Source organism: Pyrus communis, chromosome 14 (assembly GCF_041283825.1).
Source record: "Pyrus communis isolate YQ-2024b chromosome 14, ASM4128382v1, whole genome shotgun sequence".
NCBI lineage: Eukaryota > Viridiplantae > Streptophyta > Magnoliopsida > Rosales > Rosaceae > Pyrus > Pyrus communis.
Genome location: NC_142578.1, coordinates 19,351,247 through 19,472,818, shown reverse-complemented (window position 1 = coordinate 19,472,818; position 121,572 = coordinate 19,351,247). Strand labels below are relative to the sequence as shown.

General features: G+C 36.6%; 8 protein-coding genes, 1 long non-coding RNA gene and 4 pseudogenes across 16 annotated transcripts; 5 read left to right on the top strand and 8 right to left on the bottom strand.

The window, feature by feature from the left end:
* Positions 1-27,844: 27,844 nt before the first annotated feature.
* Positions 27,845-29,214, top strand: LOC137712156 (glucan endo-1,3-beta-glucosidase, basic isoform pseudogene; annotated as a pseudogene).
* A 5,353-nt stretch (positions 29,215-34,567) lies between these two features.
* LOC137713970 (glucan endo-1,3-beta-glucosidase, basic isoform-like) lies at positions 34,568-40,058 on the top strand (annotated as a pseudogene).
* A 6,221-nt stretch (positions 40,059-46,279) lies between these two features.
* Positions 46,280-47,496, bottom strand: LOC148691350 (uncharacterized). The gene is made up of 2 exons (XR_015955828.1): positions 47,377-47,496; positions 46,280-47,062 (listed from the first exon to the last, which is right to left on the bottom strand). It is a non-coding gene; the product is annotated as an uncharacterized LOC148691350 (long non-coding RNA).
* Positions 47,497-49,034: 1,538 nt separating this feature from the next.
* Positions 49,035-50,811, top strand: LOC137712157 (uncharacterized; annotated as a pseudogene).
* Positions 50,812-52,975: 2,164 nt separating this feature from the next.
* LOC148691349 (uncharacterized) lies at positions 52,976-55,446 on the bottom strand. Its single transcript, XM_088683993.1, has 3 exons — positions 55,198-55,446; positions 54,154-54,661; positions 52,976-53,460 (listed from the first exon to the last, which is right to left on the bottom strand). Exons 1-3 carry the CDS (start codon positions 55,444-55,446, stop codon positions 52,976-52,978), a joined length of 1,242 nt encoding a protein of 413 aa, XP_088540119.1.
* A 183-nt stretch (positions 55,447-55,629) lies between these two features.
* LOC148691348 (uncharacterized) lies at positions 55,630-56,352 on the bottom strand. The gene has a single exon (XM_088683992.1). The coding sequence runs from the start codon at positions 56,350-56,352 to the stop codon at positions 55,630-55,632; it is 723 nt and encodes a 240-aa protein (XP_088540118.1).
* A 2,560-nt stretch (positions 56,353-58,912) lies between these two features.
* Positions 58,913-60,184, top strand: LOC137713936 (glucan endo-1,3-beta-glucosidase, basic isoform-like). Of its 2 annotated transcripts, none has more exons than XM_068453296.2 (2): positions 58,913-59,037; positions 59,206-60,184. In XM_068453296.2, the coding sequence occupies exons 1-2, from the start codon at positions 58,944-58,946 to the stop codon at positions 60,147-60,149; spliced, it is 1,038 nt and encodes a 345-aa protein (XP_068309397.2). In that variant the 5' UTR covers positions 58,913-58,943; the 3' UTR covers positions 60,150-60,184. The 2 variants fall into 2 exon arrangements, with proteins under 2 accessions (XP_068309397.2, XP_088540663.1); XM_088684537.1 differs by having other exon boundaries at positions 58,944-58,968; positions 59,152-60,184.
* A 480-nt stretch (positions 60,185-60,664) lies between these two features.
* Positions 60,665-65,652, bottom strand: LOC137713190 (uncharacterized). 5 transcript variants are annotated; one of them, XM_088684534.1, is made up of 6 exons: positions 65,418-65,652; positions 62,985-65,031; positions 62,312-62,383; positions 62,147-62,215; positions 61,598-61,716; positions 60,665-61,286 (listed from the first exon to the last, which is right to left on the bottom strand). In XM_088684534.1, exon 2 carries the CDS (start codon positions 65,017-65,019, stop codon positions 63,091-63,093), a length of 1,929 nt encoding a protein of 642 aa, XP_088540660.1. In that variant the 5' UTR covers positions 65,020-65,031; positions 65,418-65,652; the 3' UTR covers positions 60,665-61,286; positions 61,598-61,716; positions 62,147-62,215; positions 62,312-62,383; positions 62,985-63,090. The 5 variants fall into 5 exon arrangements, with proteins under 5 accessions (XP_088540660.1, XP_088540659.1, XP_088540662.1 ...); XM_088684533.1 differs by having other exon boundaries at positions 62,147-62,383; XM_088684536.1 differs by lacking the exon at positions 61,598-61,716.
* A 1,369-nt stretch (positions 65,653-67,021) lies between these two features.
* On the top strand, positions 67,022-73,379 carry LOC137713031 (pentatricopeptide repeat-containing protein At1g56690, mitochondrial). 2 transcript variants are annotated; one of them, XM_088684546.1, is made up of 5 exons: positions 67,022-67,128; positions 67,913-67,951; positions 68,274-70,728; positions 70,852-70,940; positions 72,966-73,379. In XM_088684546.1, exon 3 carries the CDS (start codon positions 68,297-68,299, stop codon positions 70,406-70,408), a length of 2,112 nt encoding a protein of 703 aa, XP_088540672.1. In that variant the 5' UTR covers positions 67,022-67,128; positions 67,913-67,951; positions 68,274-68,296; the 3' UTR covers positions 70,409-70,728; positions 70,852-70,940; positions 72,966-73,379. The 2 variants fall into 2 exon arrangements, with proteins under 2 accessions (XP_088540672.1, XP_068308362.2); XM_068452261.2 differs by lacking the exon at positions 67,913-67,951 and having other exon boundaries at positions 67,080-67,128.
* NIMIN-3 (NIM1-interacting 3) lies at positions 72,296-72,867 on the bottom strand. The gene has a single exon (XM_068451288.2). The coding sequence runs from the start codon at positions 72,780-72,782 to the stop codon at positions 72,438-72,440; it is 345 nt and encodes a 114-aa protein (XP_068307389.2). The 5' UTR covers positions 72,783-72,867; the 3' UTR covers positions 72,296-72,437.
* Positions 73,380-90,297: 16,918 nt separating the features above from the next.
* On the bottom strand, positions 90,298-93,138 carry IQD12 (IQ-domain 12). Of its 2 annotated transcripts, XM_088683860.1 has the most exons (6): positions 92,893-93,138; positions 92,385-92,559; positions 91,932-92,243; positions 91,469-91,714; positions 91,227-91,358; positions 90,298-91,106 (listed from the first exon to the last, which is right to left on the bottom strand). In XM_088683860.1, exons 2-6 carry the CDS (start codon positions 92,457-92,459, stop codon positions 90,666-90,668), a joined length of 1,206 nt encoding a protein of 401 aa, XP_088539986.1. In that variant the 5' UTR covers positions 92,460-92,559; positions 92,893-93,138; the 3' UTR covers positions 90,298-90,665. The 2 variants fall into 2 exon arrangements, with proteins under 2 accessions (XP_088539986.1, XP_068307390.1); XM_068451289.2 differs by lacking the exon at positions 92,893-93,138 and having other exon boundaries at positions 92,385-92,603.
* A 19,050-nt stretch (positions 93,139-112,188) lies between these two features.
* On the bottom strand, positions 112,189-115,174 carry MED6 (RNA polymerase transcriptional regulation mediator-like protein). The gene is made up of 5 exons (XM_068452333.2): positions 114,837-115,174; positions 114,187-114,361; positions 113,890-113,959; positions 112,702-112,811; positions 112,189-112,517 (listed from the first exon to the last, which is right to left on the bottom strand). Exons 1-5 carry the CDS (start codon positions 115,076-115,078, stop codon positions 112,356-112,358), a joined length of 759 nt encoding a protein of 252 aa, XP_068308434.2. The 5' UTR covers positions 115,079-115,174; the 3' UTR covers positions 112,189-112,355.
* Positions 115,175-119,769: 4,595 nt separating this feature from the next.
* LOC148691347 (uncharacterized) lies at positions 119,770-120,623 on the bottom strand (annotated as a pseudogene).
* Between the last annotated feature and the right edge of the window lie 949 nt (positions 120,624-121,572).

The window sequence follows — 121,572 nt, the reverse complement described above, 5'->3', positions numbered from 1 at the left end:
AGACTACTGCGTATATATATCAGGCTCTTTAAAGGAATAGATCTTTATTTATCAAAAAAAAATAAGGATACTTTCTTAACCATTAGATCTAATTTTAATGAAATTATGTATCTGAGATTAAATCATAGGCCACAGAATCTCGACCACAGAATTTCATTAAAGTCAAATCTAACAGTTAAGAGGATGTCCCCATTTAAAAAAAAAAATAGGGATCCCTTTCCTTAAAGGTTTCATATATATATATATATATATATATATATATATATATATATGTATATGTGTGTGTGTGTGTGTGTGTGTGTGTGTGTGTGTGTGTGTGTGTGTGTGTGTATATGCATGTATGTATGTATGCATGCATGCTACCTCACGTATTAGAGAGTACCTTTATTCAATAATTTTCTGCTCGGAGAGCGATTCAGGGGATGCCCCCTACACAGCTGCTGCATTCTGTTCGAGTTTAGTGTCAGGGGAGTCGGATAAAAGTGGGGTCCCACTGCAGCGTTTATCTTCAGCAGCATGCATTTTGTGGTTTTTGACTCTTTTTTCCATTGTGACTGTCTCATCTTTTTGATAATCTCGTGAACAAGCAAACCATAATACTACTCCATCGATGGAGAATTATATGGACCATCTCTCCACGAGTCGTTTAGCAAGCTAGTTGTAAACTCTATAAATCTTAATCACCAAGATTTGTGCGGTACCGATGAGGAAAAACGCGTGCAACTTTTTCTTTGTCAGGTTTTAGGGTTTAGGGTTATTTTTGTTTTTATATCAGCACGAGGCTTGTAGCTTGGTATGTAAGATATTAGGTTTTTATCTTATCATGTGCTTAGATAATCGATCTGATTCGATGTAGACATATATAATTCATATGTCGGTCCTTCAACAAAAGATGGATGCTCAACAACCTCAATGCGTTATACATATTGAAAGGAGATGATTCGGCGATGTCACAATCTTAATTAACAAGAGAAATATGACTAGACAAAACGCGTGAAAGTATGTTGAATGAAAATCATACAATAATTAGATTATTTTCAGAAACAAGAAAAGTCTGTCGTTAAATTTACTTTAGGATATTAAAGTGACAAAAATGAAACATATGTTGTCATGACGATGACAAGGTCATGTAGGACATGTTACATGTGACTTTCACGAGGCATCGAGAAAAAATTGTCTTAGCCGTGACTTTGGTACCAGGACCAACCACACGTCTGTAAGTATAAGTATGTCCCACGAAGTCTAATGGGAACATATGAATAGTAAGTAAAAAGACATTCTTATTTCTTTTTTCTGGTCGGGGAAGACATTCATATTTCTTAGAAGACTTGTTTAATCATAAGTACCTGGCTCAAATCCTCAGAACACGTTTAACATTGCTCTTGTGAACTTGAATCTTGTTGTGGACTGGGACAGCGTTTAGTGTTGCATAATTTTTCACCTCAATATTTATATACCTATTCAATTACTTGTATTCCTACATATAGATCATAAGAAGGAAGGAGCATCAAGCGCTAACTATTCAGTAACTTAATATAATGTTACCATGCGTTTGAGTTCATTCTACAATATTTTTCTATGATCCAAATCATTTAGTTTTTATTTTTTTCATTCAAAGACCATCCTGATAAAAAATTAAATTAAATTGGAAGTGTTTTAAAAATCTAATTATGAAAAATAAAAATATTTATTGACATAATGTTGTTGAAAATCTAATGAATGTCCGTGCAATAAGCGATGGCTAAATGATTAATTGATTTGGAAGAATTTTCTCAATGATGTTTAAATGAAGACCTAAAAAATAAACAATGAATTCATGATAAAATATCATGGAATGGATCCAAAAGTATAATTAGCGTTGTATTAAATTACTAATTAGGTTAGGGGTTAATCACTCGGTGACTCAAAATTTATCATCAAAGAGGAAATTATTAGTGTGAACTTGAATGTTTAGTGGGCTGAGATTAATATGTTCAATGTGGCCATTTGCCTAATCATTTTCAACCTCAAATAATTATTTATTTTGGATGTTTAATGTCACCGTCCGAGGAAAGCTATGTGCATCCATTGGTCATAGACGTATTCAAGTATCATTATGTTGGTGGCATGTAGGGGCCTGGGTTACTTTGGGCTGTGTAGCTAGCAAGGATTGGAAAGTGGAACATGGGGGACGATGAGTATGACAGTTTGAATGGAGGAAACACTATAAAAGTTAACTGATTGGCTTTGGAGTCTTTGATCCCAGCACTATGACATCCCGAAAATGATTCTCCGATATCAAAAAGAATCGACTATACAGTATATGCTTTGCTTTTTTGTGGTTGATGGGAAGAAAACTTTGCAAGAAAGGTTGAATAAACTATCATCGGTCCCTTGTACACTTATTGAGGAGAGAGATGAAAAAGGGGGAAATTTCTAAAATGTCGTGTAAACTTATCTTTTTTAAATTGTCATATGAATTAAAATTTTAACTTGTGATATCAATTTTTCAAAATTGTAAATTTGTCATCTCATATTAATGAGTCACGTACCGTACACATTACTTGTGTTCAGTGTTATTTCAGACTTTTGACCTCATTTTCACTAGCTTTTTTTTTTTTTAATTTTTTTTATACAAGCATATATTTACTATAAAAGGTGGAGGAATAAATTGGTTTCGGATATTTAACCTCCTTTTCACAAGTTCTGTACTTCCCCTTGGTATGAAACCAAAAATTTTGGCTTGTAAAAACATTATGTTGTGTTTGTTTCAAAAGCTTATGGTGAACTACTAAAAAAACTACATTAGGCTTACTAACATGGAGTTTAACTAATTGCAAGCTTTGAGAATTCAATGCAGTACATCCTGTTCTTGGAAAAGGGAGTTAAAATATCTAAAATAATCTTGAAGGAGTGTGGGGAGTTAAAAGGTCCGAAATAACCTTGAAACCAAATCATAATACGCAAAACACATGACTTAGTTTGGATGGACAACTTAAGTGAGATGACAAATTAATGATTTTGAAAAGTTGAGATGGCAAATCCTGTAAAATTTAAATTTATGTGACATATTAAAAAAGGTGTATAAGTTCATATTACATTTCAGAAATTTTCCCAAGAAATAAATGTTGGGATTCTTTGATATTAAATTCCTTTTACCAAGTTCAAGTTTTATTGTTTTTTGTAGGAATATGTATATTTAATTTTGATAACCATTTTTTTTTTAAATTTAGTTTATTTATTTATTTAAATAGTGGAGACACATGAGAGAAATAAGGAGTATAAAAGAATGAAAAGAAAAAAAAACATAGTGTAAGAGACGTAGAAGAAATTTACAAGAAAAGATATACAAAATCAAAAACTAAAACTAAAAATCAAAAGTTATTTAAAATCATTTTTATTTTCAAGATTATTTTTCATTCATACTTCTTGATTTATTCCCCTCCAGTCATGCACACTTCTTCATCTCTCTTTTACCTGCAGATACTTTCCTTATATCTCAAGCACAAAAAGCAAAAACTAAAATCTAAAAACGAAATGGTTATCATACGAACCTTTTAATTACTTGAAAATATGAGTAGATAGTGAATACAGAACAAATATTGGAGCAACTACTATTCCGAAGTTTATGCAACGATACATTTACACTAAGGTGTAGGATTACGTAAAGCCGTGACGAGTCAGCAATGATAAATTGATATTAAACTCATCACACATGAAAATAGAACTAAAGAACTCTCACTTAATTAGTGGAGGAATTATTGGAAAATTTAATTCAAAATGAATTAAATTATTTTATGTAAATTGAAAATATTTGATGAGTTGTGACTATTCAGGAATAGGCCTGGCAATTTCTGACACGACCCGATAACCCGACACGACACGACACGAAATTAACAGGTGTTTGGGTCGACACGATAACGAATCGGGTCGTTATCGGGTAACCCGATAAGCACCTGTTAAGATAACGGGTTGGTTCGGGTATACACGTGGGTAACACGATACACGATAAGCAGAATATTATTTTTATAATTTTATAACCCTAAAAAAATACTGTAATAATTATATACATTAATTTTACAATTTTATACCCCTAAAAATTATAATAAATATATATATATATATATATTAAATTAACTATAAAATTTATAATAATTATAATAATTATATATACTATAATAATTATACCCCCAAAATATTAAGTCTATCTATAATAATTATATATATATATATATTAAATTTTATAAAAACTATAATAATTATTAATTAATAATTTAATATGCATGATGCATTGCATGATTTTGCATCCATTGAAATTTGATGTGATTTCTTTCCATTCAAATTTCAATAATCAATTTCTTGCCTTTGCCAACTTGCCGCCCTTTTTGAAAAAAAAAATGGAGGGAAAATGAAAATGTTAAGAAAAGTTGAAAATAAAACAAAAAAGTGAGAGAATTAGGGAAAGATGTTGGAGGGAAAAGTGAAAATGATAAGAAAAAGTTGAAAAGGAAACAAAAAAGAGAGGGAAAAATGAAAATTAATAGAAGTGGTAAGAAATTTTTTTTTTTTTTTTTTAAAGTTATTAACTTTTTATCACACACATGACTGTCATGACATATCTCACTATTTTTATAATGACACACGTGACACGTGATGTATGTACTATTCCGTGAACCAGTCAATTATAATTTATACATACAAAATAAATAGATTTAAATCTACTTAATAAATATATATATATACACACACACACGGAACTTGATTGATGGCATACGAATTCTCCAAAACTAATTTCAACGATCCCAACCGTCAAACTTGTTTGTATATGCTTTGAGATCACATCAACAAAAATTCATAAAAAATAAACATTCAGAGATCAAGTAAAGGGACAAAGCTTTTCAACGGTTATAAACGAAAAATCACGATTTAACGGTTATTTTAACTCCGATTTTGGTGATTTTTTATAACTACACTCCTTGACCCTATATGAATACAATGAATGAATTCGATCTTCAATTTAAAATATTTACACAAGTGGATACCACAAAATCTTATGTTATATTTAATGAAAGTATAAATAAACTCTAAGTGTTAGTCAATCTATCGTTTTACGAATTCTCCAAAACTAATTTCAACGATCCAAACCGTCAAAATTGTTTGTATATGCTTGGAGATCACATCAGCAAAAAATCACAAAAAAAAAACATTCAGAGATCAAGTAACGGGACAAAGCTTTTCAACGGTTATAAACGAAAAATCACGATTTAATGGTTATTTTAACTCCGATTTTGATGATTTTTTATAACTACACTCATTGACCCTATATGAATACAATGAATGAATTCGATCTTCAATTTAAAATATTTACACAAGTGGATACCACAAAATCTTATGTTATACTTAATGAAAGTATAAATAAACTCTAAGTGTTAGTCAATCTATCGTTTTACGAATTCTCCAAAACAAATTTCAACGATCCAAACCGTCAAAATTGTTTGTATATGCTTGGAGATCACATCAGCAAAAAATCACAAAAAAAAAAACATTCAAAGATCAAGTAACGGGACAAAGCTTTTCAACGGTTATAAACGAAAAATCACGATTTAACGGTTATTTTAACTCCGATTTTGATGATTTTTTATAAGTACACTCCTTGACCCTATATGAATACAATGAATGAATTCGATCTTCAATTTAAAATATTTGCACAAGTGGATACCACAAAATCTTATGTTATACTTAATAAAAGTATAAATAAACTCTAAGTGTTAGTCAATCTATCATTTTACGAATTCTCCAAAACTAATTTCAACGATCCAAACCGTCAAAATTGTTTGTATATGCTTGGAGATCACATCAGCAAAAAATCACAAAAAAAAAAACATTCAGAGATCAAGTAATGGGATAAAGCTTTTCAACGGTTATAAACGAAAAATCACGATTTAACGGTTATTTTAACTCCGATTTTGATGATTTTTTATAACTACACTCCTTGACCCTATATGAATACAATGAATGAATTCGATCTTCAATTTAAAATATTTACACAAGTGGATACCACAAAATCTTATGTTATACTTAATGAAAGTATAAATAAACTCTAATTGTTAGTCAATCTATCGTTTTACGAATTCTCCAAAACTAATTTCAACGATCCAAACCGTCAAAATTTTTTATATATGCTTGGAGATCACATCAGCAAAAAATCACAAAAAAAAAAACATTCAGAGATCAAGTAACGGGACAAAGCTTTTCAACGGTTATAAACGAAAAATCACGATTTAACGGTTATTTTAACTCCGATTTTGATGATTTTTTATAACTACACTCATTGACCCTATATGAATACAATGAATGAATTCGATCTTCAATTTAAAATATTTACACAAGTGGATACCACAAAATCTTATGTTATACTTAATGTAAGTATAAATAAACTCTAAGTGTTAGTCAATCTATCGTTTTACGAATTCTCCAAAACTAATTTCAACGATCCAAACCATCAAAATTGTTTGTATATACTTGGAGATCACATCAGCAAAAAATCACAAAAAAAAAACATTCAAAGATCAAGTAACGGGACAAAGCTTTTCAACGGTTATAAACGAAAAATCACGATTTAACGGTTATTTTAACTCCGATTTTGATGATTTTTTATAACTACACTCCTCGACCCTATATGAATACAATGAATGAATTCGATCTTCAATTTAAAATATTTGCACAAGTGGATACCACAAAATCTTATGTTATACTTAATAAAAGTATAAATAAACTCTAAGTGTTAGTCAATCTATCATTTTACGAATTCTCCAAAACTAATTTCAACGATCCAAACTGTCAAAATTGTTTGTATATGCTTGGAGATCACATCAGCAAAAAATCACAAAAAAAAAAACATTCAGAGATCAAGTAACGGGACAAAGCTTTTCAACGGTTATAAACGAAAAATCACGATTTAACGGTTATTTTAACTCCGATTTTGATGATTTTTTATAACTACACTCCTTGACCCTATATGAATACAATGAATGAATTCGATCTTCAATTTAAAATATTTACACAAGTGGATACCACAAAATCTTATGTTATACTTAATGAAAGTATAAATAAACTCTAAGTGTTAGTCAATCTATCGTTTTACGAATTCTCCAAAACTAATTTCAACGATCCAAACCGTCAAAATTGTTTGTATATGCTTGGATTTTCGAGTGTAGATATAGTACTTGAACGAGAAATGTTTTAATGTTTTGAAGTAATATTTATGTGGCAATGTGTGGTATGTGCAAATTTTAAAAAAATATATTTTTTTCTTAATGGGTCATAACGGGTCGGGTCACTTTACCCGTTGGGTAAAGTGACACGACCTGTTAAGGACCCGTTAAGATAACGGGTGTGACACGACATGACCCGTTAAGATAACAGGTGTTACACGAAAACGACACGAACACGATAGACACGACCCGTTTGCCAGGCCTATTCAGGAATAAGACTGTTATTGTTCAATTAAAGAGAAAAGGTGCAACATTTGCCTTTTGATTGAAGAGATGCAACTTATTGGCTCTTCAACACCACTAGTACTATTCTGAAGAGTCACTTCTACATCTATATTAGCAATAGTGAAGCTCCTACATATAAATGGTATATTATTTTGTTAGGAAGAGGATTTTTTCCGGATTCACTTTGTGGGGATCCTAGGGATCTCCACATCCTAACTGTTCATCATACATTGTGCAGCCAGTTTTTGTCAGGTACTATTTATATTTAATTTTAAATAAAAAAATCAAATGATTTCTAACCACACGATGCACGATGAATGGCTAAAATGTGAGGATCCTTAGGATCCTCACAATTTAGATCCGGATAGAATCCAAATCCATTTTGTTATATCTCAGATGTGTGCAACTTTATTCTTCAATACGCCCTCTCACGAATGATACCACGCAAGGTCACACGGGAAACTATATTTTGTTCCCACTAATATTTTTACATATACAACGCAAAACTACTATTGATAATTTTTTGATATTCACAACGTTATTTTCTCGAGGGATCCAGCTAATGGTAAGGAACTTATTCTCAGTGTTAAACAGAAACTTGCTTGGTGGAAAGCAAAATCCTTATCTAGGGCTGGAAAACTAACTTTGATAAACTCGAACTTAATAAGAAAGCCTTGTTTTAAATGTCGGACAAACTAATTAATGATATCAACAGGGAATGTAGAACTTTCGTTTGGGGCAAATATACTAAACGCTAACCCCGTTTGGTTGGAATGATGTTTGTACTCATACGTCTGCCTGGGGTCTTGACATTAGAAGATTAGAAGACTTTAAATAGGCTTGTTAGGCTAAGCTAGTGTGGAAAGTTTAGGGTATGTTTGGTAGTCTATTTGAATCTAACTTTTTAAATTCAAAAACAATTTTCAAGTTTTAGGCCTTAAAAACTTGTTTAGTAAGACTATTTTAAAAAACTGAACTCAAAACTAACTCAAAAATATAGTTTATTATCTAAAAACATAAAAAGTCAGTTTTTAGGGTTTTTAAACTTAAACTCACTCGTTTCTTTTCTCTCCCTCCTCCCCTCTCACTCCAAATTTATCTCTCTATCTTTTCTTTTTTTCTCTCTCCTTTTTTTTATTTTTTTACCTTTTCGTCTCTCCTCCAATTCGTTCTCTTCATTCTCTCGATTCTTTCTCTCACTCCTCTTCCTCTTTATCTTGTCCGATCCTTTCTCTTCTTTCTTTTTCCTTCAATCTCTTACTTTCTTTCCCCTCTCTCATGTTTCTCCCTCTCATGCGACCCCCTCTTTTTAGATCTCTTTGTCTAGTTTAAGTTGTAAGATTTAAACTTTTTAAATCGTAAACCAATCAAGTTTTTGAATCTTAAAGAAAATTGTTTTCAAGAAATGTTCTTAAGAACTGTTTTGAGAAATGATAAAAAAATTTAAATAAGATACCAAACAGGCCGGCCCTGAAATGATCAATATAATTGGTGGGTTAAAATGATCAAACAAAAATATTTACGACATGAGAACTTTTTGGAAACTAGAGTCAAACAAAATCATTTTCTAGCTTGGAAAGGTATCTTGAGTAGTAGAGATGTTATTTCCTGGAGCTAGCATAGGCTCTTTAAATTGGAACTTAAAGGTTTGTGGTGTTGTTCCCACTATTACTACTTTTATCACCATCAACCATTTTAAAACTAATTATATCATAATTAGCAGGTTAGACTTAGCAGACAAAATGAAGCATTTGGAAAGTTACAAAAGATGTTGTTTGGCCCTTAAACATTGAAATTTTTTTCAGTGTATCGGGAATATAGTCTGGTACAGTAAGTGTCATAATACAAGTGATTAGATACTTAGAAAAGAAATAATTAATTTCAATCATTTATATTACAACACTTAGCATACCGAATCGCGTTCCCTATACATTGAAAATTTTCTTCAAAACATCGTGTTTCCACATGAAGATATTGGTATTGGGTACAGAATGACAAAGCATGATAGCATTCCATGAACACAATCAACCTATAAACTTTTCACTAACAACAATGCATGATCAAGGTTCCCTAATCATCATTATTAAACTATAAGATTTCGATTTTAAAGTTTCCTTTCGTTTGTCTTCAAGTTTCTTTTCGGGAATCATATGTACAATATTTTCAAACAAAAATATTAAAGAATGTTATGAGATACATGGTGCGCAAAAGCAAACAACAAAGATTTGAAGCAAAGTTGATGTAATTGTTGTTTCGCAAATGGCAGTTTGTTTGATGATTATGTCGAGAAAAACTTGATAACGGTCTCATTAGTGTTTGTTTTGCATCATTTTAGTAAAATATAATAATGTCATACGAAAGCAATAATATGGACGGGATCACATTAGGTTCAACTGTTTCTATTTTTATTTAACGAAGATAGAGTAAAAATACTTAATAGTCGATCGAAATGATGACATGATGATAACTCGATCTTAGAGAACTTCCAAAGTAATGAAAAATCCCATAGTGAAAGTGAGAGTGTAGTCTAACCATGAATGAAGAGTTCAGCTTCATGATGTTTTCTTTTGAACCTAGGTTTTCATTTTACAAAATCTCGTGCCCTATATCTTTTGGTATGCAGTCGTTGGTGGTATTTTTCCATGGTTCCATCCCCAAAAGTTGCTGGTTTAAAGTTCTCTGCATTTTGAAACAAAGACTCTTTCCTTTCTCAAGACATGAAATCGAAGGAAAGCCCCTCGATCAGGGATATGTAGCTTACCTACTTAATCAACCACACACCTTTTTTTTTTTCTAACAATATTTTACTTAAACACAATCAATGAATGGAATCCATCACATACAAAAAAGAATATGAATGGAGTGCATGAAACTATACTTTACCTGACACAATCAATTAATGGACATTCCAAGTACATTAGTGCATCACCATGTGGTCATTTACCACAGTAGTGGAGATGAGTGTTGTCTTCGCACCACGTCGTGGATTTGAATCATGTCGACTCTCTAATCTAACACCTGATCTAGCAAATATACCGTTTGACAAAAAAAAAAAAGTACATTAATGCATCCAAATTAAACAAAAACCACATAATAGTTGTGTACAAGATTAGACTGATGGAATCACACCTACAAAATAACAAACACCATTAGCCTAACTGACGAACACCCAAAAAAGGGGGAGGGTCTCCACCAAAGGGCCTCTGATGCCGTAGAAAAGTAGTTTGAGAGATTGGACATAGAGATTCTGAGTAGTAAGTGATCATTACCTATTTCCCCGTGTGACTTGGCTATTTATGAAGCTGAACCTTCACATGCAGCTGGAGGTGAGGTTGCATACCATATTAGGCAGACCGCTATGTTCTGCTAGTGATGATGCAAACCAGTCTCCGTAGGGAGCTTACGAGAAATCCTAGATGTCCTTGGTTGGTTTGAGAGCAGGAGCACGGGCAACCCAAAGGAGAGGCTCCCAAGAGTTGGCTTCCTACCACCTTGGACTGGGTATGGCTCGGTGGTAAGAGACCATGGGTCCAATGGGCACCATGGCAGGTCAAAGGCTTTGTATCGAGAGGATAGAGCAGATGCCACATTGCTTGAGATACTATGTGGTCTGCTCACGATATCAAGGATAAAACCATCATAATGAGCTTAATGTCCACATATCATTCTCGTATTAGATGTAAATTTATGTCTCAACACTAGTGTCATTACACTACTATCTTGAATCTTTAAAATTATAGAATAAATTACTAACATTCAGATGCAACATTGCAGTTTCGACTCAACAATCTATGTATATAGATTATGCGTTGCTCTACGCAGCTTTTGTTTTACTATAGTCAAAATATTTATGTATGATATTTTTCTAGTATGATTATTGGTTTCATTTTATTCTGTACTTTAGTTTGTTTCTTCTCATTTTTTACTTGAAAACAATAAAAACAACCAACTAGTACCTAACATTGTAATCCTAAAACAACCCTAATCCTTAATACTCCTTCTAAAACCATTAACCTCTATCTCACATTGTAAACTCCTAAAGTAATTAACTAGTAACTAACATTGTAATCCTAAAACAACCAACCCAAGAATCTAAAAGCATAAAAAAGTATTAAAATCTAAAATCATTATTAATGTACTAGAACACCCAATTTCAAGTCAATTCGGCAATAAAACCCATATCTCTTAATCACTGATTAAAATCTAATATTACATGTGACGAACTTGACTATAGTAAAACAGAATTTGTAATGCAGAGTCTAAATCTTCAAAACTGCATAATGGAAACTACAATACAATTAACCTTATGTGCTTCAAGGATGAGTTAATTTGAGTTTTAGCCGTTCACTTAATAAGGGCACAACTATAATTTTCCACCTCAATTGTAAGGGCATGAAAAACCATGAGCTTGCTTCATGGACCTAAAATGAACATAACAAAAAAAATTCCACAAACTACACCCAAAATCCGAATTTAGTTTTTGTATATTTCTAATTATCAAAGACTCTATCAATATTAAATTAAGTTCTCTAAAAAGAAAATTGTCTAAATGGTGAACTTGTCTGATAACTTCCTCATATTGCTTCAACATTTCAAGTAACGAAAGCATGTTAGAATGATGCTAATTATTAACAAACTCAGTAAAATCCCCACAAAATTACGTCGTTGTGAGGGACAAGTGGAGATGACAAAAGAGGAATGTAATTGAGATAGGGAACATGATAAGAATAATGAGGTGTCTAATATATATTTCGGACCGTAGGCACCCCTTTCAACCAAAGGCAGCCGGTGCACTTCCAGCATGATGATGTCGAGGACCAAAACAGATATGTTGGGACAGTTTCCCATTACTGTTCCTTAATTAAAAACACTTATTTTTCTATCTATTTTTTTAGACCCCAATATGCAAGGATGATATGATTTCTGCCATGTTTTGGCATTCAAGGGTGGAGCCAGGATTTTTTTCTTGAGTGGGCTAGCTGAAAATAGTACCATAAAATTATATTTTTATTTTTTTGCTTATATAAAATTATATATTAATCAATATAAAAGAACAACAATATAATATAAACTATTCTCAAAATCATAATCCTAACCGATAAATTCAAGGACCATATAAATAATTCACCTACTAATTAAATCAAGAATAAGTGAATAAATAGATTAAGAATGTACCAAAGGTGACTTTCATTGGAAAATTGCAACAGAAAGTCAAGAATTGAGGAGATAGGGATCTAATTATGTATTTAAAGAACTTTATTAATCTTTTCTTGAGTAAGAAGCACAGAAGCTAAACTACATAGGGTAAATGGTCTTTTTCTTTAAAGAATAGGATAAAGGGGGACTGGAGATAGAACTAATTTATAATTTTTAGCAGAAAATGTATTATTTACTACCTCTACTCTACTAAATATACATTAAATAATAATCTGTATTGAAATTGAGTAGGCTATAAGCATGAGTTTACAAAAGAATAGTTCTATTCACAAACCCATTTTACTTCCAACACAGCCTTATTAATATTTTGTTAGTGATCATCTTCAATTCATTCGATCTGAACAACCGGCAATTAAGAGATATGTGTAAGAAGTAAAATGAGTGTATGGATAGCACTACCCTTACAGAAAACCTCCCTGGGCTACAACCCACCTTAGCCTTGTGGGTGGCTACGCCATTGTTGGCATTATAGTTTTAATAGAATATATTATAATTTGCCTGAATTGTGTGGGGACAATGTCACTAATGTCATATTTGTCTTATGCTCATTCACTATTATTTCAACTATTTATCCAATTAGAAGTTACTAGATATGCTCTTTGATATGGTTGTCTAGGGTTTATATATAATATTACTAGAAAATGGCCACACATTATGTGTGTAAAAGTATAACATTTTATGAGAGCGGATAAGGAGAGAAATGTGGGTTAATTTGGTTTTTTTAATAATTTTAAATTTGTGGGAGAGAAGAAGAGAGAGGGAAACTAGAATTTAGAGAGAAAAAAGGGGGGATGAGTTTGGATGATTTGATGACATGCTGGAGAGGGAAGAGAAAAAGATTTTTTTTTTTTTTTTTGTGCAAAATTACTTTGATGCCCATGTTTTTTTCTTTTTCTTTTTCTTTTTTTGGATTATTTTGATTGAACTGTGAATAGAAAACCCAATCGTTTTAACACTCTTTTAATTGATATAGAAGATTTTGTTAATACATAGTATAAATTATATAAGGCTGGCCTAATTGCATAAACATGGGCGTGGAATTGTTCGTCTAATATTTTAGTTTTGGATAGACTTTGTGAGGCAATTTAAGACCCAATAATAGGAATATGGGACTTTTTTTCCCTCCTTTCCCCTTCTTTGGTAGGCAGAGAAATTTCCCCATTCCTTTTTTTTCTTTTTCTTTTTTTAATGCTTTTTTTCTATTTTCTGCTGCTTTTTCTTCCTCCTCCTCCTCATCTTGATTTGCCCTTCTTACCTTACTGACATTCCTTTTCCTCCTCCTTTTGAATTTTGATCTTTAGCCATTCTCGCCTTGGAGATGGTACGTAGAGTTCCGGTGCTTCGACTGACTTGGGTGTTTCCAACACCACTACCTTCTCTCTGCGTATATCATGTTTGGCAATGTTACTCATGGTGTTCCATGGGCTTCTTTTTCTTGATAGCTGACTCATTTTCTTTAGTCGATTATCTTTACTTCGTGGTTGTTCTTGGGGAGCAAATCGGGGTTGGATGATGAGATTGGCGAGGCGATGTTCGGTGGTGGGCACTGATTTGTGCATGTCGAGATGCATTGTTCTGGCGGAGGCAGTAGCAGTGGACTTCTCGGTTTTTATGTTTCTTTTTTTCCTTTTTTTGGACATCAACTATTTGGTTGGGCTCTTGATAGTTTGTTGTTTGGCCTGTCTTTTTGCTTGTTTATGTTTTTTTGTTTCTGGGCGTTTCATTTGTAAATAGGGTTCTTTGTAGTTAATAATAATTTCCTTGACCCAAAAAAAACAAAAAAAAGAAAAAAGAAAAAAGAAAAAAACAGAAATGCAGGCCATAATCACTATATTGATTAAACTTATTTAGCCCACTTTATTGGCAAAGAATTGATCGAAAGTTAAAAGTATAATTGACTTGAATACAAAATGCTAGGGTTTACCATAAAAAGAAGTTTGTTGCTGATGATTGAGTTTAATTTGTAATTCTGGTCCAGTTAATTTTTTTTAACAAACTCCTCATTATTGTCGGTTTGTTGCAAATATAGCTAAAGTCGCTCGGCCTTGTTAAATTATTGCAATTTTTTTTCTTCAGCTTGATACCCCGTTGTCAACAAAAAAAAAAAAGGGTACTACGGTATCAACCAAAAAAAAAGTTCTAGGGTTTAGGTTCACTACTTTTGGTAAGCTGTAGAGGATAATAAAAGTTTTATGGGGCTTGAGACAAGTTCCATTCTTCATACGCACATATTTTTCTAATTGTACTATAAAAACATTATTTGTTAAATAATATGTTGAGAATGAATCACATATTGATAGAAAAATGGATCCTGCATGGCTCACAAGTAAGTTGAGTTATTCCTTATATTCTTAATTAGTTATATGATAAAATCTCAACCTTTTTCATAACATCAAAACAAGGTTGTCCCACATATGGAGCACAATGAGCACAAGCATTCCACATCACCTCATTTGTGTTATCATGTGTTTGGTTTAAAAATTCGCTCTATAACATCCCACATCACACAGGGGATTGGATCCTGTAAGCCTTATATGTATATTCCCATCTCTACCTAGCACGAGGCCTTTTAGGAGCTTACTAGCTTCGGGTTCCATTGGAACTCCAAAGTTAAGCGAGTTCGCGCCAGAGCAATCCCAGGATGGGTGACCCACTGGGAAGTTCTCGTGTGAGTTCCTAGAAACAAAACCGTGAGGGCGTGATCGAGGTCCAAAGCAGACAATATCGTGCTACGGTGGAGTCGAGCCCGGGATGCGACACACTCCACGTGACACAGCGTGTTGAGAATGAATCTCACACTAATGGGAGAAGAAACTTTACACGAACTTGTAAGTTAGACTACACTTCATGTTATCAATTAATTTTATAATGAAACATCAAATTTTTTCCATTGTATACATTATGATATCTCAATTTTTTTCAGTAGTGAACTGTAAAATATATACATACATATATATATACATACATACATATATATATATATATATATATATATATATAGTGGGAGACGGGGTTTCAGGTGCTGCTGTCCAGGAGTAATAAAGTAGTCTGGTAATTGCACTAGCATCTATTTGATCTATTCCTGTATTCACATTACTTTTATCCTATCTGCAATTTCTTATTTGTCAGTCCTCATTTGTTGAACTCCCAACCAAACAGTAAGGCGTGGTCCAAACAGTAAGGCCCGAGGTGAGGCATGAGCGGAGGGCATAAGCGGGGAAAGGGTTTAGACAATACACGAGGAAGGTGAACTATTTAAGTTTTGCATATAGAATTTCTGATTTGTGATTATCATGAGTAGATTATTTAGATCTAATTCAATGGCCAGCACTAGCTCCAGATCCAACTTAGGAACTATACCAGATATCATAAATGAAGAACAAAAACTTGATTTTCAAACTAATGATAGCATTGATTTTGGTGATTGGAATATTCCAAAAGTTTCAAGCAAAAATATTTACAAGAAAAAATGGTCTTTGACCTCTTTTAAATCTGAACATCATGTTAAAACAGTTGAAAATGCTTATACTCTTAGTAAAGAACATGAGACTTGTCAATTATTTTCTCCTGAACAAATCAAATCCTATAGGAAAGATTGTCATAACTATATTCATATTGGTCTAGTCCAAATAGTTGTTAAACCATTAACAAGAAAAGGTCTTAATACCTCTATTCTTTTATGTCTCTGAGATGCAAGATTTACTGATTTCAGTGATAGTATACTTGGAATGATTGAATCTAGTCTTTATAATGGACCTATCCATTTTGATTGTTTCCCAGATCTTACCATAAGTCTTTCAGATCCACATATGCTGAAAGCACTCACGCTCAATATCAAAACTTCAGGATATCAAGTCCTTGAAGGAACACAGCCTTTGACACTTATTTACAGAGTTTATTACAAAATCACTGGCACAAACATGAATTTTCAAGCTTTAACCAAAAGCCCTCGTGATCATACACTTTTAATCCAAACAACCCAAGAAAATGCAAATATCAAAATTCCCAGAACCATTAGGTGGTCGGACATCAGTCTACCCTTAGATTGGTGTTTAATCAATGAAAGTAAGTCAATAGCTATACAAAACAGCCTTGTCAATCTTGACAATGTTGAACAATATTTTGATGGCACAGTAAAAATTAATTTTGACTGACCAGCTAGAAGATCTTGTGAATCTATGCATTCACATAAATCATTTGTTTCTAGCAGAAATTCTTTTTCTGGATCCACATCAGCCGATAGATTGAGTCGAGAAGATTTAATAAAATCTTTAGTAGATAAAAAGTTAAAAGAGTAGGAAACTAACTTTGCAATGGCCCAGCAAGAATTAATCAATGATTTGATTAATGTTAAACTAAAGTCAGTAGACACCTCATCACAAGTAGCACATCCTGTTTACCAACCTCAGAATCAGAAAGAACAAACCTCACCCACAACCTCTGATTTTGAAACAACATCGGTGAATCACCAATTACTTGTTTTAAACAAATCATACAAAATTCAGTGGAGGAAGCTCAAAGCTGACATCAAATTTGTTGAAAATATATCCAGAAGAAATGTTTTCAGAAAAAGGTATTCTGATGAAGAAAAACTAACCATTACAATGAATGGAAGGCTTTTGTAGAGCAATATCAATTTGAAATATCTTTCTTTGATTTTATTGAAAAACATTTTGAGCCAAAAAAACAAACTTACGGTTGTTATCAAAGAAAATTGGGTTAAGGAAGACAAAACTTTGATTTCTTCTCGTCATCCCCCCAAAGAAACTATTTTGCTTTCCACTGGCAATACCCAGATTTCAGCCACTCCTTTTAAAATTCTAAAAAAGAAAACAGGTTTCAAATCTGTCATTGAACAGAACAATTTTACAAACCAAAGTCTTCATACTATTTGAAAACAATTGGATAAAATTGAAACCAAAATAGACAAATTGTCTCAACCAAAATCTTTTCAAAAAGAAAAACCATTAGTGAATTTTACTGACACTTCTTCAAGTTCTACTGCTTTGAAAACAATGACTGCTAAATGAGCTCAAAAAAGAAAAAGTTGTTAATGTTTTATAGAATCATGATATTTCTCTAAAGGAAGAAAATTTTAGTACTTCAGATTTTTCACAAGAAATTGATACTAATACTTCCATTCAGAAGATTGAACATGCTTTTCAAAATATTGATCTTCAACCAACTTTTGATCTTAAGTATATTCGCACTATTCCAATCAACCCTACAACTCTCACAAAAAACTGGTATCCCAGACCAACACCTCCAGATCTTCAATTTGAGGAAAGAAATACCCAAAATCAATTCTCAGTCTCTGTTGATAAACTCTATGAATGGAATATAGATGGATTATCAGAACAAGAACTTCTTAACAAACTTCAACACATGTCCATGGTTGCTAATAGTTATATTACCAATCATAATCTTACACAAACACAAATTGTCGACCTCTTAGTCACTGGTTTCACAGGAATGCTTCATTCCTGGTGGGAAAAACACTTAACCTCTCAATCCCTAGATGAAATACGCCATGCGGTTAAAAGAGATGAAGAAGGTCTCCCCATCTTTGATGAAAGTATAGGACAAGGAATACCTGATGAAGTAAATACCTTACTCTACACTATCATAGAACATTTTATAGGAACACCTAGTAATGTCACTACTAGAGTCCACGACTAGCTGAGTAATTTAAGGTGTCATACCTTAAGTGATTTCAGATGGTATAAAGATGTCTTCATGTCCAAAGTTATGCTTCGAGAAGATAATAATCAACCATTTTGGAAAGAAAAATTTATTAATGAGTTACCAAACCTTTTTGCACATAAAATAAGAAATGTTTTAGTAAATGAAGAAGGTATAATACCATATCATACTCTTACTTATGGAAACATAGTTAATCTTATCCAGAAGGAAGGATTGAAAATGTATATAGATATGAAGATTTCCAAACAAGTCAATAAAGACAAATTAATTACCAAATATGAGCTAGGAACGTTCTGTGAACAATATGGTTTCCCTCCCATAGCTCCTTCCCATAAAAAGAAAAAAGCTCAACACATGAGCAAATATTCCAAACCACATCCCAGGTATCACAAATATAAGTCGAAGTCATCTACTAAACCCTTTCAGTCCAACAAGTTTTATGAGAAACCTAACAAGAAATCCTTTGGAAAACCTGACAAGAATCGTCAAGGTAAAAAGGAAAAATGCTACAAATGTGGCAAATTCGGCCATTATGCCAACGACTGTAGAGTCAAGAAAACCATTAACCAGTTGAAAATCTCTGACGAAGAGAAAATACAGCTTATCCAAGTTCTAGAGCTTAAGGCTATAGTCAATCAGAAGGAGATTTGGAATTATCCTCTTCTGATCATAGTAGTTTAAGTGAAGTTTCTTCGCCAAACATCAAGTTAGGATGTACCGATACTTGCTGTAATAAAATATCAGTGCTTAATAAGTAAGAAGAACAGGAAGAATTTTTAGTGGAATTAATAAGTAAAGTTGACGATCCAGAATTGAAATATTTTCATTTAAAAAAAATTAAAGAAATTGATTTCACAAGAAGAACCAAGTACTAGTCGACTACCACCTCAAAAGATCTCTCTTAGCACCACTTTGGAAAGGTTTAGTAAACCAAAAAAAGATATCACCATTAAAGACTTACAACAAGAAGTCAATCCAATCAAAACGGAAATTAGGTTTCTAAAGTCCGAAAACACAGAAATTCATTCACATATCATTAGAGTCCACACTCAAACTTTTGTTGAAAAACAAGGTAGTTCTTCTTCAGACCACAATTCTGATGCTCATTCGAGCAAGGCTTCTTCAAAAGATTTGGTCTTAGGTCTCCTAGACAAAATAAGAATTAGGAAATGGTATTCTAAAATTAAGATAATGATCAAAGATTTTCATCTAGAAACCATAGCATTAATTGATTCGGACGCAGACTTGAATTGTATTCAAGAAGGATTAATTCCTACTAAGTATTATCATAAGTCCACTGAAATGCTTAGTGCTGCAAATCAATCCCCGATGAAATTAAAATATGAAATTCCTAAAGCCCATATCTGTCAAGACAATATTTGTTTCAAAACTCCATTTGTTTTAATTAAAAACATTTCTGATCCAGTTATATTAGAACTCCCTTTCATAGCTTTAATTTATCCTTTTAAGGTCCATCATAATCGAATCACTACTAGTATATTAGGACAAAAAATTACCCTTGAGTTCTGCATGGAAACAGATCTCAAAAATTAAAACAACTCCAGAAGGACAGTGTCTCCAAATCAGTTAACCAAATCAATATGAAATCTCAACAAATTAATTTCTTACAAGAAGAAATTAAACACAGAAGAATTGAAGAACATCTAACAAATAAGTTTTTGTTAGAATCTATTAACTAGTTTTATAATAAACTTGTTAAGGAAATCTGTTCGGATATCCCCAACGCCTTTTGTCATAGGAAACAACATATTGTTAAACTCCCTTATATTAAGGATTTCAATGAATCGAAAATCCCAACAAAAGCAAGACCTATCCAAATGAATAAATAAGTTTTAGAGTTTTGTAAAACAAAAATTAACCAGCTTTTAGAAAAAGGAATTATTCAAAAAAGCAAATTCCCATGGTCAGGCCCAGCATTTTATGTTCAGAAGAATGCCGAATTGGAAAGAGGTACTCCACGATTAGTTATTAACTATAAATCTTTAAATGATGTTTTGGAATGGATTAGATATCCAATTCCTAATAAAAGAGATTTAATAAAAAGACTTTCTCAAGCAACTGTTTTTTCCAAATTTGATATGAAATCAGGTTTTTGGCAAATCCAAATTCATGAAACTGATAAGTATAAAATTGCTTTTGTCACTCCTTTCGGACATTATGAATGGAATGTGATGCCTTTCAGTTTAAAATGCACCAAGTGAATTTCAAAATATTATGAATGAGATTTTTAATCCATATAGTCATTTTTCAATTGTTTATATTGATGATGTTCTAAGTTTTTCAAAATCAATAGATAAACATTGGAAACATCTGCATATGTTTGCTAGAATCATTAAAACCAATGGATTAGTTGTTTCAGCTACCAAGATTAAGTTATTTCAAACCAAAGTTAGATTTTTAGGATATCATATTCATAGGTCTACCATCTAACCAATAGATCGAGTCATTCAATTTGCTGAAAAATTTCCAAATTAGATTACTGATAAAACTCAACTTCAGCGTTTTCTTTAATCTCTCAATTATGTTTCTGAATTCTATCCTCATCTCAGACAACAATGCAAACCTTTGTTTAATCGTCTTAAAGATAATCCTCCATCATGGCCTCCTATGCATACTTCTATTGTCAAATAGATAAAAAAATCATGTCAAGACTTTGCCTTGCCTTGGCATTCCAACTCCCAACTCATTCAAAATAGTTGAAACCGATGCATTTGACATTGGTTATGGAGGTATCCTCAAACAGAAAACTTCTTTCAAAGCTCCTGAACAAATTGTTCGTTTCCATTCAGGAGTTTGGAATTCTGCTCAACATAATTATAGTACTATTAAGAAAGAAATATTATCTATTGTATTGTGCATTAGCAAATTTCAAGATGATTTATTAAATCAAAAATTTTTAGTCCGTGTCGACTGCAAATCTGCAAAACATGTTTTACAAAAAGATGTTCAAAACATTGCATCAAAACAGAATTTTGCACGTTGGCAAGCCATATTAAGTATTTTTGATTTTGAAATTGAATACATTAAAGGCAGCCAGAATTGCATCACTGATTTTCTAACTAGAGAATTTTTGCAGGGGAAGAATGGGTAATAACCAAAGAATGATACCAAGTTGGGGGGAACCAACCAATGATACCAAAGGTTTATCAGAGATAGATTAGGCTGTAAAACCGTCCATAGAATTAGAGTTGCGTAAGTAAAAGATATATAAAGATCCTAACAATTCAATATATTGGATGATAAAGAAATGAGGTTGATTAAAGCGGAATATCCATGGATGACAGATGATAATGTAAATGCATATAATTAAGTTGAACACATATGATATATCCATGAAAATAATGAATTAAAATTAATGATGCAAGTAATTAATGAAAATAAATTTTATTAAAACTTACTGCAGTTTACAAACTGTTTTTGCCTAATGGCAAATGATGAACATAGACAACATGGAGCTCGCAGGTATCCTCGATAATATAACTTATAAGTTTTTGGTTTTCTATTGAGTATTTTCTTCTATTTTTTCGAATGCGCAGAAGTTTTTCTCGACTAAAAGTCCCCATCTTCTACGAATGAGCTCTCCTTTTATCCTACTGAGAGGAATGATTGATGTTGAGTAAATTGAGCCGGGAATCCCGCTTGCAAGTGCTGCTAGCTGTTAAAGGCTGGCAAATGATGAAGTTTTACTGTGGATTCACGTTGTGTCTACAGAAAAGCTGGATGAATAGTAACTTGTCTGCTGTTACTGTTGATGAATAGTACATTGTCAGGAATCTTGAAATGATGGTTGCTACTGCTGTTGATATTTTTCAGGATACGATCACATGAGAAATTATTACAATTTTGAATTTCAAATTTCATATGGGTCTTGGGCATCTTGATAGTCCGACCATTTGACTGGATGTTGGGACGAGGCGTCTGATGAGTCTGAATCTTAGTCTAAGTCTTCTCTTTTGTGGAGCATTGCTACTTCGGCCATTAGCTGTTGAGCTAAGTCAAGGAGTTGAGAAGATTTTGAGGATTTCTCTTTTTTCTTTAAATTGGAGGATTTGGAAGACTTAGTTTTTCCCTTAAGAGAGGATGAAAGACTAATGTTTGATAGTGATTGGACTTGTTCCTGAGTTTTTGGTAGTTCAGGAAACTGCTGGTTTTCTGGCAAAGCCTGTGTTGAAAGTGTAGAGATTGGCGGGGTTGGTATTAAGGGAAATTCTGATTTTATTAAATCTATGATTTTTTTATGGTTGAATTTGTCCCACCATTTCACCTATCGGGTTCTGTAAATACCACCATTATCTGCTTCAAAATTCCATTTCAGTATCCACGGGATTTTGTACTTGGCCATGAATAATGAAAAGAGGGAAACCCTGCTGTCGAAACGGCTGCGATCAAATTTGTTCTGAAAGCCAGTGATGAGGGCTTGACGAAGGTCATTTGGAATGAGATTGATATTTGGGCCATGAGAAGCCCACCATTCTGGAAACCATGCTGGAAATTTTAATTTGAAACCTTTGTCAAAAGTTATGAACCATGAATGACTAAAATCAGCTGTCTGGTGAAGAAAAATATTAGTCCATGCTTGAATATAATCATAATAATTGTAATGATTGTTTGGGATGAGTACATGTTGGATATGAAGGGGTTTGGTTTGGTAGAGGGGAATTCCCCATTCTTGTTCAGAAAGAAATTTTATGATATGGAGGGAATGGTATAATATTTTATTTTCATGGGTGTGCTAAAAATAGGTTTGATAGCAATGCTTTCTGTCTTAGAGAGAATGGCTTGGTAATATTTGAGGCTTTTGAAAGATTCAGTCAGAAGATAATGATAATTTGGGAGAAGGAGAATTTTGGCAATGCGTTCTGGTGATTGATTTTTATCAACATGATGTGGGATGCTAAAAAGCCTTTCTGAATTTGGGTTTTTGAGATATGGTGATGCTTTAGCAAAGCTAGCTATTTTTTGTCTCGAAGGAGATGGGGTTTGTAGTGAAGAATAAGGATCATATTGAGTAGTTAGTGCTGTTTGGTAATTTGGTCGGATATTTCCTATGGTTGATCCTAGAGGAGTGAATCTGTTTGTAATGGCTAGGGCTGATGAGGAATCGGAAATAGATTCCTGTTTTACTGGTGCTGGGGTTAGAGTGGCTGGGAGCATATATATATATATATATATATTACAGACTACTTTATTACTCCTGGACAGCAGCACCCGAAACCCTGTCCCCCACACACCAACAAAGTTAGGTAAACTTACATATTTTATGTACCTCTTTTCAACCAACAAAAAAAAAAAAAAAAAAAAAAAAACAACTATTTTGGAAATTATTAATTAGTTTGCTTTGCTTTTGTTGTTTAATACTACGCCTATATGTTTTTGCTGCTTTTTATGAAATCTTTTGTAGGCTGTCGTATCTTTTCCCTCCTTTTCATCAGTTGCATATGAGCCATTTAGATTAGCAGATTTTAGGTTTTTAACTTATAAAAACCTCACCGTCTTAATTTAGATTAAGAAATTGCGATTATATATATACACTCTTGAGTCCTGACAGCAGAGTGTTTTCACGAAATAGAATTTGTAATTTATAAAGAAGTAAAAGAAAAGCAGGTGAATGTAATTATTTCAAACCTTAGTTTGTGTCTACTCAAAACTTCAGACCCCATAACAAAAATAACAAAAAAACTTAATTTTTATTGAATTATTTATGTCGGACAAAATAGGTTGGAATTACACAACAAGATACATATACATATTCTCTCGGATTTAGGAATTTCATTTACAATCCTAGTGATAATTCAGTTAATTTACCTCACTAGATAGTTGGCGCACGTAGAGAGAAACCTTGTTTTTTCTACTAATTTTGCATTGGCGTCTACATGTTTCCCCCATTGAATTATGCGCATTTATCCGTGGATAAAGTAGAATAACTTTTGTAGGGTTGTTCTTACTATGCAATGGTGACAAACAAATATGTATTAAAAAATGGAACTATTATTGAAACTTTAATTGTACAATTTTATTATAACAATATTTTTTTTCTAAATATAAAAAAAAAAAAAAAAAAAAGTGCACAATTATATTTTTAGAGTGTCAATAACAATTCGCTTAAAAACTACACAATCTAGTTATTACACCCTGAAGAGAGACGGATGGGAGGCTGCTGGGGAATGAAATCCACTTCGAATCTCTGTGTCCAAAAACCGCGGATCGAGAGATTTGGACCATTAAAGAGAGAGAGAAAGAGAAAGAGATCTGGGTAAGTGGAAAAGTTAATAGGGGCCACAGGATTTAAATTAAGTGATCAGAATCTCTTGGTCTGCGGTTTCCGAACATAAAGATTTGAAGTGGATCTCAATCTGGCTCCTAGAAGTATGGTACCCTCTCGTTGTGGGTGCTTTGCATCCTTCATCAACTATTAGCTAATCTGACACACCCCAACCGAGATCAGGGCATGTTGGCCGTCACGTGGAGGTGACGTAGCCATGTGCACAGTGCGGAAGCTAAATAAAATAATACTAGCAGTAGTAATACGAATAAATAAAAACTGATTTTACATAAAGTAATAACAAGTGCAAAGTACGTGCGACGCCTAGGTCAGAGCATAAAGCCTAAGCAGTCCAAAAGAAAATGATACGACAACAGTACACCCGAAGGTGACCCTACGCTGGTGATCGTCTGTCAGAAATGCCGGGAAAGCCCTCTGGGAAACCACCGAACCTGCTAGTCAACTAGAACCTGGAGGGGCGCAAAACAAAAGCGTGAGTGGGCAAAAACAAAGCTTTTCGAAAACCATTTAATAAATACTTTCTAACCCCTCGCCGTAAAACCTGTATACTTCCTAGAAAATAACCATATGTACATGTATATAGATATACCAATTATGCTCAAGAATATGCCATGCCGGAACCTCATAATGAAATGCAAGTGCTCAGGTATAAATCATATCAATAACATATAATCTGGCAGCCGGAGTCACCTAACGTGACCTGTACGGCTGAATCTAGAGCTCAAATCTCAATCTAAATAACTAAACCTGCCCACGAGTCGGAACCACCTAAAGTGGTCTGTACGACAGGCCTGGGTGTAATACATATAAACGCTCTAGTGCTACGATCATGTGAAGGCTGTGCGAATAATCGCGGGTCACCTACGAGTCGGAACCACCTAAAGTGGTCTGTACGACAGGACTGTGCACCTAACTTGGATCCAAGCTGAGCGTGTGGTGCGGGAGGTGAACATCACGTGAAGGACTGTGCCCTACTCTGGGCGGGAGCACTAACATCGGGGGTGCAGGTTATGAGCTCTCTAAGCATCTCGAATCGCTACTGAATGTAAACATGAATAACACTTACCTGGCACTTACCTGTGCGTCCACAACACCCGATATGCATATGTATATATATATACAACTAATAATGCACGTAATGATGCATAAACAATGATAATATAGTGCATGGCATGAAACACATAACTCTTTCAAACAATTTCTGGGAAAATAAATGTATATAGGTATATACGGAAAACCAAAAGCCCACTCACTGGTATGTGGAAGGGTCGTAGCCCCCCTGCCTCGAGTGACCACGCTCGTCCTCGGGATAGGTATCACCTATATGCGAAACAACTACAAAAACGTTAATTTTAAAGCACATAACCAACCTTTCGTAATAACTTCTCATCCAATGCTCAAATGGGGCAAATGAATATACCAACGTGCTCTACTCAACCTCAGGATCACACCCAAATTTTTAGAAAAATTTTCCACCGTCGCACGCGCCGGCCAAGGCACGGCCACACGTGCCTGGCACGCTGACGGCGTCAACTGACGCCGTAGGGAATATTCAGTCAGTTTTGACAGATTCCGTCAACGGCGTCAGGAATATTCCGTCAGACTTGACGGAATATTCCGTCTCCTTCTCCGGCGAGCCTCCAGCGCCAGAAAACTGGAAAATTTTCAAACGTTTATATCTTTTTCGTTTTTCACCCAAATTCGACAAAATTGGTACCAAAATGAAGCTTGGAACTAGAGGAACACAATTATACTGCTTTCAAGGGTTAAAAACCACGAAATCTCACCTGTACAAACAACCCAACTCCGGCCAACTTCGAAACTAGTGATCCCGACGTCCAAATCCTTCAAACGAACCACCCCAAGCCTCCTAGGGACCTCACCAAGCTACCTACAAGCTTGAAATTCCCTAAAACGTGAGAAATCACGTGTGCATGAACAGTACTCGAAATCGGACGTTGTGGATTCGACGTGAAAACGATGGTGTTCTTACCTGAAAATGGCATGGTTGGACTCCTACAAGCTTCACGAGTTCGAATATGGTCTTGGTTTCCTCGATCTGTAAAGGTTTGATAGGTTTTGGGTGTGTGTCCGTACGTTTTCAAAGAAAATGGAAGGAATGAGGACTCGGGACAGTGCAGGAAACAGGAGGAAAAAGGCTGTGGTGTGTGGGAAGGTGTGTGTGGCTCCAAACATGCCAACCAAACTCACAACAACAATTAAACGTAAAGAAATCGAACTAGGGGCAATTTCGCCTTTTTACACGTACGTTGTAATATTTCTGGGACGGGTTGTCACATAATCTGACCTACTCCTCTCCTACTAAAAATGAATAAATAAATAATAATAATAATAATAATAATAATAATAATAATAATAATAATAATAAAGACAAATAAAAGAAAAGAAGAACATCTAGTTATTACATTTAGATGATATAATAAATATAGTATCTTTTAACTAGACTACAATCTCATGGTGAGAGATTTTAGGTTCAATTCTCGTAAAAAACGAATTTGAACCTCATTAATAATAGCTCATCGTGAGGCCACCCCCTTCTATTTAGTGTACTCATTTGTTACAAATAAAAAATAAAAATATTAAAAAAAAACCTAGACTGCAATCTCATGGGGCACTATACTACGTAGAAGGAATATCCCATAAAAGTTTTGTTCCTTCTGTATTCTTCATGGGAATGTATGTTTATTATTTTAGAAAATTTCATTTTTGTTTTATAAGGAATTTTACATACTAAGAGTTGGATTGCCAGAGAAAGCTAATGGGAACAAAACTAAAAGAGTAAATTACATTTTACCTCACTCTATTTATCACAATTATACTAACCATTTTTTGTTACACAAATCCACTAAAAACGCATTAGCCTTAACCCACCAACCAAATGAAGAAATAGTCATTCCATGAATAGCAAAAAAAATACAAAAAACGAAAGATATTCATCATAAAAAAAGGAATAGATAAACAAACAGTTAAAACTGTTTCATGCAAGTTAATGTGCTTTACCATTCTTAATCATACATTCTTCTTTTTTATCTCTATAAATTAAAGAGCAAGGAACAACATTGAGGAGAACACAAAATAATATAATTTATTTCTTAATTTGGATATAAATATTTTTCTTGTCATGGCTAAATCCAGTTCATCAACGGGCAGAGGATATTATATGATTTCCATAGTACTTGTACTAGGGCAACTGATGGCTAGCTTTGAAACTACATGTATCTCTCTTTCCATCTCTCATACTTCAAAACTAGGGTTCTATATATGGCAGTCGACGTAAGTAAGATTGTTTTGACGACTTGTTTTAACGCACTACTTGTTATCAATTAGGAACATCATGTTATCCCATAAAAACAATAATAATTTAGGAAAATTAATGAAAGTGGCTTGAAAACTTTGAGTTTTAATCGAAAGGACAAAAAAGTGTTATAAGTGAATAGTGCCAGAGTGATTGTTTAGAGTAAAAATATCATTTTCGTTAAAAGTGAATAGTACCGGAAGTGTTTTGTTAAAACTCTAATAATTTTTGTCCTTTCAAATCTTGGTGCCCAAATTGGTGTCTGTAATGGAATGATTGGCGTTGACCTAATAACCCAAGCAGCAGTTATTGATCTCTACAAAACATATAAAATCCAGAGAATGAGACTCTATGATCCAAACCAAGCTGCTTTGGGAGCCCTTAGAACTCTAATATTGAGCTCTTGCTAGGCGTGCCAAATGACAACCTTCAAAACCTTGCTTCAAGCCAAGCCAATGCAAAAACATGGGTGCAAAACAATGTGATGAACTATGCCAATGTAAGATTCGATTACATTGCGGTAGGAAATGAAGTCAAGCCCTCAAATTCGTTTGCCCGATTTCTGGTCCTAGCAATGCGAAATATAGAGAAGGCGATTTCTCTTGCTGGCCTTGCCAAACAAATTAAAGTTTCCACTGCCATAGACACTGGAGTACTTGGAGAAGCCTATCCTCCGTCAAATTGCTCATTCAAGTTTGAATATAGCTCACTTTTGCAACCCATTATCCATTTCCTCGTGATTCACAAATCACCATTACTTGTTAACTTGTACCCGTATTTTAGTTACAGCAGCAACACTCGTGATCTTCCTCTTGATTATGCTCTTTTCACGGCTCCATCAACTGTAGTACAAGATGGAAAATTTGGTTATGATAATCTTTTTGATGCCATTTTGGATGGTGTTTATGCTACCCTTGAGAAGGTTGGTGGAGGGTCCTTGGAAATTGTTGTATCAGAGACAGGTTGGCCATCAGCTGGTGGAACGGAAACGACAGTTGATAATGCAAAGACATATTACTCACACTTGATTTAACATGTGAAAACAAGGACTCCGAGAAGGCCAGGAAAACCCATAGAAACTTACATCTTTGCCATATTTGATGAGAATCAAAATACACCAGAACTTGAGAAAACATTGGGGGGTTTCTTCTCCCAAAAAACAGCCTAAGTACCCAATTATTTTCAATCGACCATAGCTAGGTAAATGTACATTATGACAATAAAGAGTTACCATGTATCATGTACCCAAAAAGCGGTCATGTACGATCAAATAGTCTTAATAAAATTATCAAAAAAATTCCCTATTATTTTGTATGTCGTGTTTAATTATATGATAATCGAAACATTAAAACTGTCAATATAATATAAAGTTTTCTTCAATTTCTAAACCTCACAAACCTTATGTCCAGGCTCATTCAATTTCTTAAGGAAATACTACTTGTCTTATGCACTTGTTGATGTCATTGTTACTTCTGTTTAGTCATATAGATAGATGCCACCTCCGAATAAGGTTATCAAATTCTCTATTATTTTGTATGTCGTACGTGTTTAATTATATGATAATCGATACATAAAAACTGTCAATATAGTATAAAGTTTTCTTCAATTTCTAGACCTCACAAATCTTATGTCCAGGCCCATTATTCTATTTCTTAAGGAAATACTACTTGTCTTATGCACTTGTTGGTGTCATTGTTCCTTCTGTTTAGTCATATAGATAGAAGCCACCTCCGAAAAAGCTTAACCATGGAAGTTTTCAACTTATAATAATGGTGTATAACAAATATATACTCTTCATCACATTTGTTTAGCTGTTAGGCATAATTACTATCCAAATGTGATTTTTATGCATATGATTCTTATAAATGTGATTTTGGAACGTACTTCCTAAATCAGATTCATGTGCTCTAGAGACTCTTGAATTATATTATACGATTCTTGGAATATTGAAGGTCAAATATCCCTTGTTATTGTGTGGGCCTGAAATACAAAAATTGGGTTGAGAGAAATAACTCAAGTTGGAAACCCATGACTCTCAGCCCAATAATGATTCCACGTGTAGTTTCTTCTCAGCCCAGAAGAGCATTGATTCAACTGAGTCCTAATGGAAGCAAGACTGCTAAGAGATTTGACTTTAATTACACGTTTAATCCAATTAAATTGTTATGTCCTATTGGGCATTGGACCCAACTACTCCAATTTGCATGCAAACAAACTAAAAGAGTATATAAAGTAAATAGAAGAGCTTATACCCTTTACATCACATTTGATCTAAACAAATTACATTAAGATCTAATCTACATATTTCCATTCATTCATAATGAAAAGCGGTCAATCATGTAACTCAATTATCGTAGGCCTTTGCTTCATAATCACCTTTTTATAATTAATCACATTAACCAAGAAAGCATTTTAATTAAACAATAGGTTTTTGGATTCATAGAATTGATATAAATGAAGTTAAGTGAATTGCAAATCTTATTCTTATTAAAGAGACAAAACTATTTTGTGCTCTAACTAATTTGGGTAAAAATGCAATAACCTCAACTTTCGGTCTATATTGCAAAAACACAAACTTTTGGGATCACTTTTTAAATACAAAAATGTTCACAACTTCATGTTATTACAACTAGATACCAAAAAGTTCAACAGTAACAAAAACTTCATTAAAGGAGCAAAACATTTTATCCTTTAGTGAAGTTGGGCCTTTATGTAAAAATATAAACTTTTGGATCCAAGTGCAATGATACAAAAGTATCAAATTTTTTTATGTAATTACAAGAAAGCCTCCTCCTCCTCCTCCTCCTCCTCCTCCTCCTCCTCCTCCTCCTCCTCCTCCTCCTCCTCCTCCTCCTCCTCCTCCTCCTCCTTCCTGTGAACCTACTCAACCTCGAGCTCCTATTACTTACAAAAGAAAACAAGTTAATGAAGAAACCTCAAGTCAAAGAATCACAAATTTGGAGTATGATTCAGAAGATTTGTTTGAAGACTTGATGACATAACCTCCAAGTTGAACTAGACTTGGCAATGAAGAGGATGATGTTACCTTTGATTTAGATGAAGAGGATTTGGATGAATGATTTCTTTGTCTGTACGTTTGCGAGCTAAACTTGTTTATTTTATAATTGATTTGGATGATATATTACCTTTTGAATTTGAATGACAATGTTTGTTCTACAAAGTATTATATTTTTATATATAACTATATATATATATATATATATATATATATATATATAATTAGGTCCAGTGAGGCTTCGCCTCATGCTTTAAAGATTTCGCCCAGACAAGGCTATCCATGGAACGTCTCATCCTAGTAGAGATCACTTAGAAATTTAGTCATCAATTAGAACCACAATACATAATAGACTTAACATGTCTTGTAAAGAAATGAAGGTTCTAATTAAATTTTCACGTCTAGTAATATCTACCATAAACATCATTGATATTTTTCTAAACTTAATCACTTTTATTATAAAAGGTATTGATGATATTAGCAATAGTGAAGCTCTTACATATAAATCGTATAATATTTGTTATATCTCATATATGTATAACTTTATTCTTCAACATGCCTCATGAATGACACCACACAGGGTCATAAAAGAAACTAATTCTCACATCGAAAACTAGTAATTTCATTATGACACAACTAATTAACGCATCATTTTAAGAGCCCAATCATTATTCAATACTCTTAAGCTAGAGTTAATTAGAGTATCTTTTTAAAAGCCTAACTTAAAGAAGAAAATACGAGCCTAATAAATCGAGATCAAGACATGTCAGAATAATAGTCAACTTTAATACGTATTGTGATAAACTTTTTACCCTAGGATGACATGTCACAAACATCACCGTCAGGCCGGCTCACGCCCAGTGCTAACAGGGCCCTTGTCCAAGGCCCAAAATTGAAAGGGGTACTATTTTTCTTTTGCACATATATAAGTATAAAAAATTTAATTTAATTTTGCCACCATGCTCCCGCGTCTTCGACTCTTAGCCTTCTATTCGTCACTTTGTCTTTAAGACTTCGCAAATCCAAGGACTAATTTCAAACCTGAAGTTTTTAATTAATTAAATATCATAAATCAGTTCTTTAAGAACCACTATAGATTTTTATGCCCACAACCCAAAATTTCGAAGCAATTTCCCAACTGCCTTCGACTATTATTTGTCCTCCTAAATTCGTCATCTCTCACAGTCACAAACTTGTAGGGCTGCAAGCTGCAGTCCGACTTCCCATTCCGCAGTCTGTCCACTTCTAGTCGTCCATAAGAGTGATAGAGTCCCAGACGGCAAACCTAGTTCTGAGTTCAGCTTAATTTTGGTCAATTCTTTTCGTTTAGTTTTCTCAATTTTTTTCAACTTAATTTTTGTTTTTTACAAAATCAGTTTTAATTTCGTAATAGGACTACAAAAGCTGCAAAACCCGTGCGGTGACTAGCGAATAGATAATTTTTATAATATATGTTGAAATTTCAATTGATATGTTGCATGTTGTTAATCTTTTATAATATATGATGGAATGATATGTCAATATTTTTTATAATATATAATATATGTTGGGATGATAATTTGAATTGGAATTTTTTGTTATATGGCGTGTAGATAATTTTTTGAAAAAAATGATTGAAGCCATGTCTTTTTTAGGAAATAATCTCTCTAGTAATATGAAAAGAAATCATAGATTACTATTAGTGAACACTACCAAAACTTGGTACGATGACGACCCTTACATCTTAGCAACCATGGCAAAACAAATTGTGTATCTAGATGACCTTAAAGCCAGGAGGGGTTGGAAAGTTGTTCAGAAGATGGATCATAGGAACGTGTATGCTATACCAGAACAAGACCGTATTGATGATGACATCGACAATGTTGTTGACCAACGTCTTGAATCTTCGATGGAAAGTGGTGCAAAAACACTCCAAGATACTAATCTTATCCAAGAACCATTTCAGATAGAAGGAGTATCTTCAATTGAAATACCGATTCAGTCGATCACAATTGACCTCGGTAAAATTCCACGATACGATGGTCCAATGCGCACAAACGACGATGGTGACGTACCTATCGATGATGAAGAATGGGACACTGAAAATGATGATAGCGACGAAAGTGAAAGTTATTATAGTTCGGATGAAGATTAAGGCAATATATTTGTAACTTTTTTTGTAAAACACATGAAATGGTTAATGCATTATATAGAGTGATGGAAAAAATGGTATGAATGATTCCCATTTTATATGTGAATTACTTTGTAAATAAATTTGGTATGTTCGTATTTTATAATAAATTGTAAGCAAAATAAAAAAAATTAAAAAAACCATTTTAAAACATAATTGTGTGACACATAACAATTTTTGGTCGCGCAAGCTAGGCCTAGCAATTCCTAACACGATCCGATAACCCAACACGACAAGTAAAATATTAATTTTATAATTTTATAACCCTAAAAGAAATTACTATAATAATTTTATATATTAATTTAACAATTTTATACCCCCAAAAACTATAAAAATTATATATATATATATATTAAATTTAATTTAAAAAATTGGTGACCATTGGATCGGCTTAAATATACATACCATTCAACTTCTTAAGTGTTATACGTACAAAATAAATAAATTTAAATCTACTAAACTAATGGATACCACAAAATCTTATGTTATACTTAATGAAAGTATAAATAAACTCGTGTTAGTGAATCTATCTTTTTGATGGGATACGCATTGTACGAAACTAATTTCAATGATCCAACCGTCAAACTTGTTTTTATATGGTTCGAGATCGCATGCGCCAAAAATCGCAGAAAACAAACATTCAGAAATCAAGTAATGGTACAAAACTTTTCGATGGTTAGAAACGAATAATCACGATTTAACGGTTATTTTAACTCCGATTTTGATGATTTTTTACAGCTACATTCCTTGACCCTATATGAATACAATGAATAAATTCAATCTTCAATTTCAATTATTTACGCTAGTGGATACCACATAATCTTATGTTATACTTAATGAAAGTATAAATAAACTCTAAGTGTCAGTGAATCTATCTTTTTGATGGGATATGCATTGTATGAAACTAATTTCAACGATCCAACCGTCAAACTTGTTTGTATATGGTTTGAGATCGGATACGCCAAAAATCGTAGGAAACAAACATCCAGAGAGCAAGTAACGAGACAAAACTTTTTGATAGTTATAAACAAAAAATCACGATTTAACAGTTATTTTAAATTTACGCAGGAATATTGTGCGACAAATACATATATTACGTCTCACAAAGTATATTTGCGCGACAAAATATATTTATTCGTTGCGCAAGTGTCTGAAATTTCAATTAAGGTGCTTTTTTTGGGGGAAATTTTAAAAAACTTGTGCGACAATTGTTTAGCCTTGCGAGACTAAGACTCTGTCGTTCAAGATTCTATATTTTAACCCCCTCCTTCTTCCCCTCACTTCCCTTTTCCCTGTGCGATACCCTCTCTCTCATTCCTCTGTATCTCCTTTTTTTCTCTCAGTCACTCTCTCCGGCCGTCACGACTTCGTCTCCAAGAGGTAATTTCCTCTTTAGTTTTTATTTTCAATTTTCTTTATTTACAAATTGAGGGTTAGAATTAGGGTTTTTTTGGTTTTTTTTCTTTTTCAAATTGGGGGTTAGAATTGGGGTAGTCAGGTTAGATTTAGGGTTTGTAAATTGGGGGTTACATTTAGATTCTTAAATTAGAGTTTTTAGGGTTCTTAATTTGGGTTAGATTTAGGTCTTAAATTAGGGGAACGATTTTGGGCAGTGAGGTTAGATTAGGTTTTCTTAAATTGGGGGATAGATTTAGGGTTCTTAAATTAGGGGTTCTTAAATTGGTGGCGATTGTCATACTGCAATCAAGTTTATGTCCAAGTGCTTAGGAAGGGTTATCATAGTGAGGGATAACAATAGGTTTCATAGGTTTGAGGATGGAAAGTGCACATGCGGAGATTAGTTCTATAAACTTACATGTGCTTCCCTTTGTTTTTGTTTTCTTTGTGATTGCATGTTGCTTTCTTCATAAAATATGCAAACATGAACACATCTAGAACATGGGTTCAGCGAGTTGGCATTTTTCACATTTCAAAATTTCATTTTCTGGAGAAAGGATTCAGCAATTTGGGATTTTTTATTTTTTCATCCAAATTTGTGTTTCTTGGAGAATGATATTGTGTTATAAGCTCTTATATTCTAGATGGGTATTTATTTGCTCTCTTGAAGAAATTTGTTTATCTTTTTTGGATACTGGGTGAGGTTTTTTGTCAACAAATACTTTCAGTGCTAATAATGTCATTCTTTAACGAAAATACGTTCATATGATAAGATTGTTATTCTTGATTTTTTCAATTTTCAGGAGAAAAATCCACATTGATTTTTTCAATTTTCAGGAGAAAAATCCACTAGCTTTTGGATGTACACTTTGGTCACCTACATTACTTTATGGTAATTTTAATTACTATTTCCATAATTTTGTTACCTTCCATTGCTTTCTAGTGTTGTTGTTTGACTTCAAGTTCAAGTGGTCTACTCGAAAGTAATCCCATGGATTTTGATATTGTGGTGGTTGACTTGCTTTTTTAAGGTTCATTTGATGAGAGCTTACATATCAGAATTAGATGTTTTGGTTACTCTCTTTTCATTGGTTTTTTTATTGTATTCATTGACCAATAATGTGCTTCGATTTTTGAAAATAGAAGGTTATCATCTCTGCTTCTGCGGAGATGCAAAAAGGGTTATCAATTATCATCTGCTTCCCTTTGTTTTAATTGTGTTATAGCACCTGTTGTGTATTGGCGTGATATGTTGGACTTTGTAACTCCTAAGATGCCTAATGCTTTCTTTTTCTGGCTATGATGCTTGTATCCCTGGTAATTGTTGAACATGTGCCATACTTTTTTGTTTCCATCCATTAACTTGGGGTGCATGTTCTTGGTTTCTGCCTAACCTCGACAAGCCAAATTGCTAGCTTGTGGCTTATTTGTCACTTGAATTCCCTGACACACACAGAGCACGTGCATACTAGATTTTGCCTCCAACTACTCCTTTATGCTAGTTTCTTCTTATAAGTTATAATTGTTGGGTCTATATCCTATCTGAATTGATTAGGTTGTGTATAGTATATCAGTTTTAAGTTTTGTTTCTGCCAAGCTTGAATTGGGTTTAGAATTAGGGTTTTTAAATTTCGTTTTAAATTTAAGTTGAAATTATTAGTATGTGTATGGTAAGTTAAATCTTTGTGTATGAAACAAATTGATTTCCAATTTTGTAGATGTTAAACCTCATTAGAACCCGAAGGGCGATGGCTTATACACCTAGTTCGATAGCTACACCTAGTTCGACGACTACACCTACTATTGCCGCCACTGCTCCGGCAGAGATGGACCATAGGCCGGTCAATTCGGTTGACCTAGTTGGTCCTCCAGTCCCGTAAGCATAGGCATCATCGACTTCTTCGGTGGCGTTGCCTGTTAGTGCCTGAAGTACTCACCGACGCCCCAGCACTACGGACCAGATGTCGCCATCGGAATCCACAACCAATGCCTCGGGTACACGTCTAGGTATACAATCCTAATTCACTCCCTCATTCCCATGTTAATTGAATTTTGTTATTTTGGGTTGAATTTGTTAAGTTATGTCATGTAAGGATTAAAAAGTTGTCATCATTCCGAACCTTTTATTAAACTGTTGTGATCATTATGTTAGATACGTATACTGTTTATGTTATTTTCAAGGTTTTGCGAAATGTTTTAATTATAGGAGAGGTTATGCCGAAATTTAAGTAGGATTTGTTATTAGTTTTGGGTTGATGATTTATTTTTCATCTCTTTGCAGCGAAGAAAAACACCCGGGGACCTTGTCGGCAATTGAAGACGGGGAAGGTCACCCGGGTGACCAACGGTCATATCCCAATTTGATACGATGAGCGACATTGGGCAACACCAACGGCAAAGCATCGTAGTGCATTGGCCTATGACATTGGGCATGTTGTGCGGACTTTTTGCCCTATGCGATGGAAGTCTTGGAAGGCGATGCCGGAGGAGACGAAGAACACGGTGCGCAACCTTTTTAATGCTTTTCATGTAAAATTGATATATTTATATTTATTATTGTCTTTTATTACTAATACTTTCAAAATATTTTTTACATTGCAGACAAACTACAATTTGGAGGACATGGACGAGGACATGTTCGCGTACCTCAATCAGCTCTTCTTCGAACGCTACAAGCAGTGGAAGAGTGGCCTGCACCAATGTTTTCAGCAATTTGATGATCCGCAGGTCCCTCTCGAGGAGGGTTGTCTGAAGGAGTTGGAGGACCGACAAGATAGTTGGGTTTGGCTTTGCGGTCATTTTCAGGAGCCAGCCTATGTGGTGCATTTTTAATTACGACTTCTTTCATTTTACTTTTTAAAATTTTTACTAATGTTTATTATTATTATTATTATTTTCTTTAAGTATTACAACTAATACGTTTTTCTTTTTTTCTTTTTTTCTTTTTCTTTTTTTTTTTTATAATTGAAGAAGGTGAAGGTGAACAAGATCAATCGAGAGAAGAAGACTCTTCTCCACCATTCGGGTTTGAGACCTTTCTCTTATAGGATGGAGGTGCGACGGAAGGTACATATTACATCTTTCATTTCCAATTTTAAATGCCGCTAATATTTTTTTTTTCTTACTAACATTTTCCCTCTGTTTTTTTATTTCAGGAGGGTTCAAAATTTTCGGAGATCAACGTTTTTGCTGACGTTTATGTTCGGCCTGGGAATGAGTTGACCAAGTCCCTTCATGTAAGTAATTTCTTATGCATTCAACATTTATACTAATTATTTCAAATTGTTTTCTATTAATAATCCATGTTTTTTTTTCACAGATGACTATGGTGGAGAAGAGTCAGTCGGTGCTTCAAGAGTCCACCTTCCAACTTCCCTCAGACACGCCGATTGAGTATGTGGATCCCCCTGAGAATGTAGGGTTTCACATTGTGACAGAGATGTTGGACTAGACTTTCGGTCGGAGGCCAGGGACCTATTGTCGGGGGATGGGAAATGCTAGACAGCGGGAGAGTAGAGCCCCGTCATCCTCGTAGTCAAAGCGCCAGGTTACAGCTTTGACGCAAGAAGTCACTGGCCTAAGGAGTGAGTTGGCATTGTACAAGTCTCAAATGTCGATGCTTGTACAAACCCTCAGTTCCTTCGGAAGACATCTTCCCAGTTTTTCTGCATCATTGCCCTCATAGCCCTTTGCACCACGAGTTTGAAATTGTTCGTCGCGCAATGTCTTTTTTCACGACCTTTGCTCGACAAAATATGACAGACGATTTTCTGGTTGCCATAGTTTTTGTGCGACCTAAGAATGATTTGCGCGACAAAATCTTCATCGTCACGCAAATTGTTTAATTTAGTAGTGCTTAAACTACAAATCGAGAAGAAAAACAAGAGAATAAACGAATAACAAGATTAACATACGCAATTGAATTAAATTGGTAAAATAACAATTATACTAACCATTCTTTGTTACACAAATCCACTAAAAACGCATTAGCCTCAATCCACCAACCAAATTAAGAAATAGTCATTCCTTGAATAGCAAAAAACAAAAATATATGCGAAGCACAAATATCCATCATAAAAAACAAAATAAATAAACAAACAGTTGAGGCTGTTTCATGTAAGTTAGTGTGCCTTACTATTCTTAATCGTACACTCTTCTATTTTATCTCTATAAATTAAAGAGCAAGGAGCATCATTTAGGAGAACACAAAATAATATAATTTATTTCTTAATTTGGATATAAATATTTTTCTTGTCATGGCTAAATCCAATTCATCAGTTGGCAGAGGATCTTCTATGATTTCCATAATACTTGTACTAGGGCAACAGATGGCCAGCTTTGAAACCACTGGTATCTCTCTCTTCCTCTCTCATGCTTCAAAACTAGGGTTCTATATACGGCAGTCGACGTAAGATTGTTTTTATGACTTGTTTTAACGCACTACTTGTTATCAATTAGGAACATCATGTTATCATAAAAACAATAATAATTTTTGTTCTTTCAAATCTAGATGCCCAAATTGGTGTATGTAATGGAATGATTGTTGATGACCTACCAACCCAAGCAGAAGTTATTGCTCTCTACAAGACATATAAAATCCATGGAATGAGACTCTATGATCCAAACCAAGCTGCTATGGGTGCCCTTAGAGGCTCTACTATATTGACCTCTTGCTAGGCGTGCCAAATGACAACCTTCAAAACCTTGCTTCAAGCCAAGCCAATGCAAACACGTGGGTGCAAAACAATGTGAGAAACTATGCCAATGTAAGATTCAATTACATTGCAGTAGGAAATGAAGTCAAGCCCTCAGACTCGTTTGCCCGATTTCTGGTCCTAGCAATGCGAAATATTGAAAAGGCAATTTCTCTTGCTAGCCTTGCCAAACAAATTAAAATTTCCACTGCCATAGACACTGGAGTACTTGGAGAAGCCTATCCTCCGTCAAATGGCTCATTCAAGTCTGAATATAACTCACTTTTGCAACCCAATATCCATTTCCTAGTGAATCACAAACCGCCATTACTTGTTAACTTGTACCCGTATTTTAGTTACAGCAGCAACGCTCGGGATATTCGTCTTGATTATGCTCTTTTCACATCTCCATCAATTGTGGTACAAGATGGAAAATTTGGTTATGATAATCTTTTCGATGCCATTTTGGATGGTGTTTATGCTGCCCTTGAGAAGGTTGGAGGAGGGTCATTGGAAATTGTTGTATTAGAGACGGGTTGGCCATCAGCTGGTGGAACGGAAACTACAATTGATAATGCAAAGACATATTACTCACAATTGATTCAACATGTGAAAGGAGGGACTCCAAGAAGGCCAGGAAAACCCATAGAAACTTATATCTTTGCCATGTTTGATGAGAATCCAAAGACACCAGAACTTGAGAAACATTGCGGGTTTTTTTCTCCCAAAAAGCAGCCTAAATACCCAATTATTTTCAATTAATCATAGCTAGGTAAATGTACATTATGAAAATAAAGAGTTACCATGTATCATGTACCCAAAAAGCGGTAATGTACGATCAAATAGTTTCATAAGATTATCAAATTCTCTATAATTTTGTATGTCGTGTTTAATTATATGATAATCAATACATTAAAACTGTCAATATAATATAGGGTTCTTAAATTTTTAGAACTACTCTTATGCCTAGGCTCATTCTATTTCGTAACGAAATACTAGTTTTCTTGATACACTTGATGTCAGTGTTAATTATGTTTAGTCAAGAGATAGATGCCACCTCTGACCACCGATTAGCGAGTTTGAAAAACTAACCATTGAAGTTTTCAACTTATGATAATGTTGTGTAACAAATATACTCTTCATATGACATTTTAGTTGATATTCATATCTACTATATTCAATGTGATTTTTATTCATATGATATACTACAAGAAAACATGGATTCGGTGATAAAATTATTTGTGATGCCCAAGAATTCATCACTTTATGGTAAAATAAGTGATCCATTTCCAAAAAAACGTCACATAAAGAGTTTTCCAGTGAAAGAATTTTTTTTTCTAAAATTTTGTTCGTCAGATATAATTCAAATTTGTGACAAATTGGTGTGCTAGAAACTTTTACGCCCAATTAATTGTCAAGGGGTGATGAAAGTAGAGGATTCACCACATAACACAAAACTATTGTTAACATAGACAGAAGAAGAACAAATGAAAGAATAGGAATTCAAGAACTAGAGAGAGAGAGAAAGGTTTAGAGAGAGAAGCTGCAAGAATTTGTTGTATTTATCTTTCTTAACTTGTAAGTCATTACAATGATCTATTTATATAAGAGACTACCTTTCTAACTAACTAACTAAACATTCAGTTTCTCATTTTAACACATGGCATAATCCTAGCCACTATCTATATCCTTACATGCCCCCTCAAACTCATGCCTTGGAGGAACCAAGCATGAGGTTGAAGCAATGAGATCGAAAGACAGGAGCACTGAGGCCTTTAGTGAGGATATCGGCAAATTGTTCCCGAGAAGAAACAAACTGAACCAGGAGTGTCTTCTTAGCAACACGTTCCCGGACAAAATGGACATCAATCTCAATATGCTTGGTCCGTTGATGCTGAACAGGATTGAACGACAATGCAATGGCAGAAAGATTATCACAGAAAAGCACAGGAGCATTACAGATTTGAATATGCAGGAAGTGTAACAGTTGCTGAATCCAGTCAAGCTCAGTAGTTGTAGTGGAGAGAGCCCTGTACTCAGCCTCTGTAGAAGACCGGGAAACCGTGTGTTGCTTCTTGGAGGACCAGGAAATAGGATTATTGCCCAGAAAGACAACCATGCCAGTAGTCGACCGGCGATCATTAGGGTCCCCGGCCTAGTCTGCATCACTAAAAGCCTTTAATGACAAATCACCCCGAGTATAAGAGAGACCAACCAATAAAGTACCCTTGAGATAGCGCAGAATACGTTTCACTGCTGCAAAATGGGACATCATTGGAGACTGCATAAATTGGCAGACTTGATGAACGGAGAAAGTAATGTCAGGCCGAGTGAAAGTGAGATATTGTAACGCGCCAACAATGCTCCTATATGCTGTAGGATTATTGTATGGAAGACCATCATCCTTTAATAGTCGAGTATACGGAAGACAGGGAGTGTCACAGGCTTTGCAATCCAGCATGTCTACCTTTGCCAATAAATCTTGGATATACTTGGATTGGGACAGAAATAAGCCGTGAGCAGTTTTGGTAACCTGAACCCCCAGAAAGTAATGCAACTCTCCCAAGTCCTTGATATCAAATTCAGTGGTCAAGGAGTGAATAACCTGCTGAATAGCAAACGAAGAACTCCCAGAAATAATAATGTCATCCACATAAAGTAAGAGAATGACAATATCACTGCCAACAAACTTAACAAACAAGGAAGAATCAGAATATGTAGACTGAAATCCCAAAGATGGAAGAAACCCCGTGAACCTCTCATTCCAGGCTCGAGGAGCCTGTTTTAATCCATATAAGGACTTATGAAGTCTGCACACGAGCTCAGGATGAGAGTGATCTTCAAAACCAGGAGGTTGAGCCATGTAGACCTCTTCATTCAACACTCCATGGAGGAAGGCATTCTTCACGTCCAACTGTCGCAGGGACCAATTAAATTGGGCTGCCAAAGCTAGAACAAGACGCACTGTGGTTGGCTTGACCACTGGACTGAAAGTCTCCCCATAATCTAAGCCAGGTTCCTGATTAAACCCCTTGGCAACCAAGCGGGCCTTATGGCGAGCAATAGAACCATCGGAGTTCGTTTTGAGCTTAAACACCCATTTGCAACCCACCAGGTTCTTGTTAGGGGGCAAAGGAACGAGACTCCATGTGTTTTGATTGTGAAGGGCAGCCAACTCTTCTGTCATGGCATTCAACCAAACTGGGGTCTTCAAAGCAGACTTATACGTAGCAGGTTCCACTCGAGCTAAATCAACCGGACTAGAATCATGGAGCTGGCTGAGCAACACTTTCTTTTTTATTATACCAGCCTTACTTCTTGTTTGCATAGGATGTAGATTAAGCGGTGCTATAGGCAAAACCACTTGAAGGTCATCAGAATTGAACATAGGAACCACAGGGGGTAATGGAGAAGAACAAGCAGGTGCAGTAATGGACGGAGAAACAACATTCTCTGGGGAGGACAGTGTGCTATGGGATGGTACTGAGACAGAAGGAGATGTATTGAGGGAAGAAGACATGGGAATGGAGGATGAAGAGACAACATCATTCAAGGACAGAGACGGTGAGGGTGAGAGTGTAAGTGGAGGCTAAACTAAGGTATTATTCAGATCAAGAACATGATGTACAGGGAAAGACTGAGGGAGAGGTACTGGGACAGAGGTAGATAGAGGTTTCATAGTCAAATGAGGATATGGGAATCTAGACTCATTAAAGACAACATGACGAGAGATATAAACTCTACCTTGTAAGACATCATAACATATAAAACCCTTGTATTTTGAGGCATACCCAAGGAAAACACATTCTTTGGTTTTAGGTTGTAACTTGGTGGTATTGTAATGTCTCAATAGAGGAAAGCAAGAACAACCAAAGACACGAAGATGAGTTAAGACAGGAGGGGTGCCAAAGAGAGCCTCAAAAGGAGAACAATGCTTCAAGATAGGAGTGGGCATACGATTTATAAGATACACAGCAACATGACAGGCAAAGGACCAGAAATGAGAAGGCAATTGTGCAGATTGGAGGAGTGTGACAGTGGTCTCAATAATGTGCCTGTGTTTCCTCTCAGCCAAACCGTTTTGTTCCGGAGTGTAGGGACACGACTTATGGTGTGTAATACCTTTACTATGAAGGAAAGATTGAAGTTTAACACTGGAATATTCTCCACCACTATCAGTTTGTAATGCTTTGATAGATGCTGAGAAGTGTGTTTGTACAAAAGAGTAGAACCCAACAAATGTGTCAAAAAAATCAGACTTGTAGACAAGGGGAAACAACCAACAATAACGAGTACACTCATCAATAAGAGTCACATAGTATTTATAGCCATCAATGGAAGTACATGGAGAAGGACCCCAAAGGTCACTGTGTACAGTTTCAAAAGGAATGACAGACTTATGATCACTAGACTGAAAAGGCAGTTTAGTAAACTTGCCTTCTAAGCAACCATGACACATCAATGGGACAGCATCCTTTGTACAAGAAATAGAAGACTTATGAAGCATTATTTTGGCTATGTTATTAGTAGGATGACCTAACCTACTATGCCAGAGATGAGAACTGACAATCTGACCAAGAAAAGCAGAAGCTGGAGAAGAACTTGGACGATGGAATGTGGGAGGACGGAGAGGTGAAAAGATGGGATAGAGTCCATTACTGCATGGGCCTTTGTATAATATCCTCCCTGTGACCTTGTCCTGAATCCAGAAATAATAAGCATCAAATATTAACCAACAGTTGTTATCAAGACAGATTTTGTGAACGGATAACAAGTTGCTGGAAAGTCTAGGTACATAGAGAACAGAATTGAGTTTTAGGGGATGCATAGGTGTTCGAATAATTGAGCTACCAATATGAGATATGTGCAAACCTTCACCATTTGCAGTTTGGACAGTCTCATTTGTGGGATAAGGAGAAGCCAACGACAAGTTACTGAGGTCAGCAGTCATATGATTTGTAGCACCGGAATCAGTGATCCACATCTGTGGTTGAGAAGAGGCTGTGGAAGCTGGAGACGATGTAGAAGTAACTGTGTGCATAGCTTGCATATGAGACTGAGGTGAGAATGGTGGAGCACCAAAGTTAGGAGCAGAGGAAGGATGCGTAGTCATAGGTGCTGGATAATGATGGGGACTAACGAAGTTAGGACCTTTGTCATTGAAGAAGCAATACCAGGTAGTGTGATTTGCTTTACCACAGATGTTACAACCTTGCCTATCTGTGGGTTTGGAGTTACAGAACGGAGCCGTGTGACCAAATGTATTACACAGTTGACAAGTAACCTGTGGTGGGGTATGAGAACCAAAATACTGTGGTGAAGGGCCAAGAACACCAGGATGCGAATTAGGAAACCTATTCCCTTGATACCTATTCCCTTAATCAAATTTTCCTTTGCCCTTCTTGTTGGTAAAAGATCGATAGCCTCCTGAAGAACCAGAATAGCCACTATTAAATCCAGTATTGTGACCGGAGAGACCAAGACCTGAACCCCCAGATCGAGGAGAAGTGGTAGAGGACTTAGAACCAGAATCATTAGCCATCGTAGCAGTGAGAATCGAAGAGTTCACATTGCTGTTAACAATCAGCTCCTCAGCAAGCAATTGTACCCTAAACTCCTTTAGCGAAATAACATTTTCACGACCCCGAATAACACTGCGAAAGGTATTATACTCAGGAGGTAAGCCATTAAGAGCAAGTATAACAATATCCTCATCGGTAAAAGTAACCCCAGCGGCTGACAAATAATCCCGAGCTTCCTTAATACGTTGCAGATATTGAGACACCGAATCTGAACCCTTTCGAATAGTCTGAAGATTCGACTTAAGTTGAAATATACTAGTACGAGACACCACCGAAAAATGTTCCTTCAACCGAGTCCACAAATCACAAGCACTAATGCTACCAATAGCACATGACAGCGCTACAGGAGACAAAGTAGCAGTGATCAACTGCATAAGAGCACGATCGTGCATCTTCCAAACAATATAGTGTTCATTCTCGATTAGAGCAGAGCTATCACCAGAACCATTAGAATTAGCAAAATCAGGAACATAGCGAGGGGGACACACATGTGAACCATCAACAAAAGCCAAGATGCCATGACCTTCAAGCAACAATTGCATTTGAAATTGCCAATTCAAGTAATTCGAATCATCAAGCTTCACATTTACAGACGTAGAGATCGTAGAGATAAGAGCAGTGATCGGAGACTGTAAAATTTGTAATTGTGATGCAGTCACCATAGTTGCAAGAGTAACAAGAACACACTTTCTAATAGAGGAAAAATAGCAAACACCTGGTGTGCCCAAGAAAACCAACAGGAACATAAACCCTAGAATTTGCAGACAAAGAATACCAGAGGTGCAGACGAAGAAGATGAGCGGAAGAAAAAAAAAAATACCAGAATTACAGACAAGGAAGATGAGCGAAAGCAGCCAGAGGATCGAAGATTACAGCGCGAGCATCATTGGCTCTAGATACCATGTTAACATAGACAGAAGAAGAACAAATGAAAGAATAGGAATTCAAGAACTAGAGAGAGAGAGAAAGGTTTAGAGAGAGAAGCTGCAAGAATTTGTTGTATTTATCTTTCTTAACTTGTAAGTCATTACAATGATCTATTTATATAAGAGACTACCTTTCTAACTAACTAACTAAACATTCAGTTTCTCATTTTAACACATGGCATAATCCTAGCCACTATCTATATCCTTACAACTATTGCGGTAGAATAAAAATAAAACATAAAAATATTTAAAATCAAAAACCCCAAATCATCAAAACACACTTTTTCGTCTCAGTCTTTCGTTTCCTGGTGTTTGCCACTGGCGGCGCCACCACTTCTCCTTCGTCTCACTCTCCACCGCTCACTCTTTCACTCAGTCCTCTCCTCTTTTTGGCCTAACACCACCCAACTTTCGGAAAGAAATATATGGCTCCTCCAGTGGTTCCTTAATGATACTAAGGACCTCGGTCCAAAAATTTAAATTTCAGCAAGCAATAACGACCCAAATGGCGAAATCTACACACATCCGGTCCTAAAACTGGTTGAACAGCCCCAGAAAAGACTAGAGGAAAACAAGCCTAGCAAACCCCTAGGGGGAAACGCTCTCCAAGTTGGATCTTTTTGAGTGTTGAAAGAATGAAATTCTATGATCAAGGTCTCTGTAAAGTGGTTATACGATAAACGGTATTTTAGCAATACTTGTGGGTGGGAAAATGGGTGTTACTCTATCAAGTGAGAGATTTTAAGATGAGTGGAGAAATAAGACGAGTACTGGGCGGCAATAGAAGCAGTGATTAATTTTCCTACAACAAACTCCCTACAGCAGCCCGCTAACAGATGTGTAAAAATTCACCTACTTGTTCGAACCAAATGTAGTATAAGCAGACGTCCACCACGCGCTGCCGTTACTGCCCGGGAGGTCACGACATGAGCAAGTTGAAACCAGCATGACAAGAATCATCTTGAACTTGGGATCCCGCAGCTGCAATCGTCATTTCCCCTAGAGTCGCGGGCACGAAAAGTGCCATTACCATTGTGTGATACCCTCAATGGGGGTGCACTCTACAGTTTCACAAGTGAACTTTTCGGAGGCGGGGGAACATCCGGTTGGCCCAAAAAGTGGCCTCTCCATGGATTCCGAGTGCCCACATATCTGCTACATTGGGGATATAACTTGAAATCTGAGGCTGGTTAGGGTTCCAGGCCAAACCACGTAGGGGAAGCAGTTTGAGATACGAATTTCGTTGCATGTGCACCACCTGTTTGCATAGTAAGTAATCAACAATTGAACTCATTTGCAAAGATCGTATTTTTTATCATATTAATAAATCACATGATGTGTCTATTGATATGCACCTAGTTATTACATTAGTTATTGATAATTATTAATATTAATTAATCAACTGCCTATCATGCGAACAATTAGTTAGGTTAGTGATTTTCACGTTTTCATTTTATCCTTCTGTACTTTTCCCTTTGTTTTTGCCCTTTTGATTCTCTTATGATTTATGTAGTCTAGAGAGTAGAAAAAAGGAGTGCAGGTGAAGAAAATGAGAGCGGGAATATCACATACCATTAGTTAGTGTAGTCACAAGGTCAGACTCAGGTACATACGGTGACAAGAAACCAAACACAATCAAGTCATGCTAACGACCCCAATATCATATTTGCATCCAAATCAGCAAATAGAGCCTATATTGGCCAACAAAAACAATCTAATTCAGCAAAATTTGTACTAGAAATTTAGCACCGGTAATGAAAGGAAAAACAGAAACGAGAACTATAATCAGTAGCTTTGAAATTGCAGGAGCACAGATGTACAGTATGTATTCAAAAGAATTAGGCTGTTAGATTTCTTTCACTTTCCCAGCAGCCAATGGGTGCTAGGGTTTCAAACTAATAATCAATCAACCTAATCTCTCTAATTGACATAATTAATATCGAATTCTCACTTTTTTTGGGTCGAATAAGAATGCTAACTTAGTATTTGAACAAATGATCGACTAATGGCTTGGCACCTATATATGATGCATGGACACGGGAGAAATCCATCGTATCCCGTATTTGACACACTGAGGATACGGATACGCGAAGGATACACATGGATACGTGCCCGATACATATCGGAATGAAGAGATACGTTTAGGACTTATAAGATACGCGTATCGTATTGTCCAGATACCAGTATCCTACTTTTCGGATACGTTTGAAACTAAAATAGGAGGATAATCAGAAAAAAAAAATAAAAAAATCACAATAAATCCGCACAGAATCGTGATTGATCGAAGCTAACTAATTGAAATCACTCTAAAATCGGAGGATAATTAGAAAAAATAAAATAAAACTCAGATTTACCTCTCGAACCTCATAACATAAATCACTTTTCTTGGGAGACTTTCATGAATCAGACCGTCATCTGCAACCGTTCCGTCGTCTTCATCTGCAACTGAGCCGTCATCTCCATCTTCTCCGTCTACAAGTGCTTCGTCATCTCCTTCTTCTCTATCTGCAACTCCAGGTGAGTGAGTATTGAAAGTTTGAAACTAAAAGCTTAACTGATTATAAAATATAAAGCCATTTGCTTTTCCAAAAGTCGAAACCAATATTATTATATTCATACCACTACCCACAATAATATATTATAATACCCATACCACTACCCATAATAATATATTATAATACCCATACCACTACCCCATAGCCCATTCGAATCTGATGAAGCTTGTTGATTTTCTGTTTTTAACTTTTCGTATTATTATAATATTCTTCTGATGAAGCTTGTTGCTTTTTTGTTTTTAACTTTTTGTATTATTATAATATTCTTGTATTTTGCATATTATAATATATTATTGTGTAGTGGTATGAATATTTAGATTCTAATAATTTTATGTATATGCTTTCATGATGGATTAACTCTTACTGTTTATAACTTTATATGTTTGTTGATTTAGGAAAATGAATCATCCTAATAATCATGCGAATGATAATACTAATCTGGATGATAATGCTAATCCGGATGAGATTGTTGAAAATTATCACACTCCGTTGTGAAAGTATGTCAAAAAGCTCGAAAAAGTGGGAAATAAAGGAGGAGGAAATACTGAATTTAAATGCAATTATTGTCAGAAAACTTATAAAGGATCCTACCCTAGGGTCAAGTATCATTTGTTAAAAATGGCTGGAAACGGGATTGCGCCTTGCATCAAGGTTACTGATGAAAATCTTGCAGAAATGAAAAAGTTAATTCGAGAGTATGAATATAAGCTGAAGAGTTCTGCTCTTAAGAATGTGTCTTTGCCCAATACTGGTTCTTTCTGTTATGATCTACTTGAAGTGAATCTTGATCCAAAGAAGAGAAAAGGAACAAGTGGGCCTCTCAGTAAAGCTTTTAACAAGGAAGCTCGAGATCAATGTGATGCCGAGGTTGCAAGGATGTTTTATACAGGTGGCTTATCATTTAACCTTGCAAGAAATCCGCACTATCGAAACTCATATGTTCGTGCTTCTACACTTCCAGGGTATGTTCCACCAGGTTACAATGCACTAAGAACCACTCTTCTGCAACAAGAGAAGAGTCACATTGAGCAATGCCTCCAACCAATCAAGCGCACATGGAGCACTAAAGGTGTAAGTTTGTGCATGATGGGTGGACAGATGCACAAAGGAGACCACTAATTAATATTATGGCAACTTGTGAAAGCGAGCCTATGTTCTTGAGGGCAATTAATTGTGAAGGTCAATATAAAGACAAGCATTGTATTGCCAACTTTCTCACAGAAGCTATCAAAGAAATTGGTCATGAAAATGTTGTTCAAGTGATCACTGACAATGCTCCTGTCTGTAGAGTTGCTGGGTTACTTATTGAGGCTCACTATCCCAATATCTTTTGGACACCCTGTGTTGTTCACACTCTTAATCTTGCTTTGAAGAGTATATGCTCTCCGAAACAAACACATGTTTCGTACGATGACTGCAATTGGATTTCAACTATTGCTAGTGATGTTTGGTCCATAAAATTTTTTATTATGAACCATAGCATAAGATTGTCCATGTTTAATGAACATTGCAAACTAAAGTTGATCTCCATTGCCGAAACAAGGTTTGTTTTCTCCACTTTTTTTTTTTTTTTTTTTTTTTTTTTTTCTTATTCTATTATGAGTTATCCTAATTTTAAAATTTTTCAGATTTGCTTCCACAGTTGTGATGCTTAAAAGATTTAAGGAAGTAAAGGAAGGTTTACAACAAATGGTGATTAGCCCGAATTGGGCTTTGTACAAAGAAGATGATTTGGTCAAAGCAATGTCGGTGAAGCAAAAAATATTGGATGAGTACTTTTGGGAGAAGATTGAGTATATTCTTTTCTTTACAGCTCCAATATATGAGGTTATTAGAATGGCTGATACAGATAAACCTTGTCTTCACTTGGTGTATGAGTGGTGGGATACTATGATTGAAAAGGTGAAAGCTGCTATCTACAGGAATGAGTGCAAGGCATTACATGAAAAAAACAGCTTTTTTGATGCGGTGTATCGCATTTTATTAGAGTGATGGACTAAAAGTAGCACACCACTTCATTGTTTGGCGCATTCATTAAATCCAAGGTAATGATTTTGCTAATATCCTTATAAACTCTTATAAATTAATCTTTAGCTTTATGACTATATTTTTAAAGTGCTATTTCTTTTATTTTAGGTATTATAGTTCAGAATGGCTCCAAGAAGACCCTAGTAAGGTTGCTCCACACCGAGATGTTGAGCTTACAACTGAAAGGAAAAAGTGCTTTGAGAGATACTTTTCCAATGAGGAAATTAGAAGTATCAATGTGGAGTATGCTTCTTTCTCTATGTGCTTGAATGACTTTGAAGCTATTGATTCTATGAATTATAGGTTTCATTTGGAACCAGTGATGTGGTGGATTGTCCATGGAGCTTCTACACCTAATCTCCAATCCATAGCGTTGAAGCTACTTGGACAACCTTGTTCCTCCTCTTGTTGTGAAAGAAATTGAAGCACTTATAGTTTTATTCACTCTCTAAGAAGGAACAAGATTACACCACAAAGAGCGGAGGATTTGGTATTTGTGCATAATAATCTTCGTCTTTTATCAAGGAATAGCTCAACGTACAAAGAAGGTATTACTCAATTGTGGGATGTTGGAGGAGATGGCTTTGAAAACTTGGGTGAAGAAAGTGTCGGGATGCTTGATATTGCTAACCTTTCACTTGATGAACCGTCATTGGAGACTACTTTGATTACTGGAGGAGACATCATGAACGTGGAAGTTGAATGAGACTTTTTATTTTATTTTTTATTTTAATTTCGTTTGGATGATCTTTTTACTTTTTCAAGTTTTAAGACTAATTGCTTGTTGGATGAACTATCTTTCTAAATGTTTAGAGTTTATTGAAATAAATTTGAATGCTTATTTTATAATGTTTTAGAGATATATATATATATATATATATATATATTTATATTTTTTTAATTGTCGTATCCTTGACATATCGTGTCCTCATTTTTAGAAATTTCACGTATCCCCGTGTCGTATCGTGTCGTATCCCCGTATTCGTGTCCGTGTCCATGCATCATAGCTTAGCACAAACTCTCATTGAGGGAGACAAATGAGACCGAATCCCCATTCGCATCACTAAGCCATATTCAAATCTGCAAAACATCAGAACTCAACCAATAAAAGGAGAACTGGGGTTACCATTTTCTACACTCTCCATCCCACAAATGAAATTTTATCTGTATGAAAGAAGTAGAAAAAAGTAAAAAATTGGAAGATTATACAGTCAACAACTGATTAGATTGTAGTTAAACAGCAGTACCTTCATTTGCTACAAAAATTACCTCTGTAGGGTACCGCATGTACAGTAGTATTTCACACCATGAACCGTGAAACCAAAGAAAGAAAGGCTATATAAAGAGCTCTCTGCTTTTCAAACTATATTCTAAACTTGTCTTCCCAAACCAAAAGTAAGTAAATCCAGAGGAAGAGAAGCAGGATCAAGTTCCCAGCAGTCTTTGTGTTAACGTTTGCTTGTTGAATAGTTTTGGATCGGTTTCTTGGGGGTAGAATGGCAGAGAAATTGAGAGGATTTGGAGTGTGTTTTTCAACTTCAAGGTTGTGCAGAAAAAATGCAGCAGCCATACTTCATTAAGTAGTGAGAAATGTGTAAGGGTATGGTACATTTCCATCACCCATACTTGTGTAAAAGAGTTGGTGATTAGACAATACTAAACACTAAAATTACCTTACTACTCCAGATTAAATCCTAGCCCTTCATTGGGATTTAAGTGATCTAATCTGGAGTGTACATTTGTCACTCACACAATTAAACAAAAAACTAGCCGTTGGAGGCTAACCCTTCATTTCTTCTTCTTCCTTCTTCGACGCAAACAACACCCTTTGCTTAGGAGCACTTTGCTGCCTTCGACCCCTTGACTCCAGGAGCTGGTTAGCTTCCAACACTCCCTTTTAAACTGCTTCTAGGAGTCATTCCGAGCAAACCCCTCAGGTAATTGAATCTCTCCTTAGGTAGTGCTTTTGTGAATATGTCTGCGATCTGAACTTCTGTGCAACAATAGATTAGTTTGATTGTATTGTCCTGCAATGCTTCTCTAATGAAATGATATCTTCTCTTGATGTGCTTTGTTCTTTGATGAAAAACTGGGTTTTTGGTCATGACAATTGCAGAGGTGTTGTCACATAAGAGTGGTATGGCATCAACCTGTAATTCGCCAAAATCTTTGAGTATAAACCTTAGCCAAATAGCGTGAGTCGTTGCTTCTAATGCACTCACATATTCCGCCTCAGCTGTGGATAGTGCAACACTTTGTTGCTTCACAGAGGCCCACGAAAACACCCCTGAACCAAAGGTGAAAGCGTAGTCCAATGTGCTTCTGCTATCATCGTCATTGCCACCCTAGTCACTGTCACAAAATCCAATTAGGATTGTTGACTTCCCCATTTTATACTTGATTCCATAATCTAGTGTTCCTTGCACATATCTCAGCACTCTCTTAGCTGTGCCCATATGTATCTTGCTAGGATTCTGTATAAACCTAGAAAGTAGGCTTGCTGAGAACATTAGATCTGGCCTTGTTGCAGTTAAGTACAATAGACTGCCAACAATGCTTTTGTAAAGACTGGCATCTGCAGATTCACTTCAATCATCCTTCTTAAGTTTCTCATTTGCAGTGTAGACACCGGTTTTGCAACCTTTCAAACCAAACTTTTCAAGTAAGGTTTTAGCATACTTCCTTTGATGAATGAAAATGTTGTTTGTCTCTTGAATTATCCCAATGCCTAAAAAATGATGCAAGAGGCCAAAATCAGTCATTTCATACCTCTTCATCATTTCTTCTTTGAACTCTTCAATCATTGCAGCATCATTTCCAGTGTAGACAACATCATCCACATAGATTGAGACAATGAGTGTCTTGATGTTGCTTTCTATCTTGGTGTAGAGTGTAGCTTCACTAGGACTTTTTTGAAATCCTTTTTCAGTGAAATAGGAATTAATCTCACTGTACCAGGCTCTTGAAGCTTGCTTTAGGCCATATAGTGCCTTCCTTAGCTTGTACACTTTCTTTGGAAGTGCTTTACTTGTCAACCCTTGAGGTTGTTCCACAAACACTTCCTCCTCTAGCACTCCATTTAGAAATGCAGATTTGACATCCAATTGAAGTAACTTCTAACCTTTCTTGGCTGCTAGGGCTATCAAAGTCCTTATGGTGTCTAACCTTGCTAATGGAGCGAAGGTTTCATTGAAATCTACACCTGGTTTCTGTGAGTAACCTTTGGCCACCAACCTGGCCTTGTTCTTTTGCACAAAACCATTTAAGTTGAGTTTCGTTTTGTACACTTATTTCACTCCAATCACAGGCTTGTCACTTGGTCGATTTACAAGTTCCCAAGTGTCATTCTTCTCTATCATTTCAAGCTTTTCCTTTATTTCTTTCTTCCAAGCTTTGTCTTTCTCAGCTTCTTCATATGTTTCTGGTTTTACTACACAGTAATTACATGTAGCATAAATCTCATCCAGGTTTCTTAATCTCATTGGAGTTGAACTTGGAGTTGTTATCTGTGATTGACTTGATTGTGGACTCATACTAGCTTGCTGTGAAGTCCCTTGTATGTCACCATTATCTGTGACATCTTCTTGAACTGAGGTCTCTATAGGTTCCCTTATTTACCTTTCATTGAGATTAAGTTGTAGAGAGACACTGTCCTTCTCTTCTACCCTTGTTTCCCATTTTCATGTTGAGTCTTCATCAAAGATAACATCCCTTGATATGATTATCTTCTGAGTTGATAAATTGTAAACTCTGTACCCTTTCTCACAGGTTCCATAGCCTACAAAAACACCCTTGTTACTTGATTTCTCCAACTTGTGCCTTAGTTGGTGAGGGATGAGAGTGTAACACACTGAGCCAAACACTCTCAGATGCTTCACAGAGGGCTTCCTTCCACTGAACACTTCAAATGGTGTCTTCTTATCCAGTGCTTTAGTAGAAAACCTATTCAATAGGTACACTGAGGTGTTCACAGCTTCACCCCAAAATGTATAGGGCATGTTCTTTTCATGCATCATAGACTTAGCCATTTCGACTATAGTCTTATTCTTCCTTTCTGCAATCCCATTCTGTTGTGGTGAATATGCCACAGTGAGTTGCTTCTCCAACCCCACATCTTCACAGAATGCATTGAACTCATGTGAGGTGTACTCACCTCCCCTATCACTTCTTAGTTTTTTTATTTGGGATTCACTTTGTAATTCCACCATTGCCTTGAACTTCTTGAATATTGTGAATACCTCTGACTTGAACCTTATGAAATACACCCAACACATCTGTGAGTAGTCATCAATGAAGATTAGGAAATACCTGTTCCCACTGATTGTTGTTATTTACATTGGTCCACACACATCTATGTGAATCAATTTGAGTGGTTTTGTTGCCCTCCAAGCCTTGCCAGCTTCAAATGGATCCCTGTGATGCTTGCCAAACACACACCCTTCACAGGTTTCATTGCATTGATCCATCTTTGGTATACCTTGTACCATTTCATGCTTTTGCAAATTTTGTAAGCTTGTCATGTTTAAATGACCAAGCCTGTTGTGCCATAGCTTCATAGAACCTGTCACACTTGCTTTCCTTACCACTTTGTCTAAGTACTTCAACATAAGTGGAAAGCTTCTGTTTTTCACTTCCACTTTGGTCACCAATTTGATAGGGATCTGTCATCATAGATCTCAACCACAGTTCCCCTAAAAAGTAGGAAATATCCATGCCCCATCATTTGACCCACACTAAGTAGGTTTCCATCCAGTCCTAGCACTAGCATCACCTCCCTTATGCATCTTCTTCCTTTCTTGGTGTTGATAACCAGAGTTCCTCTTCCAGTGGCTTTGACAATGTTTCCATCTCCCATTTTCACTTTTCCAATGAAATTTGTGTCAATGTCAATGAGTAATGACTCATGTGCAGTCATGTGGTTGCTGCATCCACTGTCAATGTACCACACTTCATTGTTTTTCTCCACTTTTGCACTAAAGGCACAAAACACATTTGCTTCTTCCTCCACTTGCTTTGCGCGGTTTACTTGCTGCACATTCTTTGATCTGCAGTTCTTCATAATGTGCCCAAACTTGTTGCATTTGTGACACCTAGGCTTGTCTTTGAACCAACACTCTCCAAGATGAAATTTATCACAGTGTTTGCATTGTTGTTTGGTTCTTGGACCTGCATTAATGTTGTTGCCTTGGTTAGGTCTAGAGTTATGATACCCTTTTCCTTCCCATTTCTTGTTCTTGCCCTTCTACTGTGGTTTCTGATTGCTTGCACTGGCTTGGCTACTAGATCCAATATTGAGTGATTGAAAGGCTTTCTCAGGTGCAAAATCAGCATGTCGCTTGAGTCTTTGGTCAAAAGCTCTTAAGGATGCCATCACATCTTGCACACTGAGAGTTTCATTGTCTTTGGTTTCTTCAATAACACTCACTATTGAATCATAGGGTTTAGTCAAACTAATCAATAGTTTCTGGACAATTCTTTCATTAGGCAGTTCCTCACCATATGTTTTCATCTTGTTTACAACATCAAACAACCTAGTGAAGTAGTCTTTTAACAACTCATTTTCCTTCATTCTTATATACTCGAAATCTCTTCTAAGGGACTGAAGTTTTACCTTTCTGACTTTAGTGTCTCCTTTATACTCTTGTTGTAAAACTTCCCAAGCTCCCTTAGCAGTATCTTCATTTGTTATCCTCAGGAAAATGGTGTCTGAGATAGCACCTTGAATGATTCCAAGTGCTCTAGCATCCTCCATCCGATTCTGCTTCAGTGTTTTGAGTTGTGTTTCTGTGAAATCTTCCTCTAGAGCATCGATCTCCATCTCAGGTAGTTCATACCCATGTTGAACCATATCCCATAGATTATCATAGGATTTGAAAATGGTTGTCATTCTTATTCTCCAAAAATCATAATTCTCCCCATCAAAGGCTAGAGCTTTTAGCTCACTGCTACTGTTGGATCCCTTCATTTTTAGAATTGTTTGTTGGTTGTTGTTATTGAGGACACTTCGTTGGTGCTCCCAAGAGTCTTAACTTGCACATATTACGCCCAGAAGGTTTTTTTAGATCAGAAACTGAGCTCTGAGGCATGTTAACGTCTGTTTGTTGAATAGTTTTGGATCCGTTTCTTGGGGGTAGAATGGCAGAGAAAATGACAGAATTTGGAGTGTGTTTTTCAACTTCAAGGTTGTGCAGAAAAAATGCAGCAGCCATACTTCATTAAGTAGTGAGAAATGTGTAAGGGTATGGTACATTTCCATCACCCATACTTGTGTAAAAGAGTTGGTGATTAGACAATATCAAACACTAAAATTACCTTACTACTCCAGATTAAATCCTAGCCCTTCATTGGGATTTAAGTGATCTAATCTAGAGTGTACATTTGTCACTCACACAATTAAACAAAAAACTAGCCGTTGGAGGCCAACCCTTCATTTCTTTTTCTTCATTCTTCGACGCAGACAACATCCTTTGCTGAGAAGCACTTTGCTACCTTCGACCCCTCGACTCCAGAAGCTGGTTAGCTCCCAACACTTTGAAAAGGTATGGAGCCTCATCACTAGAGAGTTTCCTAGAAGGAATTTGGTGTGATGCCAACCTAACATCACTCTTTTCTAGCAACCTAACAGCATGAGACCCGATCTCCCTTCTCTTAAAAGCTACATTGAACCCATTGAACTTCTTAAGATACCCTGTACTCATACCATGCATCTCACTATAAGTTGTTAGAAACACAACTAAGTCATAACACCGTTTGTCTTTAATGGACAAGTTTCTTCCCTCTGCATCCAAAATTGTTCCACTATAAAGTGCCCATACTGACCCCTTCTTCGGATAAATGCAATAAATCTCTCTTGCCACCCTTTCACAATCTACAAGATGACAAAATATATTAAATGAATTAATAGAAGTCTTCCTCGAAACTTTGAACCTCCCACAAGACACATGGAATCCCATTTTCTCCAAGTAGGCAAGCCACTCATAACCATTATGCTAAAGATACAACCAATTCATTTTCACCTCAAAAGGTTAGACAGATACAACTTCATCAATTAAACCATAATGCCAGACTGTTCTGGAGGAGGTGGCTTCCCAGCTTCCCCCAGAGAACCCAATTGAGGAGGTGTTTCCCCCTGAGGATGCGGGTTTTTAGATCATGACAGACACAATCGATCAGACCCTCGATCGTAGGCAGGGGAGTGTTCACCAGGGGCTTGGGAAAGCCCGCCTTCAGCACTTGTTTGCCTCATCTTCTAGGCAGAGAACAGAAGAGGTCGAATCGTTGACATTTGAAGTGGTGGACCTAAAGGAGCAGATTGCTGCCCAATAGTCTAAGCTTGTGGCCCAAAGCAGTTTGATGAACCAAATTCGTCTCGCCCTTCAAATCTCTAGCATTCGGTTCCTCGACATTGAACCACCTCCAGCTACAATCTCCTAGGCCCCAACGCAGCAGCAACACCACCAACATGCAATTGTGACGCCGACGACTACATATTCTAGTTTTCTTTTAAATTGTTTTCAAGTTTTGAAATATTGCTTTCCATTGTATGCACAATTTCAATAATTTTTTTAATTCAATATTCTTCTTTACATCTTCTGTTTTTAATTTCATTAAATTAATCTATACATAAAACAATATTATCAACATTTAAAAGGAAAAAATAATAATAAAAAAATAATAATTTTAAAATCTTACTGCGATGGCCTTATGTCTGACACACAAGGGTTTGGGGGTCGAACCCCAGTTTCATTGCTTAGAGTGTAATGCGCAATGAACACTCATTCGTCGCTCTTCGTTTCACGCAATGACCACCAAATCTGTCGCGCAACATTCATTTCACGTGACAAAGCACTTTCGTCCGTCTCGCAATGTCTGATGTCACGAGCTTTGTGTGACAGAATTTGCATGACGCCCTCTTCACTACCCAATGTTTTCGACGACCATATTTACCTTTGCGCGACAGTTGTCTCTTCGTCACCCAAGCAGTTACACTTAGTAGTGTTTGTTAAAAATAAAAGAAATAAAAAAACCTAGACTACAATCTCATGGGGCACTATACTACGTAGAAGGAATATCTAAAAGTTTTGTTCCTTCTATGTTCTTCATGGGAGTGTATGTTTATTATTTTAGAAAATTACATTTTTTTATATGGAATTTTACATACCAAGAGTTGCATTGCCAGAGAAAGCGAATGGGAACAAAATTAAAAGGGTAAATTACATTTTACCCCACTCTATTTATCACAATTATACTAACCATTTTTTGTTACACAAATCCACTAAAAACGCATTAGCCTCAACCCACCAACAAAATGAAGAAATAGTCATTCCATGAATAGGCAAAAAATACAACAAACAAAAAACGAAAGATATGCATCATAAAAAATGGAATAGATAAACAAACAGTTAAGGTTGTTTCATGTTAGTTAATGTGCTTTACTATTCTTAATCATACATTCTTCTTTTTTATCTCTATAAATTAAAGAGCAAGGAGCGACATTGAGGAGAACACAAATAATATAATTTATTTCTTAATTTGGATATAAATATTTTTCTTGTCATGGCTAAATCCAGTTCATCAACGGGTAGAGGATCTTATATGATTTCCATGGTACTTGTACTAGGGCAACTGATGGCTACCTTTGAAACTACAGGTATCTCTCTCTTTCCATCTCTCATACTTCAAAACTAGGGTTCTATATATGGCAGTCGACGTAAGTAAGATTGTTTTTACGACTTGTTTTAACGCACTACTTGTTATCAATTAGGAACATCATGTTATCCCATAAAAACAATAATATTTTTTGATCTTTCAAATCTAGGTGCCCAAATTGGTGTATGTAATGGAATGATTGGCGATGACCTACCAACCCAAGCAGAAGTTATTGCTCTCTACAAAACATATAAAATCCAGAGAATGAGACTCTATGATCCAAACCAAGCTGCTTTGGGTGCCCTTAGAGGCTCTAATATTGAGCTCTTGCTAGGCGTGCCAAATGACAACCTTCAAAACCTTGCTTCAAGCCAAGCCAATGCAAACACATGGGTGCAAAGCAATGTGAGAAACTATGCCAATGTAAGATTCAAATACATTGCGGTAGGAAATGAAGTCAAGCCCTCAGACTCCTTTGCCCGATTTCTGGTCCCAGCAATGCGAAATATTGAAAAGGCGATTTCTCTTGCTGGCCTTGCCAAACAAATTAAAATCTCCACTGCCATAGACACTGGAGTACTTGGAGAAGCCTATCCTCCGTCAAATGGCTCATTCAAGCCTGAATATAGCTCACTTTTGCAACCCATTATCCGTTTCCTAGTGAATCACAAATCGCCATTACTTGTTAACTTGTACCCGTATTTTAGTTACAGCAGCAACGCTCGTGATATTCGTCTTGATTATGCTCTTTTCATAGCTCCATCAATTGTGGTACAAGATGGAAAATTTGGTTATAATAATCTTTTTGATGCCATTTTGGATGGTGTTTATGCTGCCCTTGAGAAGGTTGGAGGAGGGTCCCTGGAAATTGTTGTATCAGAGACGGGTTGGCCATCAGCTGGTGGAACAGAAACTACAATTGATAATGCAAACACATATTACTCACACTTGATTCAACATGTGAAGGGAGGGACTCCAAGAAGGCCAGGAAAACCCATAGAAACTTATATCTTTGCCATGTTTGATGAGAATCAAAAGACACCAGAACTTGAGAAACATTGGGGGGTTTTTTCTCCCAAAAAGCAGCCTAAATACCCAATTATTTTCAATTGACCATAGCTACGTAAATGTACATTATGACAATAAAGAGTTACCATGTATCATGTACCCAAAAAGCGGTTATGTACGACCAAATAGTTTCATAAGATTATCAAATTCTCTATAATTTAGTATGTCGTGTTTAATTATATGATAATCAATACATTAAAACTGTCAATATAATATAGGGTTGTTAAATTTCTAGAACTAATCTTATGCCCAGGCTCATTCTATTTCTTAACGAAATACTACTTTTCTTGATACACTTGATGTCATTGTTAATTATGTTCAGTCATAGAGATAGATGCCACCTCTCTTCATATCACATTGTTTTAGTTGATATTTATATCTACTAGAAAACATGGATTAGGTGACAAAATTATTTGTGATGCCCAAAAATTCATCACTTTAGGGTAAAATAAGTGATGGATTTCGAAAAAAAAAAAGCATCACATAAAGAGTTCCCCGATTGAAGAATTTTTTTCTAAAATTTTGTTCGTCGCATATAATTCAAATTTGTGACAAATTGGTGCGCTAGAAACTTTTATGCCCAATTAATTGTCAATGGGTGATGAAAGTAGAGGATTCGCCACATAACACAAAACTATTGCGCTAGAATAAAAATTAAAAAATAAAAAAATAAAAAACTGATGTAATTAAAATTAAAAACCCCCAAATCATCAAAACAAACTATTTCGTCTCACTCTTTCCTTTCCTGGTGATTGCCACTGGCGGCGCCACCACTTCTCCTTCGTCTCACTCTCCACCGCTCGCTCGTTACCTAACACCACCCAAATTTCGGAAAGAATTATATTGCTCCTCTGGTGGTTCCTTAATGATGCAAGGACCTTGGTCAAAATATTTAATTTTCAACAAATAATAACGATTCAAATGGCGAACCCTCATTGGGGGTGCACTCTACACTTTCAAAGTGAACCCTCATTGGGGGTGCACTCTACACTTTCAAAGTGAACTTTTTGGAGGCGGGGGAACATTCGGTTTGGCCCCAAAAGTGGCCTCTCCATGGATTCCGAGTGCCCACATATCTGGTAGCTTGGGGATATAACTTGAAACCTGAGGCTGGTTAGGGTTCCAGGCCAAACCACGTAGGGGAAGCAGTTTGAGATACGAATTTCGTTGCATGTGCACCACCTGTTTGCAAAGTAACCAACAATTGAACTCATTTGCAAAGACCGTATTTTTTTTATCATATTAGTTAAATCACTTGATGTGTCAGTCGATATGCACATAGTTATTACATTAGTTATTGATAATTATTAATATTAATTAATCAACTGCCAATCATGCGAATAATTAGTTAGGTTTGTGATTTTCACGTTCTCATTTTATCCTTCTGTACTTTTCCCTTAGTTTTTGCCCTTTTGATTCTCTTATGATTTATGCAGTCTCGAGGGTAGAAAAAAGGAGTGCATGAAGAAAATGAGAGCGGGAATATCACGTACCATTAGTTAGTGTAGTCACAAGGTCAGACTCAGGGACATACGGCGACAAGAAACCAAACACAATTAAGTCATGCTGACGAACCCAATATCATATTTGCATCCAAATCAGCAAATAGAGCCTATATTGGCCAACAAAAACAATCTAATTCAGCAAAATTTGTACTAGAAATTTAGCACCGGTAATGAAAGGAAAAACAGAAACGAGAACTGTAATCAGTAGCTCTGAAATTGCAGAAGCACAGAAGTACAGTACGTGCTCAAAAGAACTAGGCTGTTAGATTTCTTTCACTTTCCCAGCAGCCAATGGGTGCTAGGGTTTCAAACTAATCAATCAGCCTAAGCTCTCTAATTGACATAATATCGAATTCTCACTTTTTTGGGGTCGAATAAGAATGCTAACTTAGTATTTGAACAAATAATCGACTAATGGCTTGGCGCAAACTCTCATTGAGGGAGACAAATGAGAACGAATCCCCATTTGCATCACCAAGCCATATTCAAATCTGCAAAACATCAGAACTCAACCAATAAATGGAGAACCGGGGTTACCATTTTCTGCTACTCTGTTGCTATCTTGACTAGCACTCTGCACTCTCCATCCCACGACTGAAATTTCATCTGTACGAAAGAAGCAGAAAAAAGTAAAAAATTGTTCTACTTCCAAATTAATCGGGGCAACGAAAAAGGATTTACAACACTAAGTAGCTACGGTACAACTTATCCTGATTCCTGCACATAAAGCTTTTGCAATACGAACAAAATAATAAATAACTGTTCTCCCTCGGCCTGATAAAAAACAAAAACAAAATATGACGATAAATATGTGAGAAACCAACCAACTAATATATGGCATGACTCAAGGAAATGTTTAGTCCAACAACAAATCAGCTCTGAACTTCTGAAGTGATACAATGACATAACCCAAAAACACCACTTCTATTGAAAACGAGGTTTGAAAGGGAAAAGGTTTCCAAAATCTAGATAGGGTATTGCGACATTTATAAAGTATCCATCTACTCTGCATAAATCGTAAATATCAAATATTTGAAAGATTAATATAAACCAATACATAGGTATGCACATGTCAAGAAAATCAATCGTCTTCTTCCAATCAAGATTTATGAAAGCATCACATAATCTAAATACTGAAGCTTTTAAAAATTCAGTTTTTTAAAAGCTGGGTGAAGAGAAAATAAGGGCCTGTTTGTCTAAGAGAAGAGAAGAACACAAAAACCGCTGCTTCACATTATTTAGTACAGATGCATTTTCTTTTGATTGTAAACCAGCATTTAATCCACTTCCAATAAAAAATTGGAAGATTATATATAGTCAGCAACTGATTAGATTGTAGTTCAACAGCAGTACCCTCATTTGCTAAAAAAATTACCTCAGTAGAGTACTGCATGAACAGTAGCATATTGCACTTTGAACCCGAAACCAGAGAAGGAAAGGCTACATAAAGAGCTCTCTGCTTTCCAAACAATATTCTACACCTATCTTCCCAAACCAAAAGTAAGTAAATCCGGAGGAAGAGAAGCAGGATCAAGTTCCCAGCAGTCTTTGAAAAGATTTGAAGCTTCATCACCAGAGAGCTTCCTAAAAGGAATTTGGTGTGATGCCAACCTAACATCACTCTTTTCTAGCAACCTAACAGCATGAGACCCAATCTCCCTTCGCTTAAAAACTGTCTTGAACCCATCGACCTTCTCAAGATACCCTATACTCATACCATGCATCTCACTATAAGCTGTCAGAAACACAACTATGTCATAACAACGCTTGTCTTTCCTGGACAAGTTTCTTCCCTCTGCATCGAAAGCTGTTTCACTATAAAGTGCCCACACTGACCCCTTCTTCGGATATATACAATAAATCTCTCTTGCCACCCTTTCACAATCCACAAGATGAGAAAATATATTAAATGAATTAATGGAAGTCTTCCTGGAAACTTTGAACCTCCCACAAGACACATGGAATCCCATTTTCTCCGAGCAGGGAAGCCACTCATAACCATTATTCTGAAGATGCAACCAACTCATTTTCAACTTAAAAGGTTTGACAGATACAACTTCATCAATCAAACCATAATGCCTTGGCATTCCATCGTCATCATCGTATATAGCCCACACCTGTCCTTTCTCAAAACTCCTCCCTACTCTATCTTTATCAAAAACGTAAAAATCTGATTCCTCCACCACCATAATTTCCAGATTCCCACTCTTAGACCCCCTGCTGCTCTTCTCTATTGACAAGCCACTGCTTTTATCACTTTCCAAATCCTTCTTTGAAACAGTGCGTTTCTCAACATCTAAATTCTTACCCTTCTTTAATTTGTCATGGCTCAGCCTCTCTCTCTTCTCTTTCTTATCTCTTTCATCATTCTTGTCCTTCAGCTTCATCTTCATCTTCATCTTCATCTTCTCCTTTTGAGCCTTTTGCTTCATTTCCACCAATGTCATCATTTCATCACTGGTTTTTGCCTTCTTCGGTTTAGACCTCTCCATCACCTCTCCAACACTACTCATTCTCCTCCTCAACCTCCTACCACTCAGTTCACCAGCATCACCACCTTGATTGCCCAAACTCCCAGTACCCACTTCACCTTTCTTCTCCCAAACACCACTATTCTTTTTCCCAGCGCTCACTTGACTGTCCAAATCACCAGTACCCACTTCACCCTTCCTCTGCAAAACACCACTTTTCCTTTTCCCACCAGTACCGCCATTTATTTCACCACTGTCACTCACTCTCCTACCCAATCCTTCACTACTCATTCCCCCTTTTGATGCCAAATTCTCTTTCCTTAACCTCTCACTAGTCCTAACCTTGAAATTCTCACCATTTTCAACCTCCAGAGCCTTAAAGCTCTTCTTACAACTTGGGCAAACCAAATTATGCCCCAAATACCTCCGTTCAAACTGGTGCAAAAGCCGGCATGTTGAACAGGCTGTCCAAAAGGTGTCACTTTCCACCACCATACTAGAACCTAAACCCCCAACACCACTCTCTTTAATTTTCTCATCCTGAATCTTTATCCTGAGCTTCATATCATACTCCTTCCTCCTAAGCTTGTCAGAAAGGAATCGAACAGCCTCGTTGACGAGTTTGAAAGCCTCTTCGGAACCAGCATGAGGATTCTTGTCAGGGTGGAGAAGAAACGCGAGCTTCTTGTAGTTCTTCTTAATGGTGTTGGTGTGAGCAAAGGGCTCCACCTGCAGGACCTTGTACCAGTCAGGATTGGAACTTTTGGAGGCTGTACAGATGATCTTTAAGGCGGTGACCATGGAAGAGATGCCTTCCAAGCTTGGGCTCAGGCGCTCAGCACGTTTTGCATATTTGAGGGCTGATTTGACATTGGAGTCTTTGTATTTGGCCTCTGCTACAGATTTCAGCCGCCGAGCTTCTTGCTCTGGTTCTTCCATTTCCTTTACTTTCTGTAAAATTAGTTTGTCAGGGATTTCACGGAGAGAGCACATAGATATATATACATAATTAGACGCACTGATTAGTAATAACCAACTAACTCAAGCAGCTCGAACGCACTAGCATATTTGGTCAGCGTAATCACCAAACATCAGTGACATTTCGTGATCATGCTTTGTGTGCGTATGTAAACGTCACAAATAAAGATGAAGCTAAATTCAATTCCGTATAATTCCGTGACCGGATATTCATTAGTTACAACATTCTTCATATCCATTACACATCAGTAACTTTCACACTTGCAAATAAAATGATGGAGAGTTAAATAACCATTTTCACACTTGCTCACAATTCGGTGTGCTTAAACCGGAATGAAAATTGAACAACAAAATCATACCTTGTCTTTGCTTAGGGCTTATTGAAATTGTGGGAAATTGGAGTGACAAGGTTGAGGGAATTTGGGTATGGATTTTTAGGGTTAGGGTTTGGGTCTGGGAATTGAGAGAACGAAAACAGAGCGGGTGAGACACTGAGAGAGACGATTGAGGGCAACGAATACTTTCTAGCGCTGGTTTGGTAATTGCAACCGCCGCGCGGAGGATAAAAAATAAAATAAAATAAAAAAAAGCACCTTCTTTTGAGTAAAAGCTGCTTTCGAAAAAATATATTTGTCATGTTTTTAACAAACAATATTATCTATACTAAGAGGAAATAATATGGTTCAAATTCGTCTTTACTGATAATCAAATCTAAAATTTTTTATTTACATGTGAAAAGACATACCAATAGACCGTAATACTAAGTATTACAATATCGTCATTTTAGCCTTTAGAACTCGATTTTCGCTCCATTCCGGAGAGATTCCATCTTAAAGACCTTAAATATAAGGGTAATATAATAATTTCATCCTACATGGCACCATTGGACTGAAATTTTTTTCGCTATGGGCAGCACGTCACATGTCTCTCCCTATGTAGAGCCTATGTAAAGCTAAGTGCATTTGTTTGACCTCATTAACTGGAATTGGACTGGACTGGACTTGACTACTTAGAGCATCTCCAGTGAGGGTCTCTATTTGTGGTTGGAAAAGTGATGGATATGGCTCATTTTAGAAATCTGAGGAATCTTGGGGGCTTTATAAAAGAATCTCTCCCAATGAGGGGCAATTTCTTTTGGGCTCTATACGGGGCTACATATATTTATTTATGTAGTAATTTGATTATGTGATAATGTTTTTTGTGTTAACTTTTCTTAAGTTAATGCAAACAGCTACGAGTTTTTATCATTAATAGCCAAAATTTAACACTTAATTTCATAAATGTCATTTTTTATTTAAAAAAAAAATCAAATGTAACAGAAAACCCATGTGAATAAACCTAAATGCCCTAAAAATCCAAAACCTAATTACACAAAAATTTCAAATGTAATAGAAAACTCATGTTAATAGACCTAAATGTCCTAAAAACCCTAAAAATCCAAAACCTAATTACACAATCCAAAACCCATGTGAATACTGGTTGAGGCTTCTAACTCATTGGAATCAAATTCCAATCTAATTCACAAGAGGATCATTCCAACTTTATTCTTTCTTCTCTTCCCCGCCAATCTAATTAGTCTACAACACCAATTTGTAAGTTCTAAAATGTTGATCTCAACACGTCCCAATTCTTATACCCAAAGCGAATGGATGCCATGAATCGATCACACTTTTCATTATACAAGTCTGTTATTCCAATCATGTTGGAAATTCAATTTTAGTTTTGGATTTCTTTGGTACGATTGAACTTCTAATGGGGTTTTGTTTCTTATGTTTATTTGGTTTTAATTTTCAAGGTATTTAGTTCTTTTTAAGTAGTTTTTCTGCTATATTTGAAATATTTTATAAAAAAATGACATTTATGAATATAAATGTTAAATTTTGGTTATTATTGATAAATACTCTAAATATGACTGGGAGGGTTGCAGGTTTAAATGTTTTGGAATTCCTGTTATACCCTCATATATTTATAAAATTTCATGTAATCCTCACTTTCGCACTCTCCATCTTCTCCAGCGGCAACGGCGAGAGTTCGAGGCTTGGAACACACAGTACCAGCGGCAGCTTGAAGGTGAGATTTCTTGTTCGCAGATCATCAATATTTACTCTGTTCAGTTTTTTAGACCGTTGATTTTTTTTTTTTTTTTTTTCTTTCTGGTTTGAATTCCTATGTATGGATTAATTGGCAAATTTTGATGTTCCTGTTGGGTTTCCTATTGCATCTATGAAAGTCATATTATTTAGAAATAACCGGAAATATGAAGTCAAACCACTGGATTAGTTTGATTTTATTGGGAAAAGAATTTTGCATTTTTGGGTTTTTTAAGTGAATTTTGATAAGAGTTGTTAGGATTGTAGTTTAGTTTTAGGTCATTATATGGTTATGGAATTGAGAATAGTTGCATTCAGAAGAGAGGGGAGTCCGTGAAATGCGATATGGAAATGGTAATTATTTGGGTATCCGACGAAGAGTGGATGAAATTTGCCTGTCTTTTATTGATCAGCTGAACTTTGAGCCATTGCGGCGGTGTTCAGTGCTGCCAGAAATTACAGTTTCATGATACTGTAACTGGTGATAAAAGCAAACTTCATAATGATTTTTTTTTCTCATACATCTCTGCTCACATCTTCGTCATTGTTTTATTTTTAGCAAAGTACATGTCAAATTGGTAATTCGAATATGATGGGAATGGTTAACATTTTTCTTATTAGTATACATCTCCTGAATAGTTACTTTTTCATGCTTGTATAATTTGGTCATTCTGAAAATTCTTCTGCATAACATTTCACTTACTTAAGTATGAACATACGTGTGCAAAAGTTAGCTTATGATTGATATCTGTGTGTTTCTGTAGGGTGGGAGCTAAAGCTTGGCAAACAAGAAAGAATATGAGGTGTGCTTGTGTCTAGAATAATTTGTATTCCATTTTGTAATAGGGAATTGTTACTAGCACTCCAAAAATCTCATTTTGCACTACAAATTTTCTATAATTAGAAAGAAAAATACACTTATGAGGAGTATAGAAAGAGATTTTTGGAGTGCTAATAACAGTTCCCTTGTAATATGGTTGTTGTTGTTTCACTTTGTATTTTCCATGTAAAAATGAAATTGTGTATTGTTGTGGAGGTTGAGCTAGAAAAAAAGGGAACTGGTTTATTAGACTAGATCTCTAGCCTTTACTTTGTAAACTCTGTATAATTGTTTTCTTTATGTAGGTAGTGCAATATTTAGTGTAACAATGCTGGCTCGGTTTATTCTATCTCGGAAATATGGCACTGGTATTGCAATTTCCGCCAATTCTCAGATTGCTCAGTATGCTCGGCTTGGCCAAATTGAGAAAGCCCGAAGGGTGTTTGATCAAATGCACGATAAGAATATTGTGTCTTGGAACTCAATGGTGGGAGGTTACTTCCAAAGTAATCAGCCAGGAGAAGCCCGGAGGTTGTTTGATAAAATGCAGGAGCGGAACACAGTTTCTTGGAACGGTTTGATATCTGGGTATGTCAAGAATGGGATGATTAGTGAGGCTAGGAAAGTGTTTGATTCAATGCCCGAAAGGAATGTTGTTTCATGGACGTCGATGGTTCGAGGGTACGTGCAAGAGGGTATGATTTCGGAGGCTGAATCACTTTTCTGGGAAATGCCTGAAAAGAATGTTGTTTCGTGGACAGTGATGTTGGGTGGCCTGATTCAAGAGGGTAGGATTGATGATGCCCGTAGGCTTTATGATATGATGCCCGACAAGGATGTCGTGGCAAGGACTAATATGATTGGTGGGTATTTTCAGGTTGGGTGTTTGGCTGAAGCACGTGAGATTTTTGATGAGATGCCGCGTAGGAATGTTGTTTCATGGACTATGATGGTATCTGGGTATGTGCATAACCAACAAGTAGATATTGCTAGAAAGCTTTTTGAAGTGATGCCAGAGAAAAATGAGGTGTCTTGGACAGCAATGCTGATAGGTTACACTCAGTGTGGACGGATCATAGAGGCTTCAGAGCTTTTTAAAGCAATGCCTATTAAGTCAGTTGTTGCTTGTAATGCCATGATACTTGGGTACGGTCAAAATGGAGAGGTAGCTAAAGCAAGGGAAGTTTTTGATAATATGAGAGATAGGGATGATCGGACATGGAGTGCGATGATTAAAGTTTACGAACGGAAAGGTTTTGAAATGGAAGCCCTTGACTTGTTTGCTTTGATGCAAAGAGAAGATATAAGGCCGAATTTCCCTTCTTTGATAAGTGTTCTATCTGTTTGTGGCAGCTTGGCGAATCTTGATTATGGTAGACAGATTCATACCCAGTTGGTGAGGAACCAGTTTGATCTTGATGTATATGTTGCTTCAGTATTGATGACAATGTATGTTAAATGTGGCAACCTTGTGAAGGCAAAACAGGTGTTTGACAGGTTTTCTGCAAAGGATATTGTTATGTGGAACTCAATGATCACTGGTTATGCCCAACATGGTTTAGGAGGTAAAGCTCTACAAGTGTTTGATGAGATGTGCTCTTTGAGCATAGCAGCAGATGAAATCACCTTTGTTGGAGTTCTTTCAGCGTGTAGCTACAGTGGCAATGTAGAAAAAGGTCTTGAGATTTTTGAAACGATGAAATCAAAGTACCAGGTGGAACCAGGAACTGCACATTTTGCATGTATGGTTGATCTGCTTGGTCGAGCAGGGCAAGTAAAGGAGGCAATGGATTTAATTAATAGGATGCCAGTGGAAGCAGATGCAATTGTTTGGGGTGCCTTATTAGGTGCATGTAGACAGCACATGAAAATGGACTTGGCGGAAGTTGCAGCAAAGAAACTTACAGAGCTTGAGCCTGATAAAGCAGGGCCTTACGTCTTGCTATCAAATATTTATGCATCCCAGGGTAGATGGCATGATGTTGCAGACGTGAGGGAAAACATGAGAGCCAGAAGTCTTCGCAAGTCACCTGGCTGTAGCTGGATTTTGGTGGAGAAAAATGTACATATGTTTACTGGGGGAGAGAGCACGGGACACCCAGAACATGAGATGATCATGAGAGAGTTAGAGAGACTGGGTGTATTATTAAGAGAAGCTGGTTACTGCCCTGATGGGAGCTTTGTATTGCATGATGTAGAAGAAGAAGAGAAGGCACACAGCTTGGGTTATCATAGTGAGAAATTGGCCATAGTATATGGGCTCCTCAAGGTGCCAAAAGGGATGCCAATTCGTGTGATGAAGAACCTTCGGGTTTGTGGGGATTGCCATTCTGCAATTAAATTAATAGCTAAAGTTACGCAGAGAGAGATTGTTTTGAGGGATGCTAACAGATTTCATCATTTTAAGGATGGTATGTGTTCTTGTGGAGACTATTGGTGATTCCAAACTTGTGGGGATACATCCTGGGACGGTCTGGTTTTGAGACAGGAATTGTGCCTACCGGAGTTAATTGACCAGGACAGAAATTGATACTTCCAGACAATGACACCTATATATAGAACCATGAGGAGAACTTGCTATAACTTTGTTGGTACATGGGGAGAACTTCCAAATACGATAACTTGTATGCACTGGCAATCCAAAAAAACTTGTAAACTTCAAAGTGTAAGGCCTACAATGATGGTTCTGGAATTGAAATGGTTTTGAAGTACTTATGCTTGTGTGAAAATGGCATGGGGTGAAAATTTTCTCGTGTGGAGGTACGTTATATTCAATCTAAGTTCATATTATTGATTTTTTTTTTCTTTTTTTTTTTTTATACTGTTTGTTCTGTTACTCGGCTAATATTTTGTGCCACATTCGCTGTTCACCTTATGATTCAGGGCTGGAACTTGACATGAATGATACACAGTGAGCTCAGCCGAGGAAGGCAAACATAGAGCTTTTGTTGCCCTGAAGTTCATTAAGAAAGGTCATCTTTTAAATACTTTTAAATTTCCCCGGTTCCTAACTTAGGGTGATCTCTTTGGGATCAAACTTATAGTTTCCTCTATGCCCTGCTATCAACTACCATGTTAGCGAGTGTGTGTCTGTGCATGAATGCACTTTTGCATGCATGGTTGAGTTTGTCCAAGAGGTTTCCCGCCAATTGAATGGTTGGGATGTTGGTATAAATAAATTATACTAGTAAAATATTTGAAGGGCAATATCACCGATAATGACAATTTTTGTGTAAACTTCTTGATTTCTCTTCTCGTACTGGTAAACCTGTTATTGATTGTTTGCACATCAGTTGTTGCCGAAAACATATTTGTGTTCAAGCAAAAGCATTTTGCACTGCATCCTGGTGTCTGTCAGTTTATTATTTCAAACAAATCCTCTAAGATGTTAAGGAACAAAAAAGGTATTTCCCTTTACACTGAAGAAGAAAGTAGTAAAACCAAAAACTTGTGCCCAAACAGCAAAACAAGTTCGAACTGGCTTCAGATTTGTAATTGGTCATGCTAAAAGATCTTCACTTGAATTGAGCTAAACTAGGCTTCTCTGTTTCTCCTTTTGAGTGTGAGCTTGTTTCAAATTCATCCTTTTTACTGTTCGTGCATGAAAATAAGGATGTAGTCGAAATACAGTACCCGTCGATTTTCGCTTTGCTCCTCTGATCTTGGCTTAGAGTGTAACTGTTTTTGAACTCTCACATGATCGTAGAGTCCATCTTATATGAGTGAAGTGAAAAATAAGTTGCACAAAGCTTTCGTTCTAGAGTAATTTTCTTTGTTCATGTACAGAAAAGATCTATCATTTAAGTGGGTTGTGATGTCTTTCAATGTGGGTCAAGTGTTGGTTTGATGTGAATCAACTAAGTTTGCTCATTTTCAAAGGGATTTTCTACGGTACTCTAGAGTATGAGATAATTTGGTTGTTTTAACCCGTGATCTTTGTTTAAAATTACAAAAATCAAGATCTAACGGTTAAAACAATAAGAGTATTTCATACTACGGAGCATTCTAGAATTTTGCATTTTCAAAGGTTGAATGAGTCATACATGGTTGGTTGGTTTGGTTTAGTTTGCTGATGTCATGCTATTACATCACTCCTTAATCTCTTTACTTGATTATTTCATGCTAGAAGTAGTGGTTACCACTCGTGATAGTTTATGATCCACGAAGATATTTTCTACTTGAATAATTGGATTCTCTCCTAAGTTGTTAGATGTAATTTCATATTTTCTTTCGGTTTTTCACGTAGACGCTATTGATAACAGTACATCTTAGAGAAAAACGTGTCAAACCCAAAAACTTTACCACCCAAGTTCCCAGAAAGAAAATTGAACAATGTGCCTACAAAGAAGCCTTTTTTATTTTTATTTTTTCCGGTACAAGCAATGTTGTAGGAGGAAGCAAAATCAAACTCGGGACCTCAGGCGCAAGGGTGAATGTATGTTCTGAAACTAAACTACAAGCTCCATGCCCTACAAAGAAAGGTTTAGGTTTAAACCATTACCTTCTTTATCTTCCTCTTTCTTATATTCTTCTTCTTCTTGTTGTTGTTTTGCTTTAGAGGAACCTCCTATATGATGACCAGAAATCTTAACATCCTCAAGGAAGTCTTCCGGTTGAAATGTCGGGTTCCAACCCCCGGCAGCCTTGCCTTCTTCCTTCTTATCTTTCTTCTCTTTCGACCCATTTGAATTGCCCCTGAGAAGCTGGCGCACCTCCCTCGTACTTGTAATCAACGCATAAAATTTCTCGATCTTCTCCTCTTCATCCTCCTCCTCTTCATCCTCCATCTTCCTCTTCTTTCCTCCTCCTTCCATGCTTCTCTCTCTTAACTCCCCCTTGCTGTGTGTGAGTGTGCGTGTCTGGTATACACACACATATATATGTATTATGTTTGTGTGTGTGTGTGTGTGTGTAGATATATATATATATATATATAGATGTAATCACTTTGTTTTCTTCTGCATTGCTTATTTTCTCAACTTGTTTTGTGACGTTAGACGGAAGGGAAAGATGAGGCATGAAAAGCGCGTTGCTTGCTGGACTGTTTATATTACTGACAAAGACTGTAGAAGTCGTTGGTGGAGAGAGGAAGGAACACAGGCATTGACAAAAATACCCATCGGGAACTCTGCATATTTTGACTCGCAGGGTCGAAATCTGCGTTGGAAAGCAGTGGTAGAATGGTCAATTGGGCTATTGGGTGCGGTTGGCAGAATAATTGGGCTGCGTCATCCCCACAACGTAATGTTTCCACCAACCATGTGGTGAGCGAAGCAATTATGACATGTGATAGTGCGTCTTTTTCCCGGCGACCTTGATTCCCCTTGCTGTACTTGATCTTTTTCTGATTACGATATTGGAACTGGGGTGTTGAGTTGTCACTCAGTAAGTTATCGATGTCGAATTCATCATTGGTGGCAGTTGAATTTAAGACATCATATTCATAACGCTTCACCGTAGTGTGGTCATTTAGTAAGATAGGATTAGGATTTGAAATGAATCTACACTCATTTCAAGACATATTAAAGGCAGGAGTGACTGATTTCACATTTGGATGAGATCATAAGAGATTTAGACATTATGAAAACTCATTCCTTCAAATCCTACCACTTTAGATATGATCTTTCTTTTGGTGCCGATTGAATTGTTGACCCGGTGGATCTTATGTGAACACAAAGCCACCAGGCTATGCAAAGACCGGCATCATTTTGGAAAGGTCTTTTTCAATCACGGGCGCTACACGTTCGTGAAGATGTTTTCTGGTAGTTTTCAATTCATTCAGTGAGCCATTTCGACAATTACAATGAAAAACAACTAACGCAAGACATTTTTAGGAGCAAAAAACAACTAACGCAAGACATCTTTAGGGTGCGTAGCGCCAGTGATTGAAGAAAAGGAATCATGTGCCTGCAAAGAAGCTAGTGTCTTGAAATCGTTGTGTAAACCAATGCAATAGTAAATTAGTAATCACACAATCCTTCCAGACACCCATTGGTTTTACATTATGTTCTCTAAGTAATAAAATGTACATGCATCTAGAACAAATTACTAACACAAAAGAATGGTTCAATACATACAACAAAACATGGAAGAGAAACAAAAGAAAATAATAGTAAGACTAATTTAAGTCACTATGCATGTCATAAGTCTTTGCTCAATATCCTCTTCGCTCTTGTGAATTCTCTGTCTACAAAGTAATTTAGTAATCAAACCTTCAATAATACAATGAAGGTAGAATTCCAAAACAATTAATGTAAAAAGAAGCAAATGAAATCATTTAAAACATACCTAACACTAATACTCTAAAAGTATCGTGATAACACCTAAATCAAAGCAAAAACATTTTAAATGGATCAAAATGGTTAGCAACACCTTAAAAAAAATAAAAAATCAAATAAAAACAAACAACTCTAACCAATTGTCATAAGTGTTGCTTCAAAACTACAGCCCTTTTCTTAGCCTTATATATTTCATCTGTGGAGCCAAAAATAATCCAAAAAATCATGGAGGTGATACATGGATTTTTGGATAAAAAGACAAAATTACTCTCGAGGCACGTCAGGATTCTCACGCGCATGCAACAAACAATAATGGTTCAATCAAGACAGAGTCAAAGGTGATCAATATGGTATTTATTCAAATTCCTCTCATCACTCCTCATCAATCCCTTATTGATTTTATTCAAAAGGTAACTCTCAAAACTTCCTATGTAATTTAGGAATAATTGCCATGTTAATTGCAAGATGTTATTTCACATAATATCTTGCGATTATTCTCCAAATACTACCATATATGGCTGACCATTTTCCACCCTAAGGGCCGGCCACCTCCTATAAATACCCCTTTTATCACACTAAAATGCCAAGTCATTTGCTGCCCATAAACTCCAAATATACATTCTTTTGATAATTCTAACTTTGGCATGGAAGATTCTTTCTCCAAAGCACCCCCCCCCCCCGCGCGCCCCATTCATCATGAGTACATGAGGCTTTTGGCCTTAATCTTAGGTGTTATTATTTAGCAGGTGCATTTTCATCGGTTTGCTTTATTTTTTTTATTTTTGGAAATTTCAGCACCTAAATGCAATGAGATTACCAGAGCCTAAATGTAGAAATTAAGAAAACAACATAATTAACATTCTAGAATCAATTTAAAAAACAGTAGGTTTCATCAAAAGTTGGGTACCAAGAAAAACAAAATTTAAAATAAAAATAAATTAAATGGTAGAAAAATATGCCAGTCAGTTCAAATGAAGGGATTTCTTCTAAGCATGGTTTACAAACAAATACCATGAAACAATATAAACTCTACAAATGGAATACAAAGTATAATGTAATATCGTAAGGTATGCAATCAATATGTAATAACTCATATGTTGTAGGTTTAGGAATGACATGTGGAGTAGTAGTCCAATCTTACATATTCCTCTTTTACCTAAACCCTTAACTAACCCACAACCTCCCAATATAATTTGCCTTTGATTGTCTCCGCTGCCAACATGCCACCACAAATGGGCTGAACAACGCTCCATTGGTTTCTTTTGTTCGTGAAACTGCAGTGAAAGCACACAAATATACTTTTAGTGGAAATAAGCAAAACTTTGAAAAATTGCACATACCATATATTGATCTTCTCCAGAGTAAAGTAAACAAAAAATGGTTTCCAAATTTTTTACCTTCATAAGTCAATTGCGTCTTCAATTGATCTCCATCTTTCATTGATCATATGGCCTGTTGAATAGGTGACAAAATTGATCTTGGATTCCGTTTTGGGGTCAAATTCAGGTTGTTAAAAAATATATAGAACAATGCATGCATCCATATATATAAACTCAAAGGACATGACAAACAGTTGCATCAGGTGCCATTATGAATGGTTCATCATTTAAAACAGTAATCGTTTCAGTTTCTTCTTCTTTATCCATGTCATTAGTTTCTTCTTCTTTATCCATGTCATTAGTTTCTTCTTCTTCAATGTGAAATCGTTTCAGTTTTCAGTTTCATTTCGTCATCGGGCCCCACCGGAGATTATGCGATTGATCAATCAAATCAAATCACAAAACACTACACAAAAATCACCACCAAAATAAATAAAATGAAATAAATCTGTGCAAATATGCATAGGTAACTTGTAGCAGTGCAACGAACAGTAGCTTGAGTTGCATGGGGGCATGTGTACGGCAAAAAGTAAAAATAACAAATTTATCAAATCTTAAATTCTTTACCCATGGCTTTTGATTGAATACAATCATCCAAATTAGAAGGCGTGAACACCATTGATGTGTCACTTTTAATGTCCTGCATTATGAGTAATCAAACATCATCAATATGCACAAAATTAGTACAAAACTCACATTGCAAGGGAAGCGAAGATATTTAGCAGGAAAATAGAAAATTTTAAAAATAACGGCAAAAATTTATTTCTATTAAGGCATCTACTATCACTATGAGGAGCATATACTATCAAAGAATAAAACAATTGAGATCCACCATAATCAATCCGGAAAGACATAAACACCATGTTGCAAAAACATTCATTCAATTTAATTTTTTTGGCAAACAAATTTGTTAATTACTACATGCATTCCTGTCACCACACTTCACCAATTGACTTTATCTCTTATTGGTATGGGGTAATGGTATGAACATCGATCATATATATCCTAGCGGCGGATTTGGTTGTGTAGAGTATAAATTAAGAGTCAGATTAGTTATGAAAATAATTTCAATCTAACATATATCCGTAAGGAAATTGTTCCCTGAATATGTTTATTTGTTGGTTGATTTTGGTTGAATTGTGATGGGGTATGGAAGATTTAAAGTGGTAATTGAATCACCCATTTACTAATGGAACCCAGAGAGAAAAAAACGCAGGGAGAGAGAGAAATTGGGTGAAAATTAACCCAGCAAATAAATCCATTAAAAAAAATTAACCCTAATTCCAACAAAATGCAAAGAAGTTAGGGCAAAAATTACCTTAAAACTCCACTTCTTCCGTTCTCTCGTGAACGGTAAATTAAGGCCTGAAAAAACAAGAAGATCAAAAGTGATTTTTCAATGAAGTGAGATATCTAGTAAGAAAACCGAAACTGAAATGTTCAAAACGCAGGAAGAAGCACATAAGCAAATGATAAGTAAACTAATGAGCCAATCAATTAAATAAAAAAGTACCAAAGACAACACATAGAGACACGAAATCAAACATCATAAATTGGTCAAATTGCAATTATGAAGAACAATACGCTCGGGAGACTCTCACGGTAGAGTGAGAGAGAGAGAATATTGAGAAGGAAAATGGGTGTGCAAGCAGTCAGAATGAGTGTATTGTAATTGATTAATCATTCTCCTCTCAATAACGCGTGGAAGGCGGTTTCCATCGTCCTCCGCTCTTTACAACCGCTGCATTGTTCTTGTAATCGTGTCTGTTGAGTAGTTAACCGCATAACTGAGTTTAAGAGGATAATTATTATGTTTTTCTTTTTTCAAGACAGTTTTATACTCTGTTATGTTTTTTTTTTACCAATTTGTCCTCATTTTTTGAAATTTTTGGAGTTTCATTGTGAAGGAAACAAAAAGGCATTTTAGATTTTCAAATGTTTCATCTATTTAGGCTTCTTATATAGATAGATAGACACATAAATAGATAGATAGATAAAGAAGGACGACGACGACAACAACAACAACAAAAAAAAAAAAAAAAAAAGCGTGTGCAAGACCAATCCTTAAATCGGGGCTATTGTTCTTTTTTTGGTCGTGAAATGGGCTATTTATTCGGCAGGAAAATGAGGGAGCGTTTCCCCTTGGCGCCAATATCATAATCCTATGCCAAGTAGTTTTCTTTTGAACTTTTTTGTCTAACTAATAATTAAGTAGATAGTCTAATGGGCATGATCCAGATAGATAGTGTAATGATAATATATCTTCACGTATAAAGTATATCGGCAATATATTATCAATATAGTTGAGATACGTCGTGGATACAAGTCATGCACAAAACCATACACATAAAAATATGTATCTACTCAAGTCTTTCATGATACAGTAACAGAAGGACAATTTGACTTTCAAACTTAGATGTATAGGGAAGATCTATGTGAACTAAATTCTATAAAGTTGTGATTTGTGAATGAAATTCTACGGGTTGCATCTGTGGGTGCCCTGAATTTTGTTTTTATTTCATGCATATTAAAAATACTCAGTGTAATAAATAGTGATTGTACCTATGTTCAATTCTAGAGATAGTCAATGTTCAATTTAAACAATAGTTAGTGTTCAATTCTAAGAAATACTCAGTATCCAGTTTAAGAAATAGTTATAGCATCAATATTCAGTTTAAGAAATAGTAATAGTACCCATACTCAGTTATAAAAATAGTCAGTTTTGAGTTTAAGAAATAGTCAGTATTCAGTTTAAGAAGTAATGATAGTACTAGTGTTCAGTTTAAGAAATAGATAGTTTTTAGTTTAAGAAATAGTAGTAGCACAAGTGTTCAGCTTAAGAAAGAGTGATAGTACTACTGTTCAGTTTAAGAAATAGTTAGTGTTCAGTTAAAGAAATAGTGATAATACCAGTGTTCAGTTTAATAAATAGTCAAGTTTAGTTCTAAAAATAGTCAATGTTCAATTTAAGAAGTAATGATAGTAATAGTGTTCAGTTGAAGAAATAGTGATAGTACTAGCATTCAGTTTAATATAGAATTAGTCTTCAACTAAGAAATATTTAGTCTTCAGTTTAAGAAACAGTGATAATACTAGTGTTTAGTTTAAGAAATAGTCAATTTTCAGTTTAAAAAATAACGGTAGTACTAATGTTCAGTTTAAGAAATAATGATAGTACTACTGTTTAGTTTAAGAAATATTGAGTGTTTAGTTTAAGAAATTAATAGTACTAGTGTTCAATTTAAGAAATAGTTAGTGTTCAGTTAAAGATATAGTGATAATACTAATGTTCAGTTTAATAAATAGTCAAGTTTGATTCTAAAAATAGTTCGTGTTCATTTTAAGAAATAGTGATAGTATTAGTATTCAGTTTAATAAATAGTGATAATTGTAACAACCTGTCCCTAATTTTACGATTTTATAAATTTTAAAAGATTGATTTTACGAAAATGCCCTGGAAGTGAGGGAATTCATTTTCGTTGACCAACATATAGTGTGACGTACGAAACATCCTTCTAGCGTATTGCTGAGGCACTTGATGTTACTGATGCGTAGGTACAAGCAGAAGTGAGTTCAAAGTTACGGTCAAAGTTTTATGGAGCTACGAACTCGAAAGTATTTTGAAGAAAATTTCAATTTTAATTATATTATACTATTTTATATTTGAAATGGTTATGCCACACGGGGTGGTGGTTGTGTGGGAAAAAAGGAGGGGATTCAGAGAGAATGAAGAACATAAGAGAAGGAAGGGGACTGCTGCCCAATCGGGGAAGAGGAAATGAGAGGGTTGCTAGCCAATCAGAAAGAGGAGAGATGCAAGGGACGAATCAGAGAAGGGAAATGAGGGGAAAGGAGGAAGTAGAGAAAGAGAGGAATCGGCAGGGTTCCCCTTCGACCCGCGCGACCCGTTTCAAAACCCGGTCTCCCAGTGTGATTTTCCAATGGTTTTGCACCACTCCTTCGGCGAATTAGGACACCCCATCCTTCTGCAACCATCAACACGACTCTTCTTCTTTGTGGTACTCTCACAAAACAATGCAATTTGTCCCGATTTCATGGTGAACAGCGACAATAGCCTATGAGTCTTGTGGCTGCGATCCACTATTTCTTAAGTGAATCCCGTCGATCTCCACCACCATTAGACTTCCCTTGAGCCTGGGAGCAAAGCCCAGTCAGTTATAGGGGAGTCGGAGCACCGGCGACGGTGAATTTCAGTGCACCCATTTTAGGGTTCCGGTAGATTCGATACCAATTGAGGCTTTTCCTGGCCAAAGTGGACTTGGCCACAAGTATAAAGTTTGTGCTACTCTTTGAGATCTTTATTTTTGTAAATTTTGAGAATTTTTAGAAATAGTTGAGTTTTTCAGGGGAGCCGGAGCGGCCAACCGCCACCCGTGGCGGCTGGTGCGGCGGCGCACGGCCAGGGAGCCGTCATTGTGTTTTTATGCGAATGTTACTATTCTAATGATGCTTTTGAGACCTAACTACTGTGGTTTGAATATTAGTACGATTGTAGTATATGTCAGATTAAATGAATATATTCGGATTTGGTCTTGAGCTTTGGAAATGCAAACTACGAATGGTTTGAACCCTGTTTAGGGTATGTAGGCAGTCTAATGAGACGTTAGATGCAACCATATAATAAATGAGACTAAATAATTAAGACAATAGCCTTGTTTGGGGAATTGAGCAATGTAAGGGACATTCGTGGAAAATGTGAGATTTAACCTTATGAATTGATGGTTAAATGTTGGTCATAAATCAACGTGTGAAGAATCAAGAAATTGAAGTAAAGAATCGTAAGTAATGATAGTTGATTAAACTAATATTTAGTTGGACTTCGATAGTTATTCCCGAAATAAATAGTTTGGAAGTGGGGCGTTATAGATTATGCATTTCACGCCATGTTTTATATATATATTTGGAAACACTATGTTATGGTTGAGTATTAGATTGCATCATGGCATATCCATATGTATATTATCTGCACATAATTATTGTAAATGCTTTGAAGTGCAAAGGTGAACACAGGACACACAGATAAGTTCTGGTGAGTTTATGGTATTAGTTGAATTGAAGGAGTTATGGCATGACTACATTTATGTGTTAGGCAACTCCGACACTGTCGTACTGGTAGCTCGTGAGTTGTACATGTTATATTGAGATGCATTGAAAGCTCATAAACCTGCACCCCGATATTAGTGCTCCCGTTTGTGGCTAGGGCACAGTTTTTCACGTCATGTTCACCTCCCACACCTTACGCTCACCTTGGACTCAAGGTAGGTGCATAGGCCTGTCGTATAGACCACTATAGGTGGTTCCGACTCGTAGGTGACCCACGATTATTCACACAGTCTTCACTGATCGTAGCACTTGAGCGTACTTATATACACCCAGTCCTATCGTACAGACCATTAGAGGTGGTTCCGACTCGTGTGCAGGCATGTTTGATGAGCTATAAATTAAGTCGTACAGGTCACTATAGGTGACTCTCGACTTATATACTAGCGTTGATTGAGGAGATATGGATAAGTCGTATAGGTCACTATAGGTGACTCTAACTTATGTGCTAGCATTGATTGATGAGATATGGGTGAGTCATACAGATCACTATAGGTGACTCCAACTTACGTGTTAGCATGGGTTATTAAGCACCTGATTATTTATATTGTTGATGAGATCCTGTATTGTGGTATACTTATGGATTTACTTCACCTGGTTTAATTATTTCATTATGTTGAGTTGTTGAGCATGGTATACATATGATGTTGTTATTCTGAGCATTACTTCGATATATATATGTATTCTATTTTCTGCAAAATTATACAGGTGTTACAGCGAGAGGTTATTACTTTTAATAAGTGAATGATTTTTTTTAAAAGCTTCGCTTTCACCCACTCACATTTTCTATTTTTGTACCCCTCCATGTCCTAGTAGTAAAGTTTCCATATTAACGAGGATTCGTGGCACTTCCCAGTACATGTGGCTTCTTATGATGGTATAATCGTTATCTTACCTTATTATATTCTACTCATGCTCTGTATCACGTGTGTATGGGTCCATATCCGGTCACCGCACACTCGTGTATTTAGGCACTTTTAGCTTTAAATTTATTTGTAGTTTACACATTATCACACTTTCTGACTTCGTCACCTTCCAAGTGTCGGCCAACACACCTTGATTCGAAGTCCTAGTGGACATTCCGGGTCAGGGTGTGTCAATTGGTATTAGAGCATAAGTTGGGCAGTATTGTGTTCATCACACGCATGATGTGAGCATTTTTGGTTTTGTGTCTAATGTTCAAATCTTGCCACCTCGTCGAATACGGAAAAATATGTTAACTTTTCTTCAGTCTTGGGCAGTTTTTTGGTCTTGACGACATTTTAGAAAATCATTTTGGCGTTTGTCCTTTGAATTAAGATGAAGTTATCCCTTGTGGAAGAAATGTGTAGATTTGAGGCAAGCTGATTGCCTAAGTTAATGTATTGATAACCATGTATCACCGGAGATTTTACCAAATAATTCTATCACTATTCTTCCGCCTTTAGCATTGATCCTTTTGAGATTGGAAATCCCAGGTAGTTTTGATTTCTTGATAGTATTTGTTAGAATATCACCTAATAGAATTCTTGCGAAGTCTACTTTTGTTAAGACTCTAGAAATGTTTCATGTGGCAATGTGGTGCTAAAAGTGGTAACACTCGGCGGAAGAACATTTTGGGAAATTACTTTCAGTCCCTGGTAGTTCTAATATTTTATAATGTTACTTTTTGATCATCATGAAACTTTGTTAGCTTATTCTTAAATTCAACCTTTCTATTTTTGGTCTGAGGCATTAATGGAATTGTTTAGTTTTTCGGCATAATTCATCATTTTGGAAAATTATTTGACCCTTTGATATTCTTGTTTGCATCAGTTATATTTATACCCCCGGTTTCACCTCCTGGTATTAAAGGTAATTTGTTTGATTTGGGTTACTAGTCTGTTTCCCTATTATTTTTGGTGCTGACAAATTGTCCAAGAGGACCACTTAGACATTGAAATTGCATATTCAATCCAAATATCTTGTACTTTAGAGTTCATGAACTTGTTTTGACCCTCAAATTCTTGAGTGTTGTTTTAACCTTCTCGACATGGTTTCTCGATCGGTTAGTGAGGAATTCATGATAGATCGACTTGGCGGGTGCGTGCACCACTTTTATATCAATGCAGACAAGAACCATTGAAATATAATCTTATTGCGAGTTACCTGACAATTCTAAACAGCTTTAAGTTGTGGGAACGTGAACGCCAAAACCCTTTTTGCAGCCGAATTGGTGCACCTTGGGATAGTATGGTATCGTGATCGAGTTATGAGTTAGACAATTTAGGCATATTCGCATTGGAGGAACAAAATGATATTTTGGTATCCTCGGGGACTTTTCGCTAGTTTGTTGAGATGATGATAAATTATTGGTGTTACGGGCTACAAATTGAAATATCAATGGCTTAATTGTTAGGTTCACTAAACAAGTGGGCAAGACCGCTCATTTACGGCAACATTTACTAGTTAGCTATGGTTCGGCCTCGTTCTCGGAATTCGTGACAAGACGAATGTTTGGCAAGGTCCATTTTCATTTGGGCTTTGAATTGTTTCGTGCAAATATTTTTCTTACTACATTATTTTATTTATACGGGCATTATACCACTATGTTATCGAGGAAGGAAGAAGGTTTGAGCTTGGAGGCATGAAAAGGAATAATTACTTTCCGACCGCGACGAAATGTCATTTTCTCTTTTGCACAAACGTTCTAACTTGATTTCTGCTTACGTATATATCTTATACTCCTATCTTCGAGTGTAGTATAATAATGATTTTTTTTAATTTCGGGGACGAAATTCTTTAAGGTGGGTAGATTGTAACAACCCGTCCCTAATTTTACGATTTTATAAATTTTAAAAGAGTGATTTTACGAAAATGCTTTGGAGGTGAGGGAATTGATTTTCGTTGACCAACGTATAGTGTGACGTACGAAACATCCTTTTAGCGTATTCCTGAGGCACTCGACGTTACGGATGTGTCGGTACAAGCAGAATTGAGTTTGAAGTTACGATCAAAGTTTTATGGAGCTACGAACTCGAAAGTATTTTGAAGAAAATTTCCATTTTAATTATATTATACTATTTTATATTTCGAAATGGCTATGCCACATGGGGGTGGTGGCTGTGTGGGGAAAAATGAGGGGATTCATAGAGAAGGAAGAACAGAAGAGAAGGAAGGAGACTGTTGCCCAATCAGGGAAGAGGAAATGAGAGGGTTGCTAGCCAATCAGAAAGAAGAGAGATGTGAGGGATGAATTAGAGAAGGGAAATGAAGGGAAAGGAGGAAAGAGGGAAAGAGAGGAACCGGCAGGGTTCCCTTTCGACCCGCGCGACCCGTTTCAAAACCCGGTCTCCCAGTGTGATTTTTCGATGGTTTTGCACCATTCCTCTGGTGAATTAGGACACCCCATCCTTCTGCAACACTCAAAACGACTCTTCTTCTTCATGGTACTCTCACAAAACAATGCAATTTGTCCCGATTTCATGGTGAACAGCAACGGTAGCCTGTGAGTCCCGTGATGATGATCCACTATTTCTGAAGCGACTCCCATCGATCTCCACCACCATTAGACTTCCCTTGAGCTCGGGAGCAAAGCCCAATCAGTTATAGAGGTGTCGGAGCACCGGCGACGACAAATTTCAGCGCACCCATTTTATGGTTTCGATGGATTTGAGACCAATTGAGGCTTTTCCTGGCCAAATTGGACTTGGTCACAATTATAAAGTTTGCTCTACTCTTTGAGATCCTCATTTCTGTAAATTTTGAGAATTTTTAGAAATAGTTGAGTTTTTTCGGCAAGTCGAGGAGGCCGACCACCACCCACGGTGGCTGGTGCGGCGGCGCATGGCCAGGGAGCTGTCATTGTGTTTTTATGCGAATGTTACTATTCTAATGATGCTTTTTAGACCTAACTACTGTGGTTTGAATATTAGTACGATTGTAGTATATGTTGGATTAAATGAATATATTCGAATTTGGTCTTGAGCTTTGGAAATGTGAACTACGAATGGCTTGATCCCTGTTTAGGGTACGTAGGCAGTCTAACGAGACGTTAGATGCAACCATATAATAAATGAGAGTAAATAATTGAGACAATAACCTTGTTTGGGGAATTGAGCAATGTAAGGGACATTGGTGGAAAATGTGAGATTTAACCTTATGAATTGGTGGTTAAATGTTGGTCATAAATTAATGTGTGAAGAATCAAGAAATTGAACTAAAGAATCGTAAGTAATGATAGTTGATAACTAATATTTAGTTGGACTTGTTTCCGATAGTTATTCCCGAAATAAATAGTTTGGAAGTGGGGCATTATAGATTATGCATTTCACGCCATGTTGTGTACATATATTTGGAAACACTATGTTATGGTTGGGTATTAGATTGCATCATGGCATATCCATATGTATATTATCTGCACATAATTGTTGTAAATGCTTTGAAGTGCAAAGGTGAACACAGGACACACAAGTAAGTTCAGGTAAGTTTATGGTATTAGTTGAATTGAAGGAGTTATGGCATGACTACATTTATGTGTTAGGCAACTCCGACACTGTCATACTGGTTGCCCATGAGTTGTACATGTTATATTGAGATGCATTGAGAGCTCATAAACTTGCACCCCGGTATTAGTGCTCCTGCCCGTGGCCAAGGTACAGTCTTTCACATGATGTTCACCTCCCACACCTTACGCTCACTTTGGACTCAAGGTAGGTGCACATGCCTGTCGTACAGACCATTATAGGTGGTTCCGACTTGTAGGTGACCCGCGATTATTTGCACAGTCTTCATGTGATTGTAGCACTTGAGCATACTTATATACACCCAGTCCTATCATATAAACCACTAGAGGTGGTTCCGACTCGTGTGCAAGCATGTTTGATGAGCTATAGATTAAGTCGTACAGGTCACTATAGGTGACTCCCGACTTATATGCTAGCGTTGATTGATGAGATATGGATAAGTCGTATAGGTCACTATAGGTGACTCCGACTTATGTGCTAACATTGATTGATGAGACATGGGTGAGTTGTACAAATCACTACAGGTGACTCCGACTTACGTGCTAGCATGGGTTATTAAGCACCTGATTATTTATATTATTGATGGGATGCTGTATTGCGGTATACTTTTGGATTTACTTCACCTGGTTTAATTATTTCATTATGTTGAGTTGTTGAGCATGGTATACATATGATGTTGCTATTCCGAGCATTACTTCGATATAGATATGTATTCTATTTTCTGCGAAATTATACAGGTGTTACAGCGAGGGGTTATTACTTTTAATAAGTGAATGATTTTTTTTTTAAACCTTCGTTTTCGCCCACTCACATTTTCTATTTTTGTACCCCTCCAGGTCCTAGTAGTAAAGTTTCCGTATCGACGAGGATTCATGGCACTTCTTAGTACATGTGGCTTCTTATGATGGTATAATCGTTATCATACCTTATTGTATTCTACTCATTCTCTGTATCACGTGTGTATGGGTCCATGTCCGCTCATCCCACACTCGTGTATTTAGGCCCTTTTAGCTTTAAATTTATTCGTAGTTTACACATTATCACGCTTTCTAGCTTCGTCACCTTCCAGGTGTCGGTCATCACACCTTGATTCGGAGTCCTAGTGGACATTCCGGGTCAAGGTGTGTTAATTATACTATTTTCAATTTAAGAAATAGTGATAGTACTACTGTTCAGTTTGAGAAATATTGATAGTATTACTGTTCAATTTAAGAAATAGTGAAATAGTAATAGTATTAGTGTTCAGTTTAAGAAATAATCAATGTTTAGTTTGAGAAATAATGATTGTATTAGTGTTCACTGTTAAGTTTAAGAAATAGTGATAATACTATTATTTAGTTTAAAAAATAGTCAGTGTAAAAAATAATAATAGTACTAGTGTTCAGTTTAAGAAATAGTTAGTGTTCAGTTCTAAATATAGTCAGTTTGATGTTTTTTTTCTAATTGTAATATTATTACTTAGTTTGATATAAATGATGCATGGTTGTATTATTTAACTTAGATAATATGGCACAAACTCAAAAGATTTGCCCAAACTAAATTTAGAATCACCATTTTCAAAATTAAAGTAAGCACTGTTTCTAAAACTCAATAATAAAGGTTTTTCTTCATATTTTAGGATTGTAATATTATTAACTAGTTTCTTCTAAATTATGCGTGGTTGCATTATTTAATTTTTTTTTCCCTTAAGTTTGTTGATGACAATTTTATTTATTTTTTGGTATACGATTAACAAACCATGTTAGTATGTCTTGTAAAAGATGCGATAATACACCAAATGAAATACGTAATAGAGTGAAAAATAATAATAAAAAGGTGAGTCCACATATATAAGGTTCATGCACTAATTTTTGAATTTTATACAAAATAAAAGAAAAAACACAAAACAAACAAGAAGTGAGTTGTGTAGAGAGAGAAGAAGTGATGTGAGGGAGAGGGATGTGGGGACGGGGACCACCTAAAAACAATGGCACACAGAATAAAAAGAAAATAGAAAAAAAATCTGTTTGTTTATAAATTAGGGACTAGGTGACACACTCCGACCGGAATGTCCACTAAGATTCCGAGTTGAGCTGTGCTGACCGACACCTAGAAGGTGACGAAGTCATAAAGTATAGTGATATGGAAAATGTGAATAAATTTGAACCAAAAAGTGCCTAAAAATCAAAGTGCGCTATGAGCAGGAATGAATTCATTTCACACACGACGTCAGAGCATAAGTAAGGTAGTAGTGTGGGTAAGGATCATACCTTCAGAAGTAGCCACCTAAACTGAGACTTGCCAAGAATCCTTGTCGATACGAACTTTTAGTAGCTAAAACCTGGAGTGGCATAAAACAGAAAATGTGAGTGGGCAAAGATAAAGTTTTTGAAAACACATTTCTCCTTTTAAACATAATAACCCCTCATCGTAAAACCTGTATAATTTCCCAGAAAATAGTAATACATACCTATGTAAAAATCATGCTCGAGAGTAGTGAAAGCAATTATATGCCATGTCAAGTATCTTAGCAATAAAATAAGTAAGCTAGGTGAAATAAATCAATGTAACTGATTGGCATCACCTAAAGTAACCTGTACGGCTAAGCCTATAACTCATCTACTAATTCCTGCACACGAGTCGGAACTACCTAATGTGGTCTGTATGACAGATTGGGTGTAAATAAGTACGCTCAAGTGCTACAATCACGTGAAGGCTATGCGACGAATCGCAGGTCACCTACGAGTTGGAACCACCTAATGTGGTTTGTACGAAAGGCTGGCACTTGCCTTGGATCCAAGGTGAGCATGCGGTGCAGGAGGTGAACAATCACGTGAAGGCTAGGCCCTAACCTCAGGAGAAGCACTAACACCGGGATGTAGGACAATGAGCTTTACTTGCATCAACTCATAACCAACTACCATGCAACCATGCCATCAATATGTACTCACCTGAACTTACCTAGTCCTCTGCAGCATCATGCAATATTATGCAAAGCTATACTAATGCATATGCTAAAACGTGAAGCAAATATGACATGGCATTTTAAACGAAATTCCATTTAAAATAGTTTATGGGAAACATGTATATATATATATATATTGTATAATGCTTTGTATGTATGTATGTATGTGTGTGTATATATATATATATATATATATATATATACAGAAAAACAAAAGCCCACTCACCTAAGGTCCGCTCTACACTCCCTAGCACGAATATCGAAATGTCTCGAACAATTGTCACCTAGAACAAATATCAAACCACGTCTCAGAATCCTTACTGATATAACACATAATTTACATAAAACACATCTCCAAGGACATTCTAGAATGATTTGAGACCCATTGACCAAAAGTCAAAACAAATAAAACAAACACTTCCGGGGCAGCCCATCTTTATTAATAAAGCCGAGAGGGCCCGTCTCCCCAAAAGTGTTGCCCTGTGTGATTGTCGGTCAAAGATCGACGGTAGGGTCCACAACTCTACGTAACTCAATTCGAAAGATCCGCTCATCGGATTTCCAATCAGTAACTTCCAAAGATCCACATTATGTTTCTAAAACATCATCCTAAAATTTCATTATAATCCAACGGTTGGATCTCCGCCAATTGCAAATTCAAGTGGCGGTTAACGTTTTATTTTACGAACTTACAAATCCAATTCGGGAAGATCCGCCCATCGAATTCTCGATCTGTAAGTTCCTATGATCTTCAAATATTACGTACTATAACATATTAAATTTTGGTAACAATCCAACGGTTAGATTGTCGATTCATATTTTTACCAAGTAACATACCTTAATCAAACTAGATTCACAATAATCAAATCACATCATATAGATATCAAATCTAAGATCAATGTATCTATTTAACATAAAATAACATCGCCGATCAACTGGCCACGCGCCGGGCGTCCCGACTTGCTGGAAAATTCAACTATTTTTAAAAATTCTCAAATTTTATAGGAATGAAGATCTCAATGAGTGGAGCAACTTTCATACCTGTGACTAAGGCCAATTTGACCAAAAAAAGCCCCAATTTAGCTCGAACTGTATGGAACCCTAAACTTGGGTGTGTTCAATTCAACCTCCAAATTCACTATAATGCCTCAAAACATTGCTTGGGCTTTGTTCCTGGGGTTGAGGGGAGCCTAGTGGTGGTGGTAATTTGCTGGGTTAACTTCATGATCGTTGGATTTTGCCATGGTACCCACGGAACCCACGGGTTTTGTTTTACTCGAATTCAAGCTCAAACCCAATAAAATTTAGTTGGAAATGGAAGAGGGGAAGATAAGGATTAGTTTTTACGTGGTGGTGAGGGTTAGATCGTCGGAAAACCGACTGAAAAATGTCGGGAAGGCAGCGGTGTGGGTGGTGCCTGACGGGTTACATGGGCCAACCTGTGTCTGCCCCCCCACCTTTTCTTCTCTCCTTTCCCCTCCTTGCTCTTGTTTCTAATTGGTCACCTTCCTCTCTCCTTTCCTCCCTTTTCTTCTCTCTTTCTCATCCCAGCCGTCGATTTCTTTCTTTCCTTCCATCCCAGCCACACACGTAGCCTTACAGATCTTTGCTCCAAAAATCTGGAGCCTTCCAAGTTAAGTAAATTACCAAAATATCCCTAACTTTAAACATTAATAACTCTTTTGTTATAACTCCAAATCATGCCCTATTTGCGCCCACACGTCCGTAGCGATGAGTACTACAAGAATACGCCAAGAAAACGAACCTTACGTAACATGACACGGCAGTCAACAAAAGTCAACACTTTGCCTCGAAGGGCATTTTCGTAACTTCACTTATTAAAATGATAAAAATCATAATTTTTAGGAACGAGTTGTTACACTAGGGAGATGGGCACATAAACAATTTCATTATCTTTTATTAGAATTTATAACTAACGACAATATTTCTAACTCCGTCGATAAAAGGAATTTCAGTTTCTTTGATACTTAAAATGTTTCAGTAAACTCCAAGGTTTAATAGAATTTTGATTTTCTTGTGTTTCAAGTTTCAAATCCATTTGGTGAATTGTTTTGCACTAGCTTTAGGCATGTAAAGTTAAGGGACATGGAAAATGGATATTATTTGCACTCCAACCCAAACAATGCCTTTCATTGCATTATTTTCTTCCTCAAAATTCTTAGTCACAAAATCCTCCAAACAAAAACAAAATCCAAAACAAAACAAAAAACCATCCTCATATTTTACAAATTCCATCAATCTCCAACAGCCCGTTGACACATTCCTCTCTCTTGAAATATTTCTTGACGAATGTAAAAGTCCCACATCGGAAACCTGACTATAGTGTTGAAGGGTCAATAAATTGCATCGTCATCTTTGAAAATCTCGGCGGATATAGAACTGAATTCAGCCTCCTTGTTTTCAGATCACTGTTAAACCTAAACTTACATTGATCTCCGGGAGGACAATTTGACGATCGACTTCTTATTTTTCAACGTTGTTTATGGTGATGTTGCTTCAACATATCTGCCAAAGAACCCCATCCATTCTTACTATTCTTGCTAATAGACTCAGCATCATAAGAAGAAGAAAGAGAAATCCCATAGTTGTGTCGATCCTGGGATTCTAGGCGGTGCTTCGGGGTACTTAGCGACTGCGTCTTGGCCTTGGCAGATGCTGTCACAGCCATGTAATGTTGATCATGAACAGAATTGTTCTGTTCCGCTTCTACAGTGCAAAATGATCTCCTTGGCAATACCAGAACTTTTGGGGTCGGTCTTTCCACTGAATCTTCATTTCTCACATGTCGCGGTTTAACTTGTGATCTCCCAAACAATGCTCCAGTACTAGCACTAAGATTTGAATGAAGGATTTGCGTTCCAGTTTCATTGATGCTCGCTGAATCTTCTAACATTTGAACATTTCTGCTTTCCTGCAAAACACAATAGTTGTACGGACTTTCAAATTTGCTGTGGGTTCTCCTTTTCATTGTATATTCTCATCTGAATCAAGATGTTCAGATAATTTAAGCTGAAAAGTACGTTTTACTTACCCGTAGAGAAAAAGAGTATTTCTTCATCCTATCTCTTTTGGTCATAGCCTCTTGCTTTCTTAGCCGTACGGATTCCATGTCTTCCTGTGAAATTATACTGAAATCCCACCCTCTCTGGCTGCTACATTGAAGCTGTTCATAACAAACATCTTGCGTAAATCAAACAATGTGGAGGCGTCATAAGGTAGTATCATGAAAAGGAATAATTATTTGTAGATATGAAGAAATAAATTCTCACTTACTGGTGTTTCATTTTCTTCCCACTCCCTTTTTGTCTTGCTGATCAGCTGTTTGTTTTCACCATCACTACATATCTCGTGTGTAGTAAGAATGCTCCTTTGGCAAACCTCTGCCTGCCCCTCATTTCCTTTTCTCTTGGACGGCAAACGCTTCAAAGTGGTAGCTGCTTGTCGTCGTCTCACAGCTCTACCACGAACAATTGCTTGAACTCTTACGAGTCCTTTCAACGCTCGCAATGCTTTCCTTGCCTGTTTTACTCTAACTTTTAGACCATGCTAATTTCTAGAGAGGATCTAATGGTGATTTCTCAATAACGATACTTATTTCAAATCCACCTTTCATTTAATTTTCCCATCAAATAAATAAATTCGAACGAATGGTTATAAAAATTCATAGTACACATTGACTACTCATGCATATATTTCAAGTTGATGAATCTGAGTTTATAGTTTTGAAGAAGCTCACAAGATGCGCACGATAAACACTTTGAATTTTAATGGCGGCCAAGTTCCTGTCAAACTTGGTGTGATAGTGGCGAGATTTTGAAGTAGTAGTAAGGCGCACAACCTCAGCTGCAGCACGGGCAGCAGCCACTGCTGCCTCTGCTGCAGCAGCGGTTGCAATTGCAACAGTGAAAGCATGTCTTTTCTGCTCTTCAGTTGCTTCACTGAGCAGTACTGCTCTCTCTGATGATGATGCTGTGATCAGTGCAGGCTGTGCAGGGTACTGCGGAAGTACCTCCAGCTTCCCGAAAATCCATTTCCAGTTCTTCGATTTCTGGTGATTAATTAGGAAACAAAAAATATATAATGACAACCAAATTAAAGAGGATCACAACATATGTGTAAATAATTAAGCAGTAGTTAACCTAATTAAGGCAATGGAGGAAGACTGAGAAATAGAATTCAATTCACCAACCTTTTGTGTCTTTGAGTTTGCTTCAGAAGTTAAGAGCTTCTTGACCCAACCAAACCAGCACTTTGTCTTTGCCATTGAACAAGTAGTAAGACCATCTTAAATCTTAATCCATTATGATGTCAAGCATCGTCGTTTATTTTTCAGGCGCTAACCACTCGCTGGAGCACTAATGTAACTGGATAAATACATATATATGTTACTAATTTGTGTGTATATTAAGGTTCGTAGCAGGTACGTATATAATACGAAAAATTAAGGAACATGAATATGTAATACATAATGAATCATGATATATGCACTTGAAAGATTCTAGACTCATAATTCTTCTGTCATGATGCTAAAAACTAAACTCTCAGGTCCAAACCTATTAAAACCTACATCAATCAACTTAAATGCATGAACCGTGATACTTCAAGTAGGTTTTCCATGGTGTCTTTGCTTCAAGCCTTCAATCACTACAACTAACAGCATACAGAGAGAGAGAGAGAGAGAGAGAGAGAAACTGTACAATGGCTGCTGCAGGTACTTAGACGTTGTTAGTTGACGAAGACTGATCACTCATAACAGCAGCAGGTGCGGTGGTTTAAGAAGAAGAACGAGTCTGCTTAACTTCACTGGGGTCCTCTCTCTCTCCCCCTCTCCACCATCAACGGTCAATTCAACAACCACCATTGACGAGTCCTAATGTCTGCTTTCATGAAATTACCCTAGCATTAGTTATAATGACGTTAGAAAGTCTAACATGTGCGAGGCCAAAGGTCTATGGAAAATAATGATGGTTTTGGTTTGGTCCACTTATAAGTACAACCTGGATAGTGGATACTTTATATCGCATGAATTCCTCGACCACTTTTAAAGTTTTTAACATATTATGTAACCCTCTATTTCTCTCTCTTACATTCCCAGATAATATAGTGGCAAACCTAGCTAAGAATCTGTTCTCAAGCTTGAGTGGCATTGATATGGTTGAAAAATACAAGAATTATGCGTTAGAAAATCGACAAAACAAAATATGACATATTGAGCAGATTTGGTTGTAGTTACACTAAGCGTTTTGTGATAAATTGTTTACAAATAATGTACTGTGCACATAATAAAATGTAAGTATCCAATGCTTGGCCTATTCTAAACTACTAGTTTAACTCATTATACTATCTTCTTTCACCATTTGAACTAATTCGAATGACTTGAATGTGTAGACATTTTTTGTATATTAGAAAAAACACTTCATATCAACTTTTGAAAGGATTTATTATCAATTTTTACAAAACTTTGGTCGGAAGAATGGATTAAGTATTTTCATAACAATGATATACAAATTGCACCTATAAAGTCTATAATTAAAAGGATCGGTCCCCCTCCCTTCCCTTTAATTCTGCATGTAATGTGACACTATATGTGAGGTGAGTTTTGACTTGTCAAATAAGAACTTTCGTCACAATCCTAATCCTCCCACGTGTGACCCGGGCAAAAGTGACACCAAAATAGCTTTTGAGCTGTTCAATTTTCCATGATTTAAGACTTTTATCAATGCAGAATTTTTTGCAACTTTTGCTTAGATTGGGCTCCAATGAGTTGTCCTAATAAAAAATAAAATGACACTTTTTCTAGATAAAACTGAAAAAGGAAAAGTATGAGTTTTTGAAACATAGTGGCTATTTTCTCAACATCTATTTTTTCTTATAAAAACAGCCATGCAGGTAGTGAGGATTTTATTAATGTTGTTCAAATTCATAAAATAATCGAACTTAAGATCATTTTTAGAAATTGTTATAGACTAGATTATTAACTAAAACATTTTTTTTAGAAGTTCACTTTTAAAACTGAAATTTTATTTTCATTTTAATTTGCAATGTGTCAGATTATTAATTGGCTCGATACATTGATTGAAACACAAATACATCATTGATATTTCATTTCCCCTATTTTATTCTTGCCGACTGTTGCTTTAGAGAAAAGATAAGTAGCCCATATTAAAATCGAACCGCTGCTAAAGATATCTTTATTTATGTATCCTTTAAAGAAGCTGTTTTATATACATGATAAGATTTGGAAACATGAGTCAAACTAATCATCAGTTTTAGGAGGTTGACCCATGTAAGCATGAAAATATTAAATTGAATATGCAACCCCAAAAAAAAAAAAAAAAAAAAAAAAAAAGACCTCGTCAGATAGATAATTCTTGTCGGCTATACGCTACTTTTGTTGCTGAAGGTTTTAGACAACGGAAGTTTGTTGGAAAAGAGTAGTTGGGCAAAACCCGCTGTCTAAAACCTTGAACGACAAAACCACAATTCCGAGTTATTTAAAGCAATGTATTATTGTCTACACTAAAGTCGGATTCATCGTTTTCATAATTTCTAAGTTATTTAGAGCAGTGTATTATATTATCTCTTAATCAGTTACCTAAAAGGAGAAAAGAATGAAGCATGTCATAATAGCTACATGCATGCACAGCCTGCATTTGCCAACAATATTGATGCATGCATTTCTTGATTAGTGAATATTCAAACTTCTAAGTGGCACGTTAATATAATCTTAACCCAGCGGTATTGGAAGCGGCTGAGCGTTTGCTTTATGCTTTCAGCTTAAGGGACAGAAAAGAAATAAGAGAACCAACAATATATTTAAGCAACCTTTTTTTCTTTATATTTCTTTATGTTGTTTTTTTAGACTAAACTTTTTGGCTAATTGATTTAAATATTTTTGTACATGTGAACCAATTATGTAAGTGGTCCACTAATTCTTTGCTTTCTACAAAGGCGGCATTTTTTTACTGCAAAAATACTGAAAATGAAAAACAAAAAGGAAAAATAATACACTTTGAAGCATTGAAACATATATAAACAGAAAAAGATTAATACAGTTTATCTACAGAGACATACAAATACGGTTTTTTGCAAATATCGGGTATTATTTTTTTCATTATTTTACTCTTTCTGTTGGTAGTAGCACTTAAAATTAAAAGGGAAAAATTTTCGAGGACTCAATACAACTTCACTATTTACATTCCCATTCTCCATTCTTATCCAAGATTTAACAGAGAAAGGCTGATAGTTGATTTCCACAATTCTAGCTCGCCTGTCCTAGTTTCCATACCCGCGATAACTGTTATGCCTAGCATAACCCACCCACAGTTTTTCGTAGGGGCAACACCAGGCTAAATCCATAGCTGCGTCGTACAAATATTGCCAACCACAACCCCAAAGAAAATTTAATCAATTTAACATAAAAGTTTTACATACGCTGATCAAGTACCATCATCTGACTGTATCCTATAGTTTCTCCATTCTATAAGTTGTGTGACTTGATTTAGATGGAGGACTGCAGGCGGGAAGGAATATAAGCGTTTAGATATACTAGCATATAAACAAAACCTAAGGGGCGAGCTAGGACAAGATGGAGAAAGATACAGCACTTTAACATTTGGAAGACTGCAAGAAGATTGAAATTTTCATGCTTTCGCAATGTACGATTGTCGATTGGAAGGATCACGACTGAGTTTGTCTGAAATTCAGAATAGATACAGAACATTGACTTTAGGAATCAGCAATATGATATGCTTCTATTACTAATGATTTATTAACGAAACATACGTTTCCTAATGAAATTGACGTAGAAAACAAATATAATTACTTCTTTCCCGTTCTGGTGAGAGCACTTCTCTCTCTTTGAGAGTTTCTTCCGCCGTCTGTGCGAGTCTCACTTCCGTTTCCGGTCTTCCTCTTGTTGCCGACCCTAGCTATGGCTAGGGTTGGTGGCAACCTCCTGTTTTTTCTTTTTCTTTTCTTCTTTTTGCGTTTTTCCCTGCTTTCGTTCCCGGTCTCTCGTCCTCCATCCCCTCTTCCTGTCAATTTTACCAATCTGAGCCCCAAACTCCAATTCCCTTTCGATCCTTCCATCTTCTTCTCTTCTCACTTCGTTTCCTTCCATCCTTCTCAGACCACTTTGCTCCCTCCCCTCACGAAACCACGTTGTGCACTCCCATCTCTTTACCGTGGTGTGTCACGGGTTTATTGGAAGGTGAGTAGAGCTCTGGCTTGGGTGTTCGCACCACCTCCTTCCTCGTCTTAGCCTTTATTGGCTCTGTCTCCGGTGGGTTGTGTTTTCCCATTGGATTCCTTGGTTTTGTGGGAGTGGCTTTTGTGGTGTTGTTTGCAAGGCACTGGAGCAATGGTTTCCTTCCTTTCGGGGTTTTGGTTGGTTGGTTTGCTGGGCGGCTAGTGACGATGATTTTGGAGATTTCCGGCGACGGCGGGGATTGCACGGTTCTAGGGTGTTCTGTCTGTGTTTGTATTGGCCCCACTTATACTTGTTTTGGGCTCTTTTGTATGTGCTTTTGAGGTCCAATGTTTTGTTTTGAATTTATGTAGTTAGTGGATCTCTTTGTATCTTTAATTGGCCTTTGATCCCGAAATAAAATGTCTAGTTTTCCAAAAAAAAAAATGAAAAAATGAAAAAATGAAAAATGAAATTGACATAGAATTGGGAGGGGGTGTGTGTGAGTCTAAATACGAAAGCAAAGTTCTAAAAGATGTTAGACATTAGTCGAGTGGAGAGTTGGGCCTAGTGCCTGGGCAGCTAGGCGGGGGCCTAAACGGATTAGGCGGATTAAGTAAACTTATTATATACTGTATAAATAAGTGTCTATTTATAATTAAAAAAACACATGATTATATACATAAAGTACAAAATAAAATGACACATTATAGGAGTGTGATATCCACACCCCTTTTTACTTTTTACGCACCCTTCTAACTTTCGGCCGTTGAATCAGATGAATTGAAGAAGATCAAATGACAGAATTTAACAAGGGGTGTGTGAGAAGTAAGTAATAGAACATATTGAAAACATGGGAACAAGCATATAATGCGTGTTCATCCAAGTACTCAACAAGTCTCTTACATTTTATTGAAAAAATTAAATGCAAAATGAAAGTTATCAATTTTCTGTCTATATGAGAGTCGCGACCTAGGCGAGTTTATGCCTAAGCGCACTTTCTTAATTTTCAAATGCATAGGGATTAACTGGAGCAGTGGCCAGCTTTCTAGCGCCTAGGTGGCACTAGACGGTTTAGAACAGTGAGGAAAATTTGTTGGTTGCTACGATAATTGTACTGCTGTATTATTTTACAGAATAAGCATAACACAGGTAGCATTTACATATGGTAGGCACAATAAGCTAGAGAGGATAAATCAACGCAACGCAAGTCATTAGAACAGGCAAATATCGCCTTCCCAAGCGTAGTAAACGACAGTGTTTCAACGAACACCATGACAGCTCCAGCTCAAGTTATTAAAAATCAAAGAGAAAAAGTAGTTAAAGTGGTTCGACCAAAACCATCAACACAACTCAAATCTTGGTTTCGTTGTAACTCTGGGATTACCAAACACCTTAGCCAACTGGGATTTGAAAGGAGAATTTAAAACCTAAACACTAATTCCTTGAGGCACAAGTTGCTTCTGTACTCTCTGAAAACCATCACCTCTGAAATGGGGGTGTATTGGTTTTTATTCCTGAGCTCCTACAATTAGTTTAAAGCAACGTTTCTGTTATATTTCTTTGGAACGGATGCCGATCTAGTTTATTTTCCTGAGGGATCACTCAACTAGTTCATTCCATAACCCCAAATCCCAACCGGAATACATTTAACAGCCCACGGCACATCCTCGAGACCGTGTCAAAGATGCTGCTTCATCGAAGGGACTTTAGTGTTTGAATTTTGTAACTAAAGATTTAAGTAATTAACCTAGTATTTGTTGGTATTGACAAGAGTTTACTAACTCAATACCAAGATATGTGGGTGATAAGTTTACAAACTCTATCACACCTCTCCTTTCTCTCTCAATAAAATTGGACTAACAAATGGAGAAGGGATAGGAAATAACAAGCTTCCACGAAACACACTTTCTTGATATATGAAATAAAAGGCAGTTTACAAACTGATGAAAAAAGACAGAAGCTTACAAGCTTATGAACCTGAGAGAATACAATCAGAAAATGGGATTCGGATCATTCCTAAAGCCTAGCAAGAAAGGCCTATTTATACAAAACAGAAATTAATAAACAATAAGACAACACATGCAATAAGATATGGTGTTCCACCCGTTCAAACACATGCAGCAACTTTGGATAGTTGGCATACACATGTCTTGCATCATTCCAGGTTGTAATCACAACCTTTCGGCTAGCACATGGAGGAAACTTTAGTCTTTAAAGTTGTAGCATGTGTGGATACAACCTGTAAAGAAACTAACAGCCATCAGCAACCTTTTACAGCCTGTTTTAAGTTGAATTTCCAACAGTATTATCAGTTAGTTTTACATGAGTTTGATTCAATCTCAAGCTCTTCCTTGTAACTCTATATATATATATCAATAATACAGAAGGAAAAGGCATCCAGCCAAATTACATCAAATATCAGTTTCTATCTTGGTGTCATCCTCTCTTGTCCCACGACAAGATATTTTCTCCCCCTTAGTTTAACCACTGCTGCTGCAAACACCATTTCTCACCCCTAACGTTGCCAACTTTCTCACTACATAGTTGGAGGCAACTGTGTTTTCATACAGCGGGCAAACATTATTCATGATTGTGGCCACAATCACATAGTAGATAAACTTCTCATTCGCAACATGGCAACAAATTTAAGGAATTCCAGGGGATGAAAACCACTCAATTGGCCACACAAATGCTGCATCATCTTGGTTTCCAAATACACTGGCACAAGGAATGCCCCTGGCTCTTCATGGTGAAATTGCATGATGCCGGTACTGATAAACCATCCAGCCCGCCAAGAGGAAATTCAAATATTTCCTCTGGCCAACAGAAGCCGCAACAAACGCAACAGCAGCCACAACAAATGCAAGAATATTTAAAAGATGCTGATTAGTCCTAGCTGTGAACTTATCTGATTTTTGTATTTTGGATTAATCCATTTATCACTTGTAATTATCATTTGTATTATCTGTTTATTATACAAGAGTTTGTTCTACATCAAACTCTCTTTTGTAATCTCTATATAAGGATGAATATACAGAAAGAATGTTCACTGAGCAAAACCATACTCAACCTTTAGTTTTCTATCTTGGTATCATCCTCTCTCTGTCCAACGACTCAAACACTTCTCTCATCTCAATGGCTTTACCCGCTGCACATACCATTTCCCACCCCAATGTCACCACTTTTCTGACTATTAAATTAGACCGTACCAATTACCCTCTATGGAGAGCTCAATTCCTTCATCTTCTTCGTAGCCGTGGTCTGCTTTCCTTTGTAGACAGCTCTACCATTTGTCCACCCGCTTTTATGTCCGACGCTGATGGCACATTGACTGATACGGTTAATCCGCTGTATGAGGCTTGGATACAGCAAGATCAACTGGTACTCTCTTGGTTGGCGAGTTCCTTAACTCCCAACGTCCTCTCCGTTATTGTGAATAAAGTCTGCGCTGCTAATGCGTGGTGCACTCTTCAAGACCGGTATACGTCTTCTTCATATAACAGGGTTGTTCAGCTCCGTGGGGAGCTCATGAATTAGCGCCGTGGTGATCTTTCCATCATGGATTTTTTGGACAAACTTAATTCTTTGGCTGATCAGCTTGCCCTGTCTGGGTCTCTCATCACTGATGAAGACTTAGTTGCGACCATAATGAACAATGTTGGTCCGTTGTATGAGCATATTGTTGCATCCATTCAAGCCCGTGAAACACCAATTTCCTATGCTGCTCTTGAAGCTCTATTGCTCAGTTCTGAACGTCGTCAGTTGATGTTTACTCTTCCTGGTGATTCTAATGTCACTGCTATGGCTGCGATTCTGGTCGTCGTATTCCTACAAACCCACCTCGTGGTGGCTCATTCTCTGGCTCTCGTGGCGGCTCTTTCTCCGGTTCTCGTGGCGGCTCTTTCTCTGGTTCTCAAGTGGCTCTTTCTCTGGTTCTCGTGGAGGCTCATTTTTTGGCTCATCCTCCAATGCCCATCCCCGTCTGGGTCTTTTGGGTACTGCTCCCAGTGGTCTTCCATCCCACGATCGTTTCATGGGTGGTAAGATTCAATGTCAGATATGTCGACGATATGGACACTCAGCCATTGATTGTTTTAATCGCATAAATGCTTCATATGAAGGACGTGTACCTTCTACAAGTCTCTCCGCTTATGCTGCTCAAAGCTCTTTTGGTGGCTCATTCTCTGGCTCTCGTGGAGGCTCTTTCTCCGGTTCTCATGGCGGCTCTTTCTCCGGTTCTCGGGGTGGCTCTTTCTTTGGTTCTCGTGAAGGCTCATTTTCTGGCTCATCCTCCAATGCCCATCCCCGTCCTGGTCTTTTGGGTACTGCTCCCGGTGGTTTTCCATCCCACGATCGTTTCATGGGTGGTAAGATTCAATGTCAGATATGTCGACGGTATGGACACTCAGCCATTGATTGTTTTAATCGCATGAATGCTTCATATGAAGGACGTGTACCTTCTGCAAGTCTCTCCGCCTATGCTGCTCAAAGCTCTTTTTGTGCTCCTCCTGTACAACCTGCCACCACGTGGCTTCTCGACTCGGGTGCTAATACCCACATCACTCATGATGCTACCCAGCTTACCAACTCCCACGAATACAATGGTACTGATCAAGTGAATGGAGTCAATGAAGGCATAGGTTTGCAAATTTCTCATATTGGAAATTCATATATTTATACCCCTACAAAATCCTATCTTCTCTCTAATAGCCTCCACTGCCCTAATGCCTCTCATAATATTCTTTCCATTAACAAGTTTTCTTCTGATCATGATTGTTATTTTGTATTGCATCCTAATTATTTTCGTGTCTAGGATTCATGCACGGGGAAGATCCTTTTATCCGGCCGGAGTAGCACTGGTCTTTATCCCTATTCCAATTTTCTTGATGCTACAAGTGCTAAAAATAAAACACATGGAGCAGTTGCCTATGTTGGAGTCCGAGTGGATGATCGTGTTTGGCACTCGTGTTTGGGTCATCCATCTCCTTTCATTTTAAAACATTTAATTTTGTGTAGTAAATTGTCTATTACCAGACATGTTTCTGATTCTCTTTGTCATTCATGCCCATTAGGAAAGAGCAAGAAATTGCCATTTTCTTTGTCTACTTCTGTTTCTCAATTTCCATTGCAATTAATTCATTCGAATGTTTGGTCATCACCTACTTTGTCTATTTCTGGTTTCCGTTATTATGTGGTTTTTATTGATGATTTTTCTCGTTACACTTGGTTGTATCCACTTAAGTTAAAATCTGATGTTTATGCCACTTTTGTCAAATTTAAAAATCAAGTGGAAAATTTGTTCAATACTAAAATTAAAACTGTCCAAACGGATGGTGGTGGTGAATATGTCAACAATGCTTTTAAAACATATTTTGAAACTCATGGGATTCTTCATCGTTATACATGTCCTCATCATCCTGAGCAAAATGGTATGGCTGAACGTAAGCATCGTCATTTGGTTGAAACTGGTTTAACGTTACTAGCTCATGCTAAAATGCCTCCCACATATTGGGCTGAGGCTTTTCATACAGCAAATTATTTAATAAAGCGTCTTCCAACTAAAGTTCTCAACCTTGTTTCCCCATATACTAAATTGTTTCAACGAGATCCCACATATGAATTTTTGAAAGTTTTTGGTTGTGCATGTTTTCCGTATCTTCGTCCTTACAATAATAATAAACTTCAATTTCGATCTCGCAAATGCATTTTTCTAGGCTACTCGTTAAATCAATTGGGTTATCGTTGTCTTAATCCTCAAACTGGGCGAGTTTTTCTTTCAAAACATGTAATTTTTTATGAATCCTCATTTCCTTATGCATCATTGTGTTCTCCTAATGTTTCTGGAAAGACTATGCCTCCTCCCCCTATCCATGAAATAGGACCATCCCATCCCCTCATCCCTAGTCAAACCCATGACCACACACATCCCAATCCTATACCTACCCTACCACTCACCGCCTCCCTACCCACACCTCTACAACCCGTCAAATCTTCTTTACAGACTGACATCCAGCTCATTCCTTATCACCCCATTAGTCCTGCACACCCTTAGTCACCGCTTCACCCTTCAGTCAATATACCTCAATCCATTCCCTTGTCTCAACCACCGACATCTTCCTCTTCCAATATGAGTAATTCAATGCATCCAATGGTTACTCGAGCAAAACTTGGTATTCATAAACCAAATCCTAAGTATGCTTATGTGTCTTCTACTAATATTATTGCAGAGCCTACATGTTTTTCACAGGCTCAAAAGTATCCAGAATGGCGTACAACTATGGTTGACGAGTTTAATGCATTACAACGTGCGGGAACATGGGTTTTAATTCCTCCTTAGTCTCACATGAATGTTCTTCCTAAAAAGTGGGGTTTTCGCATTAAGCGATGTTCTGATGGCTCAATTGAGCGATATAAGGCTCGTTTAGTGGCCAATGGTTTTCATCAACAAGAAGGTATTGATTATGGTGAGACTTTCAATCCAGTTGTTACTCATTCTACCATCCTTATGATCTTGTCCATTGCTGTGCATTTTTCTTGGCCTATAAGACAATTGGATGTCCAAAATGCCTTTTTACATGGCACCATTTCTGATGAAGTTTATATGCGGCAACCCACTGGTTTTGTTGATCCACAATATCCCACTCATGTTTGTCACCTTCGACGCTCATTATATGGATTGAAACAAGCTCCACGCGCTTGGTTTCAATGTTTTTCCAATCATTTGGAGAACTTAGGATTTGTTGCATCCCTGGCAAATTCTTCTCTATTTATTTATTCTCATGGTTCTGTCACCATCTATTTACTCATTTACGTGGATGACATACTTATAACTGGAAATCATACATCTACCATTTCTTTCTTGATTCAAGAAATGGCTCGGTTATTCTCCATGAAAGACCTGGGTCCTTTAAGTTATTTTTTGGGTATGGAAGTTCATCGTTCTGCGAATGGTATGCATATGTCTCAAGCTAAATATGTCATGGACTTACTTAAACGCACCAACATGTTGGATTGCAAACCTGTCTCCACTCCTGCCATTAGTGGTCGTCGTCTCAGCTTGTATGATGGTGAACCACTTTCCAATGTGACTGAATTTCGTAGTGTGGTTTGTGCTCTTCAGTATCTCACCTTCACCCAACCAGATATTGCCTTTGCCATCAATCAGGTATGTCAGTACATGCATCGTCCTACTACTACTCATTGGATCGCGATTAAACATATCTTACGATATCTGAAGACTACTCCTGACCATAGTTTAGTGTACAAGCCAAGTTCTTTGAATCTTGTGGCTTATGCTGATGCTGACTATGCTAGTGATCCTGATGACCGTAAGTCTGCTGGGGGTTACTGTATTTTTTTGGGCAACAATCTTATTTCATGGAGTTCAAAGAAGCAATGCGGGGTTTCTCGTTCGAGCACTAAATCTGAGTATCGGCAACTTGCTTATACTGCCACCACCATTTCCTGGTTTCGCAAGTTGTTTAATGATCTTCGTATTCCATTATCACCTCCTAAAATTTGGTGTGACAATATTTCAGCGATCTCTTTGGCATCTAATCCTGTTTTCCATACTCGCACTCGTCATGTGAAGGTGGACTATCACTACATCAGTGAAAAGGTAACTCATTGCGAACTTACTGTGGGGTTTGTTGCCACACAAGACCAACTTGCCGATTTCCTTACCAAAGGTTTATCAACAGCACGTTTCAATTTTCTTCTGTCCAAGCTTCCCGTTCGTCGTCGACCGCTCAACTTGCGGGGGCGTGATAAACCATCCAACCTGCCAAGAGGAAATTCAAATATTTCCTCTGGCTAACAGAAGCTGCAACAAACGCAACAGCAGCCGCAACAAACGCAAGAATATTTAAAAGATGTTGATCAGTCCTAGCTGTGAACTTATCTGATTTTTGTATTTTGGATTAATCCATTTATCACTTGTAATTATCACTTGTATTATCTGTTTATTATACAAGAGTTTGTTCTACATCAAACTCTCTTTTGTAATCTCTATATAAGGATGAATATACAGAAGGAATGTTCACCAAGCAAAATCATACTCAACCTTTAGTTTTCTATCTACAAGCTTGCATTTTCAATCCATATATTATTGGCTGTGATTACATCTCCGAGATAGATAACGAAATCTGCAATTTACGTTTCATTCCTTAGATTCTATAACTACACAGCAACGGGATGCTGGCAGGTCTACAGGCTAGGTTAAGTAATAATATCAAACTCTTAGCAGCTCCAACACAACCAGAAATGTGAAACATAAAAAGAGAACATACATTTGGTTCAAAGAAAAGGAAAACAACACACCAAGATCTTGTATAGTATACAATATACATGATGATACGTATTATCAAATTCAACTTTAGGAGACCAGAAAACGCCAGCCTTTCGCAAGTCGATTAAAATTAACAATCTAATGAACGCCCATTCTGTAAGTTGGTCTAAACAAAGCGCTTAAAAGTGAATTAAACAAGTTAAGAGTGATAAATGCATGGCCTATCTTCACGTTCCAAAACCTAGGCCGAGATTAGGCGAGTTTTTAACATTAGCACTGTGTTCCTTGACATACTCTACTAACAATAGAGCACCACCAACACACACCCACACCCACAAGTGTCGGGATTTTGATTTCTTTTGGCGTACAACTGCATATGCGTGTTGGTTGTATGATTACGTGCCTCGTGTGTTTCTCGTTGGGACAGTGTCAATGTTATATCTGTTGGCGAGTGCAGACCTTTGTGCCTACTGCATGCTATACTACAAGAACAGAGTGAAAATGTAACTTGTAAAGACACACATTATTCTCAGTCAACCCAACAGCCAACAGTGCTAAAGTCCAAGTCATCAATTACTTAGTCTTTAAGTTTTGTATTGTAACTAATTCATAGATTAAGCTTAATTAGTTACATTAGTTGTTAACTAATGTTATTAGCTGCTGTGTATAAATACATCTAATGTAACCCAGTTTCATTTAATGAGAATACATTTCTAATATGGTATCATCCCTTTTTCGCTTCACCGCTTTTCCTTCGATCCTCTTCCTCTTCGTCGCTCCCTGCGATCTCTGATTTCTTCGATCTTTGATCCTCTCTCTTCATTTTCTTGCGGATCTTGATCGATATCTTCTTCTTTTCTCCTCTCTGATTTGATTCTGATGCCTTCGTCAAGTTCATCTCCAATGAATCCTGATGTTCTTGCCCTAAATTCGTCCCCGATGAACCCTAATTTTCCTACGGTTTCGCCTTCTCCCTCCATTTCTTCGATTTCGATTCAGAATATCAGCTGTATGGTTCCTACCAAGCTTAAATGGGACAACTATCTTGTTTGGAAGGCGTTGTTTGCTCCAATTTTTCGTCGCTACAAGCTTACCGGGATTGTTGATGGCTCTGAGATCTGTCTTTCCCCCTTCTTGCTTGATGCTTCTGGCAAGATCACTGGTACTCCAAATCCAGATTTTGATCTGTGGTATGAAAAGGATCAAAATATCCTTATCTGGCTCAATTCTACTCTTTCGGAAGATCTCATTCCGTTCACCGTTGGTGTTACTTCTTCTCGTGAGCTATGGTTGAATCTTGAGCAACGATTTGGCGACGTTTTTGCTGCTCACATTCACCAGCTTCGCTCTTGCCTGCATACTGTTCAGAAAGGGGATCTTACGATTTCTGAATACATTCAGCTCATCAAATCCATCTCTGATGCACTCATGGCTGCCGGTGCTCCGATCTCTGAAAGTGATTTGATTGCAGTCACTCTTAATGGCCTTTCTGATGACTATGAGTCATTTCTTGACTCCATTATGCTTCGCATCTCTTCTACCTCCTTGGATGAACTACATGGCCTACTGATTAACAAAGAATTATTCATGCAGCGCAAGAAGAAACATGTTGCTTCATCTGTTTCTGAACCCTTTCAAGCCTATGCGGCTCAGTCTCCACAATCTCAACCACCTCTTCTTCCCACACCACAGGGCTATACTGTACCGAGGCAATTCAATCGTGGTAAAGGCTCTTATCGAGGCAATAATTCTCGTGGCACCAATACCTATCGAGGCTACACCTATCGGGGCAACAACTATCGTAGCAATTCTGGCAGTTATCCTCGTCCCTGTAGTCATTCCCATGGTCATCGTGATCCATGCCAAATCTGTCATTCCCCTGATCATGATGCTCTGGACTGCTTTGAACGTATGAATCATGCTTTTGCTGGTAAAATTCCTCCTGCCAAATTGGCTACTATGTGTGCTCACACCAATCTCCCCTCTTCTGCTCCTACTTGGCTCATGGACTCCGGTGCCATATCTCATATAACAAATGACATTTCTGCTCTTCATTCTCCAGCTCCTTATAATGGTCAGGACAAGGTTTATATTGGTGATGGTCAAGGTATGCCCATCCACCATACTGGTAGTTCTTTTCTCACTACTCCTGCTGCCACTTTTCATCTGAATAATGTTTTACATGTTCCTGCCATGAAACATAATCTCCTTTCTGCGTATCAATTCTTACGAGACAATCACTGCAAATTAACTCTTGATTCTGATGGTTCTACAATCAATGATCGTATGTCGGGGAGGATGCTTTTTTGAGGGCCCGTTAAAGATGGGTTTTATCCGTTTCAAGGACTTCCTCCAGCTTCTAATTCTTCATTTGCTCTTGTCAGTAATAAGGCTTCTTTACCAGTTTGGCACAATCGACTCGGCCACCCCTCCTCTGCTATCTTTCGGAAGGCTTTAACTAGTAGTTTTATAGTTTACAGTGGTAAAAAGTTTACTTCTTTCTTCTGTTCCGATTGTGCAATTGGAAAGAATCACAAATTGCCTTTCACTGCCAGTCTCAGTTCTGTCTCTGTGCCTTTGGAACTTGTTCATTGCGATGTTTGGGGACCTGCCCCTACTTTGTCTGTCACTAGTTATAAGTACTATGTGTTGTTTGCTGATGAATTCACCAAGTACAGTTGGTTGTTTCCTTTAAAGCTCAAGTCTGAAGTGTATTCAGTATTTGTCAATTTCAAGGCTTATGTAGAAAACTTGGTTGGTAATAAAATCAAAGTTCTTCGATCAGATTCTGGGGGTGAATTTACAAGCTCCTGTTTTAATTCTTTTCTTCTGCAACATGGCATTTTGCATCAATACTCTTGTCCTCATACACCAGAACAGAACGGTTGTGTTGAACGCAAACATCGGCACCTTATTGAGATTGCTCGAACTCTTCTTACTGCATCAAAGGTCCCTCATCAATTTTGGGTTGAGGCATTTTCTACTGCCCTGTATCTGATCAATAGGCTTCCCATCTCTAACCATGATAAATCTCCATGGGAATTACTTTTCCATAAGTTTCCGGATTATTCCAAGCTCAAGGTTTTTGGTTGTAGCTGCTATCCATGGCTTAAACCATATTCTACTTCTAAGCTTGATGGGAAGAGCATTCACTGTGTTTTTCTCGGTTACAGTTTGCACCACAAGGGTTATCGTTGCCTCGATCCTCTTACATCCAGGGTTTACATCTCTCGCCATGTACTTTTTAATGAATCTCATTTTCCTTTTCATACACCACACCAGTTCATTGTGTCTACTTCTCCGGTGCCCCACAATCCCCCTTCCCCATCTCCCACCTTCACTCTTCCTTTCACTTTTACCTGTCTTTCCTCACCTTCTGTACTTCCTTCCACTTCCTCATCTATTCCCACTGTCTCCAATTCTCCCATTGTCTCCACTTCTCCTATCCAGCCTATCTCACCTTCTCCAGTGTCCACTTCTCCAACAGTGCAGGATTCTTCACCAGTGCCACCTTCTCCACTCCCACATCCACCTCCTCTCTCTACCAACACTCATTCCATGATTACTCGATCCAAAGCTGGGATTTTTAAACCCAAAGCCTTGGCTGCTACTAAACATCCTATTGATTCCTTAGATTTTGTTCCTACCACTTTTCTTCAAGCCTCCCAGCATGATCACTGGATGAAAGCCATAGCTGAGGAGTTTCAAGCCCTGCAGTCTACTGGCACTTGGTCTCTTGTCCCTTCTACACCACAACAATATCTTGTCGATTGTAAATGGGTGTTTCGAATCAAAAGGAAACCTGATGGTAGTGTGGACAGGTACAAAGCCCGTTTAGTCGCAAAGGGCTTTCATCAACAGGAAGGCATTGACTTCCAGAAGACTTTTAGCCCAGTTGCCAAACCTGTCACCATTCGCATTCTCTTGACATTAGCAGTGCAATTTGATTGGTTTTTAAACCAGTTGGATATAAGCAATGCATTATTACATGGGACACTCAAATAGGAGGTGTTTATGCAATAACCCCCTGGATTCATTGATCCTTCCCATCCATCTCATGTCTGCAAGCTTTCTAAGTCCTTGTATGGTCTCAAGCAAGCCCCACGAGCATGGTATGATAAACTGTTTCAAACTTTACTTTCTCTGGGGTTCCAGAACTCTCAATCTGATTGCTCCCTATTTGTGAGTTTCAAGTCCTCTCTTGTGATTGTCCTAGTATATGTTGATGATATACTAGTTACTGGACCTAGTGCTCATGCCTGCAATGCTTTCATTCACAAGCTCAGTCAGGTCTTTCCTGTCAAAGATTTAGGCCCGTTACACTACTTCTTGGGGTTAGAAGTTCATCGCACCTCAGCTGGAATTTTTCTTAATCAACATAAATATGTCATGGATCTTCTTCTCAAGACTCACATGGATGGCAGCAAACCCTGTACTACTCCTCTTGGTACTCAGAAGTTAGACCACAGTGGTACACTTCTCTCTAATCCCCATGAATATCGGTCCATTGTTGGGGCATTACAGTATTTGACATGGACTCGCCCTGATCTTTCTTTTGCTGTCAATTAACTCTGTCAATTTCTCCATTGTCCGAGAGACACACATTTTCAATTTGTTAAACGTGTCTTACGTTTTCTTAAAGGCACTGTGAATGATGGCATCTGGTTCAAAAAAGGTTCTCTCACTCTTACTGCCTTCTCGGATGCTGATTGGGCTGGCTGTGTATTTGATCGACGATCTACCAGTGGTTACTGTGTGTATCTTGGTTGCAACCTTATCAGTTGGTGTGCCAAGAAACAACCCACAGTTGCTCCCTCCTCCACTAAAGCTGAATATCGTTCTTTGGCTCACACTTCTGCCGAGATCACCTGGATTTGCAAAATTTTCAAGGACATTGGCTTTCCCCTGTCTCGGGTTCCTCTTATTTGGTGTGATAATGTCGCTGCCATTTCTCTTGCTTCAAATCCAGTTTTTCATGCTCGAACAAAACATGTCGAAATAAACTACCACTATATTCGAGAACTGGTTTTAGCTTCTCTACTGAAAGTTCAGTTTGTTCCTAGTCTCCATCAAATTGCAGATATTCACACTAAGTCCCTGTCCAAGGGTCGATTTCAATTTCTTCGTTCCAAGCTTTCACTTGGTTCCCCTCCGTTCAGCTTGAGGGGGTGTAAAGACACACATTATTCTCAGTCAACCCAACAGCCAACAGTGCTAAAGTCCAAGTCATCAATTGCTTAGTCTTTAAGTTTTCTATTGTAACTAATTCATAGATTAAGCTTAATTAGTTACATTAGTTGTTAACTAATGTTATTAGCTGCTGTGTATAAATACATCTAATGTAACCCAGTTTCATTTAATGAGAATACATTTCTAATAACTTGCACAATCCGGTTGCGCCTGAAACGGGATGTTTGTCTCGATTCCTCAGGAGAACAACGATCAAACTCAGGATACGATGAATCTCTGTATATACAACTTTGTGGTCATATTTCGAGTTGGTCAGTTGTACATACAACTTTGCATCTGACCCCTCTCAGGGTGGTACATTATTTGTTCCCCAACAGATGCAGTTTACTGTACAAATTGTTGATAAATGAACCTTCCTGAAGAAGTGCTGGTTTTTCCTACAACTTCGGTGCTTTTACTTGACACAATTATTGAACCACTGAATCATAAAAATTGACAAACCGCAAGAACGGGAGATGCTAGACGAGCTTGAAAATATTGACCGGGCTACATTTGAGTTGGATTTTTAACATCAAGCTGGGATTATACCTTCTTATACCTTCTACTCCAAGTCAATCCCTACAATTACCCTAAGCCAAAGCCAATCCTATGCAACAAACGTGCCCATAGGAGTTTGTTGGTATTTTTGCTAGTCCTTAATTCTTATTATTTTTCTCATTGGATTTCATTCGAACCCTTTTGTTTCGTCGTGTTGTAATAGAGACACGAATAATATACTATATTATTATTTATTATATAAATAATTATCATAAAAAATCTATAATTTAATATATTTGTAAATGCAAATGCAGTAAACCCATAGTGGGCTAATTAGTGGGCTAATTCATGAATTGAATCAAATGGACCTTTTTAACTAAGCGGTAGAGTCACGCTCTTTAAACACCCTAAGAAATAGGCATAAGTCATCGGTTCCAATCATATCCGAAAACTGAGAAATCGGTCTTTTTTTCCAAATTGTCAAAAAATTATTGCCCTAATCCCAATTTGCTATTATATATTGAGTAGCATAGTATAGGGGTGGGCACGGGCCGGGCCGGGCCCAAAATTGAAAGAACCGGACCGGGCCCATTTGTAAATAAAACGGGGCGGGACGGGGCGGGTTTTGAATTTTTCAAAATGGGATTCGGACCTAACCCGGACCGTTGAAACGGGCCGGTTTCTACGGGTCCCCACGGGTTCAAATCTTCACCTATGCCTAAGGCTGGTCTTCGTCATCCTGTTCGTTCGTTCCTCCCCAGTGTCTTCGCTGACGCCATGAGCAAATCCTCCAAACTTTAACCCATGTGCTGATCCAAAAAAAAACCCATCTTTTTTCCTTTTCTTTTTTTGCATTGACAAATTAAAAGATATTGAACTACTATGATACAACAGCAACATTTTCGTTCTCACTAGATCCATAAAACTCGATGAGTCTTTGCAAAATCACGACCTGGGTCTGCAGCAGAACGATGGAATCCGCCGTTTCTTGGAACAATTCGTCGGCTTTTAGTGATTTTCCAACGTGGGTCGGATTAACGAGGGTTTTCAGCGTCTCCAGCTTAGCCGAGACCACCTTCGAACAACGCCGTTTGCGGTCGCCACTGTTGAAGCTTCTAACCGGAGCTCGAAGCGCGACATAAGTCTTCTTCTTGAGGTGTTTCTTCTTCTTTTTCTGCTCCGCAGATCCAGATTGACAGGGAATGTGCAGGAAAAAACAAGCAAAATGAAAAACAGAAAAGAAAAAGGAAAGAAGCAGGGGCAAGAATACAAGATGGGAATAGAGAGCCAAAAAAGAAAGAAAAGAAGCTTGTGGAAGAAACTGATGAGACAGAGGAAGAAGATAGAGAAAAGGAGCTTCTTTTGAGGTGGGTGTGTCACAGAAACAGGTCCAACCCGAGTTTCTTTTGTGCCTTCAAATTGTTTTTTCTTTATTTGATTTGATTTGATCCTAAATGGGCTGTGATCCCAAATGCCCAGAAGTTAGGAGAAACGGGTCCAACCGGGGCCCCATTTCCTAAGATTTTTGCACCCGGCCCGTCCTGATAATTTTGTGAACCCACCCCGGCCCGCCCCGTTTTGTCTTTAGAAATTTTAGACCCGCCCAATACCCGCCCCGAACTGCATAGAACCGGCCCGCCCCGCGGGCCTAGGGTCCGTTTGCCCACCCCTAGCATAGTATGTTAAACAACCATACGGTGTCGTAAGATCCGACCTGTCACTTTGAACAATTGTAATTGGGTGAACTCACTTTGAACAATTGTAATTGGGTGAACTCAGAACCTCCAGTTACAAAAATACTATTATTTTTAGGATTAACAAAACCAAACCTAGAGGTTAGTAGATACTCCATCACGGTTTGCACAAGAAATGTAGTTTCTTGTCAAACGGTTTGTACATTCAACGTTGGATACAGCTTTGTTCTCTTAAAAGGATGCAGAAATGGTAGCTGTACTCTAAAATTTCATTCTTTTAGCTGGGCCTTGATCAATGATGGGATCTATCTGAGGGTTTTGTGTCTCTCCAGCTTCTTGGGTTTCAGTGCCGTTCTCTGCTTCTGCAGTTGGGGCGGGAACATAGCCTTCTGGAAATGGTGGCGGTGGTGGGGCTGGTGGTAGCTGCATAAACAGTATGATAATAAGGACCTACTCCTAGTAATACAGTTGTGAGCAGTTAATAATTACAAGCTTCCCAGAATATCCTCCAGTACGTTAGCTAACGTTCTTACACAGAAGTGCAATGCAATAATTCACTTCAAATAGGTGCATGGGAAAATATATGTTTCAGTTCTATCATAGTTACCTTGCGCTGTAAGGATTGAAGAATAAGGTCCACTCGCTTTACTTCCTTGAAGTCAATTGTCTCTTTGGTAACCTTTGATTCGAAGGCTGCAGCCTCATTTTCTGAATCAACTGCATCACAAAATTTAGAAACCATGAACATTAAACTCATGGTGACACTACAAAAACAAGAAGTTAATACAGAAATAGGACAAGCAACGACGAGCCTTCTCGTATTTTAAATATACACTATGCTTAAGGTTTTAGTATTACATACATGATACACCTACCATCCTTTTATAGGCATGATACATGTCACCATGTTTAAACAAGCATGATTTCAAGAGTTCAACCAAGATAATTTTGTGATCAGAGAGCAGTATGATCCTTGCATAGTAGCACACATGTGAACCAAATCCAAGTTATCCAATGATTCTTGGATTGGATTGGCCAAGTTGTTACAACGATTTGATTGGACATTGGTCTTTTGATCTTTCAACTCCAAAAGGTCGGTTTGATTGGAATTGCTTCAAATCTGACCTGAACCACCCATGTACACCCATAACGTCCAAGTTTGTCATGCTCGTCAAAGTAAATATCTCATGAAACAAAAGAAAACTGATGCTGTAACAGACAAATAAATTGACATCCAAAATACTGATTCGTAGATCTTGACAGAATGGTTGAACAGCAAGAGGTGGTTGCATGATTTAGCATGCCATCAAACCCTATTCCACCCTCCCTTTTTTTTTCAAAACCGGACAAATAAAGCTTTGATTTTGATTTTGATTTTGAATTTTTCTGTCTTGCATGACATCTTCACATATACGACCGTGATGATTGGAAAAGAGAAAAGTGTAGTGATTGGATCGTGATTGAACTTGCCTACCCCAATTACTCCCAAATCCCTATAGCCACGTCAAAACAAATGTAAACTGGGGAAACATCGGAGTTTGGGATATATCATGGTTCTGCAAAGCATTAGAGTTTTCATCTTTCAGGTTTTTGATGTGATGTAAATATCAATATAACTGATATGAGCAGAGCATTCCTATATAACTTGTATGGAGCACCAACAAAAATAAGTAACTATCACTGTAACAGCAAGGAAACTGTTGACAACCTTCCCACTAGCTGATTTATTAACATTTGTTTAAGATCATACTTATATAATCAAGATATCGGACAAAGTACAAGGAAATCAATATACCGTATCCAATCTTCTCCAGCTTTGAGGCAGCAGTCGTAAAAGCCTTAGATATATAATGGAGAGCACGTCCCTGCAACATGAGTAGACAAACAATCAGAATGAAATAAAGATCCCTATTAATTCCACGACTTAGGAACACATCACATGATTGTACTGCTGTCCAATCAGAATAAAATTAAGCATAAATTTGAAATGACTTTAAGGCTTGAAGCTACTAGTTCTTTTATAATTATAATGTGGCAAACTCCATTCAGATAAGTCCTAATTTGTTCAAACAAACCCAAAGAAGAAACTTACAATTCGAGCGGCAAAAACATTGCACAGTTGTGGTGCTTGGTAAATTGTACCATCCAAGACATAATAAGTCAGCATCGGTGTAACTTTCTCCGGACCATCCCTCTTTTGCTTGCGGAAAACAAAAAGGTGCGGCTCCATAACTTCACTCAGCCAGTATTCAGTGCCCATCATTTTCCTATAAAACGGACACGTGACCATCATTAACTGTGCCAAAACCCCAAATCCCAACCATTTGGGGTCAATCAAAAGAACCATATGAACAATCTGCATTTCCCGTCTAGCGCAATGATGCCCACGAAAGTTACCAAAAGAAAATTTAGTCCCGTATAATATCTGTATCTAATCAAATTGATCCGAAAATTAACCACGAATCAGTCAGGTTTCATTAGTCCATACCAACCAAAAACAAAAAGCAAGTTGATTCTGCTTATAAAAAAAAAATTTCGAATGATTCTGCTTATAAAATTAAAAACCACATATTTTTAATGATTATTCCAAGCATACCAATACCATGAATTCATATTTCTTCAAATTCTCGCTTAATCAAAAGAAATTTCATTCAAAATTCAGAAACCCTAGCTAAGTAAATTCAGTACAAAAAGCAAAAATCGAAGAACATTTCCAAAAATTGGGGAGGGGGTTTTACTTACACGAGTTGATCTCGGTCGAGGGGGTGAATGGAGCGTTGACGAAGCTGTTCATTGTTACAAGTCCAGTCGTAGAACGGAGAGATAGCGAAGTAATCGAAGACCAGATTGCGATCAAGAGGATACGAGTTCAACCATAGCTGGTCCTTGAAGCATATATCAGTCATGTCCGTACCCGGTGGCTGTGCTACCACGGGCGGCTGACCGCCTTCCATGTTCGGCGGCGCAACCGGTGGCGTCGCCATGAATTATCTTTTTTGTCACTGTGCAATGCTCAGCTCCTCTTTGGGCAACGGGCAAGCTGGCGGGGAAAAATAATGAATTACCTCACTGGTTAACAAAAATAATTGTTTTGTACCAAATAAAAAATATATACGGGTACAATAATTAAGACAACCGGGCTCGTCACCAAGGAGAGTGAAAAAAAAAAAAAAACATATGCCTTATTGTGTCCAGATCTTTTTTTCTTTCTTTTTTGGGTATATTATCAATTTCCCCCCTAAACTTGTGATCCTTGGCCAATTTCCCTCCTGAACTTTAATTTTGGCCAATTTCCCCCCTCAACTCTCATAATTAGTCAATTTCCCCCCTCAACTTTAATTTAGCCAATTTCCCCCCTCAACTCTCAAAATTAGTCAATTTGCACCCTACTGTTAAATTTTTAATTTGATCATAATTAAACAAGTGTGTGTAAGAAACTAAATAAGATGTATGTTAATCATGTTCCTATATCTTTATCCTATTACAAATAGATTAAAATTTAGAATTTTACAATTTATCATAGATAGTATTATTAGTCATAATAAATCAGTATGGAGTAATTTTATTTGATTTTTGACTATACAAAATTGATAACAAAAAGGATTGATGTGTAAATTTTTGTATGTGAATACAATTTTCTTTATAAAAGTGAAAGCTAAGTTCAAGTAAATTGCGGAGAATCGAGCTTTAGTAAAAAAACGGCTAGTCTATTCATAATTTTCGACTCCTTATTAAGAATAACCCATTTTATTGAAATAGGTTTGATCCATGAGTTTAGGATTATTATTTCTTTTTGTTATTATTTCTTCTTCTACATGCTTTAAACCCGATTCATAACTTTTTCTTATAATCAACCCATGTCACATACTAATTGTATTATGTTTTTGTACATTTTACCCTATATTATGCAGGTGAGTTTATGTTAATTTTAGTACTTTGTTGGAAGCTATTAGAAAGATTGAAAATTAAGAAAAGAATAGATGGAAAATTAAAAAAAAATAAAAATTAACAGTAGGGTGCAAATTGACTAATTTTGAGAGTTGAGGGGGGAAATTGACCAAATTAAAGTTCAGGGGGGGAATTGACTAATTATGAGAGTTGAGGGGGGAAATTGGCCAAAATTAAAGTTCAGGGGGGAAATTGGCCAAAGGTCACAAGTTTAGGGGGGAAATTGATAATATACCCTTCTTTTTTCTAGGATTTTTAGTAAAAATAGTCATTGAGATGTTATTTAGTATTATAGTTTAGTAGTATTATTTTTCATTTGTAACTTGTAAGTGAAAAGTTTTAGGTTCGATTCTCGGCAAAAGACAAATTTGAATCAAATTTTTTGCTGGCCTATTGTAAGTCTTAGCTCACTTCCTTACCCTTTTAGTGTAGTATCGTTTGCTCAAAAGGAAAAAAAAAAAAAAAAAAAAATCTTTAAAATTGGCATAACTCTTCAATTTGGTTCTTGAAATTTGAAATTGGTAGAACTGGTTTCTGGATTTGTCCACCATTAATCATTTTATTCATTATGTAAAAAATCTTGGTTAATTAAGAAAATAATAGCAAAAATATTCCCAATTTTTAATTTTAAATCTGAATAGACCAAATAAAAAATTATATCAATTTCAAAACCTATTTTAGTTAAAAGAAAAACAAAAACCTTTTTTATATCCCAAAATTTTGTTTTGTGTGATTTTTTTCGAGAAGGTTTTAATTGAAACCAATTGTAGTTGGTTTCTGCTCTAATAGTTGTTTCGAAAAGGCATGCATCTATTTTCAAGTTAATTTTGAAGAAGCGCGTTTTATTTTTAATTTTGTTTGTTTTATTTTTACTTTTGGACCCAGATTCTTTTATGCAGTGTCTTTTTAAGATTTCTCTTTGGATAGCTCTTTAGCTATCCGTTGTATTATGCTATCATTCTAATATAAAATAATGAGTAACGTAGTAGTTATGTTTATGTATATATTTTGTAGGAATAATAGATGTTTTACTAAAAAAAAAACACGTAGGATAGTACAAGGGCACACAAAAAATGACAGTTCAAAACCCAACGTGAATATTGGGAATAAAAGTTGCATTTTACAAAAGATATGTTGTGACACATCTCGACCGAAGTCGAGGCATTTTAGCCACCTGAAGGTAACGTAGTCAAAAGGAAAGTGAGGTGCAAAAAAATACGGATAAATTTAAATAGAAACTAGAAATTATTTAAGCCAATAAAGAGAGTGCGCAGTAGTGGGAAGAATCCATAATACATAAGTAGTCAGAGCATAGATGACAGTACGACATAAGTAGAGCAGTTGAGTCTAGTTAAGATACTTATTACACAACTGGAAATAAACTCCTACATTTACTCACGAGAATGTCAGAATCGCCAAAGATCCCTCGTACGCCACAGATGATTCAGCTAACTAAATTCTGGAGGGGCGAAATACAGAAAGTGTGAGTGGACAAAAACAAAGGTTTATGAAACACATTTGTTTTCTAAACATACTAACCCCTCGCTGTAAAACATGTATAGTTTCCAGAAAATCATACTACGTATAAGTATGAAACCAAATGTAATCTATCAATAATTCCATAAACACAACAAATCATAATATCTCAACCATGACATAAGAAAATCAAGTGCTCATCAATCTATGCTAACACACGAATTCATGAAGAGAAATTCTGACGTGAACAGGACTGAGTGTAATCATAATATACGCTTTAGTACTACAATCACATGAAGACTGGCGCTAAGTGCATCATATACGAGTCCTAGTTGCCTATTGCAACCTAGGACATGATTGGCATCTACAATGGATCCAAAGTGAGCATGTGGTTCGATGTGAACATACACATGAAGTCTGGCCCTGACCCGGGACGAGTACTACACCGGTGCAAGCATGCATGATGAGCATGTAAAATGTATATGAACATGCCATGACAATTTATAAATCTTAGCAATATAATAGCACTTTTAAAATGAAATAAAGCATGACATGATAGACATAATATTAACTCCAAAAGAATTTGTGGAAACTATAAAACTATATATATATATATATATATATATAAACAAATGACCACTCACTAATGCGTAGTCGGATCGTAGCTTTCTAGCCTTACTTGACCTCGTACCTCCTCGGGATAATTATCTCCTATATGTGAAACAACTATAGTAATTAATTAATTAATACATACATGAAAAGGCTAGGAAAATCCCCATAGTTTGCTTAAACGAAGGGTTTAAATATATGAAAACATTCTACGTGATGTTACGGACCCATACACGCTAACCATGCACCGCCACGAAGCAGCATGCGCCTCCATGAGCTGCCAGCTTGCGGCCACGTGGCTACACGTGCTGGCAAAAACATTAAGGAATATTCTGTCAGTTGACAGAATATTCTGTTAACTCTAACGGCATACCTTAACGGTGTTAGTAATGGCGTGAGAATATTCCGTCAACTTTAATGGAATATTCTCCTTCTTCCTTAGTTCTCTAGTTGTCGTCGTCGCCTGGTTCGCCGAAATCTGGAAAAGTTGGCCAGATTTTTTGTAAAAACTTTGAAACTTCATAACTTTCTCATTTCTCAACCATTTTTGACGTACTTGATATGGAATTGAAGCTTGGGAAGAGAAGAACAAGTTTGTACCTTTTGAAAATCTAAAAAGTGGATGAAAATGGACTGAAAATGGCTTGAAAGTCTTGGCCCTAATTCCAACGTCCCAAAACCACGTCTCTACACGTTGGCTTGACTTCAAACTTAGGCTAGGGACCTCAAGGAGTTGTGTAGTTGCTTCTAAACCTTCCAAAACCTTGTAACTCGAACAGAAAGTCGCTGGAGAACCATGATCCAAGTCGGAGTTCTGAGTTAGGAACTTAAAACTCGTTCGTTTTCGAATCAGCTCGTATGGATGAACTTGTGGTGATGAGAGGAATACGACGGTGGTGGTTTAAAGTCCGATCTATGATGTTTGATGATGATCTTTGTTGTAGCAGAGAGAAGAGAGGTACAGTGAGAGAAATAGAAGAAGAAGAAGAAGAAGAGAGAGAGAGGGAAAGTTTCTAATTGTACAAGAGAGAGTATCTAATTGGTGAGAGAAATGGGAAGAAAATTGATTGGTTGGTGAGATAAGGTCACCAATAAAGGATTGGCTTTTAAAGTGGGAAAGGTTCAAATTTTGTACAATTCCAAGTACAAAAATATCCAATTCACCCTATCTAAAACAATGTTCACCAACACTAAATAATTCACACGCACATGTATAATTTTACCTGTTGTTAACGTATTTTAACTAAGCATAACTTCTTAGTTTCAAATTCGATTTGGGTCTAGCTCACGCTCATACGTTCATAATAATGAGAATTATTTAATTACGATAATACGAAAAATAAATTAAATGCCAACCAACAACGTCCACGTCATATTCCATTTAGCCAAAAAGGGTGTAATCATCATTTTACATACTCGGGAAGGAAATTACATGAAAATTAGGGACGGGTCGTCACATGTTGTCTGGTGTATCCCATGAAAAAAAAAAATGGCGTCTGTAGAAAAATCTTAGCAAACAAAACCACATTGAAAAAAACATCAGGATAGGAAAAAGTGTGTTACATAAGACACAAATTGAAAACAGAAAAAAGTCAAAACTTTATCCATCAGCGATGCACAACTCGACGTATCATTAGCAGAATCAACATTGTTCCACTTTAGTTATGTATATTTTCAAAAATGGAGGTGCAATCTTTAAAATTGTGAATCGTGATTTTAAATACCAAATATCCTCTCAATGACATTTCTTAAGAAAGCTTGAAGAAAATTGAACTCTTTTCAATTCTAGGCTCACGACCCGAACCACTTTACTCTTGGAGATGATATCGGATTCCTCGATAAGGAGCTAAGGACTAATGTCTATTTGGAAATCCACAATCTACTATGAAAAATTTACCTGATAATATATTTTAGTATGCAACTAAATGGATTAATGAAAAATTTAAAATAATAATAATAATAAGAATGATAGTAATAAATAATAATTTGATACCTTGTGGCACTTCAAGTCCATTCTTCCTTGTCAAAGCATCATTTAGTATTTGTGAATCATGAGCCGATCCTTCCCACCCACTAAGACCGTACATGAATTCCAAATCAAAGTTACAAGCGGCTAATACATTTTGTGATATGATACTCTTGTGATTACGATAACTGCTTACGTTGCATTCGGACACTGATGCTAGGATATGTGTGCCATCAATAGCTCCAATGAAGAGTGTTAAGTTTATCTTATTATAATGATACAAAATAAAAAAAATAAAAAGAACTACACACTATACGTACCTTCAAGTAAGGGTAAAACCTCTTACTTTCCCTTATTTTAGATGGCACTGCTCATCCATGTTTGACCATCATCTCCAATGCTGTTGTGTTCAAGGTTTTCAGAAATTTGTTAAAATTTCTACTGATAGTCTAATGTGATCGGCCAAACGTATCACGTAGAAGACAATATCTACTATTCTGTCCGACAATGAGCAAAAATGTTGCCGACATTTCTTCCATGCAAATGAATCTTGTATCTCTTAAAAGTGTTTTTTCTCTAATAATAGTCCATAACTTCATAAACAAATCATGATACATTCTATACCTCTGCTGGAAATTCTCTGGGCGGTCCTTTTTCAATACTTTATGTATATAATTGTATCATTTCGTAGTAATTGATTGTCGATTTAAAGGATGTTCAATAGACTGTTCACTGATGATTATAAACTCTTTTAGCACGTGGACTATGGCTTGAATTGCCATCAATAAATACTTAATGGTATCATAATGCTTTTCTTCCTCAGTTTCTTCTTCATCTTCTTCTTCAATTTGTTCTTCCACCATTTGCTCTACTTCCATTTCTTCCTCCTCTTCGTCCACTTCCATTTCTTCCCCATCTTCTTCGGTTTCCATGCTTGTTTAAGACAGTTTATATATGCTTGATTGAGACATTATATAAACTAACCAATCAAATAAACAAAATCATAAAGAAGTTAACAAATACCCAAATACCAATCCAGCCATGAATTTTTTACATTGAAATCATGATTCAATCTATATACACACAGCACATAAACAACAACTGAAAGATCTATAGTTCAAACAATGAAGAATGACCTGAAGTATGATGAACAACCATTCAAGATCTGTGAGCTAGTAACAATGGAGAACTAAACACATTAAGAACTAAACCCAAATATATTTCTAGTATAAAAGAACAGTTCTTGAATTCTCAAAGACCAAGGTATATATTTCTAAATAATTAAAGCCCATTAAATTGATACAAGCCCCTTTCATTTATTTAGAACAAAATATCAAAGTTCCTCACACGGGTGCAATGCAGCAGCAGAAATTGTGATCCTATATGTAAAGATATGTATGTGTGAGAAGGAATATAGGGAGCAAGCGGTGGAGCTAGGGAATTACTCCACTTCCTTTTCATTGCGCTAGTCTAGAGGAG

Excerpts from the sequence above, each read along its gene's own strand:
- LOC148691349 (XM_088683993.1), bottom strand. The coding sequence starts at position 55,446 with ATGAAGAACTGCAGATCAAAGAATGTGCAGCAAGTAAACCGCGCAAAG. Across the intron at positions 54,662-55,197 it reads CCACTGGAAGAGGAACTCTG|ATGTGTTGGGTGTATTTCAT; the intron begins GTTATCAACACC and ends GACTACTCACAG. Across the intron at positions 53,461-54,153 it reads TTTTGTAGGCTATGGAACCT|TGCTAGAGGAGGAAGTGTTT; the intron begins GTGAGAAAGGGT and ends TTCTAAATGGAG.
- LOC148691348 (XM_088683992.1), bottom strand. The coding sequence starts at position 56,352 with ATGAAGGGATCCAACAGTAGCAGTGAGCTAAAAGCTCTAGCCTTTGAT.
- LOC137713936 (XM_068453296.2), top strand. The coding sequence starts at position 58,944 with ATGGCTAAATCCAGTTCATCAACGGGTAGAGGATCTTATATGATTTCC. Across the intron at positions 59,038-59,205 it reads GGCTACCTTTGAAACTACAG|GTGCCCAAATTGGTGTATGT; the intron begins GTATCTCTCTCT and ends TTTCAAATCTAG.
- LOC137713190 (XM_088684533.1), bottom strand. The coding sequence starts at position 65,019 with ATGGAAGAACCAGAGCAAGAAGCTCGGCGGCTGAAATCTGTAGCAGAG.
- LOC137713031 (XM_088684546.1), top strand. The coding sequence starts at position 68,297 with ATGCTGGCTCGGTTTATTCTATCTCGGAAATATGGCACTGGTATTGCA.
- NIMIN-3 (XM_068451288.2), bottom strand. The coding sequence starts at position 72,782 with ATGGAAGGAGGAGGAAAGAAGAGGAAGATGGAGGATGAAGAGGAGGAG.
- IQD12 (XM_088683860.1), bottom strand. The coding sequence starts at position 92,459 with ATGGCAAAGACAAAGTGCTGGTTTGGTTGGGTCAAGAAGCTCTTAACT. Across the intron at positions 92,244-92,384 it reads CAAACTCAAAGACACAAAAG|AAATCGAAGAACTGGAAATG; the intron begins GTTGGTGAATTG and ends ATTAATCACCAG. Across the intron at positions 91,715-91,931 it reads GTGTTTATCGTGCGCATCTT|GCAAGGAAAGCATTGCGAGC; the intron begins GTGAGCTTCTTC and ends AGAGTAAAACAG.
- MED6 (XM_068452333.2), bottom strand. The coding sequence starts at position 115,078 with ATGGCGACGCCACCGGTTGCGCCGCCGAACATGGAAGGCGGTCAGCCG. Across the intron at positions 113,960-114,186 it reads ATGTTTTTGCCGCTCGAATT|GGACGTGCTCTCCATTATAT; the intron begins GTAAGTTTCTTC and ends CTCATGTTGCAG. Across the intron at positions 112,518-112,701 it reads TTCAATCCTTACAGCGCAAG|CTACCACCAGCCCCACCACC; the intron begins GTAACTATGATA and ends CTGTTTATGCAG.